Source organism: Salarias fasciatus, chromosome 14 (assembly GCF_902148845.1).
Source record: "Salarias fasciatus chromosome 14, fSalaFa1.1, whole genome shotgun sequence".
In the NCBI taxonomy this organism is placed as follows: Eukaryota; Metazoa; Chordata; class Actinopteri; order Blenniiformes; family Blenniidae; genus Salarias; species Salarias fasciatus.
The window spans coordinates 31437903-31577703 of record NC_043758.1 but is presented as its reverse complement, the minus strand read 5'-3'; the positions used below and the strand labels follow the sequence as shown (position 1 = coordinate 31577703).

Genomic DNA, 139801 nt, shown 5'->3' with positions numbered 1-139801 from the left:
GTTGAACCTTCTGATTAATAAAAATAAATATAAATATGCACATGTGGCTTTTTCTAATGAGTTTTTGGTACAGACTGTATTTCTATGTAATTCACTACTCTTTTTGTCCTCAAAGAATATAATGTACAGCAGGTATTTTTCACCTATTAACCCTTTGACCTTCCCTGTTCTTACATGCTGTGTATCTGATGAAATCCTCACACAGGAACTTTCCTAGACTATAAGTCGCTCTTCTTTTTAGTTGCCCGACTGCTTGTGTGACTCATATATCAAAATGTAGAGTGTGTACCGTCTGGGACCAGCACTGCATTTATGGAAAATAAATAGGGATTCACCAGTACCGATACCTGTATCAGGTATCGGCTCTGTTACTGCAGGCAGTATTCATTCTCTTGTAAGCTCAGCCTTCATTACCGTCATATGAAAACGTTTGGGCATTTCCATTGTTTTCTTGTACAGGTCATTGGAGATCGATTCAGCACCTTCATTTTCAGCAACCAAACAAATGAGACAAGTGGGTTAATCAGCCATCCAAATAGAAAAGTCACATCAATATTTAGTAGTTAGTAGAGCCTCCTTTAGCCACAATAACAGCCACTAGATGCTTCCTGTAGCCTGTAACGATGGTCTGAGTTCTAGATTCTTCCATTCTTCCAAACAAAACATCTCCAGTTCAGCTGGGCTTGTTTTCCTGTTGAAATATCCGGCATAGCTTCATTTTTGTGACTGATTCTTGAAATTACTTTCTAGAATTTGCTGATATTAAGTGGAGTCCGGGCAACCTAGCAGCAGATTCCCAGTATGGACACAGCCCCGCAGCATGATGATTCCTCCACCTAACCTCACATGGGCAGTTTTAACACACCAGCTGATCTACACAAACTGATGCTCAGATCTACTCTGCAGTGTCGGCGCCCTCTGGTGGACACATATACAATTGTTTTACTTGATGCATTGAGTCAGTTCCAGCTGTTGCTCTTCATGTTCATTTTAAAGCCATTTCGTGAGATTTCCTGAAACACCCAGGTGCAGTGTGTGTATAAGTGGAGGCCTCCAGAGGAAAAGAGTGCCTTATCCAGCCCAGTACTTTGGGGTGAAATTTGAGGATGAATCTAAAATGCAGTCTCACCTTTCCAGGTGAACTTGATGTGATCTTCTCCAAACTTTTGAAGGTACACGACCAACTGTTCAATGTTTCAGCATTTTGTACTCTAACAAGTGTTTGTTCCGTGAGTGGACCAATAAATGACATGAATAAGTCAGAATAGGGATTTATTCACACAGTCCTCCTCATCATGCTGTTCCGATTTTGACACCTTGAGACCAAGACTGAAGGCTTTGAACACACCAGTGTGTTCAGCAGGTGGAGCAGAGACGGAGAGAGACTGGAAGAGCCACAGAAAGACACAGAAGCTCTGGGATCAGCTGAGTGGCTCATGGAGGCTCAGAACTCTGAACCCAGAGCTGAGGAGCAGTAGGACACGACACCTCAGACGCTGTAGACTAGTCACATGACAAGCTGTGTTATATCCTCCAGTGTGGTTGGCTTTAGTTTCTATGAATTGTTTAACATGACAAAATCAACACTGATGCTTCTATGTTCGTGAAATAAAATCAGTGTGACATTTCACCCCAAAGCCTAATATCCTGAATATTGTGTGAGCAGTGTATGTCCGTATTTGATAGAATGATTTGACTTGGAACACATTGTCTTGATTTCGTGCATGGTCCTATAATTTAACCCAAGAGAAGCGTATCAGCCAATTGCTGGCTCCTGTAGCGAGGCTGATGTACTGTTTGGTTCACTTCCTGCTTTTTTAATGCAGTTTTGAAGTAAAGTATGCAAAATTCAAAATGCGAAAGAATGATTAATCCTTGTTTGTAATGCAGTAAAATATGGAAGGGTGTAATCTGGTCAATCAGGTAGTGCAGGACCTGAGAGGAGGGCTGGACTGGTGCAGTGCAGAAACACAGCACCCCCTACTGACCTGACATGTAAACTACAGATGCAATGCATGCTTTTGGTGCTGTGGGAGGAAATACACACACACACACACTGGGAGCACACAAACCACTACCCGCTGTTCCACTGTTTTGGTAAACAAAGGTGATTGAAAGTTTGAGACACTGAAACCCTTCTGTGTTCTGTTTTTTCTGTGTGTGTGTGTGCGTGTGCGTGCAGGAGCAGGCTGCGGTGGAGCATCACGGACATTCATTCACTCATCTCGCCATGTGGTGTGTGTGACCTCGGCAGGTCTCAGAGGTCATGTGACGGCAGCCCCCCCCCCCCCCCCCCCCCCCCCCCCCCCCCCCCCTCCCCCTCCTCCTCCTCCGGGCCTTCAGTGTTGTACTGTACTTTAAAAAAAGAAGAAAAAAAAAAAGGAGCCCAGCTATGGACTCCGCAGAATGTCTGCTGATTGTCATTTCTCGGTGTTGCGTCGCGCTCGTTCGATTCGTAGAGATGATTTCTGCCTATTTAGAGAGAAACTCTGTGATTCTGTTGTAAGAAACTGCAGTGAACCCCAAATCGCAAGACAATATTTATGAATGGAAAGTTAGCTTTTGGAAGATGCAATACCTATTTTAATGTTTCATTTTTTTCATGCCTTTGTATTGTGCAATGTCATGGGTACTGATCAGTCTGACGTATCGACCGTGATAAACAATGCTTTCTTTTTTTTAAGAAACTCGCTCCGTCTCTTTCTTCTCGTTCTAGTGTGTGACACATGCCTACAAGTTGGGCTGAGTAGTGTTACTAGTAAGGTTCGATTATTCACTAGGAGGCCCAAAATGGTCCTCATGAGTCTGCACTGAAATGCCTTGCTAAAGAGTTTACTGACACATCGACCTGAAGTTGAATATCAATGATCTCTAATAAAGGCTCAAATGGGTTGCCATACACACAAAAGCAGTGTTAGACGTGATTAAACTGTGACTGAAACAGTCATTTCTTCTGTGTACCAATATTTGTAAAAATGAGAATCAGTAGCAGAATTGGATGTTTCTCCTCCCGCAGTTCATGCAGGTTTCTCCACTGGTTCCTCAAACTTTCTTCAATGAATTTCAGCTCTGTAAGATAAAATTGACACATCAGCAACACTGTCCGTTCATCTGTGAGCTGTTTTATTTCCACTGCAGCCTGCTGAGCTTTCAGAGAGGTTTAATGGTGATGATCAAAGAGCTCAGAGAGTCCTGGTCCTGAACGGTCTTCACCACCTGGTGAAGTTCAGGATGATCTGTTCATTGTGACTGGGAATGTAACATCCGATACCTGCACACAGGAAGTGCTTCGTCACTGAGAGGACGGTGAGTTCATATAAAGGACAGATTGTCACAGTAGACTCACCAACATCTGGTCTCACAGTTGTTCCGTTCACCAGTTTCACCAGCAGCTCCCAGTAGGTGTGTTCCTCAGAGCTACCAGCCAGGCCGTTCACACTCTCCAGGAAAGGACCGTAGTCTGGGTCCTGTGTGTAGCTGAACCTGCAGGACGGAACAGGAAGTCACTGATCCCTAGCTGCTCTGAAACTACTGACAGGGAGTAGCCGAAGTGCCATTGTGTTGGGTCTATTTGGCTATTGATCATAATTAATGATTACCAAAGGTATTTATTGATAATTGAAAGAATTTGAATCTCATATTTAAGAGATAACCTCAGGGCAGACCGGTGTGTGTACGTGTGTGTGTGACTATGCCTGTGATCAGTGTTGTATAAAGTATTTGAAAGTCATACTTGGGTAAAAGTACAAATACTTGGCTTGAAATCTGCTGTGGTACAGGCAAAAGTCACCTGTAAAATATTTACTTGAGTAAAAATCTTAAAGTGCCTCATATGAAATGTTCTTAAGTATCAAAGTAAAAATATGTACAAAGACATACATTGCTATTTTTTTTCTCTCACTGGCGCTATTAAACCAGCTTATGTTCCCTTTTAGTGGGTGAACAATCCAAGTCTTTGAGAATTCTGCTTCACAGTGATAGGAAGAGTTGATCATGAAGAATCAAAAAGCGACAATGTTATGAACGCTTGGCTGCTACAAGCTGTTTCATCTCTTGAATGTTTCCCTTCCTGAGACCAAAGAATATTTTTATAAACACAGATCTAAATCTCTCACCAATTTTTTTATAAACACTCTCCACCACATAATTTTAATTTTTTTGGAGCTATAAATCTCTTTCTTACTAATCAGAGCAGCCATCAGTGAACAGTTGGTGTTATTCCAATACGGACTATAGATGGCGCTGTGGCTTGGTTTGGAAAACAGTCTGGGAAAAAAACGAAGAAGGGTGTGGCGCTCAGTCTGAACTTCCTCTCCTGAAGAGCAGATCCCTGGGCGACTACTTTCTACTTCACTTTATTTGCAAACAGCAGTGGAGTAGAAAGTACAGGTAATAGTTTCAAAACGTATGAGAGTAAAAGTAAAAGTGTGCTATATATTATTTACTCTAGTTATAAGAGCAGATACATGAAAGATGTACTTAAGTCCAGTAAGAAAGTATTTGTACTTAGTTACCATACACCACTGCCTCTGAGAGAGGAATGAGATGGAAGAACTACAAATTCAAATCCCAACATGGCGGACAACCAAAAGACCACAACAAAATGGCAGATCAGAGCAGAGTTATCTTCACATGTGGCAGGTAAGACAATGGAGGAGAGAAGACGAGATGTAAAACCCACTTCTTTCTGTGAAACTCCGTTGAAAGCCAATTTCTGGATCAGTCTATGTGACTGATTTGTGTTGCATGTATGAGGTTGTCATTGGTGTGATGGGTTGGTTAGTAAAGTAAAGATTAACATACAAAACGAAGGAATGAAGAGGAGTATTTCAGAGAGATGCAGATGTCAAGAAGGCAGAGTTTCACCAATCTTCCTCAAACTGCCATCAAATTATTCTACTCACTACTGACTGAAACAAAAAGGAAATTTTCCAAGTTTCTCGGCATTCATTTGAAAACTCCCTTCAGGTTTGAAAGGTTTTAGATACTTCAAAGTTTAACAACCTAAACTTGTCCATTTATAGAGGGTTTTTCTTTTTTCTTTTTTTTAAGCAAATTAACCTTGTATTTTTCCACGGAGCTGCAGTTGATGCCAGAATCTTACCTGAAGGAGTCGCTGGACTCCATGAGTCTGGTCATACCTCCCAGCAGGATTCCTCTGAACTTCACATAAATGGTGTAGTTCATTTGAGGGGACTGCAACAGTTCATTCTTCACCACCACCTCAAAGGGAACTACGTTATCTGGAGAAAGAGCGACCCCAGAAAATTGAGCAGAGATCAGAGTCAGAGGAAGCAGCAGCAGCAGCAGAGCTGCAGACAGGAGAGCAGGTGGAGCCATGGTGGAAGCTTTACCTGAAGTCTCTGGACCCTCTGCGGGTTTTATTCCTCTCAGCACTGTTGACACACAGCACTGTCTGTGTTGATTTTGGCTTCAAAAAGTTGTTTATAGTGTTTTACAGGGATTCCCTTTAGGCTTGAGTCAGCAAGTAACCAGAAAAGTGAACAGAGTGCTACAACACCAAACAGCTCAAAAACCACTCAAGAGAGACAGTCAAGGTCTGTTTACACGACAAAGGTTCAAATGAACATGCTGAACATTCGTTGAAATTTGGGTTTCCGCTTACAGAGCAATGGTGCTCAGAGCCTCTGAAAGCACAGCTTTTTGAAAGCAGCTCGCAAGGTGGAACTTTTCAAAAAAGCTTGCCCCTACCCCTGTTGGAAACGGTCTGGTAACATCTCCTTATTAGTGGCAGAAATGTTGCTACTGCGCATGCACACCTCAGCCACAGTCAAGGGTTCTTTATCTGGGAGGAGTAGGGTGGGGTGGGAGGGGGCGTGGGGAGGAGGGATTTTTTTTTACACCTTCATTGTATTTGATTTGCTTTCACACTGCACTTTTGAGAAGGGACCAAACGCCTTGACAATGTGATGCAATTACAACAGCTGCTCATTTTTTGGGCGCTGTTGCCTGAAACAAACTCTGACCAGAGAGGCAACAAAACCTAATGAAGAAGAAACTTGGCTCACTGACCCTAGAGGCCATGTAGCAGCTCACCACAGGCACCCAATATGTAGTCTTCTGACCATCTATCAATGAGCGTCTGCACTGTCTCAACGCAACACGTCTGCCCACAAGACATTTTCCAACTCTTTCTTCATGTGTCTGCTTCTTTTGACTCGCGCCGTTGGCTTTGTTTTTGTTGTTACCCATGCATTGCGCTCAGTGTCACGTTCTCTAGCTACACCCACAGAAAATTCTGCTTGCAGGGGAGTCAAGACCCACGGGTTCAAGGGGGCCAGCATTCACTTGTTTGATCTGGATTCAGGGGAAAGTTCAGGGGGACTTTCCTACAAAGTGAATTCAGGTCCTGATCAAACAGGGCTGAAGGGCGGTTTCTCAATATGGCACAAAGAAATGAGCCCTGCTAGCTGTTCTTCTTTCTACTCGCTAGCCATACCCTCACCCTACACTCTCCCTAGACGAACCCTATGCTCTCCCTACGCCCACCCTACACCTGCCTTGTGCTCTCCCTAGACCCGCCCTACACTTCCTCTATGCCTGGCCTACACCCACCCTATGCTCGCCCTATGTTCACCTACGCCCTTGAGTCTCTGAAGTCCCTAAAGCAGAATAAGGCCCAATCCCATTTCTCTTTCTAGCCCTCCCCCTTTGCCCTATCCCTTGCCCCTACCCCTTTGAAACGGAGTGCTAAGGGGTAGGGCCAAAAGTAAACCCCTCCAAATTGGAACACCCCTTCGACAATTGCGTACGTCATCAGTAGTCGCCGCTGCCGATGATGTAGGCAGATGCGACAATTGTTTGCCGAAGAGGAATGTTTTTCTTACAATTTAAAACTTTAGTAATTGTGAAAATACTTACATTTATGAACTTCTTTCGTTGCGGACGCCACTATCTTGCCGATCTTGCAAGACTTTCTGGGAAATCTGCGAGGGGCGGCGGTGGGAGCGCTTGTTTTGTCTGCCTACACTGCGACTGTCGGGCGGGGTTAGTTCACTTCCGCATTGGCGGGAGCGTTCCTTTCCCACCCGCGCATTCCAGGCGGGCAGTGTTGAAGAAACCAGTTTATAGAAAATAATCGTCCATCTGTTGTGTTTGGAATGCGCCTGGAATGCGCGGGTGTGGAAACGATCGCTCCCGCCAATGCGGAAGTGAACTCACCTTGTCTGCGAGTCGCGGTGTAGGTGGATAAAACAAGCGTCACTCGCCACCAGCCGCCACTGGATCATACCCCTCCGTTTGAAGTGTGCCTCGGGAGACTCTCCGTTTAGAGGGGTGAATAGCCCTCCCCCTTGGCCCTCCCCCTACGTCAAAATGACAATTGGGACACCCTACCCCTCCACGTGAATGCGGAAAACGGAGGGGTAGGGCCAAGGGGGAGGGCTAAGAGGTGAAATGGGATTCAGCATAAAACACGAAGATAAAAGTACTAAAGTAGCAGAACTCATATACAAAAAATTAACCTTATGCTTCTGCCATGTACCAGGTCCACCCCATCTGTTGGATTCTCAGCACATGAATGAGGTTAAAGAGGCCTGTTTACTGTCTTTATTATTAACACAGCCCCATTTGTTAATGGGGTTAAGCAGAAAAGAAGATAATTGGATGTATTTTATGTTTTCTTAGGAAACAGAACTTTTTTTTCCCTCAAAAGCAGCATATTTCTCAGTTTAAATCTCCATCTGTTTGGATTTGAAGGACACATCTATGAAAATATGTTTTTTTTTTGTTGTTGTTGTTGTCCAACAATTCAATTTCACATTTCCCTGAGATCTCAGAGAAATAGTGATCATCATCATGTTTTTCTTTTTGTTGTTGTTGTTGTTGTTTGTTTTATTTGCCATCACAGTCATCCCTGAAGGGTCTTAGAGGGCTCTGAGTGTGTGTGTATGTGTGTGTGTGTATGTGTGTGTGTGTGTGTGTGTGTGTGTGTGTGTGTGTGTGTGTGTGTGTGTGTGGTTAAACTAATATTACATAAAATAAAAAAAATTGGTATGTTGTCATGCTGTGATTGAATACATCATGTAAACATCCACAGCACTGGGTGGAAAAAGAATGCTCAATGAGATGAATAATCATCGAGCGTCAGCTAAAGACATCAAAATCTCTGGCACATGCTAACATTTCTGCTGACAAATCTACAGTCAGTGTCCTCCCTTCAACTCCAGTCATTAAACACGACTGGAGTTGAAGGGAGGACACCCTGGACGAAGCCCCTGCTGTTCCTGAAAAACACACAGTGCTGCATGTTTGAAGAAAGAGGACCTGGATGTTCTGCAGCATTACTGGAAAAATATTGTGTGGGCGATTGAAGCCAACATCAACATGCTTGGAAGGAACACGCAACGCTATGTGGAGGAAAAAAGGCACGACATGCCATGGAAACCAGGAGTCAAGAACCCTTAAGACCAACTGAAGCTCAACAGAGGATGGGCGAACAGGACAACATCCCAAAGCACAGAAGTCAATCAATTAAAGAATGGCCTTGACAGAAGTAAGTACACCCTCTGGAGAGGCCCAGTCAGAATCCTGACCTCCACCCAGCTGAGAATGTGGCATGACCCCAAAAGAGAGATTCACACCAAACATACCAAGAATATTGCTGCTCAGAAACAGTCCGTTCAAAATCCCTCCTGACCTTTGTGTGGGTCTGATCTGCAATCACAGGAAAAGTTGCACTGTCAATACTCACCTGTTGTATTCAATAAAAGCATAGTAATGAACATAATTATTTGTGCAGTATTAATCTAAGCAGAGTGTTTGTCTATTCTTGTGACTTAGGTGAAGATCAGAACAGTTTTTATAATCAGTTTGTTGCAGAATTCCAGATAATCCCAAAGGGTTCAGACACTTTTTTCTTAACTGTGCATAGTCATGATACTAAAGATGGCTGAACCATCCCAGATCTGTGCAAATCTCAGAAAAACTGTTTGGGTTTCATAAAAAAAGTCCTGAAATCCTTGCAAGAGAAATGTTTCATCACTGAGGAAGAGGCAGTAACAATTTAAAGATGACTTATCAGTAATAACACCAACTGACACACTTGAAAGTTAAACTACATTAACACAACAACGGAATATACAAATCAGAAGAGAATCAAATAGTTTTAGAATCTCAAGAATCACCAGGAAAATTCAGTTTATGCTTTGTTTTGTTTTGTTTTCTTTTTGTGGAATGAAAATCCACTTCATTTTCTTTTATCACAAAGGTTTGTTTTATTCAGAGTGAAATGTGTGAGAAACATCAATGAGCTAACTTGTGTTTGTTTGGGTTGACAACCCTTGAACATCGCAACTGAAAAAAGACAATGTTAGATCCAAGGATAGAGCCAAATTTTTTTTCAATTCCAGACACATTTAAGGGAGGTGAAAGGCTCCAAATGTATCTTCAGATCACTGAAAACTTTTAACATCAGTGTGGCCTGTATACCAGACCACCTGCAAAGATACCAGACCACAGCACCAAGCAGAGGCCTGATCGTCTCGATGGACCAGGGACCAGTGAGTCTCAGTGCTGTTCTGTCATCGAAGTCCTTTCAAGCTGAGCAGAGAGCGCTGTGCGTCAGCCTGCTGTCACCAGATAAGCCTTTGGTGGGTGGAGGAGTTCCAGTGTGGGCAGTACAGAACCGCTTTGTGGATGGTACCGTGATAAACCCAGACTACCTGAAGAACATCACTAATCCAATCACTGTGGCCCTAAATGAACATACGGGAGTGTGTAATCTGAGCTCAGAGCTGCCTGTCTGAAATGTTCTGAAATGTCTGTATATGATGTTTATTTTAAACATTTTCTTTAAACTTTGTCTGCTCAGACGAGGACGGACCAGGGGACAGGTCTTGATGTGGGGGTCCGTCTCTAGGTCTTGGTTCATCTTTCTCTTGGTGCTCTGCTTGGTGGTGACACATATGACAATCTTCAATCCCCAGTTTTAAACTGACTGAGGAACAAGGATATCATTGAAATTAGCTCAAAGCCTTTTGTTAATTATTTATTTCACACAGTCACACCTAGGAGCAACTGACAGTCATCAATGAAGCTCAAATGATCAGGACTGTGGGAGGAAACCAGAGTACCTGGAGAAAAGCCACACATTCAGGGAGAACAGGAAAACTACAAACAGGAAGGTTGCGGATTGAACACATTAACTTTTTAAGTTTTACTGTATACTAAGACATCACCTACATATTTTATGCATATTTTGCCTCTCAGGCCTTCTAGGCCTCTCCCATAGTACGCTGGAAGGCTTATGATGCATTTGTGCATCCAAAAAGAATTCTGTTCCATTCGTACAGCCTCCATGTGGTTCTAAAGGCTGTGAATTTCTTTGAGTTCTCACTTCCTTGATGTTAACCTTCCTGTTATCCTTGGAGTCAATTTGACCCCATTCAGTGTTTATCATTAAGAAAAAAAAAAAAAAAGTTTACTTTTTTATTTTTGCTTCATATTTCATGACTTTTCCTAATTTCATAAGTGCAACTGATTAAGCATAATATTTCTATGATGGTATTTTTACAATGTGCTGGAGACATATTACACGCATTGGTGTTCCTCTGGGGTCAATTTGACCCCAAACTTTTTCAACTGTGTAAAAGTGGTCTGCTTGTGTGTGACGCTGCTTTGACCGAATATTGCCACACCTTCAGGCACAGTATTGATACTTCTGAGTTGACACATTACATGGGGTGTGTCTGTGTTTGTCTGTGTGTATGTGACCTAGTATTCCCACACCTGCAGGTGAGCACTCACACCTGCCAAAGCAGAACTGATATTTCCCACGCTGTGGTAGTTCATGCAAAATAAGGGATGAGCAAACATACAAAAGTTTGCTCTCTGTCCAAATCATTCCTTGGTGTGCTCTGTGTACACAGCAAGATTGCTGTATACACAGAGCAAGATATCTGTTTGTCTTTATTTGAGAATGGCCTCTGGAAAAAAGTTTACTGTAAGTGAAGTTTTCGAGCAGCTCTTCGAAAGTGAGAGTGACATAAAGGAGAACGTGTCTGAGACAGAGGATTGTGTCGAGGAAGACCCTGATTTGGACTCATTCTCATCTGATAAGAGTTAGAATGTTGACCCTCCTGTTGGCACTGAAACAGCACAAACAATCTCCTCCAAAAATGGGAAAATATTATGGTCCCTTTGTCCACCTGAACAAAAGGGTAGACGAAGTGCAGCCAATGTTATAAAGATGGCTCCAGGCCCAACTTGACACGCTGCCGGTTTTGTTGATGACATCAAGTCCTCATTTGAGCTCTTCATAACGCCACCAGTTCAACAATTGATCTTGTGATGACGAATCAAGAGGGGAATCATGGGAACACTTGGGAAGACTTGATGTGGTACACTTGGAAGCCAACATTGGCCTGCTTTTTTAGTTGGAGTTTACAAGTCTAAAGGTGAGGCAACAATTAATGAGTCACTCTGGTTCATTCTGTGAGAATAATGAACGTGCTCCCCAAATTCGAAAAGATTTGGATGAAAAAATTTCAAGATAAATTAATCTAATCTAATCTAATCTAATCTAATCTAAATCTAATTTAAAAGCTTGGCGAGATGGTGGCACTCCAGGAGGGGTCCAGGTTTCATTATCAGGTGGTTATTTTTGTATTCAACCAATTAACAATGTGCCTGACACAAAAACTTGGTCAACAATTTCCTGTAACTCATTTGGGGCAAATATCCTGGGGGTCAAACTGACCCCACGGGCGAAATGTGAGAGTAATATTTGAGGGTTAAAGGAAGGTTTAGCTTTGTCTTGGTCTAGTACTCTGAACCAAGCATTTCCTCCAAGAGGATCAAGTATCTCCTGCATGCCTGGTATGAATCAGAATCAGAGTCAGAAACGGGTTTATTGCCAAGTACAGTAGCCTATATGAGGAATTTGTTTTGGTGGAGGTGCAGACATAGACAAAGAAACGGACAGATTTAAAAAGGACAAGTATAAAATATAAATAGGAGGAATTAAGACACAAACAAATAACACAATAGCAGTAACAACAATAAATATGGCAACAATTTACAGAATCAACACAATTTACAAAAATTCCAAATTTACAAAGGTCAGAGGTATTTACAGTGATGTTTATGGGGGCTGAAGATTGTCCGTAGTGCATAGTCGGTTACTGTGTGTGTGTGTGTGTGTGTGTGTGTGTGTGTGTGTGGTGGTGGTGGTGGGGGGGGGGGGGGGGGGGGGGGGGGGGGGGTGAGAGCGGTGGCAGAGGGGAAGAAACTGTTCTTGTGTCATGAGGTTCTGGTCCTGGTGGTCCTGGTGGACCTGGTGGATCAGAACCTCCTTTCAGAGGGGAGAGTTTGGAAGAGTTGGTGACCAGGGTGACAGGGTTCGGCCACCATCTCTCCTGCGTGCCTCAGGACGCGTAGGGAAGGCAGACTGCAGCCAATGATTTCTTCTGCAGAGCGGATGACTCTCTGCAGTCTGTTCCAGTGTCAGGCCGCGGCTGCTGCGAACCAGACGGTGATGGAGGAGGTGAGGATAGACTCGATGATGCAGGAAGAGAACTGCACCATCATCTTCTTTGGAAGGCTGAACTTCTTCAGCTGCCGCAGGAAGTACATCCTCTGCTGGGCTGTTTTGATGAGGGAGGTGATGTTCAGCCCCCACTTGAGGTCCTGGGTGATGGTGGTGCCCAGGAAACAGAAGGACTCCACGGTGTGGACTGGTAGAGATGCACAGATGGCTCATTTTTCCATTCACAACCGCTTCTTAAAATCTCCACCCGCCCGCTATCCGCCCATATGAACGATTTTTTATCAATTTTCAAAACCGAACTCGCCCGCCATCTGCAGAATAGTTTTTAGGTGCATTGAAGATGCCTTGGCTATTAAAATGCTGCTTTTTTTTTTTTTTTTAAATTTGAGTGCTTCAGCCGCAACCCGCCCGAATGTAATTAAAATCTTAATTTTTCAACATGTCATCCACCTGATCCGCAGTTATCTGTGGGCTCCGCGGGTACAACCACAATCCGCGCATCTCTATCGACTGGGGGGTTTCTCAGGCTGATGGGGGTGAGTGGGACTGTGTTCCTCCTAAAAGTCCACAATCATCTCAAGGCTGTTCAGCCTGCACCAGGACTCCAAGTGGTCTATCTCCCTCCTGTAGGCAGACTCATCTCCATCACTGATGAGCCCGATTAGGGTGGTGTCATCCTCAAACTTCAGGAGTTTCACATACTGGTGACAGTAGCTCAGATGGTAGAGTGGGTTGTCTTATAACTGAAAGGTTGGTGGTTCGATCCCCTGCTCCACCCAGTATGGTGTGAATGGGTTGATGTGATATTGCAGTGTGAAGCGCTTTGGGCTCTGTCAGTGCAGGGTAAAAAGTGCTATACAAGTGTAGCCCATTTACTGGAGGTGCAGTATGGGGTGTCTATCTGGGACTGTCTAATTGCTAAATCCCCTGCAGAGTCTTAAGCCCAGGATAAGTGTTCCTTCAGGACCTCTGATAATTTGTAATAATTACAAAGGATGTCTGTGATCTTAATCCCGTGTGAACGCGCCATGTCTGTAATCTGTAAAGTCAAAATTCCACCAAAAATTGGCAACCATATTTCACCAGACACCAGCATCCACTGATAATACTAGTCCCATCTGAATCTGCACCTCAGTGCCTGTTGGGTGCTTTAGTATTTTGTTTTAATTAATGTGCACATGCATATTGCAACCCTTTGTGTGTGTGTGTGTGTGTGTGTGTGTGTGTGTGTGTGTGTGTGTGTGTGTGTGTGTGTGTGTGTGTGTGTGTGTGTGTAATTTTTTGGAGGATATTGAGATGGATGAAATGCGTAGTAGCATGCAGTAAGAAACATTTTTCAACAGGTTTGATACAAACACCATTATGACACAACGCCACTCACTGTTCTCAAGTCGCATTGCTGTTCTGACATGTTTACTGTTGCCATCACAACTATATACCACGTCAAAAGGGATAATTTAACCCGAACTACACGTTTTCCATAAACCTTTCCAAGTGGTGTTATTGTGTACCATGTCATCAAGAAGCCTGTGATACCACGGCTCAGTTACATTTAATGTCTCTTCACAGGGCCGGTGTATTCTGTTTTTTTTCTTCTTGGGGTTTTTTTGTGTACATAGCAGAATTTTGCATATATGTGTGTGACAACAGCAGATGTTGGGATGTGGGCAGACTTCACATCATATCTGGCTGTAATGTCAGTAAATTCAGGTAAAACACAGCGATCGCTTATTCCACGCTAATGCACTGCGAGACACACAGACATGAGTGGGTAATTCACAAATTACCAGAGGGTATCAAATCTTTGTTTAAAAAGTATTGGATGTGATTTTTGACCTCGTCATACAATGGACGTGGTATTGCTTTGCACGTTTTGGCAATGAGAACACCATCAAATAACTCAATGTCCATTGTTAATGACCTTATTTTTGTTTCTGGTGAAAGCTCCAGACTCCTCCCTGAGCATTTGCTTACCACACAGTCATTTGTTGACTGATCCAAGCTGACAGGTGGATGTTTTGGCGATGAGAACACCATCAAATAACTCAATGTCCACTGTTCATGACCTTGTTTTTGTTTCTGGTGAATGCTCCAGATTCCTCCCTGAGCATTTGCTTACCACACAGCCTGTTGTTGACTGATCCAAGCTGACAGGTGGATCACATGTTTTATTTCTTGGGAATTCCCGTGAGATGAGTGTCAGCTTTCAATACAGCTTTATTTTTGTACCGCCAATCACAACACAGTCATTTCTCGGCTATTTTCCAGAGGAAAAAAAAAGACAATTAGACATTCATTCATTGATTTCCCAAGCTGCTTGACCTTTTCGGGGCCACATGGGGCTGGAACCAGTCCCAACGACTTTGCACGAGGGCGGGGTACACCATGGACAGTTCACCAGTCTGTCGCAGGGCCAACACATCGGGACAGACAACCATTCTCTTTCACATTCACACCTTGGGGCAATTTAGGGCGACCAATTATTCCAAAATTCCACAATTTCACATAAGCAAGCATAAGCTTATGTAGAGAGAAAAAAACTAACATTAAAGCAGATCTAAGTAACATTTTTACCTCAATAAATGTTTTTCAGAATCCCTGTGGGGGTAAACAAAGACTTGGCGCGGTGATTCATCGGTTCCTCCCCTCCCCCCGGTGTCTGTGTGCTAAAAGCTGCATTTGCAACTTTCAGAGGATCGGACCCGAGTAAATCTTGCAAGAACAAACCTGCTTTATGGCACTCATACGGAAGTACAAGTATAAAAGTGCGTAAAACAAACATGAAACCCTCGCTGCCGTTAGCAACGCCACCCTTAGGTGTTTACGGATGGCAGAACCAAAAAGACAGAAAAAACCTTTGAAACACGCGGGGGCGGGGGATGGCCACGGAGGACGTTTACGACAGTGAGCTTTCACAGGAGATCAGTAGGGGGAGGGCGAGAGCAACAGTTGCATAGTTCTGCTTAAAAAGGAAGAAACCTTTGCAGAACCAGGCTCAGAGGTGGCGGCTTTCTGCCATTCCAGTTGAGGTGAGAGGATAGAAAGAGAGAAAAGGATAGAACAGACAGATTACGGTAATTCTCTGAATCAGGTAAGCATTGCTCCCTCGCTGCAGGTGGATCAATACAGGAGGCCTCAGATGACCAACTCGGGGATCCTGAGGAGGGAGAGAGAGAGAGAGAGACAGAAAGAGAGACAGACTACAGGAGGGAGAGAGCTCATGGACGAGAAGAGAGACAATGGTTAATGACATGTAGCAGTGAAACATGCCGAGTGAGAAAGGAGAGAAGACAGCCTCCCGAACTGAAACTGAGAGCTGGTTCCACATGGCAGGAGCCTCAGGTTAAGTTTAGGATAAAGGATAATGTTAGGCTTGGAATAAGGATTAAGACTAACGTTAAGCTTAAAATAATGCTTGGTGAGAAAATCTCCAACATTTTTTTTTCAATGGTTGTTTATAAATGACATTTCAGGATGGTTTAAACCAGTGGTCCTCCAGCCAGTCCAGAATGAGCCGCTGTGGCTGCTGGTCTTTGTTCCAACCAAGCAAGAGCACACCAGACTCCACCTATCACCAAGTCTACAGGTGGACTCACTTGAGGACATGGGTGGAGTCTGATGTGCTCCTGTTTGGTTAGATTCCAACCTGTTTGTTGCTCCTGTTTGGTTAGAGGGTGAGGGTTTTAGTTCCAACCAAACAGGAGCACATCAGACTCCACCCAATACCCTTGGGTAAATCCGGTTCACAGTGAGTGAGTTTTTCTCGTATTGCACGTAGACAGAACAACACAAGTCAAGACCAAAGTGACAACAGTGCTTAGGCTAAAAGAACATAAAGAATGTCCCCAAGATAAGAAGTGGGAGAAGTAAAAAAAAAAAGTCAGGAGACACAATAAGGGGCTAAAAATATGTAAAAACCAAGCTAATGATAAAGATGTGACATTCATAAAACAAGATGACACAAACAGCAACAGATAAATCGATACATTAGTTAAATTGCTTCTGACATTTGTTAATGGCAGGAATGACCTCCGGTACAAAGCTGTTTTTGAAGAGTTTGCTTTTACAATCCGGTAACATAAACCTCTAACCAGATGCCAGCGGCTGAACGTCACCATTAAGAGGATGGGAGCCGTCTCTAACAGTAGAGCTAGCTAGCCGATGTAGCTGTTTGGTGTTCAGGGCTTCTGAGTAAAACTGAGACTCACCAGTCAGCTTGCTAGACCATTTCACAATATTGTTCAAACTGTTATTCTTCTTGGTTTCTTCTATTAAGAACAAATAGTAGACAGGATGGGTATTACGCATAGACTGTAAATAAAGAAGTGGACGGAACATGTGGCTGAAAACATGAAGCCTACCCAAAGTGTCAAAAACTTGCAATATCACAGTGTCCACCGGGGGCTGGCTCCAAATCGGCTGTGACTCCATTGACTCCAATTCAAAATAAAACATCAATAAAACTGGATCGGCTGAGTTTCTACAGTTCAGAGTTGTTTTTTTCATTGGAAGAGAGATCAGGTGGTCCATCTGAAAATATATAATTATTGAAATTTATCTAGAGCGTTAAAGTTTTCACAGTGAGGGGGCGTGGCTACTTGATTGACAGGTCTACTTTGGAATGACTGACAGATCATTCTAGCGGCTTTCAGCAGGTGTACATTAAGGAGTCTGACATTAATATTATCTTCTCCTCTAATTGTTATTTTCCACAGTGACTCAGTTTGTAAACTAGTTTTAGTTAGTTGTTGATTCACTGTAACCACGACTGGATTAACTACTCAAAAAAAACCCTCAAAGGATTTTGTTATCCAGTTTTTGCTGTAATTTCTGCATTTATATATATATATATATATATATAAATATATGTATGTATGTATATATGTATATATTTATATATATATATATATGTATGTATGTATATATGTATATATTTATATATGTGTGTGTGTGTGTATATATATATATATATATATATATATATATATATATATACAGTGGGGGAAATAAGTATTTAACGCATTAACTGTTTTGTCATTACATTTATTTCCAAAGATGCAATTCATGTGACATTTCTTCCAGACACTGGTATTAACTCAAATAATCCACACATGAAAAGAAATCACAACATTCAAATCCATCAATAGTGATTATGTGGAATTAAGTGCAATAACACAGGAAAAAAGTATTGAACACACTATCTGAGACTCGTTTAATACTTTGTGGAGAAGCCTTTGTTTGCAATGACTGCTTCCAGACGCTTGTTGTATGTATGAACTAATCGCCCACACTGCTCAGGTGTGATTTTTGCCCATTCCTCCGCACAGATTGTCTTCAAATCCTGAATATTCTTTGGTGCCCTCTGGTGAACCCTTATCTTTAGTTCTTTCCACAAATGTTCGATCGGATTTAAGTCAGGTGATTGACTGGGCCATTCTAACACATTGATTTTCTTTTTTTTAAACCATTCGAGAGTCAACTTTGCCGTGTGCTTTGGATCGTTGTCCTGTTGAAAGGTCCAGCCCCGTCTCATCTTCATCATCCTGGTGGATGGCAGGAGGTTCATCTCAAGAATTTGCCGATAGATGTTTCCATTCATTGCTCCTTCAATTATATGAAGTCTGCCAGTACCACGAGATGAGAAACAACCCCATGCCATGATGTTTCCACCACCAAACTTCACTGTTGGTATAGTGTTATTTGGGTGATGTGCAGTGCCATTTCTCCTCCAAACATGGTGTGTAGTATGACAGCCAAAAAGTTCAATTTTGGTCTCATCTGACCAGACAACATTCTCCCAGTATTCCACAGGCTTATCCAGATGCTGCTTAGCAAACTTTAGACGAGCTTCAACATGCCTTTTTTTGAGGAACGGAGTCTTGCGGGCTGAGCGTCCATAGAGGCCATGGCGGTGGAGTGCATTGCCTATCGTTTTCTCTGTAACACTTGTACCTGCTGCCTCCATGTCTTGCTGGAGTGCTTTCCGGGTGGTCCTTGGCTCTTTGAGAACTCTTCTGACCATCTTTCTGACTCCCTGGTCAGAAATCTTGCGAGGAGCTCCTGTGCGCGGCCTGTTGATGATAAGGTGATGCTTCTTCCACTTGCGGATAATGGCCCCAACGGTGCTTACTGGAATACTCAGATTCTTTGAGATAAGTCTGTAACCAGTTCCATTCTGATGCTGAGCAACAATCAGGCTGCGAAGGTCTTGAGAGAGCTCCTTGCTTTTACCCATCATGAGATGTGTCTTGTTTGAGTACTTGGTGAAAAAACAACCTGTTTATAGGGCCATCAATTAGCACTAACCCAGCTGATGTTGGTTTGCACTTATAGGAAGTACAAAGACTAATTACTTTCAGGTGTGAGATGGTATGGTGCCTTTCCCTGACAAACTATACAGCTTTCCCATGGTGTGTTCAATACTTATTTCCTGTGTTATTGCACTTAATTCCACATAATCACTATTTATGGATTTGAATGTTGTGATTTCTTTTCATGTGTGGATTATTTGAGTTAATACCAGTGTCTGGAAGAAATGTCACATGAATTGCATCTTTGGAAATAAATGTAATGACAAAACAGTTAATGCGTTAAATACTTATTTCCCCCACTGTATATATATATATATATATATATATATATATATATATATACACACACACACACACACACATATATAAATATATACATATATACATACATACATATATATATATATATAAATATATACATATATACATACATACATATATATATATATATATATATATATATATATAAATGCAGAAATTACAGCAAAAACTGGATAACAAAATCCTTTGAGGGTTTTTTTTGAGTAGTTAATCCAGTCGTGGTTACAGTGAATCAACAACTAACTAAAACTAGTTTACAAACTGAGTCACTGTGGAAAATAACAATTAGAGGAGAAGATAATATTAATGTCAGACTCCTTAATGTACACCTGCTGAAAGCCGCTAGAATGATCTGTCAGTCATTCCAAAGTAGACCTGTCAATCAAGTAGCCACGCCCCCTCACTGTGAAAACTTTAACGCTCTAGATAAATTTCAATAATTATATATTTTCAGATGGACCACCTGATCTCTCTTCCAATGAAAAAAACAACTCTGAACTGTAGAAACTCAGCCGATCCAGTTTTATTGATGTTTTATTTTGAATTGGAGTCAATGGAGTCACAGCCGATTTGGAGCCAGCCCCCGGTGGACACTGTGATATTGCAAGTTTTTGACACTTTGGGTAGGCTTCATGTTTTCAGCCACATGTTCCGTCCACTTCTTTATTTACAGTCTATGCGTAATACCCATCCTGTCTACTATTTGTTCTTAATAGAAGAAACCAAGAAGAATAACAGTTTGAACAATATTGTGAAATGGTCTAGCAAGCTGACTGGTGAGTCTCAGTTTTACTCAGAAGCCCTGAACACCAAACAGCTACATCGGCTAGCTAGCTCTACTGTTAGAGACGGCTCCCATCCTCTTAATGGTGACGTTCAGCCGCTGGCATCTGGTTAGAGGTTTATGTTACCGGATTGTAAAAGCAAACTCTTCAAAAACAGCTTTGTACCGGAGGTCATTCCTGCCATTAACAAATGTCAGAAGCAATTTAACTAATGTATCGATTTATCTGTTGCTGTTTGTGTCATCTTGTTTTATGAATGTCACATCTTTATCATTAGCTTGGTTTTTACATATTTTTAGCCCCTTATTGTGTCTCCTGACTTTTTTTTTTTACTTCTCCCACTTCTTATCTTGGGGACATTCTTTATGTTCTTTTAGCCTAAGCACTGTTGTCACTTTGGTCTTGACTTGTGTTGTTCTGTCTACGTGCAATACGAGAAAAACTCACTCACTGTGAACCGGATTTACCCAAGGGTATTGGGTGGAGTCTGATGTGCTCCTGTTTGGTTGGAACTAAAACCCTCACCCTCTAACCAAACAGGAGCAACAAACAGGTTGGAATCTAACCAAACAGGAGCACATCAGACTCCACCCATGTCCTCAAGTGAGTCCACCTGTAGACTTGGTGATAGGTGGAGTCTGGTGTGCTCTTGCTTGGTTGGAACAAAGACCAGCAGCCACAGCGGCTCATTCTGGACTGGCTGGAGGACCACTGGTTTAAACCATCCTGAAATGTCATTTATAAACAACCATTGAAAAAAAATGTTGGAGATTTTCTCACCAAGCATTATTTTAAGCTTAACGTTAGTCTTAATCCTTATTCCAAGCCTAACATTATCCTTTATCCTAAACTTAACCTGAGGCTCCTGCCATGTGGAACCAGCTCTCAGTTTCAGTTCGGGAGGCTGTCTTCTCTCCTTTCTCACTCGGCATGTTTCACTGCTACATGTCATTAACCATTGTCTCTCTTCTCGTCCATGAGCTCTCTCCCTCCTGTAGTCTGTCTCTCTTTCTGTCTCTCTCTCTCTCTCTCCCTCCTCAGGATCCCCGAGTTGGTCATCTGAGGCCTCCTGTATTGATCCACCTGCAGCGAGGGAGCAATGCTTACCTGATTCAGAGAATTACCGTAATCTGTCTGTTCTATCCTTTTCTCTCTTTCTATCCTCTCACCTCAACTGGAATGGCAGAAAGCCGCCACCTCTGAGCCTGGTTCTGCAAAGGTTTCTTCCTTTTTAAGCAGAACTATGCAACTGTTGCTCTCGCCCTCCCCCTACTGATCTCCTGTGAAAGCTCACTGTCGTAAACGTCCTCCGTGGCCATCCCCCGCCCCCGCGTGTTTCAAAGGTTTTTTCTGTCTTTTTGGTTCTGCCATCCGTAAACACCTAAGGGTGGCGTTGCTAACGGCAGCGAGGGTTTCATGTTTGTTTTACGCACTTTTATACTTGTACTTCCGTATGAGTGCCATAAAGCAGGTTTGTTCTTGCAAGATTTACTCGGGTCCGATCCTCTGAAAGTTGCAAATGCAGCTTTTAGCACACAGACACCGGGGGGAGGGGAGGAACCGATGAATCACCGCGCCAAGTCTTTGTTTACCCCCACAGGGATTCTGAAAAACATTTATTGAGGTAAAAATGTTACTTAGATCTGCTTTAATGTTAGTTTTTTTCTCTCTACATAAGCTTATGCTTGCTTATGTGAAATTGTGGAATTTTGGAATAATTGGTCGCCCTAAATTGCCCCAAGGTGTGAATGTGAAAGAGAATGGTTGTCTGTCCCGATGTGTTGGCCCTGCGACAGACTGGTGAACTGTCCATGGTGTACCCCGCCCTCGTGCAAAGTCGTTGGGACTGGTTCCAGCCCCATGTGGCCCCGAAAAGGTCAAGCAGCTTGGGAAATCAATGAATGAATGTCTAATTGTCTTTTTTTTTCCTCTGGAAAATAGCCGAGAAATGACTGTGTTGTGATTGGCGGTACAAAAATAAAGCTGTATTGAAAGCTGACACTCATCTCACGGGAATTCCCAAGAAATAAAACATGTGATCCACCTGTCAGCTTGGATCAGTCAACAACAGGCTGTGTGGTAAGCAAATGCTCAGGGAGGAATCTGGAGCATTCACCAGAAACAAAAACAAGGTCATGAACAGTGGACATTGAGTTATTTGATGGTGTTCTCATCGCCAAAACATCCACCTGTCAGCTTGGATCAGTCAACAAATGACTGTGTGGTAAGCAAATGCTCAGGGAGGAGTCTGGAGCTTTCACCAGAAACAAAAATAAGGTCATTAACAATGGACATTGAGTTCAATACTTATTTCCCCCATTGTATATATATTAAATTCAGTCTCTATTTCATGTATTGATCCATTCTGCTCTGAACGAAGGTTTTTTGAAGGTCTGTGTGAAGGAAGATACCTTTAAAAACATCGAGGGGCAAATAACCATTTTTGTAAATACCCAGCAACATGTAATGTTGGTCTTACCAAAACTTTCACCCCTCTCTCTCAATTCAAACATTTTTAAAACAGCAAAGTGAAACCCCCCCAAAATAAAACATTTTCATGTTTTACTTGTAGGCTGTCCGTAGGTCTATGGAGTGGGCCGGAACAAAAAAAATGAGAACAGATCATGTGATCATTGGTTCGATTGTTGGTTTAATTTATATTATATTATATTGTTTTCTGAGCTGCTTTGTATAGTTAAAACTTAATTGAACTATAAAAATTTGCAGTTCCTGAAGAAACTGCAAGTGTGAATGCTGAGCTGAAAATGCTAAACTGTAATGCAGAAGAAGTTCAAGAAGAAAGGTTGAAAAGGAAGTTGACAAATTTTGACAAAGCTTGAAAACACTGCAAAGAGTTGAAAAAGGTTGATAAAGGTTGAAAAAGGTTGAAAACACTGCAAAAAGTTAAAAAAAAAACCTTGAAAAAGGTGAAAACGCTGCAGAAAGTTGAAAAAGGTTGAAAAGACTGCAAAAAGTTGAAAAAGGTTGAAAAAGTTTTAAAATACTGCAAAAAGTTGAAAAAGTTTTAAAAAAGGTTGAAAACACTCTAAAAAGTTGAAAAAGGTTGAAAAAGGTTGAAAAAGTTGGAAAACACTGTAAAAAGTTGAGAAAAGTTGAGAAAGGTTGAAAACGCTGCAAAAAGTTGAAAATTGTTGAAAAAGTTCAAAAACGCTGCAAAAACTTGAAAAAAGTTGAAAAAGTTTGAAAACGCTGCAAAAAGTTGAAAATCGTTGAAAAAGTTGAAAAACGCTGCAAAAACTTGAAAAAAGTTGAAAAAGTTTGAAAACGCTGCAAAAAGTTGAAAATCGTTGAAAAAGTTGAAAAACGCTGCAAAAACTTGAAAAAAGTTGAAAAAGTTTGAAAACGCTGCAAAAAGTTGAAAATCGTTGAAAAAGTTGGAAAACACTGTAAAAAGTTGAGAAAAGTTGAGAAAGGTTGAAAACGCTGCAAAAACTTGAAAAAAGTTGAAAAAGTTTGAAAACGCTGCAAAAAGTTGAAAATCGTTGAAAAAGTTGAAAAACGCTGCAAAAACTTGAAAAAAGTTGAAAAAGTTTGAAAACGCTGCAAAAAGTTGAAAATCGTTGAAAAAGTTGAAAAACGCTGCAAAAACTTGAAAAAAGTTGAAAAAGTTTGAAAACGCTGCAAAAAGTTGAAAATCGTTGAAAAAGTTGAAAAATGCTGCAAAAAGTTGAAAACCCTCCTCCACTCGAATTGGGTCGTTGTTGCCAATATGTGGGACAGGCACATGTGGAGAGTACAACCTGGAAACGCCCATACACTGATGGAAATAAGGAAAGTTTCCATAAGTGTACAGGCCCGAATATCTGGCTTTTCATGCATTGTTTGAAGCCAAGATCAACACCCACAGTGCTGTGTCATCAGTGCTCAGAGGAATAAAACCCGAGGAGCGTCCAGAGACTTCAGGTAAAGCTGCCACCATGACTCCACCTGCTCTCCTGTCTGCAGCTCTGCTGCTGCTGCTGCTTCCTGCGACTCTGACCGATGGTAAGATGCACACTCACTCCCTGCCAGCACTCTGGTCTCTGCTCTATTTCCTGGGATGTCTCTCTTTCTGCAGACGGACTGGTTCCCTTTGAGGTGGTGGTGCAGAACAGATTGTTGGGCACGACTCCACAGGCCTACATCACCCATGTGAAGTTTGGAGGAATCCTCCTGGGAGGTCTGAAGAGACTCATGAACTCCACCAACACCTTCAGGTAAGATTCTGCTATCAGCTGTAGCGCCAAGGTAAAATACAAGATTCATTTGTGCCAATCTATCAAAGTGTATTTGATTATCATAAAACAAAAACCCTTCTCTACAAAGGGACAAGTTTAAATTGTTTTTGCTTCGACTGATTAGCATTGAGGTTACCCTAAAAAAACTAGTAGATTAAACTTTAATGAACTCTAAAAGCCCACAGACCCTGGGTGTTTCTTTTCTTTGAAACGTTCTGTTTTTTAGTTAGTAAAATAATTTGAGGCAGACTGGTGAAGCTCTGCCTCCTTGACATCTCTATCTCTCCGAAATGCTCCTTTTCGTCCCACTCATGTTACTGACCTGCTCCAGTCAGTTACTTGTGCTGACATTTCCACCTGTTTTTGATTTGTTCCTCTCACCTTTCTACCTTCTGTTGCCCCGTACAAAGTTTGTTGAGATGAGTTGCTGCCATCTCGTTTAAAAAACCTTTTCCATGAAATAGTGATATGTCTCAGTTTCATATGGCAACAAATTAATGGTTCTATACAATGTGCAGTAGGTATGAAACACATGTTGAAGGAAAATAAAGAAACACTATTTCATTCAAACATTTACGACAGAAACCAAATACCTGATTAAATTACTAGTTTAGGCGATTTTTTAAATCTGGAGTGATGCGATCGCTCCTGTTCGTTCTAGTCAGAACTCTCACTGCAGCATTTTGAATCAGTTGAAGACTTCTTGAGAGATGCCAACTGCAAAAAATTAGTTGTGACGGCCCAAATCATGGACAGTGTGAAATTTAGTGAAATTTTGTGTGGACAGCATTTACTCAAGTGGAAACTCATATTGGCACATAACACAGTGGCTCTCATGATAACACAAGTTGTATATTTAGGCTTCCAACACCGACTAGTCACAATTAACATTTTGAAAATTCAGCCTATTTTGGAGGTGGAGGTGTTGTAACTGGTCTTGCTAGTTTTAGCCCTCCGTGTTTTAGCATGAAGTGCCACATAAACTGGCACATTATAAGAACTTGCTACATCTGAATAAATAGATCTGGGATTTTCAAAGTGATTTCTGCTGACATGATATACATGACATACAGTCAGTGTACAGTGATCCCTGTGAGAGCGTCCTGGGCCACTGATGAATGACCACTGACCTGTACTAATGTGTCTGTTAGCAAATGTCACCTGGACGAGCGACCACCATGCATAACATGACCAGCAACGGCTATTTTGGTGGCAGAATTCGCCACTTTCGCCATTTTTTGCAATCCCGAAAATATCAAAAATTTCATGATGTTGGATTGACTCTTGTCAAAGAAGGAAGTTAAATTGTTGATTTAGATTGATTTACTTCAACCTGAAATGTCCTTCACCAGATCATCTGCGGTCGTCCCCTTTTCCACTTACCCTCAGTGATGAGGGGATCAGTGACTTCCTGTTCCATTCTGCAGGTTCACCTACACCGAAGACCCAGACTACGGTCCTTACCTGGAGAGTGTGAACGGCCTGGCTAGAAATGATGACGACCGTACCTACTGGGAGCTGCTGGTGAAAATGACAAACGGAACAATCGTGAGAACAAATGCTGGTGAGTCCACTGTGACTATCTGTCCTTTATGCGAACTGACATTGTCATCTCAATGACTAAGCACTTCCTGTGTGCAGGTATCGGATGTTACATTCCCAGTGAGAATGAAGAGGTCATCCTGAACTTCACCCGCTGGGAAGACCCTTCAGCAGAATCAGAAATCTCCAACGTGGTTGATGATCAAGATGGGCCCTTAACCACCAAACTGGGTCCCAGGCCACATCGGGGCCGGCACCAAAGTTGAACCGGTTCTTGTGTTCCGGCAGCTACAGGAAGCGCCTGGTTGAAGTTATTGCTGCCAAAGGGGGCGGGGGGGCCACAAAATATTAAATGTAATAGTTCAGTTACTTATTCCTCCCCCCTCTGTCATTGTTTGCATGCTATACTCATTAAAATATGAAACCCTATAAATGTTTGGGTGGTTTTACCACCCAAACACTGACGTTCTGACGTTCTGCAATGACGCGATGACGTCGGTCCACCTCCCCCTCCGTGTCCGCAGTGAGAGACCTCATCAGGCTGCAGTGGAAATAAACCAGCTCGCAAATGAACAGTGTTCCTGATGTGTTAATGAGTTATGGCCATATTTTCAGTGATAACATCTGATTACATTATTGATTACATTTAATCTCACAGCGCTGAAACACAATAAAAAAAAAACAAGTGAAAGGTTGAGAAACCAGCATGAACTGCTGGAGGAGAAGCATCCAATTCTGATATCGATCCTCATTTTAGTGATATTGGTACACACAGAAGCAAGCCCGACCTTGACCAATCCAACACCCGAGGCAAGATAGTGGCGACGTCCTTGCAACGCCAGTGTATACTGTATCCTCACATCCTCACAAGAAACTTGATAGCTTTGTCTTTGACTTTTTTTAATCATTATTTAATGAAAGCAATTTCCCAATCAGCACAGTCAACAGGATAAAAAAAATAAGATAAACAAATGCAGAAAAATTTAATGGATATATGAAACACAATATGAAGAGCATGATTTATGAATGATGCACAAAATCAAACATCAAGCTTCTTTCAGCAGCAACCACTGTAACAGGAAGAGTGTCAGAGATTCTCAGTGCAGTCCACATGTTGGGTAAAGTTCTGCCACCTTCTTCTCATGAAGTGTCATGGCCAGCCCCCCGGCCTCCTTGTAGAGAGGCTGTTTGTTTAATTTCCAGGTGGGCGGTGCTGGAGCGGGTTTTCCGGAGGCGTGGTTCCAGCTCATCAGACTGATGAAGTTCAGCTGCTTTCCCGGTCCCTATTTAAGTGGCGTCCTTGGCTGGAATCAGCGCTGGATCTTAACCTCTGCTACATCTGGGGAATCCGCTCTGCCTGCCGCTCCTGCCGCCCGCCTACCCCAAGTACCTCCGGACTCGGATCCAAACCTTGGACTGGAACTTGCCGAGAGCCACCCCGGACCCAGCTTGGTCCAGCTCAGCTTCTGGACTCGCCTTTTGTTCTCTGAATAAATCCGTTTTTTCACCTGCCATCTGTTCTCCCGTGTCGTCTGCGCCTGAGCCTCCGACCCCACCCGTAACATGAAGGTGTAGCTGAGGTGGAAGCACCAGGAGGAGCGTTTGATTCTGAGGTGGAGGCACCAGGAGGAGCGCTTGATTCTGAGGTGGAGGCACCAGGAGGAGCGCTTGATTCTGCTGCTTCCATGGTGAATTGTGTTGCTGAGGTGGAGGCAGCAGCAGCAGATGTGGTTAGATGGTCTAGAGGTGGGATTTAGAAATTTCGACAACGCGTCTGAAAAGAGTGTGTGACTCCACTGAGTATCTAATAATAAAAACATATGATTCAAAGAATAAAATCAAATGATATAATTAAAAAAAACCAAAAAGATTTATGGATTACGTTCACCATAGAGTGCATGTTTAATATACAATGCCCTTTTTTTCTGATTTGCAAATTGACTCTTCAGTTTATTGTCATTACAGTGGAATGCTGAACAGCACAATGTAAAGCAGCAGTAAACTGCAGTACTGATGTTATAATACAAATCTGACCGAACTACAGCAGAGCTGACATTCACAGTAGCATTCCCTCTCATGCGATGCTGCTTAATTAACATGAATGATGAGCCTTAACAACTAGGCTCACAACTATAAGACGTGGGTGGAAAAGTGACTATTAGCAGCAGGGCCAACGTTAGCTACCCAGATGGCAATAACCACGTAAAATAGAATAAAGAAAGAAAACTTAAACACCTGCTGAAACACTGCGGTCAAGCGAGCCGGCGCTCTGACCAGCACAGTCAAGCGAGCCGACACGTTGTTTAGCGGTGTGCACATATTTTAGGCATTGCGGTAAAAGCGAAGCTGAGAGGATTGCAAATCAAACATCAAGTGCCAGGGATCACAACTCACCTTTTCCATAATTAATACAAGACACATGAATACTGTTGATTAAAAAAAAACCAAACTGAACAACAAGTAAACAAGTAAAGCTTGTCCTAATGCTAAATTTCAGTCAATAGGTCAAATAGTAAATATAGCTATTAGCAAATAACTTTTAACACGTCCGCCATCTTGCAAGAAAATGTGGTGAGCTGCCCTCACCAACCAAAATGTTTCAAATTCAGCCTTCAACTCAATGATCATGCAATGATTATGCAAAACTGTAACTCATAAAATAAAATCAACAGATGCTTTATATGAAAATCAGAGTCTGGCACTTAAGATCTCCCCCCAACTGTTGTGTATTGTATAAAGTTTAGAAACCAGCTTACCTGCAAAACAGGAAAAATGTATTAATAGGAGCAGACTCGTCCTTGATCAGTAACACTGCTGCATCAGACTGACTTCTTCTATGCCAGCTGCAGATGCACAAGATACCGAGTGCCCCCTGATGGCCATACCTATACAGCACTACCTCACCCCTCATGCACACTGGATGCAGTCCGGCTGCGTTCCGGCTTTGGTCTGTCCCCGGTCCGGAATCACCGCAGCACTGTGATTCACCCCCGATGCAAACTGGATGCGGTCCGACTGCGGTCCGGACACCGCAGCTAATCCGTAGTCATTAAAATCAATGCTGTGGTGCCCACCGGCCGCGGTCCGGCCCCGATCCGGCTGCGGTCCGGCTCCAGAGCCTTTGCGGAGCTCCGGTCTGTTTCCGCAAGGATCCGATTTTTCCGCATGCCGGAGCAGTACCGCATCAATTCAGACAGAAGCAAGTTGGGTGCCGGAAGGAAACGTGATACGTGTTCCAAAATAAGTGACTTCAAAATAAAATCTGTGTCGTGTTTTTGCCTTAATATTCTATTTTTTTACTTCTTCTGGTAGAATACAGAACAAACAACGTGATGAAGTCATTATACGCATTAGAAGAATGAACGGTTTTGTACTTTGTCACTGCAGGAAAGTGAAATGACTCCAAAATGGCACAAAACAGCTCTATGACCGGAGCAGCTCTGTGTTGCCAGATTGGGCATGTTTCTGCCAAATCAAGCGTCTTTTTTGAACATGTCGGACGGGTTGATGAAATGATTATGTGTTTATGATGTGTTTTTTTTTTTTTTGTCATAAAAATATGATTTTAACGTGTATTTTCAACCAAGATGGGTGGTTTGAGCTGCTTTCTATTGAGTAAAACGGGTTTCATATTGTTTACGGGGGATAGTGACAGATCTGGCAACCTTCTCCAGCGGACTGCAGAGACACCGCAGGCGGTGTGAACCACAGTGCTGCGGTGTACCGGGCTGGACACGGACCGCAGCCGGACCGCAGCCGGAACGCAGCCGTACCGCATCCAGTGTGTATCGGGGGTCACACCGCCTGCGGGGTCTCTGCAGTCCGCTGGAGGAGGTTGCCAGATAGGCCGATTTAATCAAAACTTTAACTCATAAAATAAAATCAACAGATGCTTTATGAAAATCAGAGTCTGGTCAAGCCAACACAGTTGTAGAAAGTGATAGAGACAAGAACATATTCTGAAAACGAGCGCTTTATATGTTTTTTTACACTGAATATCAACTTTTGAATGGGTTCCAATGAGACTTGAGCTCTTAGTGGAATCAACATTACAACCCCCTGCTGGAATTTCCCCAGTATTACAGCTTTTCTGCACTTCCGCATTATCTTCATGTTTTACCAGTGGTTGGTGGGTGGGAAGAACATGCATCAATGAAAAGTAATCTGTCTGAGACTTTGTCCAAACAGAAGCATGTATCAGTGGCGGCTGCTGGTCTTCCAAAGAGGGGAAGCTCATTTTCAGCATACATTGTAATATGTGTAATCTGTTTTTTGTATGTAAATTCTATGCCTTTTGTATGCCCTGTCAAAGTTAGACAGATCCTCAAAGCCCACTTGTGACCAGACAACACCTCCCTGAGATAGTTTCATCCAGAGGCATGGCCAGCAGAACATTTTATTGGTGACAGCACTTCAGTCAGCAGCTCACCTTGTCAGACCAGGACAGCTGAAAGGACCTGTTACTTTTCCCCACCTTTCGGCACCAGCTCAGTCTTAGGAGTTGATCTGTTATGCAGTTTAACACCAATTTTCTCTTCGTAAGGAAGACTATCAAATGGCTTCGTCAAAATCCGGTTCCACAACATTCACATTGTCTGCCGTTGTGTGCAGCTAGCGAGCAGCTGGAGCTGCTGGAGGCTGGAGGCTGTGTGAGAGAAGGGGAGAAGCTCCACAGCTGCTAGTCGAGGACAGAAACTACAGAGTGACCGAAACGAGTCTCCAAACACAACGCTAGTCGTTTTTCACAAACACAAAGTCTCCAGGGATCAGCAAAGCCTCCGAATCAACTCAGAACAGCAGAATGAAAAACTTCAGAAGCACTTTGGTGCATTTTTTTACTTCAAGATCGCTGATTTGCTCATTTCGCTGTCAATCAAGCTTCACACAGATCATCCAATCACCACGCAGAAGCTCAGCGTCCAGGCCAGCTCACTGCCCCATAGACCCCCAGAGACGCTGAGCGTCCGTGGGCGGGACCAGCCCAGTATTTTATCCAATGAGCGTCCAGTTTCACTGCAGCAGAACAACCCACTCTGGCTTCCACATAGACGCTCAGCGTCCGGCTGTTTAAAGCGCCGTGCCGCTGCGAGGAGGAGTGAGAAAAAAGCCGAGTCAATTACTTGAGATAAGTAGCCGATTCTGAACAAAAGATGAACGTGTTGTAGCGCATATTTAGTCAATGAAATGTTCACACAACAGTAAATATTGGACCACTTATTTTTTGACATTTTAGGGGAAGTTGAGCTTCCCTTGCAGTCTTAGAGCAAACGCCACTGGCATGTATGTACCACAACATATGAGGGGCCCTCTCTCACACTCATATATGTTCACCTCTCACATACATAGATTTTCTCTCTCACACACATACATTGTCTTTTTACACACATACAATCCTTTTGCACATACATATATTGTCACTCTTACACACACACACACACACACATATATTGTTCTTACATATATACGACGGGGGACCCAAAAGAAACCGGAATTTGGTCAGAAAATACTAATAATAAAGACTTTCGACTTTTGGCCATCAGATGTCCCACAGATAAGCCTCATGCATATCTGTGAAAAACCTGAGATCCCAGAGTGACACTGACATCTGTCACGCGCTATTTATAGTAACAGAGTGCCGCAGAGTTTCTCCACAATGGCGACATTGACTGGAAAGCTAGAGCAGCGCGTAAACATTAAATTCTGCTTTTTGCTTGGAAAAACAGCAGCAGAAACACTCACCTTGTTGCAGCAAGCCTACAAGGATGATGCTCTGGGGAAGCTGCAGGTCTGTGAGTGGTTCGGGCGGTATAAGAAGGGCCAGATGTCCATTGAGGATCAGCCCACATCAGGACGACCCTCCACCTCCCGCACAGCCGAAATTGTCAGGGAAATTGAAGCGGCTGTGATCCCAGATCGACGCCGGGGCATTGGAGAGGTGGCTGATCTGACGGGGGTCTCCTGGGGTCCCTGCCATAGGATCATAAGCCAGGATTTGGGGCCGCGCTGTGTCTCTGCCAAAATGGTGCGCACACGGCCCTGTGTGTCACGCAGTTTTTCACGAAGAATGGGATGCCTCTCCTCCCCAATCCGAATTATTTGCCGGATCTGGCCCTGTGTGACTTTTTCTTGTTCCCCAAGTTGAAGAAGCAGGTGAAGGGACGGTTTGCAGACGTACAGGAGGTGCAAGACAAATCGCAGCCGGCCCTGAATGGCACAATTATGCACGAGTTTGCCGACACATTTGTGAAGTGGGAAACATGGCTGGAGCGCTGCATTAATGCGAATGGAGATTATTTTGAAGGCGACGGTGATGTTTTATTTTGAAATGTAAGAAACAAAAAGTTACAACCAAATTCCGGGTTTCTTTTGGGTCCCCCCTCGTACATACATTCTCCTTTCACATATATATTTTCATTTTCAAGCACACACATACTTTATCCTCTCATATACATACATTCTTCTAAATAAATAGGCAAATATGTACATGTACAAAGAAAATATATACACACAAGAGATGTATGTATGTATGTTAGAGAAGACTATGGCCGTTTTTCAATTCTTAGTCCTCGAGTGCGCACTCGTGGACTTGGAGAGTACACACCTGTTAGTCGGACTTCGAGTCCAGACTTTTGACGAGGCGAGAACGCATCGAAGTTAATGTGCAATTGGAACATGTGGACTTGATGACTTCATCGTGTGTCTACAACGCCAATATCTGATAGTTTTCATTCATTCATACATTAAAGCATTGATCAAGGAGCAACATAAGATGAGAGTTTATAGTGGCCAGTGATCAGGAAGTATTAGAGGAAGAGAGTAGTTGGTGTGGAACAACTTTATATAGCAAGTCGCTGCATTAAATATTGGAAAAAGGTTAAAATGACAATACAGGATGGTCTACACAGAAAAATGTGGCAAAACTGCTTGTACCTATTCTGTCTCATAAATGCTGTGTGTAATACAGAGTTACTCTTACTTCTAGCCTACCTGCCCTCCTGTACAGCTTTTCAATTAGTGTTTAACTACTTGGAGCTGATCTCAGAAGAAAAGCAGCTGATCAGACATTTCTACAAACACAATTATTTCACTTTGTTTTACTGCCTGTCATACCTGTGTGCCTTCTGTCATCCGTCTGCTCCGGTCTTCATGATGCACTGATTTACATGAGTCTAATATACATTATATAGTTAAACACATAATTATCACCATTCAGTTCTGTCTTCAGTAAATACATCAGTGTGTTACACTATTAAGCAAAGAGAGATATCAATCATAAACAGATGTCTAACAAACAAAGTCAGGAGTTCAAGGAAAATGTATTAAACTTCAACAGAACCTTCAAGAATAAAAGCAAAAATAAGTGGAAACATCAGAAAGGTTTAAAAAATGACATGTTTTTAAAAGTTCTACAGTTCTTTCTTTTATTTACCAGGAACAACAACAACAACATGAACAGGTCAAAGATAAGGTGGTGATGTGACGCCAGTCTTCAGGGTTTCCTGGAAGAACAGATTCTACAGATTCTGCTCCAGGAAAAATCCCCTGGATGGAGTCAGGAGCTTCAGTCTGGTTCTGCAGGGTTCTGCTGGACCATCCTCAGTGTTGTGGATGAGCTGATGAACATCATCTCAGTGATCCACTTCCAGACAGGAGCAGGTGGAGGAACCTGGAGCTTTGCTCTCCTGGTCTTCAGGCATTTCTCCATCCTGGTGGAGTCTGTTGATGGAGCCAGATCAAAATTCTTCCTCCTGCAGAACCACAGAAACATATTTTACCTAAACAGAGAGTTCCCCCTCCATCACACCGCAGGGTGTTTGTGACGCCAGAGGAGCTTTACTGAGGTCTATATTGACAACCTGGGATGCGATGAGGCCCTGGTCTTGCTCAGATCCACCATGAACCAGCTGGTCCTGTCTCCACCGGCTGGGCTTCTGCTGGGTGGAGGTGCAGACTCAGACCTGCGGCACCAGGAGCCTTTATGACTCCAGACTGCCACCTGCTGGAAGGAAGAAAACTTTATCTCAATAGCCAGAAACACAAACATGAACACAGTAAATTCTAACCATAACATCACAATTTATCAATCACAGGAAGCCTCTCTGGTGTCATTCAATGTAAAGAACCAGGTCTGATACCTTGGATTAGGCCTTCAGATCATGCCTCTTATAGTTATAGCTTGTTTGGCGTCACAACCGACCCTGCAGACGTCCCAAAGTCTCTGAGGAGGACAAAAAAAAAAAGAAGAATCAAACTCTACCAACTCAATATTCGTATGAATAATTCATACGTGCATTAATTGAAGCATGGAAAAAGAAACCTCCCTCCACTTTTCCTTCAGCTGAGCAGATTTACTTTTTACTTTTTATTTTGTTCTTTTGGTATCTTTCACTGTCAGTGTTTGTATTATATTAATACTGCTCCTTTTCTTTGTTCTTATTTATTCTTACTGTGAAATGTTGTACTGTCTTGATATGTTTTATGTAAATAGGACTACGGATGGAAATTAGCATCAAGCTACAATCCGGCATGTTTACATGTTTCAGCATGTTCGTTAATGTGCACTGTACCATTCAAATAAACAAATAAAAATTAAATCAAATTTAAAAAAAAAATACTCTGAAACAGATTACACTGGACCAAGACACCGCTGGATTCACACAAAACGATCCATATCTCATGTTTAACCACAGCGGAGTCACAGCCTGCTGCAGCCGACATGCAGCAGCTGAGCACCGGGTCGCCTCGTTAAAGGTGCTGTAGGCAGGATTTTGCTAGTCAATGCTAATTTTTCTGTGTTTTCTTTGGATTAAATGTTAGAGTATCCATTGATAATCCTTTAGGAGTGTAGCATAATTGCACTACCGTGAGGGCTCAGCATTTCCATCTGTCTCTGTTCTGAGCTGAAAGGCAATCTCAACAGCTCCAGGTATCTTTGACCAATCAGAAGAGCCCATGAGGCTCTAACCATGATTGGTCGAGCGGGGTTCAATGCACGTTCTTGTGGGAGGGGCTTAACTTGCGTAAGGGCGTGATGTCAGAGAAAACAGGACAGGATTGGCTGTGCTGGGTTTCAAATCACCATGTTAGATGGGTCAAATCGCCATCTTGCTTAGGTAAACCTAAGCAAGATGGTGGAGATGCAGAATCCTGCCTACAGCACCTTTAAGCCGTCCGGTCCCCAGATGTCCGAAATCGTTGGAAAAAAAATTCAAATAAGCTTGATGTGAAAAGACTGACTCCATATCAACATTCTAAACAGCTATATTCTCGCCTAAAACACCGTTAAAACTACGTTCTGTTAAACAATAACGCTAATATTTCGGAGTTTTTTTTACTCACCTCTGTGTGTTTACACCTCCGGCATGTCTTGCGAAACGCATTCTGGGTAATTTCGCTTCTCAAGTCTGTACAAGTCTGGTCCGATGCAGACTCGGTAAAGTGGGCGGAGTTAGTCACATCCGGGTATTTTATGCGGACTTGGTGAGATGCGAACTTTGAATTGGAACAGTACTTGGTCTCTGACTGATGACGTTTCACAAGTCCGTGAGCTCACAAGTACAGAGAAGTACGCATATTGAGAAACGGCCAGTGAATTTACGAGGTTTTGAAGCGGCGGCGCAGAAAATAGAACTGAAGCGAATCACCAGCTCCACGGTGCACGCCGGCGCTTCTGAAACGCGGCGTGCACCGTTTTCGCGCCCGGTGGAAATTGTCTCATTGAAGAGAATGGGTTGTAAGTGCTGCACAGTACGTTTCAAGGCGTGACGCTTTCGCGTCCAGTGGAAATTGGGGGTAACACTCCACAAGGCCCAACTTGAGGATTAGGGCAGTGTTTTTCAACCATTGTGCCACCATGTATTGGGGAAATTGTGCTTTCCTTGATGCCATAAGACACAGTAAATAAACATAGATTATGAAAAATAAATTCTGCTTGCTTAATGTCAATGGAATTTTCCATTGACGTGCTAATAGTTAACATAACAGTCATTGAACTTGATGGAACAAATTCAACTGAATATTTCACTTAATACAAAAAGAAAACTCTAATTATTTAAATAATAACTGGCATATATTTTCCTCACTCATAAAAACACGGACAGTCATCAAAAATTCTGACAAAACACACAGCAAGTAGCTATGGAAGCCTGAGAGGCTCAAAATGCCAATCACAAATTAATCCATAATATTCAGTTTTTCGTCAGTGTTCATGTTTTTCCTGATCATCATCATTATGTTTGAGTTATTGCTTCAGCTGCGTATCTTTTTTCTGTGTATCTTTTAGGTTATGGCACCTCTGGCCAAGGCTCTTGACGTGCTAATATCTGACCAAATGGCCTACGCAGGAGTGTTGGTGCCAGCAATCTCTCTTCTCCTTAAGAAGATGGAAGATGTGTTTGGAAAGGAGTCTGTGTTGTAGTTGTTTTTTTCCAACATTATATATGAACACGGAGAAGGTGAGGGCTGGGTGATGACAGTGAAATAATATCAGTATCATCAAGCAGGAGGCTGAACAGTGTCAGGTCTGAAGGCTAAAGTCTACCTATCTCACCTATTTCCTCTCTTCCTGTTTTACTTGGTCGCTGTACACTGATCTTCCTGTCTGCCCTCCTGCTGTGTGTTTCATCTACTGCCTGTGTAGAGTCAAGATTATCAATGTATTCCTGTGCTGCAACAGAAAGGTCTACACCCAGCATGTACACAATGATTGTTTATTCTAAATGTCAAGACAACATAATGACACAAAGCAACGCAACAATCCATTGAAAAAAATGCAACCTATTTTAATAAGACAAGAGATTTTTAGATTTTAATAACAATAATACAGTACACATTAAAAACAGTTGATAGTATGAGTACAGTGATGTGTTTTTGCCACTTTAAAGGACTGTAAAGCTACACTGTCTGAAAATAAATGAAAAAAAATGCAAAATTAGCACTTTTATGTTCAAGTTTATTGAATAAATATAGGCAAATATAGGCACAAAAGTTTCAAAATTAAAGCAACTTAAATTTGAGATGAAGAGACAGCCTCACTTCCCTTGAAAAAGCTTCCTGGTGATCTCTTTGTCTTTTTTTAGGTCTGAAGGGGTAGAAGGCTGGGGCTCGTTGCTCTCTGCAGTACTTCTGTGCTCTACATTTGGGGGGATTTGAGAAGTTGTCATCAAGCTACGCCAGGATGTCAGATTTGGATGGCTTTGGTCAGTGCCATGTCCCAGACTTCCTCAGATAGCACTCGTGAACAGAGGATGTGTAGGAGAGGCTTCACAGATGAGAGGGTGACGTACTCTTCCCCTTACCGGGTGCTTTGTTAACGGCCTCCAAGACATCCAGGTCTGACTATACTGGAACAAGATGCCTTGATTACCCTGAATAATCACTAAATATTCTTCCTTAGTAACTTGACCAACACTGGTTATCACCAATATTAGCCCATTAACTAAAAGTATCTTTGCTAATTGGTGGCTTCTCCTGGCCAAGATTTGTCATGAATAAGAATTGGTGCAAACATGAGCGTGAGGGACTACGTGACTTTCTATGATGATACGGTTTAGTATCTGGAGACACGGCGAGGCAATGCTGCAAGAATTTTGATTACGTTATCTTTATTACATCTGTGCTATCAACATTACGAAAGGGAGCGTCTGGAACCTTGTATGGACAGATGACCAAGTGGGACTGATATCGGTTAATTGACACATGATGCAGCACTCTGTTCACGCCTTTGGTTACTTTCTGACTCACGCTTAAAGGAAGTCAGGGTAAAATACTATGCTGTATGTCAACAGTGCTGAGAGGAATAAAACCCAGGGAAGCGTCCAGAGACTTCAGGTAAAGCTGCCACCATGACTCCACCTGCTCTCCTGTCTGCAGCTCTGCTGCTGCTGCTGCTGCTTCCTCCGACTCTGACCGGCGGTAAGATCCACACTCACTCACTGCCAGCACTGTGATCTCTGCTCTATTTCCTGGGACCTCTCATTCAGCAGATGAAACGTCCTTTGAGGTTTTGGTGAGGAATGAACTGTGGCCTTCTCCTCAAATGAACTACACCACTCATGTGAGGTACAGAGGAATCCTGCTGGGAGGTCTGACCAGACTCATGAACTCCACTGACACCTTCAGGTAAGATTCTGCCATCAGCTGCAGCTCCAGGTAAAAAACAAGATTATTTGTACCAATCTATCAAAGTTTATATGGTGAACACAAAACGAACCTTCTCTACATTGAAAAGAAAATAGAATAAACTTCAGATTATCCTAAAACTGTCCATCAGAAGTGAAATAAAAACCAACTCATAAAAAATCAAAAGACAAAACTTTAAGCTTTAAATGTTGATATTTCTTTCACTTCAGGAGAGTTTTTTCATTCTATAAAGTTTACATCATCATAAAACTACTAAAGTGAAAGAAAAACCAACTGGGTTCCCATCTACAAGGGTGAAAGCAGAAAAATGTATTTTATCAATCATATCAATGAAACATTGGTTTTTGCTTTGAGCGATTCAACCCAAAAAGAAAATAGATTTCACTTTAAAGTATCCTGGAGCTCTACTACAAAAGTGAAAGAAACTTGGAGGATGTTTGAAGTGTTTTTCTCAAATGAATTCTGAGATACATTCAGTTTTTATTTTTTTAATTTTGGGGTTTTTTTTCGGTTTGTAGAATAAATTGCTCGCAGTTTGAGGCAGGTTGGCGAAGCTCTGCCTCTTTGACATCTGCATCTCTCTGAAATGCTCGCTAACACTTTACTTGATGAGTTGCTGCCATCTAGTGTAAAACAACATTTTTCATGAAATAGTGAAATTTGTCAGTTTCTGTGTCTTGCTTGTTGTTTATGTTCTATTGGGAACCAATTAATGGTTTTAGGAGATATAAAATTGATGCAAAATACACCAAAGACACCAAGAACCCAAATAAAGTATTATTATGTAAAACAGCACTCTAGCCCCTGGTTTGCTCAAATAAATTCTGTGAAATAACTCATTTCCAGATGTTGGACCAATAACTGAAGACTCCTCTTCTTCAGATATTGAGGCTTTTGAAGCAGATACAGTTGATCCCAGGGGAGAAAATGCCTTCGGCGTTACTCCTTACCATTTGAGCCACATTTGGAGGAATCTCACATGAAAAACACCTCAGAGCCGGTGTTTGATTTGTTATTTTATTATATCTATCATCTGTAATCATGCACTTGATTATCCCTTCAAAAAGAAACTCAATCAGTTGTGATGATGAATGATTTATTACTTTACAACGGCTCATAATGGGATATTCATCATAATGTCAGTCTCAATGGCAAATCTATTTTAAAAGCACAATGAGGCCAAAGTGCTTTACAGCACATTATGAAACAATGAAAAGATAACAGTTCAGAGCAGCAAAACAATGTAATATAAATTAGAACAGCCAGAGGTGGACTGCTGAGTCTAAGGTCACGGTGAACAAGTAGGTTTTAGCAGGGAAGAAAAACATTTTGGATGAGTCTTTCTTGTTTTTATTTTTTTTTTTTTTGATTTAACCTTTATTTATACAGGTTATCCCATTGAGACCCAGGGTCTCATTTACAAGAAGAGACCTGTGCAGCAGCAAATACATAAATAAGATCAGCTCTTCTTAGGTATGACTTGATTTTACTGAAAAGCTGAAGCTGAAAGATTCTGGCCTTTTTGAGATAAAAGATCCTAACTCTAACTCACAACCAAATTGAAAGTCAAAAAGTGAGAAGTCCGTAGAAACCGGTTCCAGCGCTGATGTTACATCCGGTCCGGATCTGCAGCCCGTTGACGACAGGGCCTGTTTTCAAGAAAATCAGTTTCTATAGGTCGTCTTGCAAACAGGGCAGAATTACTAGGAAAATACTATTGTCTTTAATTATCTGGAAAAAAAATCACAGAGGGCTCTTTTGAGTGTCGTCAGCTCTCAAAGTTTAAGTTTTAGTGTTTCTAGCTGTTCAGCTCTTCCATCGTGTTGATTTCACAGTGAAATCAAATAAAGATTTATCCTCTTTTTTTTTTTTTTTGGGGTAATTATTTGTGATTGACTTTTGCGGGTACAGTTGGAAACTTCATATTTAGGTAATAGTTTTGTTAACCAACTACTGATGTTTTTATTTTAAGTGTCAAATATAAAGATCTTTATAACAGTTCAGTTCAGTTCAGTCTGTTCTGTCAAGAACAGAAGTCGAGCGATCTCGTCCTACACTTCTGGTTGGCGATGACTCGAAGTCTTCCGTTCCAGGTGGTGTTGAACGATTTAAGGTCGACCTGAAATGTTCATCTCAGGTCATCTGCGGTGGACTCCTTTTCTGCTCACCCTCAGTGATGAGGTGACGTCCTGTTCCGTCCCACAGGTTCACCTACTCTGAGAACCCAGACTACGGTGCTTACCTGGAGAGTGTGAACGGCCTGGCTGGAAGCTCTGAGGACCACACCTACTGGGAGCTGCTGGTGAAACTGGTGAACGGAACAACTGTGAGACCAGATGTTGGTGAGTCTACTGTGACAATCTGCCTTTTAGCTATACGTACTGACTGCCCTCTCAGTGACGAAGCACTTCCTGGTTGCAGGTATCGGATGTTACATTCCCAGTGAGAATGAACAGGTCATCCTGAACTTCACCACGTGGGGAGACAGTTCAGCAGCAGGAGTCTCCAAGGTGGTGGTTCATCACGATTATCTTTGAGACCTCATCATGCTGCAGCGGAAATAAACCAGCTCACAGATGAACAGTGTTCCTGATGTGTTAATGAGTTATGGAAACGTTGCGGGCAATCGCACTGATTTTATCTCACAACACTTAAATTCATTAAAAGAAGTTTGAGGAACCAGTGGAGAATCCTGCATGAACTGCTGGAGGAGAAGCATCCAATTCTGCTACTGATCCTCATTTTACAAATATTGGTACACACAGAAGAAATGAAAAAATGTTTGTCGTCTTATAGAATCAGTTTAAAAATAAAGACAGGGAATCTTTCTGGGAAATTGCTGTGTTTGTGTGTTGGAGTTAATAGTGAGTGTCTTTGAGGTGCCGTCATGGACCGAGAAATTTGGCGAAGAGTCCAATTGTTGTTTTATTTACAAAAACTAGAACAAAATAAAACATCTGAAGTAATAAAAGTCAACAGAATAAACTCAAATATAACTCACAGAACTGAGGCATTAAGAAACTGACCTAACAAAATGAGCCGAGAGTGAGGGGCAGGGCTAAAACAAACAAGGAGGGGGGCAAGAAATAACCCACTCCATGGCTAATTAAACTAATTCTAAAGCGGTGTGATGTGAAATGTTTGGGTGTGGCTGCCTGTAAACTAAAGAAAGTGAGGTGAGTGAGTGAACGGCTTCACCTTCAGGATCAATGTGTGACCTTGACCATCACTGGCGCTTTATCGCCCAAACTGTGTGACTGTTACCATTTGCAGATCTCTTCTTTCTCCTGTTCGTCAGTGTATCATGGAGATATTGGAACAGGTCGTCGGCGCCGGAGCGTGACCCCTCTGTCCCCTGCGTCTCCCTCAAGGCCGCCTCTCGCAGATACTTGAGCAGATTGCAGCTTTCATTAGTTAACCTTTTGACCTCTAGTACTTCTCCTCCATGTTAAACTCTCCTCTTTAACCATTCCTTTTCCCTTGAGTAGTTTTCACACTTGAGAATAAAAAGATCCGCCCACTCTGCAGCTCCTCAATGCTCACATTGCCCAGAATGATGCCTATTAACTAAATACAGTGTTCTCTCCAAACCTCAGCCTGGTTAGAGTATTTCCCTGCTCGGTGTTCCTGGTTGCTGCCCTCCGGTAGAACTGAAGATGTGTCCCACCTATGCTGCCGTTCTGGAACATTCCTGCATACCCAGCTTTCCCTGAAGCAGGATCCTGAGATCCAGTGGCGTAAACCTGAACATACGTTTGATAAACTGTTTGTAACCTGTCTTCAACCAAAACTGCAATGTCTTCCGACTCTTTGAACATCTTGCAAATATAAAAAAACATCAACTTCCACTGAAGGAAGAACCATGGTGGAGTTACACTCCTTTAAAGGATGAGTATACTAACCTTTAGCTAGTTGCAGACACCAAGTACCGTTACAAGTATTCATTTAATTAAATTCAGCTTTATTTATAAAGTGGCAGTTACAACATAGTCATTTCTAAACACTTTTACAGAGCAAACCCAACAGATCCACATGAGCAAGCATAAGCAACTGTGGAAAGGAAAACTCCCTTTTGAAAAGAAGAAACCTTTGCAGAACCAGGCTCAGAGGTGGCAACTTTCTGCTTTTCCGGTTGGGGTGAAGGGACAGAAAGAGAAGGAGATAGGACAGACAGGAACATGTACATTTCATGGATAAACAGAAATTACCTAGGCTAGAAGAGAAACTATGGTCAATGACGATTAGTTGTAAAACATTGCATAAAAGGAAGGAGAAAAGTGAAGCAGAACTGGGAGCTGGTTCCACATGGTGGGAGCCTGGGGTTAAGGAAACTGCTTACACCCATTTAAAATAGCCATTAAAGCCTAATGGGCCATTTTCACAGCTCCACTACTTCCTGAAATTAACTGTGCACATTCATTTCCTGTCTTGCATTATTGGCCAAAATGATTAATCCAGGTGTGTCTCGTTGCAGCAGTCTAAACCAGACACACCTGGATTAATCAGTTTGGCCAATAATGCAAGACAGGAAATGAATGTGCACAGTTATTTTCAGGAAGTAGTGAAGCTGTGAAAATACCCCATTTGTACTCTGTACACAAGCAATGTGTGAAGGCTATGTGTTGCTCCAATCCCTCCACACAACCTCTGTTTCAATGCTTCTGTGAATCCCAACAGCCTTGAACTGTGGCATGGAGCATTGCTGGTGTGTGTGAACCCCGACACTCTTCAGCATGTAGCACGTCTTCGTAAAATCCTCCTGGACCCACTGAGCAGGTAAACTGATGAGTGGCATCGGGGGGTAACTGCTGACACATGACGTTATGTAGCGCTTAAAGGTGCTGTAGGCAGGATTCGGCATCTCCGCCAAGATGGATTTGACCCATCTAAGATGGCGATTTGAAACCCAGCACAGCCAATCCTGTCCTGTTTTCTCTGACATCACGCCCTTACGCAAGTTAAGCCCCTCTCACAAGACCGTGCGATGAACGCCCCTCGACCAATCACGGTCAGAGCCTCAGGGGCTCTCTGATTGGTCAAAGATACCTGGAGCTGTCGAGATTCCTTTTCAGCTCAGAACAGAGACAGATGGAAACGCTGCGCCCTCGCGGTAGTGCTATTATACTACACTCCTGAAGGATTATCAATGGATACTCTAACATTTAATCCAAAGAAAACACAGAAAAATTAGCATTGACTAGCTTAATCCTGCCTGCAGCACCTTTAACAAGGGTCGGATCAGGGATCTTTCCTGATTACTAGTCCTCCATGTAGTATAGGAACTGATAACGGTGTTGGCATCGGTGCATCCCTCCCCCAAGTGCATCATGTATCTGTAAACCTTATCAGCACAATCTTTAGGTCATTACAGTGATGAATTTTGTTCTCCTGACTCAGCCGAATTGAGAAAATTTTAATTTGTGGATAATTTTTAAGCATTGGCTTTTAAATTTCACCGATCAGTCACAATGAAATCATCATTTCTCACTGACACAGCTTGATGAGCTTCCAAAGAGGTTTAATGGTGATGATCAAACAGCTCATAGATTCCTGCTGCTGAAGAGTCTTCACCACCTGGTGAAGTTCAGGATGATCTGTTCATTCTCACTGGGAATGTAACATCCGATACCTGCACACAGGAAGTGCTTCGTCACTGAGAGGACGGTCAGTATGTATAAAGGACAGATAGGCACAATGGACTCACCAACATCTGGTCTCACGGTTGTTCCATCTGGTTTTTTCACTAGCAGCTCCCAGTAGGTGTGGTCCTCATCGTTTCCAGCCAAGCCGTTCACACTCTCCAGGTAAGGACCATAGTCTGGGTCCTCGGTGTAGGTGAACCTGCAGGACGGAACAGGAAGTCACTGATCCACTCATCACTGAGGGTTGACGGACCTTAAACATCTCCTGGAACGAGTCACATTGAGTTACTGCTGACCGACAGAGTTGGAAGAGATCAGTCGACTTCTGTTACTGACAGAACAGACAGACTGAAATGATACTTATTAAGATCTTCATATTTGACAAATGTGAAACTTCAATTAAAAAGTTCAGAAAATACATTTTTCTGCTTTTACTCTTCCAGATATGGGCCCAGTTGGTTTTAGAATAGATTTCCAGCTCTTAATGTTTGTTTAACAAAGCGGGCATGGCCTTGGCTCAGCTCGCCTACCAGAGATATTCACTCTGTGAACACAGCAAGGTGCTTCCATGTTCAGGCCAGGCGGAGATATGAGCCCTGGACTGACCTGCCTCAATGCTTAGAGTCAGACTTATCGTGTCTTTCCTGTTTCTATATTTTCAGAGTTGCTCGGTTCCCTTTGTGTTTTCGTCCACTTTTATTCCGTTTCTCTGGATGTTGCTCCATGCTATGTTTTTTTTTTACAGTTATAAACCACTCCAGGCTATTTCAGGTTACTGTAGAGTGCTATACAAATAAACATTGATAGATTGGCACCAATCAAACGTGACCATCGAGCTGCAGCTGATGTCAGAATCTTACTTGAAGTCCATGTTGGACTCCATGAGTCTCCGCAGAGCTCCCAGCAGGATTCCTCTATACTTCACATGGCTGGTGTGGACCACTGGAGTCGTGCCCAACAATCTGTTCTCCACCACCACCTCAATGGGAACCAGCCCATCTGCAGGAAGATAGAGCCCAGGAAATAGAGCAGAGACCAGAGTGCTGGTAGGGAGTGAGTGTGGATCTTACCGTCGGTCAGAGTCGGAGGAAGCAGCAGCAGCAGCAGAGCTGCAGACAGGAGAGCAGGTGGAGTCATGGTGGCAGCTTTACCTCTGGATGTCTCTGGACACTCCCCGGGTTTTATTCATCTCAGCACTGTTGACACACAGCACTGTGGGTGTTGATCTTGGATTCAAAAACATGTTGATAATGTTTTCCACTGTTCCACCTGCCTGAGTTTTGGAAAATGACTCAAGAAGTGAGCGGAGAGTGCTGCAACACGTGTCGCTGCAGTTTTACAGCCACGTCAACTCTACTTTAATGTGTCGTCAGCAGCAAAAGCCAAAAGCTACAAAATTACATGAAAGAGGAAGTGTGGACCTTTTTTACACAAAGTCACTGGAAACACAGCTCTCTCAAAACGACTTCCCAGGTAGAGAAATAGATCAGAGAACTGGTTTTAGGAAAGAAGCTGGATTTCCAGGATCCAGACACTGGTGGATGATGGACAGGAGTGTGTCAGGAAGAACAAGGAGAACAGTGTATGTTTGTATGTTGTTCTCATGTCTCAGCACGTCTCGCTCACATGTGTCCGAGGATTCAGTCTCTGGAGATGTGTGTTATCTGAAAACGAGTCCTGGCCTGTTCCCATGTCTGTCACATCCTCAAAGACTGTGAGGAATGTCTCCTGTTCCAGTCAGAGAGGATGTGTCGGAGCAGTGGAGCCATAGGAACGATGCTGAAGAGGCTGAACCATCACAGGTCTGTACAAACACAAAGAAAGAGTGTTCTGCTTCTGGAAAACTCCTGAAATCCATGAAATGGAAACAATTTATCTTTGAGAAAGAAGGAGGACCTGTTTAAAGATGATTTAAACCAAGTACATGTAATAAAAACATACAAATCAAAAGAGTTTTGAATCGAGTCATTTTAGAATCTGTAAAGCTTAGATTCTTCATTAAGTAACGGGAAATATCGAACCAATCAGCTCTGTCAAAAACTGAGATCATCTCTAAACCAACTAGGGGCTGAACCATGCTTGTTCAACCAACTAAACGTCTTCTACAGGTGTGGCTCTAACTTCTGGCTCGCTTCATGAGACTTCCTCAGCTTGACAGTGTTCAAATGTGTTTCCCAGAGATGGAAAGGTTTGACCTGCCGTCAGTCGTTGTCATCAGCAACTCCAATTCAAAAGAAAAATAAATACACCACAATTCTGAATTATATATGAAATTACAGCAAAACAGTCTAACTGCAAGCGAGCCATGAATAAATGCGCTGGAGGATCAGTCAACAGGAAAAACACTACAATAAATGTAGTTTTCATTTTCAGCCACGACTTGGTGCTGCTGATTGTTTTTCTAATGAAACCACACACACACACACACACACACACACACACACACACACACACACACACACACACACACACGCCTGCAGAGAACAGAGCACTATCAACATGAACAATGGGAGAACACACACATCCAAATCAAATGGCTATTACAGTGACTCTCAACTATCAAACTGTCAGCTATAAGACCCTTTAAACCTCACCTGTCTCAAACATATAACTATAAATAAAAACTGTTTGTTGTACATTTAATTGTGGAATAGATATTATTTTTGTCACAGCGAAGCATTTTGAGTAACCTCAGAGAGTCTGAGGCCCTGATTTTGGCAATGATTTAAGTGCTAAATGTTTGTTGTTTTGGGGTCTGTTTACATGACAGCAGTGTTGAAGGCCACTGGAAATGCAACGTTTTCAAAAATAGCTTCCAAGGTGGTACTTTATGAAAATTCTCGGGCTCTAACGTCATGTAAACGGTCGAAAACAGCACATTCTGAAAATGCTTGAGATTTGTCACATTCATAGTAAATAATTCTTCTCTACCTGAGTGAGCAGATGGACAAGAATATTTTCCTCCAGACTGTCATGAATTGGTAATTTTATAGCTGACAGTCACCAGTAATAGGTTGTTTGTTCATGTTATTGTTTACAGTTAATTTTCTCCACGTACAGAAGACACTTTGAATACTTGAAAAATATGAGGAATCTTCATTTGTCTTTAATCAGAAATCTAAACATGGTTGAATGTGTAGGTTGATTTAAAGTGAGCTTACAGCAGATTTCAAAGCGGTGGGAAAACTGCCGCCAGGCTGTAGAGATGAGGGTTACATAAAGGTAAGCCTTCACCTGTCTCTTGGCATTAAGATATTAAAGGAAGAAATCCACATTTCTGTACAGCAGAGGAGTCGGACTGACCTGCATGTGACCCCTCCTGCTGATAGGGGGGTCCATCCATCCATCCATCCATCCTGCTCTTCTCCTGAACCACCAGGCCCCTCAGGGTTGAAAGGTTCTACCAACTGAGCTGTTGATCTTTTTTTATTTATTTCTTTATTTTTGAAATGATGAAATTGAGTTCCATTTCTGACGTTTTTGGACCATATTTTTGAAAGAATGAAATAAATGTCATGTAGATATTGGTGAAATAAATGTAGACAGTGGTTGAATAAATGTATAAGTCTATCCATTTTCTAACCCACTTGTCCTTTTGAGCCATATAGCTTCATGAACAAGGGCGGGGTCCACCCTGGACCGTTTGCCAGTCTGTCACAGGGGCGACACATAGAGACAAACAACCACTAACGCCTAGGGGCAATTTAGAGTCACCCAGACAGAACACATGCATACATGAGGAGAACATGCAAACTCCACACAGAAAGACCCAGAGCCAGCATTTCAACCCATTCTTCTTGCAAGAGCGCTAATCACTGCTCCACCTTGTCTGATTAAATGTAGGTATTGGTAGAGTTAATGTGGACGTTCATTAATTAAAGGTGCATTAAAGCTCGTGTCCGGAGTTTTGGAAGAGAGAGGGTTTTTTTTAATCCAAAGTCTCGAGGTTCCGCCCTCCCTCTGCTTTCATGAGCGACCAAGCCACGCCCCCTTAATTGTGCACACTATTATCCGTCGGGTGAAAATGAGAGCCTCCGAGTCCTACAGCATCCTCCATGTTTAGCTGTTTACGGTGGATGTTCAGCAGACAGTGGATATATCCGAGGTAAGCGGGCCGGCTGCTGCGGAGCTAACTCACCTCTGCCTGGGCGAGCGGCCGTGCTCTCTGGCTGCGACGCTGTGTGCACACTTTGATTGACAGCACGAGAATGCGGAAGTTCGCAATCTATTGGCTGACGCTGACCGGCGCTTTTTCGGATAACATAGGGGTCTATGAGATGAAGGCGGGGCTCATAAATAAATTTTTATATTGCTTTATGCTAATATTGTATTATAGTATCGAACCAGACTGACACATTTAAGCTCTGTCGAAAAATGATACATACATTGGAAACGAACGGAAACTCCGGACACGAGCTTTAAGGAGTTTGCATGTTTTATGCGAAACAGCGCCCCCTGCAGGCCTTGGGAGTAATGCAGCTTAGTAAAAAACTCGTCCCTGTGGCTCACGTGCACGGAAGAGGGGAACTCCTTCCTTGCTCGTTTAGAAGCGCTCAAGTAAAATTTAAGTTTCTTTTACCTGGTGGAGTCTGTGCTGGAGCTGTGGCAGTGCTAGAAGCCAGTCTTTTCTTACTTTCTGGAAGATCCTGCTCAGTTGTTGCTCACTAAGCATCTGGCGGAGTAATGGCGGACAAAACAAAACTCAAGGAGCAGAGAGCGCTTTACATCATTCCTTTCAAATTCTCCCCAAAAAAATGCTGGTGCCAACCAGCACTGCAACTTTCAAGTGAGAATTTAGCGCTGTAAGAGGTACTTGTAACGAATATGTCAGGGCACATTGTACACGTCATTAAAAATGTGTAACATATTTATGGTGGAAAATAAGTATTTTTAAGGTTGTAAAACTCCTTAATGCACCTTTAATGTATTGGTTCATTGTTTTTAGTCATTGACTCATTAATTGCAGCTATATGGTTAATTTAAATTACATTTGTTTGTTTGTTTGTTACGCTAGTAAATGGTTTATTAAGTGTAGTTATTTGGTTATTAAATCTCGTTGGTTCATTATATCGAGTTGTTAATAAATTCGGTCATGTCAATTTCCTTTTTTTTTTTCTTGGTTATGTAGCTCTTTTGTGCGTTTATGGTTCTATTATTTCAGATTTTACGCACATGACATTACGCATGCCACTTGGCGTTTCCCTGAGAGGTGTGTTTGACTGGGCTGGCTTTTCTCTGAGTTGGGCGGGTTTTATCTGATGTCCGGGCTGGAAGCAGTGCAGTCAGACCTGGCAACCCCGCCCCGGTGTGCGGGACCCTGTGGACGCGGAGCAGCGCGGCAGACCGCTGGGGACGGTGACCGGGAGGAGAACACCGAGCGGGACCGCAACGCCTCGGCAGCCACGGTAAGAGCCGCTCCCCGGGGCTCTGGGTCTCTCTCTGCCGCTGAGGACCCCCCGGAGCGGGACCACCAGCTGTGTTTAGTATTTTAATCTAAAGTCTGCATTATTGTTACTAGAATACATTAATTTGGGTTTCAAACTCCTGGTTCAAATATTGTTCAGTTTGGTTTATTCATTTAGTTTTCCACCTGCATTTGAAATGATGCAATGTGCAAATTAAATTAATTAAAAAGAAAACAATTTGGGGAATTAAAATGAAAAAGCAGATAAATGTTCACTAGTGGTTAAAAAATGAAGTTGCACTTTTTGTTCAATGCATATGAATCAATTATGAGGTTATGCTTGTATTTTATTCATGTCTGCACACAGGAGAAATAACAGTTATTTTAAATTATTCCATCTGATACATATAAAAGAGGAAAAACGTTCAATTTTCATTTCAATTCATTTATGTAGCTCAACACAGTCTTTTCAAGGTACTTTAATAGAGAAAGTTCAACAATTCCACATGACCAAGAAGACAGAGGAAATGAACAACTGTTTTATCAGGAAGAAACCTGCAAAACCAGACTCAGAGACTCAGAGACTTTCTGCTGTTCCAGTTGGGTTCAGGAGATAGATGAGAGAACAGAGGAGAACAGGTATACAGATTGTTAGGCGGGTTTCAAACCCTGGTTCCTGTAGGGGGTGGATTCAACATTTAAGCTGAAACCCGAGTTACGATTGATATATAAAGAAGCAATCATTTTAAAATGCAATCTAGTGAACGTTGACATCAAAGGGATTAAATAGCAAGTATGAGAGCAACTCATAGTATAAACAAGTTCAAGTAGCCTTTTCTACGGTGGCCTGGAAGTTCAAAGCATTAAAAAAAAAAAACACTAACACCACAAAATTCAGAAAACACTACAACATTGAAGACATAGCGGGACAAGGTCGTCATTGATTGGACGCTCAGTTCCTCTTTTAAATGGGAAGTCGGGCGGCAGATATTTAGACCAACAAGACTGAGTGGAAGTGAAAGTCAGGTAGAGTAGCGTGTGCTCCGTCGTCGTTCTTTTGAATCTATCCAAGCTTTCTTCAGTCTTGTACTCTCTCTTGATCATAGGGGTTTCTTAGAAAATCTTGTCACTTCCTCATATTTTCTGAACTCCCGACTTGACTTCATTGGATTTTAGATTCCCGTTATGATCCAGGATCTTCAGTCTGCCTCTCCTGACCAGTCGGTGATGTGGAGCACTGCAGGGAACCGGACACCAAAGTCCTTTGCCGCTGCCCCAGTGCATTCTGGGTAAACGCTCACTCTGTTCATGTAGGACCAGCAGTGCTGAGCAGGCGCCATACAGACGACCTCCTCCTGTTCTTGAAGGAAGTCGAATCTGTTCCTGATGACTCTGGGTGATCTGCTGCATCCAGGGTGGAGTTTAGCATCACTGGCAGTATAGGCCGCCGTCCTTCATGTGGCTTAAATCTTTCATTGATCCCAACCAGACGTGCTCTGCACAACCACATTCTCACATACCGCCACTCGCTGTCGCTTTCTGATCAGCCAATCAGATGGGGCCTCAGTGCTGTAGTCCCGCCCACTAGGTTGATGACCGTGAGATCCCAAAGCTCGTTTTATCGGGTGTGAACTGGGAGAAAGAGAGAGAGTAAATATCAAAGCTTAAAAACAAGTGTTGGTATTGATCACAAATCACATGACCTAGTTATCACATTTCCTCCTGTCATCGTTCAAGCAGTGGAAGAAACAAAGTTCAGATGTATTTTAACTAAGGATCGACCAATTATCGGCCTGGCCCATAATATCGGCCTGGCCGATTATATCGGCCGATATTGGGCATTTTTCTAAAAATCGACATCTGCCTTTTTTTTCCCCCACCAATAGCCGATAAAATATAATTTATTTAAAAACGTGCTCTTTGGATCATATACACAGCCGTCTGTCTCTCTGCCTGAAGTCACTACTCTGGGCTTTGTAACAATGTCGAACCCACAGCTAAATTTTGACGCCAAAATGTTCATTTTTACTGCAAATGAATATCGGTTCGACATATCGGTTATCGGTTTCAATAAGTACCAATAATCGGCATCGGCCCTAAAAAAGCCATATTGGTTGATCCTTAATTTTAACTAATTACCACTGCACTAAGTGATCACACCTCAAACAATGTTGACAATTTGTTGACAAATCAATTCAAATACAGTGAACTGTACTGGAAGTAAAGGCACTGGCAGTTAAAATGAGTTATTTTATCAAGGTGCTCTGTCCATGTTTTGTCCTTTAAAGGAGATTTTCACACATTTGGCGGGCTAATCTGATTAAAAATGGTAGAATAGAGGTCTGGTTCCTTCCCTCATTGGCCCTTCAGCTGGTGTGTGATCGCCTCTGTAGCTTAGGAAGCCTCCCAGCAGGAATGTACAGGAGCTTTAAGACCTTTCCTCTCTTGCTGTCAAAGCCTCGTCGCTGAATTTCTTCTTATTCCTTCAAAGAGCAGCAGTATTAACCTACTTCCTCAGACCTGAGCTTCAAATCCTTACATTGGGTCTTTCTGCTGTTACATAAGGAGAGAAGGTTTTACTCCGAGGTTGCAGCTTGCCGGCAAAAGGAAGAAGTTCAGCTTCAGATCTTGAAGCCTGTTACCTTTTGTCTGAGGCTGGCAGCTTCTGACAGAGGTAGTACTCAGGCCCTGTTTACACCACAGTGTTTCAGGGGAAAACCATTTAGTCTCCATATGTTGCACCACTATTAGATAACACATTTCAACTTTGTCACTTGAATTTTGTCTGCTTGTTGTCAATTGTTTTGGTTCATGTCTGCGGACTCCCTCATAATATTTTATTTATTTTTATTTATTATTTATTTGATAGGGACAGTGCACATTAATAAACATCTGCATTGCCAAAACAAAACAGGCGTAAATATGCCGGATTATAGCCACAAGGCTAATTTACATCCGTAGTCCCTAGGCAGATATGAGAAAAAAGGAACACAATTAGTACAAAAGAGAACATGTTAAAAATAGAATTAGTGATTACAAGACTGGTTTGCTTTAAGCCACACTTTGAGCTGAGCTCTGAAAAGAGGAAAAGTGGAGCGTTCTCTGACAGTGAGGGGGAGACCGTTCCAGATCTTACTGGCCTTCACAGACAGAGCATTTTGTCCAAAAGCAGTTCTTCTGAATGGCACCTCACAGTCGCCCCTAGAGGTGGAACGCGTCCTTGCACCAGTCTTTATTTTAAAATAGTCCAACAGTGGAGGGGGTGCCAGTCCATGAAACACTTTATACACAGAACATGCTGATTTGAAATGCTTAAAATTCTCTAAACTCAGGAAGTTGTGCTTTTGTAAAACATCACAGATATGGTGGGATCTCGGTTTTTTGTCAAAAACTTTTAATTAATTTTTATAAAGAGATTCTATAGATTTTGAAGTACCCACACTCGTCAACGACCAGCATGTGATACAATATTCGATGTGTGACAAAATCATTGAATGTAAGAACATTTTTGCGGCTCTAAGTGTTATATATTGACGAATCTGCCTAAAATTTCGTAGATTAAACTTGACTGTGTTTGATAGGTTCTTGACATTTTTTTTAAAACTGAGTGTTGAGTCAAAAATCACACCTAAGTACTTAAAATCAGGAACAATTTCTAGTTCTTCACCTCTTAAAAATACACCAGACTGGGTAGTGTTTAAAGACTGTTTGGAGAACATCATGCAGACCGTTTTTTTACTATTGAGCTACAGGCAAGATTTAAAAAGCCACTGATTTATCTGCTCCATAGCCGAGGTCAGGATGGAAGAAGCCTCATTAGGACTTTTTGCATGTATGAAGACAACTGCATCATCTGCATACATTTGAAAGTCCACTTCAGCACATGTATTTGGCAGATCGTTTATATACAAGGAGAACAACAGTGGACCAAGTATTGACCCTTGCGGCACTCCTACAGGGACATCCAGAGCAGGGGATTTGACACCATTAATCGTAACAAACTGTTTTCTAGAGGATAAATAAGATTTGAACCATTGAACAGCATCAGGTGAAAAATTGAAAAGTGTTAATTTTGACAATAAAATTTCATGATTGACGGTGTCAAATGCCTTTTGAGGTCTAAGAATACAGCACCAACACAAGCGTTGTTATCTAGTTTGCTTTTAATTTTTTATAAAAATAAACTAATTGCAAACTCTGTAGAGTGATTGGTGCGGAACCCAAATTGCAAAGGATGTAAGGAGCAAAGACCTTTATTTAGATGTTCATTGACCATTTTTGCAACCCATTTTTCAGCCACCTTAGAAACCACCGGAAGCTGGTAATAGCTGGTTATGTTTTTCCGCATACAATTTAAGCCGCGTTCAGACTGAACACGTTTTTGTGTCAAAAAACGCAAAAACGCGAGAAGTTGAACGCGGTTCAATTTTGAGGTCCGGCTGAACAACGCCAGGCCCCCGAGGACGCGGCGAGTTTGTGGTGGGAAGGAGGGGCTTCCAGCCTTATTTCCCGTGTTAGCTTAGCATCATGGCTAACCCTGTTGAGCGAGTGGTATTTGCTTAATAAAGCAAACGACGCCGTCGTCGGACAGTACGCCGTGCCTGGGTGCACGATATTATCCAGACGGTCGGAGTTTGGTGAGTTTCACCGTTCGCTCCAGGAGCTGCGCCAGGATGAGTGTCGCTTTCACCGGTCCCCGCTCCCTGACCTACGTCACCTTAGAGACGCTCTCTGATTGGTTTGCCGCAAAAATACCGCGTCAAAAGTTCAGATTTCCCAACTTCAGCGTGGGCCGCAAAAACGTGACGCACCACAAAAACACAACGCCAACGCCAGAACGCCCCGACGCGCTGCAAAAACACGTCTGATGTGCCATCGGGATTTTCACTGCCGGTGAACGCACGTTCCCCATTGTTTTTCAATTATATTTGGACACAAAAACACAGAAATCATTTGCCGGTATGAACGGGCCTTTATGTTTTACTTCTTTAGCCCTTTCTCATTAACAAAAGACCCGGTCGACTAATTCTGGCTGACGATGTGATTGTAAACAAAACCATGTTGATTCGTGCTCTTCAAACCAAAGACAGTGTTTTCTGCAGTTTTCGCTGCTTAGTTTCACTCACTCTCTTGTATTGAAGTCTAATTTGGACTCAGATTATTCAGAGCTGTGGGATCCTAAATTTCAACATGAGACCTTTCTCCTGAGTTCATTTCAGTCCAACCAGGTAAGTGGGAGAACTTCATCTCCCCGCTTTGATTTCCAGGTTCAGATGTGTGGACTTGGCCGGTGGATTTGATTTTAATGGGCTTATAATCCTGCTGTATGTGGGGCATTGAACCAGCGGTACAGTAGATAATCTGAAGCGGTGCGATGGCGGTTCAGCAGGTTCGTTCTGGATCCCAGTCGTCTCGTGACACGCCGCCTTACGCAGCGTCTTTCTGTCTCCTTTCCTTCTCGTCAGGAGGTTTTGACATCCAGAGGAGGCTTTCCTCTGGCTTCTCCCAGCATCTCGCCGGGGAAACGTCGTGGTCTTGGAGTGGGGGGGACCAGTTAATTCCCATACATTAGCGCGGCTCGGTGCTTGGCGGTGGACCTGAGTCGGCAGATTTTTTTTTTTTTTTTTTTCCCAAGCTGGAAACTGTGGACGGGACGGGGGTGGGGGGCGGCTCCCACTCCCACTCCCAGCAGATCAAGGCTGGAAAAGAAAGTTGATTTTAATCCCCAGGAGGATTAAGGACCCCATGAGTGATTAAACAAGACTTCTGTCTCCAAAAGGACAAATTACTGTACCACCTTAGAGTTGGGAACCGTTTTACAGTAGTCTGCGCAGAACAAAGTAGATTTGACGGATCTCCATTTCAATGATTATTAATCGCCCGATCACAGGGGAGGCTACATAGTTTTGCCGCTTAGGGTCCCGCCAGGACAATGGACGTGGATTTCGTCTGACGTTGGGAGCTCCTAAGCTATCCTTTCCCAGGAAACGTATATACGTTTCCACTGAAGCCGTGCTAATGAAGAACCATCACCGAAGAAGCTTCATCAGGTGATCCGGGGCTGAAATCCCTCATGAAACACACTTTAACCCAAGAAAAGACCGTCTGCCTGGCTCTCTGTTTCGCTGATGGTCCAGGTTATTTTAACTGTAAAATCTGATTCTTTACAGAAGATCATCTCCTGCTCATCTAAGCTCAAATAAAGCAGTGGAAAAACAGGTGGAATGACCTGAAGAGAGAGAAAACAGTTTATTCTTTAAGTCAGTGATGTTGAAGGTTGTAGTTAAGCACCTGGAGAAAAGAAAAATTAAGAATACAATGATATATTAACAGACTAGAACATTCAAATGTCAAATAAATTAATATTTGCAAGGCGAATGGTCAATAAATAAAGACGGTAAAAAGTGAATGAAAACCAGAGCGAATGCAGCAGGTAAAATCTACTAACTGTAAATTTCATTAAAAAAAAAACCACAAAAACAAAAGTTGTAATGGTCTTACTGGTCAGATCATTGTGGACAAAACTTCCATTAATTATTCCAGCAGGCTGACTGGGTGAGCTGATAATAACCATCAATCAATCGACCATCAATGTCTCTTATTCAGCAGCTTTGGAACAACAGAAATCAGAAGACATGCCTGCTTCTGCTCATGCCTCTTATCTACCGCTATTAGATCCCTGAGCTGCTGAAACATTTTAAATACATCAGCTAAACTCTAGACTCTATTAAGTGTTTCAAACCTCTGATAGAGCCGTCAGGGTGAGGCTGAGTTCCTCCCAGCAGTCCACAAGAGTTTTCAGATAAAACAATGCTGGTCTGACTCTGTCCAACTTCCAGACTTTCCAAAGAAAGTATGGGGAGAAAAAAAATGTAGTTATCCATGAACACGTGATACGGACGAGCGTAAACAATCTGCATCAGGACAGATCTGATCACCTTGATCCTCCTTAGTGTGGATGGACAACTTTGGGGAAATTACCTTCAAATGTACCAACAAGGCAATAAAAGCCCACAGAAGTTTGATCAGACAGTGGAGGAGTTCAGGAGTTGAAGTGTTTTCGTTATCTCTTCTGTTCACCTGCAGTCAGACAGCTGGGATGGACAACAAGGCCTTGGAGCCGGACTCGGTGAGCGTCCCGATGGAGGAGGGCGTGTTGTGTAACGGAGCCAGTCAGGACGCCTCCATGCTCACCCACCTCAAGAAGGTGGAGAACCAGATCACCGACGCTCAGCGCTTCTCACACCTCCCCAAACGCTCGGCCGTCGACCTGGAGTTCATCAACGTCTCCTACACCATCCAGGAGGGGCCCTGCTGGAGGAGGAGAGGTGACACACACACACACACACACACACACACACACACACACACACACACACACACACACACACACACACAGCTCTTCGGTCAGTCACACCTATTGAGTCCCCTTTTCTTCTTTTTTGAGGAATTCAGGTTTTTGTTTATTCATTCTCTGCACAAAAACTTGAAAAATGCTTCTTTCAGATAGCTTTCAGCTGCATTGTGTAAAAACCTTTGTGTGTATTGTGCAACAGTGTTTTCCTCCATCCAGCCTCTCCTAATTACAGTGTGGACCAGTTCCAAACTATCGGTGTCGGCTATGACACGGACGGTACAGACTCAAGAGTCTCCGCATAAAAGCAGAAGGAATGTGGGAAACAGCAATATGCAAAAAAAATGAAGCTGCTACCAGATGTAGATTCTCAGATGGTGCATCAATTGTTGAAGTGGCTGTTGACGTCTTTCATTTACACAGGATCGAGATTTTTCTGTGATACAGTAGCAGCTTTCTGTTGTGTTACAGTGACATCCAAGACGGTATTTACCCTTATGTTTTTATATGCAACTCAAATCAATTCAATTTTATTGATTCAACACCAAATACTTATCCAACATTCCCACATGAGCAACAGAGGAGACGACGGAAAGCAAAACTTCCTCTTAGCAGGAAGAAACTTGCAGAACCAGGTTTCAATGTGGAGAACCAGGCTCAGGTACAAATCTACATGTTTATGCAGTCTTTATTTTTTTCATTCCAAGGATTCAAAGCTTTGCTGAAGTGCCTGTCTGGAAGGTTCTGCAGTCGGGAGCTGATCGGGATCATGGGGCCTTCAGGGGCCGGCAAGTCCACTCTGATGAACATTCTAGCTGGGTACAGGTGAGAGCACAAAAATCACCCCTAAATAAAATCGCCACCATAGTTTGGTGTGTAAATAAACTAATGTGGCTGCAGGTTAAAGAGCTCCAGTTTAACCCACATGTCCCTCCTGCTCCTCAGGGAATCAGGGATGAAGGGTCAGATCCTGGTCAACGGGAAGCCCAGGGAGCTGCGGACCTTCAGGAAGATGTCCTGCTACATCATGCAGGAGGACATGCTGCTGCCTCACCTCACAGCGAGGGAGGCCATGATGGTGAGCTGCTCCTCAGCCTCTTCATCAGCATCATAACCGTCATGGTCATCCTCCGTCGTTCGTCCTCTTCACTGCAGGTTTCAGCCAACCTGAAGCTGGATGAACCCATGGACGTGAAGAAAGAGCTGGTGAGCTGAACAAATAACAACTGCCGATGCCAATATCCAGTATTGGGTCCGGATACTGGATAGATTGGTAAGAGAGATGTTGCAGACCCTAAGCCGGCCTGATGCACCCCCCCCTCGGTCCTCTCTACCCCTCCTATTCAGGTCAATGAGATCCTGACAGCTCTGGGGCTCCTGGACTGCGCTCACACTCGCACCAGCTCGCTGTCTGGCGGTCAGTGCAAACGTCTGGCCATCGCCCTGGAGCTGGTCAACAACCCGCCCGTCATGTTCTTCGATGAGCCCACCAGGTGAGACGGAATCAGCTGCAATGTTTAGAAGGCTCCAAAGAAGGGAAAACACACAAAACTGATTGAAAACAATAAGAAAAAAAACACTGAAACTGGCTAAAAGAACTTGAAGAATTCAGTGGATAAATTTGCAGCAGCTGAAATGGTTCTTCAGCTTATTGGACTCTAAATTGTAGACGGAGTTTTGTTTTCATTTGTGGAGGAAGATGAAAGACGCTGCTTCAGGTCAGAAATAAAAAGTCTTCTTTAATATGGATAACCGTGAAACAGAATTTACAAATGTGGCTCCATTCTTATGACGATGATTCTGCAGAAACTCCTTGACCTGTGTGTGTCTTCTTCACTGGTCGGTCTGGTCGCTGTGTTTCCAGTGGCTTGGACAGTGTGTCCTGCTACCAGGTGGTGTCTCTAATGCGCTCTCTGGCACTGGGAGGACGAACCATCATCTGCACCATTCACCAGCCCAGCGCCAAACTCTTCGAGATGTTTGACAAGGTGTGTGTGAGTGAGTGTGTGTGTGGATTGGAAGTCCTGTTGCCAGTTTGAAGAAAACATTTCCTGCTGTGTGTCGTTGTTCCTCCACAGCTCTACATCCTCAGTCAGGGTCAGTGTATCTACAAAGGTTCGGTTCCGTACCTCATCCCCTACCTGAAGACTCTGGGCCTGTACTGCCCCACCTACCACAACCCGGCCGACTTCAGTACGTCCACCACACGTCGCTTCCACGCAAAATCCATCCAGCTCATCCCTTAAGTCTGTCTCCCTCTGGTTCAGTCATCGAAGTGGCCTCAGGAGAGTATGGAGACCTGAACCCGGTGCTGTTTGAAGCCGTCCAAGGTGGAATGTGCGCTTTAGAGGAGAAGAAGAGTCCGTGTGACACCAACAGCTCCTCGGTCTGTACGGCAAAGTGCACCATGGTGAGGTTCAGCCGGCTGCCTCAGTGCAGGCCCCATTAAACTTTTATCAAATCTCTGAAAGCTGCATGACTTGGTTTTGTCCCTACAGGATGGAGGGCACATAGAGAGTCATACGTTTGCCACCAGCACTCTGACACAGTTCTGTATCCTCTTCAAGAGAACCTTCATCACTATATGTCGAGACCAGGTGGGTGACCACCTCTGTTCACCAAACGCTCCCCAATCAAAGCAGGAGTTCCATCAGGGTTCTCAAAGCGAGGGAGCTCAAGCTGTTATGAGGAGATTAAAGTTCAAGGACTTTAATTTGATAGAATTATTTTTAATCAACTTGTGTGATTCAGGCCTTGTTTACATGTTATTGTGTTTTCACTGGAAATCATTGCCATGGAAATGACAGTCAAGTGAAGGAATAATGATGTTTGATCACGTTTGGTCTCTGATGCTTCCATCTGCTGTGTTCTTAGGTTCTGACCCACCTCAGACTGATTTGCCACATCTCCATAGGTGTGTTAATAGGTTTGCTCTATCTCAACATTGGCAATGATGCCAGCAGGGTCTTTAACAACACTGGATTTCTCTTCTTCTCTATGCTCTTCCTCATGTTTGGGGCACTCATGCCGACGGTGTTGACCTGTGAGTATGACGGAGACGGGCTGTGCTGTGATTTCCGCCTCCGTCCGTCTGTTCGTGTGTGGTGACTTGTGCTTCTGTGTTCAGTTCCTCTGGAGATGTCAGTGTTTCTGAGGGAGCATCTGAACTACTGGTACAGCCTGAAGGCGTACTGCCTGGCCAAAACCATGGCTGATATTCCATTCCAGGTCAGCAGCAGCACGGTCACTCAACTGTTTAGAGAAATCAGTGCAGCGTTGGGTGTTGTGTGTCTGGGAAATCAGAAGATGATGGATCAGAGCTCCACTACAGCTGTCAGAAGGTCTGCCTTTCCTTGCAGGTGATCTGCCCCATCATGTACTGCAGCATCGTGTACTGGATGACAGAGCAGCCACCTGAGGCCAGCCGCTACCTGCTCTTCATCGCTTTGTCCATCTGCACCGCCCTCGTGGCCCAGTCACTGGGCCTGCTGGTCGGCGCCGCCTCCACCTCGCTACAGGTACAAGGCTGCCCGGTTCACTGAGAAATCTGCTCCACAACATGTCAAGTAATAAATACACAACCAAAGTCTAAGTCCACCTCGACAGGTGCTTCCATCTTTACTGAAATCAAATCAAAGTTCCGGATTTCAGTTCAGTTTCTCTTCTCGATTTGTGTTTGTTCTGAAGATGATCTGAATCCTCAGAATGCAGACCGTGTCGTGTCCGCTCTCCTGCAGGTGGCCACGTTCGTGGGACCCGTCACAGCCATCCCAGTGCTGCTCTTCTCCGGGTTCTTCGTCAACTTTGACACCATCCCCAAGTATCTCCAGTGGAGCTCCTATGTGTCCTACGTCAGGTGTGTCCCTCTGAACTGGAAAATACTTTTGTACTGTCTCTCTGTTTTCACATCCAGTAGAAAAGATATTAATTTAAACCCTTTAAATCCCTATAAAAATCTGTCCATTCATTTAACAACCATCTATTAATCTATCTGCCCATCCAGTCATCTGTCGGTCCACCAATGATTCATCCCTCCATTCTGTCACAGAGCTGTCATTAGATCAGCCTGTCTGTCCAGAATTTGCCATCCATCAAATTCAGTTGGAGTTACTTAAAGACATTTAACTTTGAAAATGAGACGAACTTAACGCGTATAATTTCAAATGTTGTTCTAGATCTGAAGTTGCATTTACTCTTCAGGATGGTAAACATTACATTTCCAGCTTTTTTGTACACAATTTTAACAGTTCAACCCCTTTTTTCAGCATTTTTCTTTTTTTTTATGTTGGCATGTTGTAGTTTTTGTATTTTCGGCTTGTTATAAAAGAAAAGTTTTGCTCTTTTTTTCTTCATTCATTCACGTAATTTTAGGTTTGTGTCCTTTTCTTGTGGTTTTACCTTTTTCCTCATTTCATTTTTGCCATTTCCTGGCATCTTTTCAGCCAAGAGACATGAGTCCTTTTGACTCAGCCGTTCAAATAAAATAGAAATAAAAGTAAATGTTTTGGATAATTTTGTTAAAACTTCAGGAAACTACTGCAGAGGGAACCTGTAGCTCCAAAGCCACATGTTGCAGACATATGACCTAATAAGGCATCCATTATTGATCAATCAATCAGTCGATCCTTCAATCTATCAGTTTATTTATAATCTGTTTGGTAACAGCTCAGTGTCATTCCTTCCTCAGGTACGGCTTTGAAGGCGTGATCCTGTCCATCTACGGGATGAACCGCTCTGAGCTGGAGTGTCCGGGGAAGGCCTGTAAGTTCCAGCAGCCTGAAGAGGTGCTGCAGCTGCTGGACGTGGAGGACGCCAAGCTCTACGTCGACTTCATCGTCCTGGGCGTCTTCTTCCTCATCCTGCGGCTCGCCACTTACCTCGTCCTCCGCTACAAGATCAAGCCTTAGAGATGAGCTGCAGCCGCAGACCCTCCCTTCACTGCTACACACTGCTGAGAAAACTGACCCGACACGGACCCGGACCGAGGTCGAACACACCGAACACACACCGGCCGGCCTTACCTCGTCCAGACTGAGCCATTCCATCCTGGTGCTGTACATTTCATCACGGAGAGAACACGCTTCTCCTCTGTCTTCCACTAACCTGCCAGACTCCTCCAGACATACGGTGTTTACACAGCTCCTTAAGGCAAAAACCAGAACTGTTGCACTGAGAATAACTGCGATTCCTGAGAGGCTACATGAGCGCGTTCTTCTTCTCTCATCGCCCGATTGAACTCATCTGTTATATTCAGTCACCACTTGCGATAAATCATTTGTAATCTGTAGAAGTAAATTCAACTTTACTGTGATTGAAGAGATTTTTTGTACTTTCTACTGTAATAAAATGGAGAATCTTTCTAATCTTAGCTTGAAAAATAATTGATGACCCTTAACCAATTCACTGTGTTGTGCAGCGCTAATATTTTATGAATATGCAATTAAAATACTATTTAAGCACACTACAGGAGTTGTTCTTTGTCCACTGACCTGCTGCTAAAGTCATTTCAGATGCTACCTAAAAGCATCTGGACTTTCCAACCAAGCTCTCACCTGTCTGCAGTGCACTCTTTCAGCATGACGTCCAGCTTGGTCACATCTAGTTCCAGCACTCAGGACTTACTTGAGCCTGAAGAGTCGAGGCCAGTGTTGGGAAAGTAACAGATTACTTGACTGGCCAATGCCATCCAACTATTGACTGTAATTGCACTAAAATTAAATAAATGTATGGCCTACAATTCAATCAGTTTCATCCTGGGAAAATATTGTGATTATAAAGGGCTATAGTGACACTCTAATTTTGCAGCTGCAGACTGATCAGACTACAGCACTTGATATAAAAATGGATTTTGTGGGCAATTACATTAAAAAAACTCCACTGTAACGTACAGAAGACTTATGAAACTTGTGTCAACCACCAAAGGAGCCTTGTTGATTATAATACAGCTAATATTGTTTTTACCATGAATACATTTTTTCATCATTTTTATGAAACTTTTCAATAACTTCACTGTAATGTACAGTAGACTTATGAAACTTGTCTCAGCTGTCAAAGGAAACCCTGCATTAGCATGACAAAATATATATTTCCAAAATGACAGTGAAGTTCTTGAAAGTTATCACTAATAAAACAATTTTTAAAAAAAATGGATTTATTAGAATGCTATCCTTTGATAGCTGGGTAGAGTTTCAGTGATCTGTACTGTAAAGTGAAGTAATTGAAAATTACCACTCAAAGAATTTCATGCAAAATGTGGAATAGTCTTTTTTGTCAAATGCTGTAGGACCAGCAGGACTCCAGTGAGGGTTGAGACAAGTTTAATTAGCCTACTGTACATTGCAGTGAAGTTATTGAAATTTATTATAAATAGAAATACTTAAATATGACTAATAATCTGCCCCTTATTCCACGTTTATATAATTCACATGGATTGATTAAAAGACCCGCATCTCTAACTTGTTGAAATTAATAATATAATGTGGAGCTTATTTGGCCCCAGAAAACCAGGAGACAAAATGTGTCCTGCCGAATAAATGACCCCCCCCCCCCCCCCCCCCCCCCCCCCAACCCCATATACTGTTATGGATATTTTTAGATCAAATGATACAAAAGCCTTTCTATGGGCGTGACCAGCTCCACTGCATTGTGCAGAGTCGACAGTAGAGGGCAGCAGTGCGCGTGCACACCGTCACTGCAGCCCAGAGGAAGACAGTGTGCCTCACTTCCTGCTCGGTCTGTGTTATGCATTGACCACAGATTCTGACGGTCAGTCATCAACATCAACATCCACCGTGCCGAGTGTCACGCTGATTGTCCGCACGAGTCGAACTTATCCGAACAGAGCCAAACATTCGGGCTGGCTGTCAGCAGAACCCGAACTGAGCCGAACATCCTGTTGACTGTCAGCAGGAGCAGAACTTTGCCGAACAGAACCGAACCGAACCGGAAAAACCCGAGCCGAACAAAGAGCAGGCTGCTGGATGGTGTGTGCAGGGTGCGGAGAGGTCAGCGCGCGCACAGACACACGCACGAAGAAAGAGACTGAAATAAACACACACACGCACGCACACACAAATAATCCAAAATGTTTGTTGAGGGTCCCTGTGAAAGCTGAACTGATGGTGTAACTGCACAATTGTACTGTACTGTACTGTAGAAGCATCATGTTTACAACGCAACTTTTCAAGTGAAAACACATGGTTTTTGTGTTTTCTGTTTCAGAAAAGTATTGCGTTTCCACTGTGACGTTTCGAAGGTTTGCTGCCCCGTTGCTCACCTGACCCCGGGGCTGTGTTTGAACCAGCAGCCTGATGCCGCCGCTGGTGGGAGCCGAGCTGGTCCAGACCCCGGTGCAGCTCTACCGATACCTGCTGAGGTGCTGCAGGCTGCTGCCGTCCACAGCCATGCAGAAGCACTATCAGCACGCCATCAGACAGGTGAGACCAGCTCAGAGCTCCACGCCGTCAACCAGGTCACGGGTGGCTCGGAAGAAACTGGGAACTTTAGGACTTCATTATAGCATCAGAAATCCCCAACTCTGCTACTGAAAATTAAAGTTAGTACACTTGCGTTGCTTTTTTGTCTGTCAACCAGGCCGCAGTTAGCAGAAGGAAGATGCTCTACAATCTGGATGTTAGTGGAAAGAAGATGCTCTATCATCTGGATGTTTCTTGGAAGAAACAATGGTCCAACAATAGGAAGAAGTCATGACATTGAGAAGAAGATGAATGTACACTAATCCTAAGAATTAAAGAGGCTCTCCTCATGCAGTGAACAGGGGATTCAGTGAAATAGCAACTGTCAAAATGAGCGCTCCGGTTACGCTAACAGTGAGTGGGACAGAGAGACGGCTTTACAAAACGCTGAACCATCAGTTTTTACTAACTGAGGTCTAGTAGTAATCTCTTATTAACCTGCTAATAAGTGCTTGAAGACAATGTTGCCAGAGGGTCAGTTTTGAACCTTGTGTTCTGGGATTAGTTCAGAACATCTTCAGAGTGGGACCATTAGCTTATCAGAACCACGTAGCGTCCCGTACGTCATCCCGATCCTTTGCTGTGTGTTGGGGCTCCAGGGTTACAACAGCCATTCAGACGAGGACGACCCGGAGAGGATTCAGCTGATGATCCAGAGAGCCATAGCAGACGCTGACTGGATCCTCCACAAGGTCAGGACCAGATCAGGAAAACCAATCGCCATCAGTTCAGCGGCCTGACCATAACTCTCTTGTGATTGACAGTATACCAAGAAGTGAGCTGCACGATGGGAGTGTGCGACGGCGCTGGAACCGAACGTCCTGTCTATTAGCTTGCTAAATGTCATGTGGTTAGCGTGAGCTGACCAGTCTGGACAATACAGAAGGCTGTGTTATAACTGACATTTTTCTGTTTGCAAAGAACACGAAGGGGGCAGAGGTATGGTGGAGGAAGCATCATGGTTTGGGGCTGCTTTGCTTCATTGGGGCTAAAATGAATTCAGTGCAGTATCTCTTAAAATGAAAAATACTGGTCAGACAATCTGATCAGTGCTGGATCGCCTCTAGATTAAATAAATAATTGATCCACCAGTGTGCATGAAGTCATGTTTATTGAAACAACAACCGCAACAATGATCTGTTTGTGCAATCGAGGCTCTTCAAGTAAACTGTTGTGTTGTGGGAGCTGCTGCTGCAGCGTGCAGGTCGCCGGCGGCTCTTCTGGAGGCACTGGGAGGTTCTGGAGAGAAGAGCTGCGGCGGCGCCTGGACTCCTCGCCGCTTCTACATTCAGCACACATTCTGACGCTGTTAGTGACACAGAGAATCCTGTCGTCCAGAGGAGGAATGTAGAAGAAGCTGGCTGATATTCTCGATGACTCACGCTTTAAATAAACCACTCTAAATAACTTGTTTTAAATAATATATCCTGAAGATAACATGTAAAACAGACGGCAGCGACGCTCGTCCAGTGGTCTGGACCGATGAAACCTTCACATCCAGATGTTTCCCTTGATTTGGTGCAGTGATGAATGAAACGTGTGTGATAGAAGTTACCGTATTTCCCAGAATATAAGTCACTATTTCAGTTGTTTGGTTGCTCATACGATTTAGCAGGAAGTGACTTGTCTCTGTATTCCAACAAAAACCTCCATTCATACTGAGTGACAGCAGAACTTTGTCACAGAGTTAACAGACTATTACAGAAATCCCGTTACAAATTCTTCAGAGGTGAATGTGATTTCTTGCAGCTTGTCTCCACAGGTGTGACTCGTACTCCAGAAAGTACAGCACCTTCGGTACCTTTTCACCAAACCTGCACTTGGTGCTATTTTTCAACAATCTGCCATTATGGTGCAAAATACAATGAAATGTCAAAAGTTCTTCATTGGTGGATGTTTTGGTCCCGTAGTGTCAATAAAATGCTGCAATGTGCAACAATTAGCTTTTTCTTTAGAGCATGAATTCCCCACTGGTATTTCTTTATCCTTTTGTTGTTGTACTCTGCTCAGCCTCACTCCTGCATCGCAGATTGAAATTCTTACTTGGTTGGATCCAAACATTTTTGGTGACTGATGTCTGAACTTATCTTGAAGTTATCAGGAGAAATGTGAGAATGCCTGCTGTTCTGTACCGTGAGGAGGGAATGAAAACCTCCTGATCCAGTCAGGAACTTCGGCATATTTACAAAATGCATGCAGGTGCTGCGCCTGTCTGCACCGATACAAAAAGTCAGAAAAGTAGATACGGAGGCGAGTCTGGGGTATAAATAGTAGAAATAGCCTTTGGATCCAGAGCTCCAGCTCCCTGGCAGAGCGGGCGGACTGCTGGAGGAAGAAGACGCTTCAGGCACTCGGAGGTTGGAGGTTTGTGGTCGACAGCCTCACTTCTGCAAGATGAACTGGTCGATGAACTCGTTCTGCTCCGACTCCACTTTGGACAGAGCTTCGTACTCGATCCGATACCTGCAGCAGGCGGCAAACAAAGTCTGGCTTCAATCATTCATTCAAGAATTCTCAGCTGAGATAAGACGAGTGACGCAACAGTTTGAGTGTTTATTTTGTTGTTGTTGATTTTCAGCACCAGAGAACTCTGACAGAAATGAGTCTGTCCTGACCGATAGTGAACTGCTAATACATTTAAAGAGTCAGTCTTTTTAATCTTAATAACAGGAGAAAAAACAACAGTAGCCTTTGGAACTTTGATTGCCAGGCAACGGATTCTTCTTAAATGAAGGATCAATTCCCTCCAACCTTTAGGATGTAGATTAATGACCTGTTACAGTATTTGGTCCTAGAGAAAATTCACTTTTCTACCAGAGGCTGTGCGTAAGAATCTTACACGACTTGGAAGCCCTTCTTAAGTTATGTGAAGAACCTGGACGTCACTATTGCTGAACAATTTCATGACTGAGCCTGTATTGCACATATTAAAGAAGTCATGCTTCGTATTTTTTTTTTCTTTCCATCGTCTTGACTTCCACCGATTTATCTTTTAATTTTTTATTTGTACCAGGGCAATTCTGTTACTGTAATTAATTAGATTTTTTTTCTTTCTACACAACAACAATTTTCAAATGATATATGTGTGACATACCATACTGAGTGGTACAGTAACATATTGGGAAGTGTTTTTGTTCTGTATTTTTGTAGTTCTTTCTTCTTCAAATAAATTTTCTATAAAAGACTTGGTGCAAAAAAAAAAAAAAGAGTCAACCTAAACCTCGTTCACTATCTTCCCAGCCCTAGACCTATAACTGCTCAGAGGATTCAGGATTCTGCTGGTTCACATGTCTCTGGTGGTGAAGGAGCTGTTTTGTGAACTTGCTTTAGCCTTTTGATATGCTGGCAGAACATAATAGTCTGCCTTACGTTTGTCATTCTCATTAATATTGAAGAATCGACAAAATGTTGGATATCGTTGGTTCTCTCTTGCAGGACGTGACGTCAGCTCTAATGGACAGTCAGAACTTCTCCAGCTGATCTTGAAGAAAACTCCTCACCTCTCCAGCTGCATCTTCTTCTCCGCTATCAGGGCCTGCAGCTGCTGCTGCTGGGCCTCTCTTTGTTTGGCCACAGACTTGAGCAGATTTCTGGCTCCGATGGCCTGACAGAGAGCAGCAGGTGGAAACTTTAGTGTCACATGTTGTCAGGACAGTTTGACTTTTCTGCATGTGATCAGCATTAAACTATAAAAAAAACAAAATGTGCTCAAAGTGTTTATTGATTTCAGCCACAGTGAAGTCAGGAGTTCAACTTCAAAAAGAGAGATCTAAGATTAAAGAGTGTTCTTTTGTTTTGTTTTTTAAAGATGGAATACATCCAGATGTTGAGGACAACTGTCAAATATCCAGCTCACCTTCATCTTTTCTGTTTCTGCTTCCTTTGCTAATTCGTCCACCAGCTCAATGAGGCCGCCCACGATCTTCTGAAACTGTCCGATTTCTGGGAAGGACAGAAACACACATGACCAAGCAGTCGTGTCTGGAGAGACTGGCCGAGCACACACACACACACGCACAGACACACACTAAAAACATCCTCTTACTGTCCACAAACTCCTTGCACTCCTCTTTGAGCTCAGACGTCTTCTGGCTGGCTTCGGGCTCCAGCACCCGCAGCTTGTTGAGCTCATCAAAGAAGAAGCCCGCCTCGGCCAGCGGGTCTTTGGCCATGGCCCCGGGCCTGAGGCGCAGGAGACAAACAGGAGGAGGCCACGTTATGAAGGAGTCAACTCACCAGTTAGACCAACTCATGTCACTTGATTACATGCATTTCGAATAAAAATGCACATTATTGCAGTATCTGTTGAAAAGACACAAAGTTGGATGACTGAAATACTCTTACAAAATTATTTGGCACAAATTTAGAGATAACTGAATGAGAAGCCAATAGAAGCAAAATATAAGCTGGTCAAAGACATTTTTTATTTTATGGGGACTCAATCATCTTTCCAGCAGTGTCCCACATTAAAAATAAGAATGGAAAGCAAAGCCATGTTGGATGGCTTGGTGTGTATTTCATACAAGAAATATGTGGAAAATGTGTTGATTGCAGTGAGATTATTTTAGATGACCCTAAAAACTTTTAACTCCTCTCGAAATGAAGGTCAGGATTTCGAGTTTGAACGTAAAAGTAAGCAGACATCCTACAGTTTGTTCCCTGTGAGACCAGCAGCGGACAGGTGCCTGGATGAACAGGTGTTTTGGACCAACTTGTTTCCCTGTTAACTGGTGACTCACTTCCTTGAACGTCCGCTGTTTAACTGCAAGAGTTAAACCCAGAACCACAAAACGGACGACACTTTGAAGCATTATTGTAAATGCAGTTTACCAGCGTTCGCTAAGACAGCTCTGCGATTTCTGTTGGGCTTTTGAACATCGGCAATGATTGCCAGTAAAGGAAGTCAGTCACCAGTTAACGGGGAAACCACTTAATCCCAAACACCGGTTATAACACGGTTTGTATTGTTTCATTGCTCTCCAGCTGATTGGTCCCGGTGATTGTTACGGTGGACAGGAGCCCACGTGAATCGGTTTGTACCGGTTGATCCCTCTCCCGTTATGTAGTGAACAGCTGTTGTTACGGTGTTACTGCTAGCTTCTAGGCTAAGTTCTCCGCTTGAATTAACTTACTAGCTCCGTGACGCTAGCCTGTTTGCTAAAGATGGATACGGGGCGCTCACCGGCCTCTGTGAGGCTTACTTAGTTTGGTTGAGTAGTCTGGCTGTACTAGTCAGCGTTGACCTGGTTAATGGTGATAGAAATGCTGGTTTTACCTGTTTGAGACGGTGTCCCGTGAACCGACCGCAGCCTGTCTATGTGGCACAGCGAGCTGACCGGAGAGGAAGCCCCGCCCACTGTCTCCGCTGCCCGGGTAACCACACACTGCTGGCCCCGCCCCTTGTTCCAGCAGGGGCGGGCATCACGGGGCGGGGGGTTAGGGGTGGGTTACCACTCACACGACCAGTGAAAGTTTAAACGCACCTTCTCATTCAATGTTTCTTCTTTATTTGTATTATTATTTATTTTGGATTCTCACGAAGGCATCCAGACTGTGAACTAACACAGGTGGAATTATGAGAGAACCATGAACACGAACTGTGTATCAACCTGATGTCTGCACAAGGCAACTGATGGCCCCAAACCCATGAGGGGCCCGTTTACATCTGGCAAGAACTGTGATCTTTCAGTGTGATTGGGCCTATCAAAAACTGGGCATGCTCCGGATGAAACGGTGGCTGTTCGATGGTATCTCACCCCAGACCTGAAATCAAGCATCGATCGACTCCTGGACAGTCCGTGGTGGATGGAACGAGCCACTATGTCCCAGGTGTGCTCGAGTGAATCCAGGTCTGGGGAAGTTCCAGTCCACAGTATCATTGCCTTCATCACACAGGAACTACTGACACACGTCGGCCACATGAGGCCAGCATTGTCCTACATCAGAAGGAACCCGGGCGCCACTGTACCAGCATTTGGTCCCACAGTGGGTCTGAGGAGCTCATCCTGGTGCATGAAGGCAGCTTTGAACAACTAGAGACTGAAATTTTTGTCCATTCTTCTTTCTGAAACAGTTCAATCAAATTGGATGGAGAGCATCCGTAAACAGCGATGTTCAAGTCCGTCCAGATTTTCAAATGATCTTTGATCCAAACCATCCACTGTAGCTCTGGCTGGGTGTTGGAGGTTGTTGTCCTATTGGGACGTTAGCTCGCACCCCCGCTTGTCTCAAGTCTTTCATCAGACTCAACAGGTTTTCATCAATCTATCTTCCATCAGCTCTGAGCAGCCTCCCCTTTAATCCTGAAGAAAAGCATCCCTATAGCATGATGCTGCCTCCATCGTGTCTCACAGAGGGGAAGGTGTGTTCAGGGTGATGCAGTGTTTTATGCTGTTACAATCATTTGTAATTAATCACTGGATAATCAGTCATTGATCACATAATGATATATGTAGGTGATTCTGTTTTCTCCACAAGTTTCCTCAAATATAGACTTTTTAAGATAATTGTGATGCATTTTCCTTGTTATCACAGTCTGACAAGCTGTGGACTCATGATCTGAGCACTTTAATGTGAACAGAAACAAACTGAAATGGAAAACTACATGGATGACGCAAAGAACTTGTCCTGTGGTTTTGACAGAATCATCTTATTCAGAAAGACTATATTTGGTCACATTAATGAAAAAAGATAAGAATTTGCAATTGAAACAATCCAACAATGGTTGATTTGAAAATCAGACATTCAGTTTTAGACACCCCCCCCCAAAAAAAAACAAACAAAAAAAAAAAACTGACATGGCTGTTTTAAGTTTGAAAAAAATTCTACTCTCTTTTAATTCAGTGCAGATATCTTCTCTTCTCAAAAGTATTTCAATGTATCAGACGTGCTCTTTAAAAACAAAAAGAAAGAAAAAAATTCTATTTAAAAAAAGAAAGGAAATAGATAAAGAGGAAACTTCAATCCTTGCCCAAATTAATTTCAGTTCGAAGGCCACATCCAGACAAATTCAGAACATTATGAAAAGGTCTACAACTAAGTGAATATACTTTTTTAATATGAAACCTGAACAGGTTGACATCGTATTACAGTAAATTCACTAAAATGCCATCTTACAAGACAAAATGTAAAATCTCCAACTCTTTCAAACTTTCCCCTCTGGAAGGAGGTTCTGGGCCTCCAGGGTCAGATCAGAACCTCATGACAAAAGAACAGTTTCTTCCCCACACCTCCCTCATGAACAAGGCCTCATGTGTGACACAGTTGAATGACATGTTTAGGAAGAGGACTTTATGATTCCCTATGAATGTTTGACGCCTATAGATAGATAGATAGATAGATAGATAGATAGATAGATAGATAGATAGATAGATAGATAGATAGATGGATTTCTCACTCCATCCACACATTCTCCATGATCCATTATGTCCTCATATTTATAAGTGGCAGGTCACGTTATATTCAGATGTACAGGTGACACATCATCATTAGATCATTAATGACAGTGACCTCTCAGTGACCTCTCAGTGACCTGCACGGCACACGTCATTATCTTTAATTTCAGTCAAGATGAACAATTACAAAATGCTTCAAAAATTAAAAAAAACATTTTCACTGTATTTTTGTGTTTTCGCTGTACACGTGGGGTGAACTTTGAGGAATTCTTGTGCGGCTGCGCCGCCTCGCGGAAGGAAGCGGAAGCGGGAGCCGGAAGCAGGAAACGACCTCCAGCGTGCCGGGCCAATGCCACTGCAGTGCGGCCGCTCCATTCAGACATGGCAGCGGCGGCACCGTGAGAGCGGCGCGCTGATTTAACGAGCACCGGAACCCACCGCTTCCACCGGGGCTTCGCGGCCGCCGTGAGCCCGTTCGCCATCATGTCGGAAGAGGCCAGTTCCTCGGTAGGTCTTCATATACAGTGCATGCAGCGCGTGCAGAAATTCAGCGCTCTCTGCGGCGTGTGTGCGCGCTTATTGGCTTATATCTGCGTCAATCAGCGTATCCTTGAGCTCTCATTGGCTGGGAGGATGGAGGGGGCGGGGCCTGTGAGTTTTGACAGATAGCTTGAAAAGGGGCTAATGAAGGCTAAATGTTTCACTGTTGAGCTCTGGCTGTTTTAAAATGCCTCCTGTGTCATGTTGGAACAAAATACTTTCATATTTACATCGATAAACCGTCCACAGAGTTCAGATAAGACCAGAAGCAGTGGTCACTGGCTTTAGATTCAGTCCAAACCGCGTGTTCTTTCTGCTTTTTTACACTTTACGAGCCAAATTGTTAGCTAATCACCGATTAAAATTCCAACAGCAGTGCGAGTTTTTAGCTAGAAAGTACATTTAAAGTGGCAGTTTGGATTTATAGCAGCTCATTCACTCTGCACAGACTCTCTGGTGTCGTGTTGAACTTTAGTTTCCCTCCCAGCTCTGATCTATCAGCTGTAAACTCAGTAACAGCGTGTGATTCATGTTTTAATATCAGTGTTATCAGATCATGAGCAGTGCAGCCTTTACCATGACTCTCTACCGCTTCATAATCTACTGAGGAATGTGGAGAATTTTCATGACGTGAAAACCTTGAATCTTACAGAAAATACTTAATATTGTCAGATTTTTCAGTGAAGTTCTGAATGGGACCAGCAAGGGGAAGTTAAGCCTCTTTTCTTATTACACAGTGAGATGTGGGGATTAAAAGAGGAGAAAAACATGCGTATCAACAGTTTTTACATATGTGCGATATAAAAATGACTCGGTGTGTAAATGTTTGCATGTAAAGTGCATCAATTCTCTGCAACTTCCACCTGACAAAACTTTAAATGTGAAAGAAAATACTAAATATCAGTTATAATCAGTATGATCAAAAGCTGAGAAATAAAAGTGAAAAAAAAACAACGAAGTTCACAAACTGTCTCTAATCTGAACATTTACTGATGAAAGTTGCAAAACTGTGTTTTTTTTGAACACAGATACATAAATAATGCCTTTATATTCCATAAGTATTCTCACTGATTCCATTATAAGAGGAATTATTCATTCATTTATATACCGTTTTATTTCCCAGATGATTCCACCAACCTGGGTTTATTTATGGACCAGTTGGAAGAATCTGGCTGAATAGAGACACAAATAAATTCTCTATTAGAATATTTGAATTGAAATTGATGACACGGGTGGAGGCGAAGCTCTAAACCCAGGGTGTCAAAGATCAGACCAGTGGGTCAAAGCTAGAACGTGAGGGATTTCAGTCTGGGCTTAATTCTATTTTAGAAAGAAACCTTTGATTTTTGGACTTTGGATTGAGTTTTTTGGACATTTCACTGTATTTTTAAAGGGAACTTTTTCATTTAAATTGGCTTTATGTTGAAATTATAATCATTTGCAGTCGTAATCTTTTGGTTTTGTGAAAATGTTGACATTTTCCAAACATATACTCTTCACCACAACAATAAAAAACTTTCTAGTTTAACTTTAAAGGTTATTATGGCGCTGTTTTCCTGGTCTGGCCGACTCTGGATGAGATCAGTGTCTGTGAGTCTCCTGAACTACACACTTTTTGTGGTCAAAGTGTGTTCATCTTATTTGAATATGTGGTTTTGAACCCTGTCGTGTAAGAGGGAGTGTTATTTTATGAGATGAGGTAAAGTGTAAAAATAAAGATTTCTTCTGGGCTCCTCAGTTGCGACAAGCTTGCTGTTATCTGCTCTCGTCCCGTCAGTTCAGAGCAGAGCCGGCGCTCTCCCCGCTGGCCACACCTCTGATCGGGACCCTCCTTAGCTGCCCATCCCTGCTCCTCATAACGGACGCCATGAACTGGCACACTTATCTTATAGAAGCAGAGACATGAAGGGGTGGAGGTCCCTCAGGAGGGAGGAGGAGGGAGGGTGTGTGTGTGTGTGTGGTCAGACGCTCTACTGTTTAGTATCTGCTGGGACTATATGACCTCAGCGGGGATCCTCACACACCGCTCAGCGTACAATAGGCGCCACAGAGCGAGGAGCTCAGGATGATGGAGGAAGGACCTTACAAGTACATCAGGGTGAGGAGAGGGGAGAGGAAAGGCAGGGGAGAGAGGGGGATCGCTGAGGGGAGACATGTGCTGGAAGCTGAGGCTGTTTCTTCTTCCTTCACAGGACGGGAACGGCAAGGTGAGCCGCGTCATCCGGATCGGGACCCGGAAGAGCCAGGTACACATCCCTCTCACCTCCCACCGTCCTGCCTGTAACGCAAACCTCACACCAGCAGAAAGAGCTCAGAAAACCCCAGCCTGCTTTGAGCTGATCACCTCCAGCCTCTTCTTCCTCCTCCTCTTCGGCCCGTACTGATTTCTAACGGTCTGCTCTGCAGCTGGCTCGGATCCAGACGGACAGCGTGGCCGACAAGCTGAAGGAGTTGTACCCGGACGTCCATCTGGAGATCGGTGAGAGTTTACCGGATTTACTTCCTCTGCTGAAAGTTTGAAACCTTTCCTGGTTGGAGTGTTTTTCGTCTCGTACCCGTTGCTGTGTTTTCCCACCTCGTCTGCCTGGTTGGAAATGTGTCAACTTCACCGCATGTTGATTGAATCTCTGGTCAGTTTGTACCGAGGCGGCGGGAACTTTCATGTTTGTCACAAAATTATTGTGATATGAATATCGATTAAAATGAGATCTTCTGCTGGATTTTAGTAGATTTCTCAAATATTGTGAAGTTATTTACATGTTTTAAGCTTTGATTTGTAGAAATTGACCAAAAAAAATGTCATTTCGTTGTTACTAAGCCAGTAAAAAGATTTTGTTCTTAGAATAAAACAGGAAGTGTCTGAATACTAGGAGTAGGCAGGTTGAATCCCAGAGATGAGCTTCCTCTGTGGATCTGTCTGATGAGATGGTGTCATCTGTGGTTTCTGTGTGAGAAGATGAGCAAGTTTCCTCTGAATGGAACGGCACAACGTGACACACGGACAATGATGCCAGGAAACTGTGAGAATGTCTTAATAAAGAAAAGTCTTCCTGTTCCTCGTCATGCTGAGGCCACTGCCCTGTCTGCATGCAGAAATCCCCATAACACCGGGGGATGAATGGATTCAGTGATCAGACCAGTTGGTCCGGTCCGGTCACTCAGTTGTTCTTCCTGTAGTTGAGGGGTTTCCATGGAGACGTGTTGCTGCTTCGGCGTGTGTCAATCCAGCGTTAAAATTAAAAACCGAGCCTCTCATTCCGGTCAGGTGTGCTGCAGCTGAGAGTCGTTTCTGTCTGACCTGTTTCCAGAAAAAACGTAATCGTCTTAACCGTTACAGCAGAATCTCCTAAACGTGGAGAAAATCCAGGTTTTTCCTATTTAATCAGCTATAAAACACAGCGTCTCCTTTGTTAGTGAGCTGCTTACCAGTGAAGGAAAAGATTTTTTCCATCAACCCTTTGTTTGACTGTCACTGAAAATTCAACCTGTTAATTTTCCTCCATTAAACCCAAGGATGTGTCCAGTTCTTGTGTTTTCTACTTAAGTTCTTTTTCTCAACACATCGTCTGTGTTTGCGTTTCAGTCGCCATGTCAACAACCGGAGACAAGATCCTGGACACGGCTCTGTCCAAGGTGAGTCTGTCCAGCAGCACACGAAACACTACCTGTGTGTCTGTAGTTCTTTGTGATAGCCACAAGTTTTTCCATAAATCAATGAAAAATTAGTCAAAACACCGAGATGAAAGGAAAACATAGCCGTAATTATTATTCTGAAGAACAAATCTCAAAACAATGTGAAACATCTGTATAATGTTTTTATTTGATTAAGTTTTTATCACATTGCTTGAAAAGATTATTCCATATTTACTAAGTTTGTAACATTGTCCTTATGTTTGCAGATCGGTGAGAAGAGTCTGTTCACTAAAGAGTTGGAGAACGCCCTGGAGAAGAACGAGTGAGTTGCCGACTTCTTTTTTTCTTTTTTGATCCCTAAGAAGCAGTGAAGTTTAGTGAGAGTCCGTCTGATGTTCAGTCATGAAAGGAGAGCCGCTGGTCCAGCTGGGCTCGCTGCGTCAAAAGATGCTTTATTTTATTTTATTTTGTTTGTGTGCGTGTGTGTGTGTGTGTGGTCTGCAGGGTGGATCTGGTGGTTCACTCACTGAAAGACCTTCCCACCACGCTGCCTCCAGGATTCACCATTGGAGCCGTGCTCAAGTGAGTGCACGTCTCATTTCAACTCTTTTAATCATGAAAACTAAACCTGAAGCAGAAACAACAAACCACATGAAGTACTGACAGCCAGACAATAATACTCTATTTTCTGGACTATAAATCACTTTGTTTGATTTTTTTTGCTGTTTCTATTTAAAAAATGAACTGATATGTTAAATTATAGACACATCCCAGCTGTGACCACTAGGTGTCTCTGATTGACAGCGAGAAGCTGCTACGCTTTATCACACAAGTGACACCTTTATTTCTGTTTCCTTCAAATGATCTGTTAAATTGATGTGAGGGACCTAGCCGGTCAAACATGAGGATTTCAGAAAGAAAGCTATTTATTAACGAAAATGTTTCATCAAATTAACTTGTTTTTTAAAAGAAGTCAAAAGAACCAAACCAAATTAATGTCAAGTTGACACAAAAGAACCAAAACCAAAAAATGATCTCCCTGCCCCCCTTTTGAGGGAGGTGATTTGGTTCCAGCCCACAGCTCTTCCTGTTCACGCTGCTTGCCTGGACTCTCTCAGCACCGGCAACACACAACCTGACTGAATAAAGCTGATATGCATGCTTACAAATAGTATTAAAGTATATCAACTAAACTCATACCAATGCATAAACACACTCAGTGTTAAGTGATATAAAATATATTTGAAGTGTTGGTGAGGAGCGTGACCCTCTTGCTGCTGTGTGACTGGAGGTACAGCCGTCACAATTCATCACAATGACAGAAGAATGCATGATTTAAAAAGGTGCTGAGAATGTTTTTTTTTTTTTTTTTTTTTTTTTTTTTTTATAATTAGACAAAGTGTTGAAAAGCACAAGACTTCTCAGAATAATGTGGAGAATAAATCCAGCTTCTAATGTAGTTTTTCCTCTTCGTCACACGTTTGTTTGATGGGTTGTCCAGATTTTACTGTAGGAGTTCCAACACACTGAAACACTGCTGCTGTGGACTGGAGTAAAGAAACAGAGCCGTCAGGAGCAAGAGAAATCGATAGAGAGATAGTTTATTAATCCCAGGCTGGGAAATTCAAGAGAAAGAGCGCTGGTGTGTTTTTCCTCATGCCCTGACCAGCGTTTACTGTTCCACCTGTTTCACTCCTTGTCTGTTTACTGCAGGAGAGAAAACCCCCATGATGCAGTGGTCCTGCATCCCAAACACGCCGGGAAGACCCTGGACACACTGCCCGAGAACAGGTATGTACACACACACACACACACACACACACACACACACACACACACACACACACACACACACACACACACACACACACTCTGCACCATCTCAACTTACCTGTTCCTGTACGCCTGCATCAATAACAATTGTGTGTGTGTTCAGTGTGATTGGCACCAGCTCTCTGCGTCGCGCTGCTCAGCTGAAGAAGAGGTTTCCTCACCTGGACTTCAAAGACATCGTATCCTCTTAAAAACTTTGTCATCATTATTTATTAATAGTAATAAATTATTGTATTGCTTTTTAATGTATTAGTAGTAATGTAACATTGTGGACGTGGCGATAATCCTGACTGAAAGGTTTGAATCCAGAGGCCAGACCTGTGGAATACTACGAATTGATGTTTAAAAAAAAAAAGAAGAGAGATTTAACAGATAGTCTGTGATTAATCATTATTAATTCTTCAATTTGTGACCAAGCGATCAGTTTAATGCTCAGAAGCAGTTTGATTCTGGCCACTGTTCAAAACATCCCAAACACCAGCGGAGCAGCGGTTCCTCTCGAGCCCTCCACCGCTGGGCAGTTTGTTTGTTTGTTTGTTTGTTTGTGGTTTTCCTGAGCGTCGGCCCCTCAGCGCGGAAACCTCAACACCCGTCTGAAGAAGCTGGACGACAAGGACGACTTCTCCGCCATCATCCTGGCCGCAGCCGGCCTGAGGAGGATGGGCTGGGACGACCGCATCAGTCAGGTACCGGAGCCGCGCCCGGGCCGGCAGAGCCCTGTGAGATACCCTGACCCCTGACCTCTGACCCCTGACCCCTGACCTCTGCTTGTGTCCTGTGTAGATCCTGGGTCCAGAGGACTGCATGTACGCAGTGGGACAGGTAGGAGCTGTGTGAGCACTGCATGGGGAACGCAATGTGTGCGCGTGTGTTTTATAAATGTGTGTGTGTGTGTGTTTGTGTGTGTGTGTGTGTGTGTGTGTGTGTGTGTGTGTGTGTGTGTGTGTGTGTGTGTGTGTGTGTGTTGTCAGGGAGCTTTAGCGGTGGAGGTTCGAGCCCGAGACGCAGACATCCTGGAGATGGTGTCAGTCCTCCACGACCCCGACACGGTGCTGCGCTGCATCGCCGAGAGAGCCTTCCTCAAACGGCTGGTACGCTCACACATACACACACACACACACTGGCTGTTGTGTTTCCTGTGTGACGAGCTGAGCTCTGCTCCGCAGGAGGGCGGCTGCAGCGTCCCGGTCGCCGTTCACACTCAGGTGAAAGACTGCCAGGTAAGAACGGTAGGTAAAAGAAGTCCTGATCGCCACACGCCCGTCTTCCTGTCTCCAGCTCACATCCACCTTTTAGAGCATCTTCCTCCCACTCATTGATGTAGCTTCCCTTCAGCTCGTCTCCATATGAGCAGCTGTTCGTCCACCAGGGGGCGATCACAGCGCTGACTGACTGCCTGTTGCTGTTCCAGCTCTACCTGACGGGGGCGGTGTACAGTCTGGACGGATCCGAGAGTCTGAAGGAGACCATGCAGACCAGCATCGCCGCCGAAAGCGAGGTAAGCGGTTCGATTCCGTGTGAACCGGCGTGTGCTTGACTGGGAGAAGCCCCTCACTCTGTGACCCTCCCGCCGCCCTGCCGCAGGCTGTGCAGAAAGTGGACGAGCAGGTCCAGCGGGTCGGGGTGACGGCCGCCAAGATCCCCGGCGACGCCCAGGACCGCGCCGAGAAGCTGGGCGCCGACCTGGCCGACCTGCTGCTGGGCAAAGGAGCCAAGGAGATCCTGACGGTGGCCCGGCAGCTCAACGACGCCAGATAATCCCCGGCCGCCGCAGACATGGGACTGAACCCAGACCGTGAGCGGGAGCTGCTCTCAGACACAGCGGACCTCATGGAGACGCCTCCTCCTCCTCCGCCCGCCCCCCTCCTCCTCCAGAGGCGCCAGAACACACCGCGGCCTTCAGACGCTATCATCACAGGACAAACACCACCCGCATATCAGTAAACACAGAAAACCACTACAGACACAGGAGAAAGAAGCCTCGGTCCAAAACAAGAGAAAAATGGAACAATTCATATTTATATGCATGAGTATAAGTGTATATTTAACCACAGAACCTTAATGGGGATGCCTTTTCCCACCCAGTCCTGGTAGAACAACTTTTAAAGAGTGAATCTGTAGAAAGTGTAACGGAGATGAATTAAGGTAATAAAACATCGCAGCAGGAGACGGTAATTATGAAGACCTCAAACTACAAAACTACAAACTCAGTATTTCTTCTCCAGATTTGACATTTTCATACACTTTCAGTTGTTTACAACCTTTTTGAAATGCTCTGAAAAACACACTCATGTTCTCTTCTGGATCTGCTCTCAGCTGGACCTCCGTGGCTTATTTTCATCATCCGACTACTTGAATCTATCAGAGATCAAATAAGGTGTGCCAACACAGTGCTGGAAGAACCTCTCTCACCATTTAGACCCCAAAGATAAAGAGGCTGCTGCACTGACGGGAGTTTGCTCCACTCCACTGGCTCATTCTGCTCCTTCATGCTTTTAACTGTAACACTGGGACCTTTTAAAGGGCGTGAAACCCTCAACTGTGGTTCACTGCTTGAGTTTACCGAAGGTGAAACTGTTATAGACTAAATATTAGACAAGCAAGTGCAAGAATGTGGGAAAAAAATGTGTGCTTTCACTGTTTTCCTTCTTTGAATTGGCAGTAATGTATAAAAATGGCATTTGAATGATTCCATTTGTCTCAAACATCAAATCCCCCAGTATTTCAGTTTGCTGTTAAAGGTTTACACACAACTTTGGAATAATCACCCCTCAGGTAAAGACGGGCCATTTTTAAAGTAATGGAGCCAACAAGATTATAATAATATATTAAAATAACGTTTCACTTCCAAGAGAAGCAGTTTAATTGATACTTTAATAACATAATGGTTCATTGGCAAAATGTAAAGTTATGGGCTTTATTCCTTTTCTTGGTTTTTCAAAGTGCCGCTGTCTCCTGGTAAAGTCACATCGCTCCAGTGAGGCTGTTTTAACCCGTAGGCCTCCTCCTTTATTTTAATTTAAACCTCCTGAGAACAAGTGAGGTAACTTTAGCCATATTCGTTTCCCAGCTTTAATTTCTCTCTGAGTTCATGTCTGTTCTTTTTTCTGTAGACGTGTTAACTGTTTCTCTTTCTGTTGTCAATAAAGATAAAGATGTGAAAACATTTTGGGATTCTTATCTTTTTTTTCTTTTTTTTTTTAACCTGCTGTTAGTGAAAAATGAGGTCAGACACACAAAGGTCACCTGTGAACCAAATAATTAAAACCAAACAGGATGTCGAACGAGCGATTTACCACACCGGATACAGCTGCGCCTTTAATTCAGAAGACAAACTGCAAATCAAAACACAAATCTGAGCCCCAGACAAACCCCAAACCCCACAAGATCCTCAAAATACGAAAATATTGCAGCTGCTTGAAAAGGACAGCCTCTCTACACACACACACTTAAATTACAAAAAGCTTTAAATTAACAGCTGTACACATTTGGTGATATGTTGAGACAATAAATATCGAAAAGGAAGCGACTGCAGTGATCTTAATAATTCAATGAAATGTTTGAATAGATTGAGAGAGAGATGCTAACGTAGCAATCAGTTGGACCGTGTTCACATAGCTTTTATTTTCCAAACTAAATAAATCTTTTCAATTGGAATCAGATTAAATAAAATTCATTGCTAAAATAAGCAAAAAATATGGAAAATGAGTTTTGTTTTAATACTTCAGTTTATTGGCCCGTGGATAGCATCTGAATGCTAACTAAAAACACATTTACTTGATGTTTATTTAGTTCTAAAGCCCATTTTTCAGAAAGGTGATGTACTCCAGTGATTTGCTCACTGGTTAAGGTAGATTATGCCAATGCTTTGGAATGTTTTCATGTCAAACGGTTGTTTTTACATGCATTCGGGATATTTTTTATCTTTTTAAACTGATAAAGTAGAACTCTAACCCGAAAACCCTGTGATCGCATCACAGTGCTAACAGTCTCAGTTATTAATAACGTGATGATAATGACCGTGGATGTTGGTTTAAATGTATTTATAGTAGCAAAATTAAAAAAATGAATGTATTGAGTTTAGAAAATCTTACAAGGCAGCAGTTTTGATGCTGGTATCAATACTGCTGCTGGATAAAGGTATTTTCCTAAACATGCTAAATTATGCTAATAAACCATTTGCATCAAACTGAGTTTCATTTTTTTTAAATGGGTTTTTAACTTTTTGCTAACCTGTGAAGATGATTTAACTAAATGTCTGAATAAGAACCTAGCCTTAGGCTTCAAGCTAATTCGTGAACAAGAACATATAATGTCCAGAAGCAATGTCTGTGTCACTTTATAGGTGGAAAAAAAATGAATAAATCTTTGCTTTTTGCAATGCTAAATGCTAAAAGTTAACAGCGGATTTTTATTTATTCATTTGTTTTTTACATAACTTAATTTGATCATATGAAAATAAAAGCAATCACTCATTCCATGGAAGTTTTCAAAGCTGCAAATGCAGTCAACACCTGAGATACAGAGCAAAAATCTCTCACATGCTAATAAAATGACCCTCTGTTACACATTTTACTCATAACATCTCAAAAAAAACAACACTTACAAATAAATAGAAATCAATATGGAAGACTGTCTTTTGTCTTTAAAACACAACTACTTCCAGCTAATTCCAACAAACGCACATGAGAGCTGCTGCTGGACGGGGTCGAGAAGCTACGGTGTGATTGTCATTGTGCAGGTTGTGCTGTTGTAGCCGCGGTGGTCTCAGTTTGATGAGGAGGAGCTGAAGAAGACGACGATGTGCTACATGTGGCGTCCGGACGGATGGACGGACGCTCCCTGATGAAGATGTGACGTTCTTCCCGTGGCAGGCAGCATGAGCTAGCAGAGGAAGCTAGCCGTGCCGTCTGTTTCCCAGCCTCGCTTCTGCAGTCTGGGATGGTTTTGTGAAAGAAGCTCTGATGCTAATCGTGTAATTAAAAGCAAAACAAATACTGCAAACTTGAAAACTTGAAACTACCTCTAGCCAATAAATAAATGGTTACTTTTGTTTCAGCTTTAGGTAGTTTAAGCTTCATGCTAGTTGAGCTTAACTGGTAAAACTTTAGGTTTTATCATAGCTAATATTAGCATTAGCCAAAAGGTCAAAATTGACTACTAAAGCTTTACATATTAGCCTCAACTGTTAGACAGTTGAGGTTAAAAAAAAAACAAAAAACAAAAAAACAAAAAACTACATTTGCAAATTTTAGCATAAGCAACACGACTTGATTGTGTTGAATTTAAACACATGCCCAAGATCCACAAACACCTTGGTGTAGCTAAAGGCTTCTGCTTATTTCAGAAAAACTTCCCAAGACTGAAGCTGAGGCCCCGTTTACAAGACAACAATTTCAAGTGAAAATGTAGAACTTCTGTTTTGGTTGTTTGATCACATGACAATACTACTTGGAGAGACTGACGTTGTTAAGGTGTACAGTCTGCTGTTCTTTGCTCACGTGTGTTGTTTCACAGCATGCTAACTACATAGATTTTAGGGTTTTTTTGCTGTTTCAATAGAAATGGACTTTGTTTTCAAAATGTTGCCATGTAAACGTCAAACTGAAATGAAAACATGAGAAGAATACGTTGTCACTTGAAACGTAGTCATGTAAACAGGCTCTAAATAAGCATGACGACATCCCACACAGCCATGCTAACACGTAGCCACAGCCATGCTAACATGTAGCCCGGAGGAATGTCTCGCAGTCGCAGGATGAATGGAGGCGTTCATGGGATGAGGCGGTCCGGTATCCAGAAGGGAGGTGGAGCTTCTGTCACTGGGGTCTGGGGGTTCAGGTGGTCTTCACTCCTGCAGGAGGGTCTCCCTCCAGTCGAAGGTGTGGTTGGGTCCATGTGTGAGGGGCAGGATGGGGGGCTCCACCATCTGCCAGACCCCTGAGTCGCCCTGTTCCTCACAGGCGCAGAGACCCAGGTACGGGATCTGCAGACCCAGCACAAAATAATCTGTTACTTTAAACTTTATACCAGTGAAGCTTCTGGAGAGCCGTCCATCATTCAGGATTGTTTCATGTAAAAGGGCATAAAGCTGTGGAGTAGGCTGACCTTTCGGACCACCTGGATGAAGTCCTTGGCGCTCTGCGGGCTGCGTCCCTGCAGCTGCCGTGTGCACGCCTCCAGAGATGAGGCGTGAGCGACAATCAGGACGTTGTTTCCTGCAGAGAGGAAGACATGAGCAGCAGGAACCTCTCAGGAGCATCTCAGAACATCTCTGGAGGCGGTCCTCACCAGTGTTTCTGCAGTCTGACAGGATGTCTTTGGTCACCTGGAAGCTCCGGCTCATGTAGTTCTCGTAGGACTCGGACACGGTCAGCTTACTGACCGGTATCAGGGGTCTGCATCAGAAACAGAACAACGGTCAGGAAGTGAAGGTAGCTTCCTGCTGCATTAGGTTCTAGATCGCTGCTCTGAATGGACCTCACCTGTAGGTGGTGTCCACGCTGAAGTGGGCAGCAGCCAGCTCTGCGGGGGGGATCCAGGCGGGCAGGGAGGTCCCGGACACCCACTTGGTCCACTCGAAGAGTCCCGGCTCCACACGGAGCTTCAGCTTCCCCTCCTGCTGCAGACCTGCCCACAACAACACAACCGGTCAGACCCAAGGACACGAGCCCACCCCAGGACGAAGACCTGGGCTCACCTTTCAGGATGTTCTGCGCGGTCTGGACGCAGCGCAGGGATGGAGAACAGTACACCAGGTCCAGCACGGTGCTGCTCTCCAGCAGAGCTTCTCCTGGAAACAACACAGCATCTTCAGCTTCAGCTCAGCTTCGAGAAAATCCCCCTGAAGGAGGCGGAGGGACGTACCGACCAGGCGGGCCTGAGACGAGCCCAGCACAGTGATGGGAGCATCCATGTCGTAGTCTCTCTGACCCCCCCACAGGGGCAGGCTGGGGGGCATGTTCAGGTTGGACCGCACGTATCCTCCTGCAAAAGGTCAAAACGATGACATTAACAGAAACGTACTTGACCGTATTCTCTGGACTAAAGTTAACTGTTTAGTGCATTACTTCATGAAATCCCTTCTTTAGACCGATGAAGCTGCTTCATCCGACGTGTTCTCGTCCTCACCTTTGCTGTCGGAGCACAGTGAAAGCCAGTGTTTTCCAAACACCACATCCATCCTCTCGCCGTGTCGGCACACCAAAAGTGTCCGTTTGGGCTGTCGAGAGTGACCGCCGCTGATCCGCAGGACCTGCAGGGAAAAGGACGATCAACTTTTCTAAAGCGTATTCATCTTCAAGGCTCTGCATGGCTTAAACAAATCTGACTCACAATGAAAATCCAGAAATCTAGGGAAAAAAAAACACCACAAAATTCCAGTGATCAAGAATTAATGCAGCATTTTCCCAAAGTACCAGGAATCATGACGGGCACTTTGTGGATTTTGACACTCAACCTAAAGAACTTCAGGCTCTTTTTATGCAACAACATTTCAAGTGAATAATTTCAAGCTTACATGCTTGTAATAGTGTTTCCGCCATCAACAAAGACATGGGCCTCGAGTGTTTTCGAAAAGATCCACCTTGGGAACTGTTTCCAAAAAGCTGCATTTTCCGTGGCTTCGAGCTCGGTTGTCGTGTGAAATGGACCCCCAAAACAACAAAAATTTGCGTTTTCACTTTAAATTGTTGCCGTGTAAACAGGTCCTAAATGGTAGCTTTATATTTTAACCACAAAATAAATGTGTGTGTAACTAGGAGACAGCCGCCACCTCTGAGCCTGGTTCTGCAAATGTTTCTTCCTGTTAAAAGGGAGTTTTTCCTTTCCACGGTTGCTTATGCTCGCTCGTGGATCTGTTGGGTTTTCTCTGTAAAAGCAGCCGAGAAATGACTATGTTGTGTTTGGTGCTACATAAATAAAGCTGAATTGAACTGAAATGAACTGCTCGGTATGTCGTATTTCATCCACCTTCAACATCAGCCTGAAGGCAGAATGCTTCTCCAGGCAAAAAAAAAAAAAAAAAAAAAAAATACACAGGAACCTTTTTAGATCCTTCAAGAAAACTTTTGGCTGGAATGAAACTTCAGATGATTTCATCACTATGACAACCATTCCTGATCCGGTCATCTCTCCCTGTATGCTCTCTGAGCTGCTGGACACAGACGTGGCGGATTGAGGCACCTGCATGGGGTGGCAGATGAGGCTGAGGGTGGGCGTGTCTCCAGGACTGGTGTTCTCGGGGCGACGGCTGTCCAGCAGCCCATCGAACATCCCCCGGTCTTTACTGGTCCTGTCAGCAGGCCCACAGCTGAAGAAGGAGTGGGAGCTGCCGGAAAGAAGAGCACAAGCGTTTCTTTCTTCCTCCTGGTAACCAGGTAAAGCTGAAAAACTTTAGCTCATCGACGGATATTTTCAGCTAATCCAACACGATACTCTCACAGTGCTTACCCGTGAAACACCCAGGTGTCAGACTCATCGGCCAGGCTGACGTAGTTCTCCGGCAGCAGGCCGGACAGCCCCGTGGCCAGCGAGGACCCGTACACCCAGCCCTCGCTGGTGCTGCTCTGATCCACCGCAGACATGAAGACAAAGTCCCCAGGGAGCAGCTCCAGCTCGTCGTCGTTCTGCGGGACGTAGGGGTACATCACCCGCAGGGTCTGCAGAGGGCCGGACCAGATCTCAGGTCAGTGTGTCTCCAACAGAAATCAGTGTGTCTGTGGGAGTGTGAGCCACCTCGTGATTGGCGAAGCGAATGTCCCGGGAGAAGAGAACAGCCAGCCAGTCGCAGCCCAGCTTCACCTCGATGCCTTTGGCCAGTTTCTCCAGAGCAGGGAGGTGATCGGAGGGGAAGTTATAGGCCAGGGTCACATGGAGCTGCTTCTTGTGAGGCTCCACATGCACCTCTGCATCGGAGACGACATAGCGTCACACCACAGGCTGATCAGACATCCCAGCGTGAACACGTGCCGTCTTGCTCCTACCTGCTTTCCTGGCCGCCTCAGTGGCGAAGTCAGCCGCGAACTGTTTCAGCACGTCGGCCACCTGCTCCTCCACGAAGAGGCCGATGAAGTTGGAGGAGGTGTAGAGCTCCAGGGGCAGCGGGCTGGGGAAACGACCCCGCCACTGCTGGACGGTGGCCTGCAGGGCCTCGCAGAGAGCTTCCACTTTGTGGTCTGCACACTGTTGAGGAAACAATGGGGTCAAGGTGTGTCAGAAAAAGGCCGAGTCCAATTTAAAATCAATCACTTGGTCATAAGAAAAGTCATGATCCCTTCACAGAGTCAGTCAGAGAATCAGGCTGTGAACATTCAGGGTGACTCACCATGAAGAACTGGCAGAGTGTGATATGAGGGAAAATGTTGTGCGCTTTGTTTTTGCCACACGTGACACGACTCTGCTGCCAGAAATGCGAGAGCTGGTTCTGCAGGGGCCCACTGGGCCGCAGGTACAGGACGAACTCCCGGGGCAGAGGGTCGTCCAGGAAGGGGTCGTCCACGTGGGAGAAGAGCCTGCGTGGCAGATCGGGAATGGCAAAGCACACGCCTGTCTGTCATTCTGTGGTAAGATGCCTGTTTTTCTGCTTGGAGCACAAATTAAAGTCTTGTACCACGTTTCTGGATATAAACTTTGTCAGCTGTTGGAGCCTTATGGCATAATTGGATCACTTCCTGTTTAGTGCAAAAGAAAACTTTCCCCTCTGCAGAGTTGCTGCCTTCAAAACATGACTTAATAGGCAAAAACAAGCTTTATTTATTTATTCTCAACCAGTTCTTTCTCCAACAGTATGTGCTGTTAGCAGACGGCACTTCAAACAGGCTGACTGCACTTAGCGGTGCGCCTCAGGGCTCTGTGCTCGGCCCACTTCTTTTTGTCTTTATACTGTATGAATAATTTAGCCATGAATGTGCAGAGACTTCTGCTTTTGTAGCAAATAAATGTTCAAAGTTTCAGCCTGCTTTTAATATTGGCTGTGGTGCACCTGTGGAGCGTTTCCGTTTTTTCTACATGAAGACGGGCCACGAGTGTTTCTAGAAAGTGTAATTTTTGCCCAGCTACACAACAAAGAAACACCATGACAAACACATTTTTCTCCTTATTTTTGTGTGTATTTGGGACCATGGAGGCCCACCAGTTGAACCTGGAGCTCTCTTTTCCTCCATGGGCAGATGCTGTCAGGACTCTGGGGGATTTCAGGGTGTGTTATGAGGGGCTGATGTGGACTCAAAACCACCAGGATAAAACTTTAATACATCAATAAATAATAAAGTATGTGTGCACTGAAGTGATCTAGAAATGATTAGATATAACTGGTAATAGATCCATGTATGATTGTAAGATGTCCTTATTCAATCATTGAATTGTTACCTGCTTTTCCATCATGTTTTTATTGCTGGATTTTGAACTTAGAGTCTGTAAAGCCTCTTAGAAATATTACTGACTTACTAAGTAAATTAAAGTCCAATAAATACAGATAAACTGCAGTTTTGACAGAAAATTATATTATCATAATGTAAATAATAATCAAATAATCATATGTAAGTCCATTATTCATTACTATAATCCCTTTTCAATATTTTTTCCATATCATTTATACAATTTGTCCAGGATTGACTGAGCTGCTAAATTAAACATAAAGGGAGAATTTGAGATTTCAATTTTTTGCTATGTGAAGCTAAGAAAGCTGCAGATTATCTGTGGTTTTTCCTCCAGCAGGGGGAACCATGATACACATTTCTTTCACTCTGTGTGTGTGTGTGTGTGTGTGTGTGTGTGTGTGTGTGTGTGTGTGTGTGTGTGTGTGTGTGTGTGTGAACAGTATGCACATTGGCTGCAGCTCACCAGTCACATGCCGCCTGCACACTCCGACCTCCAGTTGAAACCAGCGCTTTGAGTCTGTAAAGAGACAAAAGTAATCAGGTTACATGTTGGACTGATGCTCAGAGGAAACAGAGACGCCGCTCTGATCGGTCACACGACTTCAGAGACCCGAGGAAGCTTAAAAAAGCTAATAAAAAGGAGAAGTACTTTGGTGGAAACTGTGACTCTGCAGGTAAAGACTGCTGAGAGAGTTTAAAGTCACAAATCCAACGTCGGCCTGTATAAACGACGTCAGAGGAAAAGAAGAAACCCGGAGATTGTTGGAGCCTCAAGGTTTATGTATAGAAATACGAATCCCCAAAATGTAGTGAAGGATTTGCATTTTCACTTGAAACCAGGCCGCCAGTCTTTCTCTCCCAAGAACACGCGAGACAAAACCTCTCAAAGCAGATATTTTATTCATCGTAAAAGGTCGGGATGTACCACTTTACGTTTAAGGAAGATGTGCGTGAGCTAACCAGGCAAAGCTAATGCAGACTTAAGAGATCCGTTCACCGCAGACTCTGTAGCACCGTCAGATCCTCCACTCCGACCTCCGCAGCACCTGCACCACATCACATCTTTCATATTAGGAGCAGAGGATCTAATTAACCTCCACTGGGGAGATAAGAGCGTGTATATGCTGAGGTGGTTTTCCTCTCTGGGGAGTACTCCTCAGCACGCTGGGTTATTACTGCCCCCGAGGGGACGAGACGGCCTCCTCATGCAGCTTTTCTCTGATAATTAGAACTCCATGCAGACACAGCAGAGGCCGAACCGATACAGGTCTGAAGATGGGTTCTCATACTAACAGCTATATACGTGTATTAATGACATTCTCATGATACTCAACAAGAGAATTGCATCTTTGTCGACTTTAAGACTGAAGTTATCGTCAACATAAGCAGTCCTTGGTACTGTTACTGCTGATGAAGAGACGCCTCCACCGCACAGCAGGAAAGCAGAAGTGGATCCTGTGAAAGGTGTGCTGGTCTGTCGACGATGCTCCACTTTGTGTGTACAAAGCAGCACAAACAGGAAGTTCACCCACACAGACTGCTCAGTGCGCAACAAAGTGTAAAAAACCTCCAAAACCAGAGAAGTGCCTGGCCGGGGCTTACTGAGCGTCGGCAGACGGGCGCTGAGAACCTGACGTGAAACCCACAGGAGCCACTGGAAGCCAGATGTGAGAAGTGTTTCACAGTTCCTCCATGTGAAAGGTCAGCACACACCAGAGAAACTCACAATGATCGACACACTTCAATAAATTACGCATATTTCCAAGAGAAAAATAATTTCTCGGGTTCTCAGATTGAGCTTTTTTTTTTTTTTTACATGCAATTATTCACTGAATCCTTCATCTTCCCTTTAGTTGGCTGGTTATCGTTCTTTGATAGTGATTTTTAAGACACTCTGTGTTTCAGCTTTTGGAAACCAAGATGAGAACAAGAGGGATTAAACCTCTCGAACTATGCTGCTTTATAAACCACTGTCGTGATGGAGGCTGTTGGATTCAGCAGCTGTAACACAGATGAACTTTCTGAGAAAAAAAGCCCCCGGGGCCACATGCAGTCTGATTTCCAGTCTGAGCAGATCAGATGAGCAATTAGCTGCAAAGATGCAGATAAAGAGCGGAGACAGACAGAGAAGAAACACAACGAGCGCTCTGTCCTGGCCCATCACGGCCAGAGGAACCATTCTGCATGTGTTATTTATCATCAGTGCAGGAGAACACACTGCAACAGGACTTTTTAATGCAGCTCAGAGTATTTTCAGTGAAAAAAAAAAAACATATATACATAAATGCAAATATGCTGCTCGCTCTCAGTGTGAGAGAGAGGAGCTGTGATGATCAGCAGCTTCATCAGACTGGAGAAACATCAAGCTGTGAGGCAGTTCGTGAAACTCAGTCAGGCTCTGCCACACACACACGTTTGGTTTGGTAAAATGTGTCGATACACAGTGACCTTTCACTCAGAACAGAAAAAAAAAAATCAGAATAACCAGCTATGAACTGTGTATGTAATATTAGTTAGTCTGCTGAGTTGTGGTGATTCAGTGTTTCATTCACACGAGGTCTGAGAGTCACGCGTGACAGACTTGAACACACTTCTCTGATATACTGTTACTGCAAATGTGTGTATCTAAGTTAAGTGTGTCTATTGCACTTTTAAAGTTTAATGAATGTTTGTGGCTTATGTTTCTAGTGAGATTTACCCAAAGTTCTTCTGGCCCAAACCTGACGTGTTCTCCTGGCCCACATACAGGAGGCAACGGTGGCACCTGGGCGGTAAAGTCGTGTTTAGCATAAGCAGGCCACAACCAGACCATCGCAGTGCCAGGTGTAAACCAAAACCACAACAGATGACCCAGCAATCAGCCAGACGTGGGCCATTTAGATCGAAACAGGTGTAAACTGGTTTACTGTCACAATTCTCTTCTTCCAGCTGTTAATTTTAGATAACTACTTAACATACTTCTGCCAAAAATATTGCAAATATGTCTAACGAAGGGCGAGTCACATGTGCGACCTGATGCAGGGGCCACTTTAGGCTCACATCTGGATGACCTGGTGTCAAGTGTGACATATTTCAGCCAAAGGCAGACCGTATTTGTGTTGTGATATCTAAGCCAAATGTAGCATACAGCACATGGGCCAGCTGAGGCTCACATCTGGCTCATCTGGGACAGAAGATTGCCGACAGTGCCCAAAGCATAAGGAATATTCCTCACTGCAGTACACAGGTTTTCAGTTTATTTCCAAAGTGCAGACGCAAGAATTTATGCAAATTTGTGACTGAAATGGAAAAATAATGAAAAACAATAAATAAGATGCAGCACGCTCAAGGGGAAAAAAGACACACTTCATCTGGTGTGATTCCCCCGACAGCCTCCACTTCCTGTTCCTGCGCCTCAGGGTTTCCATGGCCGTGGACTGAAGTCTCACAGCTCTGAGGCCGTGAGTCAAAGAAGCTGCAGAGGAGTGGACCAGCGTAAACACAGCTTGTTCCTCTCTGAATCATGAGGGGAATCAGAGGGAAGAGCGCAGCGGCCCGGCGCCGCTGATCAAAAGGAAGTGAGCCGTCGATGAGTTCTGGAGAATCACCAGACGCTCCTCCACCCAGTCCTCCACCCCGTCCTCCGCCCCCTCCCTCGGTCACGGCAGCGCCGGCGGCTTCGAGCAGCCACAGCATGAAATCCAGTCATGAAGTGAAAGTGCAATCAGGCCTGTAGCGTCTTTACGTGAGCGCAGCGGTTTGTTCAGATGAAGCAGCGCAGAGCTCTCACAGACCGTCAGCCAGGCTGATCGATCGCTTCAAAATTGCACATTTTGCCTGAAAATGACTCCAACGTGCAACATTTTCTCTGCAAAAAAACAGAATTTCTGTGAAATTCAAAACAAACACGCATCAGACCGGTTACTCTCCACCTACTTTCTCTTGTGCAGTTTTCACTTGAAATGACTGCTGAGTAAACGGCCGTCAATTGTTCAGCCTTCTGGTGAAATCACTTTCCTTTAATCAAAAACTAATTTAAACCTGTTAATACAGCCTAATGGAAAATAGCTAACTCAATTAATGGATTCAATGTATTAAGAAATGTACAACACGTTAATAATGGATTTAATGTATTAGACTTTATTAAAGAGGTTGAAGTTAAATAGAAAAATAATTGTAATTTATTGAGTTTATTGTATTGAAAAGCATTTCATACAAGTATTAAACGTGTATGGTATTGGAATATATAAAATATTTATTTCATACATTAGAAATTATTTAAATATTGAAAAATATGTAACATTTAAAACATGTATTTAAACTGTATGCCTTGAAAAACACTTTATGTATAAAAAATAAAATAAAATTAAAACATATTAAAATATATTTAATGGTTGAAAAATATCAATAATGGATTAAATAATGGATTAAAAGTGTATTCATGTAATTTCCAAACATGTAGGATGCTAAGTACTTATACTGTAAAGATTAAAAAAGTATTTAAACATGCAAAACATGTAAAACATAAATACATTTGATAATTTGTAGCAACATGTAGCAAGATGTATTTAAACTATAAAACATATTGAAAAGTCAGTTTTGAAAAATTATTTTACTCATTAACAAAAATCTAGAACATTAAAAAATATTTGCTGAAAAATGTGCAATGATTGAAAATGTATTAGATAACTTATAAAATATGTAGATATTTAGAAATGCATTCATTTGTGCCACATGCAAACCTCATTAACGGTCAGATTTTGTTTGTCAGATCTAATTCTGTATCTAAAGTGTGAATGTGTCGGACGTATTGACATGTGATAGAGGCTCAGGTTTGCTCTAAACATTCTTCCTCCACTATGTGGACGTTGTTTTGAGCGAATCCTGACAGAAACAGATGTTTTTAAAGAGGCCGCTCCCTGCGTCCCCATGACACTCGGCCTGCAGATGTCCACAGCCCTGCACCTATGAGTGTGCGCTGCGGTGGAGAACCCTCCCCTGACGGCCATCCTCCGCCTCGCTAACTGAACAAATATGAGCATTTTTAACATCCAGCTGCTGCAGGAATCTGTTTCCGCCCCCTGATTTGGACGTATGAGCTCGGAGGCGTTCGGCGTGAGGAAACCACTCGCCCACAGTCTTCAGAGTGTGTGGAGGTCCTGTGTGAGCTGCTCTCTCAGACAGGAAGAGGCAGCACGCCCACGCCCAGGCATCCCGTCACACACTGGGCTCACTGTTACTACTTACAGCACCGCCGTGCAGAAACACATCTTAAAACTGAAGCCAGAGGACGTGCACGTCAGAGCGCGCACCTGTGTTTTGATTTATCAATCTTGTAGGACCACTGATTGTCAACCTGATCAGTCTGAGCTAGTTTGTAGGTGCAAGTTACTGAATTACAACAAATGACTTCACCAGGTGATGCTAACTTACCGGTGGTCGAAGTCCTAAAATGACCCTTTAACTAGCTCAGTAATTGGGTAATCATTGGGTTTAAGATCCAGGCTGAAGGCTGCACAATGTAGACACTGAGGGTATAGAGCTACTGCTAAAAAATCTGAAGATCACTCACAAAGGTGAGGATGTGGAAGAGAAAGACAAATTCTGAAAGATTTCGAGAGCTAAGAAGGTACAACACAGAAAATACCTACCCAAAAAGAAGACGCTCACAGAGGACACAACTCTGTGGCAAGAATTCAATCACTTCTTAGTTTATCAAAGTCTATTGACAAGTTGTTGAGTTATCCTGTTAGCCAATCAACCAATCAATCAACCAACTTCTGGAGAAAACAACCAGTCTTCCACGTAACCAACCAACCAACCGATCAAACAACCAACCGACCGATATATCCGCCAAAAGCTGGGCCGATTTGCAACTTCTATTCAAAGGCGTTAAACGCAGGTGAAAAAAATAAGGTTTTCTCAGACGTTGCACGTCAACTTAGACAACTTGTGCGACCCCACAGCAAACATGCTAAGCGTACGGTCTTTGGTCTGTCAGAGGTGATCTTCAGGGCTTCTCGGAGGTAAATCAGCTGCCGCACGTTGTTCTGTGAGCAAACCTTGAACCCATCAGGTCTCTGGTTAGAAGGGCCGCATTAACATTCCTTTTAGCTTGATAACATGCTTTAATCCACCCTTGGTTGGGGAACACTGTGGAAGTGTAGAATGAATATAAACGAGCAGAAAGCCCAGTTTTTGAAGTCTGAGCAGCCAGAGCTCTCGTGTTGAATCTTTGATATTTCAGCCTCTTCAATTATTAATCCGTCATTATGAGAAATCTTCCTCCCATCGATTGGAACAAGCCTGACATCAGACACCGCGAGTGGAGCGCAGCGGCGCAGCAACATGACTCACTGTTTGATGATGGAATACACTCCATTCTGAAAAACATTCACAAAACAAGCGTCGCCTTCTGCCCACATCTTCACTCATTTATTTTCCACACAGTTCAGCCGAAGACCTGAACTCCGGCTGACATTTTGAGTCCCAGATGTGTCATGTAGGTATAAAAAGTTAGAAATAGAAAATGCTGTGTGGCTCTATTCAGTTTTGAGTGAAAAAATTAAGTCGATCTTCATGAAATTTCCACTGACGAAAAGTCTGCAAGCGATCGGGTCAAATCCGACGATTGTGTAAAAGTTATATTGAGGCATTTTGTTTCTCCGCAGAGAGCTGTTGATCAGCCCTGCAGCCTTTTACAGCTGAACTTTATGAGTTTGAGCAGAAAGTGAGAGCCCTGGCTGCTGCCGTCTGTCTTGCAGTTTCATTTGCTCCGGGCTGAACTTGCAGAGAGTTGGCGAAGGCGCTCAAACTTTTGACCTCGTTGATATGGGGAAATTGCACACCGAGAAATACAAGGAAAAAATATAAAGCTCAACTAAATAACACAACTCAGAATTTTATTACTGATGGGCAACTGAAAATAATGGGAACTGCAAATAATTTAATTCCAATTGACTGATTTTAGATGAATGAATCAATAAACACTTAATTGCACAACAAAATTATGTTGATTTTTTTATTAAAATTGTGTGTTTTTCAAACAGCAACAGTAATACCATTAATATCTGCTGGCGCCTGCATGGTAGAAAGACCAATTCGTTTTGGTCATATGTAGATTCTTTGTCATGTATTTGGGACACAGCGGCGCTTTGAAACTTTCCATCCACCGGGCCGAGCTACACGCTGTCGTCTGCCTCATCATCACATCCGTGAGCCGCTTTCCACGCTGAGGTTTTTTTTTTTGTCTCCGGGTGCATCGCTGTGATCGGTACGTCTGGAACCCAGAAACGTACAAACATCCTCGGGCGATGTCGCCGTCAAAAGTTTGCAACGTTCTCGGCGAGTTTCAGAGTCATCAAAAGATAAAGATGCTGCTGAGACAGGCGTTCTGCCTCCAGGCGATCGGCTCTCTCAGGATCCAGGCCCCGGTTACGAGACATTTTAAGTAAAAATGCGTCATTTTTGCATTTTAGTTTCACAGAAGATCACTGGAAAATTAGGGAAAATATTCACCAGGCAAGGCTGTCAGTTCTATTTTGAATGGTGTGATTTTCTTTTTGTGCCTCTGACAGTTTCCACCGGTATCATGGAATATTGAAGCAGAATAGGATTCGTCATCGACACATGATGTTTCACATTTCGGTCGAGGGCTTAACTGTGTTTTTTTTCCCTCTTGTTAATTCTACCAGTTGATGTGGCACCTGAACATGATCAATGACCACTGTAATAGACACTGATCATTCTTTTTCCTGCTTTTATTTGTTTTCTCTGGGAGTGTCCATGGAGGTAGCAATAGAAATGATATATATAATAAAAAAGTAAACATTGCTACATATCCATGCATGGATGTGTAAATCAGTCTGGAAATGCAAGAGAATCACCAGAGCGTTCACGTGCTCTCGCTTCAGATGTGGCCGTGCTGCAGAGTGATTGAAATAGAACATTAATCGATCGTGTACGCGAGACGAAAGCCGGCACAATCCATTCCCCTCCTCACAGACCGGCTTCACGCTCGGCGTGTTTCCCTCCGTCCTCTCCGACAGGACGGATGATGAGGCGGCGCCGGCAGCGGGGATCAGGTACTCTCGTGCAGCAGAAGCGTCACGTGCTCCGGTGCAGCAGGTCGGCGGGGGGGATGGAGCTGCGCCCGGGGGTCCCGCCCGGCTCCAACACGGTGCAGCAGCTGTTAGCCTGCTTCCACATGAGCGTCCTCCAGTTTCAGCGCCGCTGCAGACACAATGCGCGCCGCCTCTCTCGTTAGCAGTTGCTGGAGTCAGTTGTCTGGCGGAAGAGCTTTTCTCTTTAGTTTGAGACCAACTGCTGTTTCTGGACGTTCGTCAGCTGCTTTCACACATGCGAACACCGAGCCTGGAGTCACCAACTGGACAAACACACGGCCCACACACTCCTGGACAGACAAGGGCGAGACGCCCAGGCAGACGGCCCGGAGCACCGATCCATCAGCCAAGAGTCATTTTCGGTGTCCGTTTACACGACAACGGCGAAAACACTAAACTATTCTGAAACAAAAACGATGAGTTTTCACTTGAAATGTCACATAAACGCGGTCTGAGCATTGAGCTGTGGTAAATCGACTATCGGTGTCTCATGCTGTGAAGAACGTCCAAAGGGCAAGGGAGAACTACACACACACACACACACACACACACACACACACACACACACACACACACACACACACACACACACACACACACACACACACACACACACACACACACACACACACACACACGTGAAAGGAAGTCGCCCACTTGCTGCAGCTCTGTTGCTGTGGGAAATCCCTTGTCTGTGTGTCCTCACTCTTCCTGTTTACTCATCTCACAACACACATACACACACACACACACACACACACACACACACACACACACACACACGTATATATAAACAGGATTTTCTCTTTTGTCTGTGCACCTTTTTTAAAATAGTTTTTGCCACGCTGGTTTGACTCCTCTTGAGCTCCATTACTGTCTTCACCCATGCAGTTTTTACGCGTTCACATCTGTTTGCTTCACTTTTTTTGGTCGTAGTCCTGAGAGGAACTCTTGTGAAGGAAACCCGACACCGCTACCAGAGTCTCGGACCGGGTCTGAAACTCCACGGAGTACTTGTGAACGCTCCCTGACACAACCTGAGCAGTACTACGTGAAGACGGCTGACCCGGCAGAGCGCTGCAGGTGGCGAGATGTTTCCGTCAGCCGCAGGGTCTGATGGGAACAGATCAGGAATGTGGACGACAGGTGGACGACAGGTGCTCCCACTTTTTGACTCCTTGCATGTGTTCAGCTCTCAGCTGAGCGTCCTGCTTGGGTTGGAGCCAAGTGCTGGCTTGTAATTCTGATTAAAAAGGACGTTAAAAAAAGGCCCAAATCCCAGATGGTGAGGCCTGGCAGAGGTCCTGGCTGAGCCCGGCACACACACTGGAGCCCAGAGACCCGTCCTGCACGGCCCAGTCCAGAGGTCTAAGCCCTTTAATCACAGATTTACTCCATTTAGATTACATTTAAATGTGTGCATAACATCAACAGGATTTTATAAAGCACAGAGTGCTTTTATAAACGTTTCAGATGCAGGATGAGAAACTGAGCAGCATTTGGAGAATTTTCATTTTAACGAGTTTGAAGTTAAATTATGGTTTATTTGACAGAGAGATCAGATACAAAAAGCAACATTGTTCAGACAGTAGCTGCAGTAAGCATTCGACACAGTGTGACCAGTGTGTGTGTGTGTGTGTGTGTGTGTGTGTGTGTGTGTGTGTGTGTGTGTGTGTAGCAGATAAACAGTATGAGTCCAGTTTGTTTGTTTACAGTGTGTAGTGGTTGAATGGTTTTCCAGGGTCGCGTCTAAGCTGCTTCAGTGGTTCAGTGTGTGTATGTGTGTGTGTGTGTGTGTGTGTGTGTGTGTGTGTGTGTGTGTGTGTGTGTGTGTGTGTGTGTGTGTGTCTGCGTGCGCGCGCGGGTGCATGTGCATGTGTGTGTGTGTTGTGGCAGGTCTTGCTGCTGCACTGAGCCAGCATTGTGCCGTGTGTAGCGGACGTGGACACAAGCTTCCGGCCTCACAATAATAGAAGTGATAATCTTTTTCCTGAGTTACTGTTCATTGTTCCAGAGAAGTCTCCAGCGCGCACACAGACACACACACACACACACACACACACACACACACACACACACACACACACACACACACACACAGATATTTCAGGATTGAAGCTGCTGATCGCTCATTTTAAATATGCATGGTTTAGCGTTCCAGAGAATTTTGTCCTTTTTGTCTGCTCGACAGCGTTTGATTAACGCTACATGACAACACACTCCTCTCCAGCTGGATCCACCAGGCGTTAACACAGACCGACTCCTGCATGTATAGGAACTAATGGGAGTTTCTGCACGGCTGACTATGGTTTAGCGTGCAGCGATTCAAACGCTTCTCACTTCACGTGACGGGACTCTCTTTACAAAGGGACTGTCAGTATTTAAAGAACCCTGTTAATGAGCTGAATGACGGTTGCAGCTTGTGAAATGCGAACTAAGTGGACATCTTGGGCAGGGCGTGTGACGGGGGTGGGGGGTACCAGCAGCAGAACTCTGTGTAGGATGGGACCAGATCCCAGAAACCGTCCCGAAGAAACTCACGCACACATCATGATCAGTGTTTTCCATGTACCTTCAGATGGAATGTCACTGCACACAAGGTAGATGTGTGTGTGTGTGTGTGGAGAGCTGAGTGTTATTCTTCCTTTTTAATGATCGACTAGAAGCGGTGGTCACGACTGAAAGCCCTCCGGTTTCAGCATCAGTATTCAGCCGAACAAACGCTGCTGAATAAATCAGCCGACGTGTTCCAGCACCTTGCAGGGAGCTTTAATAAGAGAAGCTGCTGGAGCTAAGAGCTCCACAGGAACGTCGACGCATTCAGAGCTGCAGAAAGAAACCCTCACACTGGATTTAAAAAGTGGCCTCTGCATTGTAAAAACATGTCTTTCTGAAGTACAACTTAGAAGTTTCTCAAAAAGCCGGACGATAAATCGGACTTTGGTGGAGTTTGTCCGATAGTTCAGCCTGGATCCGCAGAGGTCGGCTCTCTCCACTGATGTGATTTGTGCTTGCGAGCCAGCTGTGCCCTCAGGAAATGTTCGCCGAGCTGAAAACTCTAATATGCTGAGTAATAAGGGGAGCGACGCGGTGAAGATGAACTCTGCGTTTCCAGCCTTTTGTTTGCGTCTTCGGGGGAAACAATAAGCATCTTTCTCCACATTTGTGTGCCGCTTGTCCTCCAGACTCATTAATCGTAATTGGTCCTCGCTGGAGGAAGATTACAGCCTGAAACCCGCAGAGGTTGTGTTCCGACGCCGTCGACGCTCGCCGAATCGCTTCCAATTACCGCCTGTCCTCACACACCCACAAACCAGCGCGCACACACACACACACACACACAAACACACACAAGCAGACACAATGCAAAGCACAAACTCCCGTTTCATTTCTCACTGGTGAGAAGTTGGCTTGGATCTGAGAGGCTTTTTCTGCGACTCGCCCTGATGAGCAGCCAGAACAGCCTCGCTGCAGCCGCTACCGTGGGACCTGCTAATAGAAACACATCCATCAAGAACCACTCTCATATCGGTCCAGAATTATAGGATTGAGAAAATAACACCATTAAAATGCAGCAGTCACCCATAAACTGCTACATGTTAGTGAAATTTAGATTTTTACCAATCTGAAGTTGGGTGAGCATCAACCTGTGGATGATCTTTTGGTTACGTTTCGGTCTCAACCCACTTATGCAACAAGTTTAAACACTGAGGCCTTTATCAATACCTTTTACTTTTGTTAGCTGTTAGGCTAGTCAGGTGACTGATATAAGCAACTCGGATATCAGAAAAACCAAAATATCAGTTGATCTGCTGATCTCCAGAGTCTCCAGGTTATGGAGAGAAATGGAGAAGACCTACAATGAGCCACATTAAGGACTTGATCGAGGTTTTCCTCTGGTTGGATCTCCATAGTCTACCTGGATGTCCATTCCTTCATGACCACAGTGGACCATCTCCTGATGGAGACGTCCAGCTCACACACATCAAACCATCTGGAACTGGCTTCTTGAACAGGACAGGACAGTGTTGTACCTAATGCAGAGGTCAGATCAGCTGCTGTGCAGCAGTAGAGGCAGTGTGATAACACAGGTGGGGTGTGTTTTATCTGTCCCATCTGCCTCATCACTGTGACTTTGAGGAACCAGCATCTTGTTCTTCTGAATAAGTCAGTTTGACACATCAAGAGCAGCAGAGGAAGCAACGGTTGTCTCCTACAACGAAAAGACTGATCCGTCTGAAACAGCATGGCTGACTGAGCTTACCGTGTCGCCATCTTTCGCTTCTCATCCTCCTGTCGAGCATGAATTATCACTGGAGCTTGTGAAAACTACCTTCTTCTCCATGAGTTCTTGTCTTTTGAAACCCAGCCAGCTAGCTCCTGTTAGCAACAGTAAGAATAAGCATTGTACTAAAAAAAAAAAAAGCATGGGGGAAGGTTTTTTTTTCCTCCTAAAGTCAAGACTGTTAAGCTTCAATCCACTGAATTTTGTCAAAAAATTACACATAGTTTAAGCTACTGCATATTCTATAGAGAACAGGCTGGTTTACACTGCATCGATTGAAAGTTAAACTAAACTTTTGTTGCGTTTTGGTTGTCTGTTTACACCACAACGGTGCTCGGAGCCACTGAAAACACTTTTCGAAACGGCTCCCCACGGTGGAACTTTTGGAAAACGCACAGGTGTTTTCTGCTGCTGCGTAAACAGCTCCGCTCATGCTCCAGTGACAACAACGGCGGCCTCCATCGTTTTTATCGAAGCTTTTCTGAATCGAAAAAGCAAAAACGATGAGCTTTATCTTAAAACGGTGCCGTTTGAACAGGGATGTAAAGCCACACAGGGTACCCGAACGCCTCCTGTGATGATCCCTGAACGCAGCTGTAGCTGCGCTGCAAGACTTGATCCTGCTCTGAAGATGTGAGTATAACCAGCGTCCGCTTCTACCAGTGACTCATTAACTTCAGCTGCAGCCGCGTCCAATCGGGCCTTTAATTAAATGTCTCTTCGCATATATTTCCCTGGCTGATGCTGTCAGGCCGGTCAGCGGTGCAGCAGGACGACTGGGCGGGATCGGGGGCCATTGAAGTGAGTGTGAGGGCAGACGGTGGAGAGGTGGGGGGGCGCCGGCTGCTGGAACTCCTCCAGGTGCTGCGTTGGCAAAGGTGGCTCAGGCACAGATGGCTCGGTCCTCACACACACACACACACACACACACAACCACAGAGCCAAACGCACATAAAAACCCTCACCGGCAAACGTGTGAATGAACACACACACACGCACAATCCACAACAAATTGGGCATGAGATTAAATGCCACATCAAATCTACTTTAGTTCCTGATCCTTTCAACCATCCAGTGGCCTCCTTTACTCATTTAGGGGAAAAAAAAAAAAAAAGAGCAACTGAGCTTGAAATGTGAAGGAAAGAGGACAGAAGGAGCACCTGTACCCCGAGGAAAGCTCTCTGCCCAACGGCGAGCTGCATCTTTTATGGATCTGGGATATTTCCAAACTGGAAGGTAAAGAGAAGTGCAGGAGAGAGTGAGCGAGCAGCGAGCAGCGGCCGGCGAGGCCCGAACGAGGACGATGCTGCTGTACGTTCAGAGAGAAAAGAGAGATCAGGCCAGAAATGAGCTCGTGAATTATAATGTCCCTGGGTTTCAACACAACGCTTCTCCGATCGGTGTTTGATGGAGCGTGTCGGTGCTGCTGAAGACCTGAACACAGAGAACAGCTAAATCTGTGATCACACGCTCACCTGAGACAGGAAGCGGCGTACGAGCCGAGGAACAGACAAGTTTCACTGTAAAGCTCCAACGCTTCACCAGAGAAACAGCTTCTATCCAGCCGAGCCGTCGCACATGTTTAACAAATGACTCTAAACTCACACACTGTTGGATTTACCCAATAAAGATTTTTTCTTTTTGTATTTCCAGTAAGCTTCTGTATGAAGATCGACAATGTTTCTGTCTTCTCTTCTCAAGTTGTTTTGAGTGAAATCACATATTTCACCAGGCTACATTTTACATATTAAAACAAATTACCAGGTTCAGTTTGTCACAACATCTGTACCAGGTGTGTAGTGGACTAATTCTCATGTAAACACAGCAGTTAAAAGTATTTAAAGTTGCTGTTTTTGACACTGCAGTTGAATAAGAGATTAATATCACAGCTAACGGAGGCCTTTGTGTATCTATGCAGCAGAGTTTCTGTTTCAAACCACAATATTGCAGTTAAACAGACTGTGGGTAAGAATGCTGATATCGGCCTATTCATCTGGAGAAAAGGAGACTCTTCAATAAAATGACAATGAATCAAGTCTTGTTTTACGCAAGAATGAGACATACTGAGAAACTGTATTACTAAGCAGGGTAGAACTTTCTGAAACCATCAGGAGGGAACCCCGAAAACTGAAACTATACAGACCTGGACTGACTCACACTATCAGAGGGGAGATCCCACCTCGGCACTGAAAAACTCCACGTAAGGTCAGGCTGACAGAGAAATACTGGATGAAGTATGACCTGTCTTTACACGGGCAAATGTTCTGATTGACAAAAGCAGACCGATTCTTTTCCCAGGACTTAAACCAGAGGCAGACCTGGACCCGCTTTAGTCCAAACCCTTCAGACTAAACCCAGATTCTGAACCAGACCTGCTAAACTGCACGAGTCATTGAATTATTGCAAAGTGCCACACTTCTAAACTGCACCCCTCTGACAATGAGGAAGACAACTTTTCTAGTTTCCTGACATGTTTACATGACTTCAAGTGAATATTTAAAATGTTAGTTGGGTTTTGGGTTCCCGTCCACATGACAACAGTGGTCCAACTCACTGAAAATGTGTAGTAAAAGGTTATTCTGCACATGCAGCTGTAGATGAACAATAACGTTCTCCTCCAGAATGTCATGACTCCAGTCCACATTCTCCTGGACTTGGCAGTTTTAGAGTTGGAATAATAATCCAACCCGGCCACTGTTAATGTTTATAGTGTCAGTTCTCTGCACTTGCCTTGTAAACAAACACAGTTTTCAGAACATTGGTGTGGAAACGTGAAACATTTCTGAAATGAAAACACAAAACCGTTGCATTTTCAGTTAGAAAGTTATGCAAAAGGGGTGTAAAGATCTGATCAATCAGCTCAAATGTCAAGTTGTTCCTCAAAAGCCAATAGCTTCGGATCACCTGTGCTGAGACCATCTTGACAGAAAACCTCCGACTCCAGGAGTCAAATAAAGAACAATCAGGAAACTGAGTTGCTCGAGCACCGAACACACCCCAACGGAGCTAAAGCAGCAGCTTCGGGGTGTTTGGTTGTGGTTTGTGTGGAAGATAGAGTCTTCCTCCCAGCCACAGGCACTACCGTGAGCTTCACACAGCTTGTACGGAGACATCTGAGCCCTGACGCCGGCCTCATAATCTGATAGCGCTGCCCAGTTCCCTGCTTCCGGACAGAGCTTCAAATGAGTGGTGATACAATCACCGAGTGCAGCGGTGAGCGATGGCCGCTGTGTCCAGACGGGGGGGGATGCGCCTCTCCTGTTTCAGGAAGGAGACTAATGACATCTCCGTGACCTTGTTAGAAGCTTCCCCTCCTTCTCCGGCAGACATATAATGATGACACATCAAGAGCAATAACGGATTCCCACAATCACGTCCGAATGGCTCCACAGAGCCCGAGACCAATTTGTGAGGCCACGCTTGAAAATACGCTCATACATTCATCTGCACTACAAAGACACTTGACAGGAGGGGAGAAAACAAGGGAACGGCTCAATAATTCATGAGAGTTAGGAACTCCACGGCACAGACACTTTTCCTTCTTCAGATCAGCAGAAAAATATGCAAAACCTGGAACCGAACAGTATGGAAACACATTTCTAATGCTGCCTGGGAAGAGGTGAAGACACACCATTTGGTACTCTAAATGTAAATATATGGGCTGCTGAGATCTCACATGGCACCAGGAGCCCAGGAGGAACCAGCAAAAGAACATATTATCTACACAGCTAGCAACGCTCTGACAAAACACACAATAAATCCGTGATATATGGTGCAGCCCTGCCATCTGATATGAACCGACTGAGGAGATGTGTGTGTGTGTGTGTGCTGTGAATGAACTCTGACTGGAAATGAGCTTCTGCTCACTGATTCCTGCACACACACAAGCTGCTGATCCTTTGACCTTGAGCTTCTCTACTTGTGATTACTCATGATGACGTACAGCATCCTGAGCCGACGCTGGCTTCGACCTTGGATCCGGTACAGGCTCTCTGATTGCAGGGGAGCTTCAGCGACTCCTGTAAAAACAGGCATGACTCTGCTCGTTCCATATATAATCCATCGATCGCTGCATTAAAAGCGAGCGGCGGACTGTCACCGACGAAGCCGGGGAGACGCGCCCCGCCACTTCCTGGAAGTTGGAGGGAAGACGAACGCGCACCATCGATTTTGTTTCCAGAATGATTCAAGCCGACGTGCTGAGAAGGACTGCCGTCATTTCCTGTTTCCAGCCTGATGGGCATGAGAGACTCTCTTCTTTAAACCAACAGCTGATCAATAAATCACAATAGATAAATAACACTGAATGATCTCAACCTGCACTGTGCAAATGTGCTGCAAGTATTAAAGAAAATTTAATCTCATCAAGACTGATTTACAGTAGAGTGAATGATCAACTGAATAAATTCAATGGATTGACAGAGATCATTATGTCATACCCAGGAGCAACAATTGAAAATTCAGGCTTTTTTTGTGGTTCCTTCATTCATCCATTTATGATAATTTATCAGAATTGGTTGTATTTGTTACAAATAAATACACTTAAACCTTTATTGCCCTGATAATGTTTGATCAGCTGCGAGCTTTTGAAAAACATACATTTTTATCAATGTTATGTTATTTAAAGACATGAAACATACACAAATATAGGAAGTGGAGTTTTTTGTAGATTTTGATGGTAACCAACCTGCGGTCCGAGGGCCATGGATGGAGCTACATGTACTATTTATTAAATGATGAACAAACACACTGAAATATGACAAGTTTTTCCATAGATTTAGTTACTGAAACTAGCAGTCGGGCTCTATGCTATATCGAAAACAAAAGCATGAATAAATCTCAGATTTTTTCTCTTGAAATGATTCAGAAGTTACAAACTTTTAATTATATGGATGTTTGAGTTATATTGATCAAATAAATTCAAAATGGCAGGATATTCTATTTAAAATAAAAGTGTGATTAAATTACACAAATGTCGAGAAATACGGTAAGTCCTTGAAAAAAAATGTGAATAACTGGACGATCCTAATTTCTTTTACAGCCTGTGGCCACAAGACAGAAGTCACACATACAAATAAAGAAATTTAAAACTAATTTCTTCCCTACAAAACACTGGTGTGATTTAGCACCAAGAGAAAGAGCACTGTTATTTTAAAGAACACACAAAGACATGAGCATCGTCGGCATACGGGTTTGTTTTTCTCACAAACTGTAACGTGTAACTGACACCCTGCAGCTCTGAGAGAAAATGAGCAAATATATTTACAAAGCACCTGCGATGGGGTTCAAGTGTGTTCAGACTACACCTCACATCAACTGTGAAATCAGTAGATTGTCTTTAAAATTATTGAAAATAGATGGAAATATGAGGGCTGAGGCCACAAATCTGTTAAAGGTAGTCTTCAGAAAAAAAAAAAAAAAAATCACATTTATTTCAAAAACCTTACACTGGGTCGCGGTGTCACTGTTACTACTGCCCTTATGAAAGCTGCCCTCTGTGTTCCTGTCCCAGATGTGGGTTTACACACGGCGAGCGGAGCTGGAGGGCGCGTCCTGCCGGTCACGTGGACGCAACGAACAATACAGGGATGCCCTCCAAACACAACAACGGCCCGACTGAGCAGCAGCGGCAGATAAATCTAATCTTTGTGCACAGAATTAATCCCTTTACTGCACAAGCGGGGGCACCTGCAGCGGGCCGCCGTGTTTACTGGGTCAAACTCCCCAGACGGAGGAAAATAAAGACGGGAGGATGGAGGATGAGCGGAGGCCACACAGTCAAAGCCTTCCCTCGGGGAGTGTGTTCCAGGCCACCACACACACACACACACACACACAGATCTCTGAATGCCCCCACCCCCCAAAAAGAGTGTAAAAGAGACAGAAGGATTGAGAGATTAGTTTGAGAGACTCTCACCGATTAGAAGCTAAACTAAACGCACCGCCTACGCTTTATGACACAATTTACTTTCCTGCTGCTGCTTTGTGATCAATGAGTGATTCCTCAGAACTGGATACACATGTTGGAGCCTGTAGTCATCATCTGACTGAAGTGTGTGTGTGTGTGTGTGTGTGTGTGTGTGTGTGTGTGTGTGTTCTTGTATTTCTATCCTTGTTGGGGCCAAATGTCCCCACAAGGATAGCAAAACGTGGAACGACGTGCCTTGTGGGGACCTTTTTCCGGTCCTAAGTAGGAGAAACAGTGTTTTCTTGACCATGTTGTTGTTACTGAAAAAAGTAAAAGTGCAAAAACATTTCTTTAGGGTTAGGCTTTGTTGTGGTGTGGGTTAGGGTTAGGGTAAGGGTCAGGGTTAGGGGCTAGACATGAATGGGAGTCAATGGACGGTCCCCACAAGGATAGAAATACGAGACTGTGTGTGTGTGTGTGTGTGTGTGTGTGTGTGTGTGTGTGTGTGTGTGTGTGTGTGTGTGTGTCAGTCACGTGACAGTACGCCGGGCAGATCGCATTCCTTTATTCTGTGTGAAATGGTCAGAAACGTCTTCCGATTACTGGAAATGACATTATTAACTACCCAGTCTGTGCAGAAAATCCCAGAATGGACGTGACCAGTGGGGTGTGCTCTGGTGAATCAGCATCAGGAGTATTAAAAGGTTCTTGCTTTAAATACGATGGTACAGACTGGCGCATATGGATGTGTGCTCCACACAGCACTGGGAACACTGCTGGCCTTCTATTACACTACCACCAGTCAACAGGATATTTCCTTCCTACTTCCTGACTTCCTTCTTTATTTTTTTCCTTTTAAGATCTTCCAAATGGGTTTTCTTGTCAGGCAATGTTGATTTTTTTCTTAACATTTAGGAAGCAGAGATATTATGTTCACTAGTACCTACTAGTTTTTTCCAACCATATGTCACACTTTGTTGTTGTTGTTGTTGTTGTTGTTTTCTTGGTCATGTGACTAACTGGCCTGTTGCACAGCAACCATTTCATGAGAAAAACGGAAAACCACCATTGTGTTTCAGGTGTCCGTTGATGTGACAATGGTGCTCGGAACCATTGAAAATGTGACCTTTTAAAAACTGTTCCCAAATTGGACTTTCCCTCCGACCCTGTCGCCTTGGAAACAGGCACAAACAACAAAGAAAAAGCAAACGCAATGCCTTATGTTAAGAAGTGACTAATAGATCAAATTAAAACAAAACCATCTGGAACCACTAGATGTCACTGCATGACAACAGAGAGCTGCTACAGCAGGATATAGAGCCTTTACGGGGTTTTGTTTCTTCTTCATGAAGCGTTTTGTAACAGATGCCACTTGTTTCCACATGATTTACAGTCCAGAGAGTACAGTAGATGGATCATAAGCTGTATTACTAAGATATGCTCATGTCGGTTTAATCAGTGACCTGCATTCTATGCTGGTGAACTATTTTAGTTCAGACACGTGACAGAGCGAGCGCAGGATGAACATTTTCAGGTTACCGAACAAACTCAAGAGGTTTTGATTCCACTGCTCTATACTGTGAAACTAGAAGGAACTTGAAGATCATCCTGCTGCTGGTGCAGCAACCTACGATCTGCCACAGTCCATTCACTCAGCTTCACACATCCAGTGATTTGTCAGGTGTGAAGCCTTCTGCACGCTGTTAGACACATTAAGCGATGTTACCGCTCTTTGAAGACGTGCTATTTCAACAATCCTCCCACCTGTGTCCTGGCTTTTGCTCTGAAGCTCGCGGCTTTGAGGGGCTTGCTGATGTTCAGAGTGCAGCGGCGATGCGTTTAGAGCGAGAGCCTGCAGCATAACATGCACGCACATGCAATGGATTTCTATCCTGAATCATTCATCCTGACAGTCCGACTGAAACTCAAGGTTTCTCCCAGTGTGGGAGGATGAGTACTGAACTGACAACTTTACAGTGTGAGATGTAGTTATTCACACATTCAGATGCATGGACGATAAAAACTTTTCTAATTTCCTGACAAATGCAGCATGTTCTGTAGTAAAATGTGTTTACTTATTGTATCTTAAAGTTTTCCATTCAGTGCAGACAATATTGTAAAGACCAAAAGCTACAATTTTTTTCTTGCATACTGAGAGTTAATTGCATAATTTTGGTTTTAAATTCTACCATGGAACTTTTTGATATCTAGAGCTCCTGGAATCATATTTTCCAGGATAATTTAATATTTTCTTCTTGCCATAAGTTTCATGACCAGCCAAACAACTCCATAACAAAACAAAAGTGTGACTTGTAGTCTGGAAAAAAAATTTAATTATATAATATTGTATCGGAGATGATATGAGACAAAAAGTTATTGAAAAAAGCTATATTTAAATAATTTTAATCACAATATTTAGTTTTAGGAACAAGAAATATAGCATTGTACGACACCTAGTGGTCACTGGTGGAAGTGCAGGTCAAAAGTATTAAAAAGGTTAACGTTCTAAACAGGAAAAAAAACAACTGAATTTGTAGATGTATCTCTTCATCTCTCTTCTATTTAGATATAAATTTATGTGAATTATTTTTCATCCAAATAAAAATTGCTTTGGAAACACGATAAATAACATTAAAAATATACTTTTAAATAAACAGTAATAAAGCTGTAAATCACGTTAACTTAAAGTTGCATTTTAATTTTAAAAAATCAATTTAATCTAATTTCCTTGCACTTGTTCTAACTTTAATGATATTATGATTAATGTTCAGTATTTTAAGTGAGTCTGGGTTCTCAGGAGCGGGGCAGCAGCTCCCCGTCCCCCCGGAGCTTCCCCCGGAGCTTCCCCCGGCTCCCTCCACCCGCCCCGGGACGTCCTCCCAGCCCGGCCCGCTTACTCACGCTCTGGGTCTGGGGAAGCCCATGGACAGCAGCACGTCCAGGCTGGAGCCGCTCTTCATGGAGCCGAGCCGGCTCTGCCGGAGCCTCCGCGGGAGGATCTTGCTGTAGAGGTCCTCTTTGGCGGCCATGGTCCGCTCACTCCGGGTCCGGGTCCGGGGCCAGTCCCAGTCCCGACGCCTCCACCCAGCCAAGGCAGCCCGTCCTCCGGTTAGTCCATGGAGCGGCGAGCGGGGGGAAAGACACGGAGCGCAGCCGAGAGCAGCGCAGCGCGGCCGGGCTCCGTCCTGCTGCTGCTCCGCCCACCGGAGGAAGCAGCGAATTAGATCCGCTCACAGAGCACCGAGCCCGGGCAGCGCAGCGGGGAGTGTCGGGGGGAGAGGCTGGAGCCGGGCTCCATTAGCTCCACATTATGTGTTATATTATGATATAAAACTGTTTTCCTATTCAACACTAAATTGCAGCTGCATTCTAACAGTGACCAGTTGAACTTCTTTTTTAATCTGAATACAACATGAGATGCAGATATTTTGCATTATGCCACCCCCATTTTTTTTTTTTTTTTTTACTGAATTTACTAAAAACCAAGTTCCATTTGAATTAAATGACCACAACTTTAAACCACTGGTGTCAAACATGAGGCTCGCAGGCCAATACTGGGCCGCTGTAGGGTTTGGCTGTCCATTTACACAACGGTGCTCAGAGCCACTGAAAATACAGCTTTCAGAAAAATGACTGTCAAGGTGGAACGTTCTGATGACGTTCCAACCCAGTCGTCATGTAGACGGTTGAAAACGGCGCTTTCTGAAAACGCTGGACAGAAATAGAAAAATGCTGCGTTTTCACTTGAAACAAGCTAGCACCATATAAAGATTACAAATCAACCATAAAAGAAATGTTCCTAATCTTGATAACAAACACTAGACACATAAAAACTGAATGATTCATGACGCTAAAGTCAAAACTAGCTGGCATGCTAACCTCTAGAAGAAAGCTTCAAACTCACTTTAAGTTACCCACGTTTGGAAAGATCACAAAAGATTAAGAAATTTAGAAGTTGTTTTTAATTACAAAAAAGATTTACATTTATTGTACAAATTCCCAGAGTTTCAATCTGAAGAGTTTTTCTCACATTTAAAGAACACCCAGGAAAGCGATCTAAACCGTCTGGCACCAAACATCAAGAACTGCAACCGCATCCTGATCTGTAGTGTTATTTTTCAGTCATGGATATTCTCAGATTATTTCCTGACAGAAACTGAAGATGCTAACCACCAATGAAAAAGCTGAAAATATCAATAGTTAATTAGACCACGCCCACACTCTCATTTGACTGTAAACTTTTTCACATTAAAACATAAAGTTTCAGATTAAGGTTGGAAAATTTAACTTGTGTTTAAACAGCACCGGCTTTACTGTATTCAGGTTAAAAACACTGATTTGTTCTCACAGAGCGGAGCGAGCAGAGCCTGAGAGTAATCTGATTACTCTGGGGGTGCAGTGGGAGGCCGTTCCCCAGCAGACCCCTGGGCAGAGGGATTGTAAGGAGAGAGGACACAGAAGACACAGCCAGCCTGCTGGAAGCTCTGCCTCAGCGCCACCTGGTGGAGAGGACACACACACTGCGTCAGGCTGCAGCATCACTGGACGCCTCTCACGTCACACAGTTTTAATCAAGAACATTTCTTCACACAACATTTATCTAAGTGTTTTTTTTCCTCTTTGCTCTCTCTGGATTATTAGAATAAATGCGCATCTTTGGCTCCTGAAAAAGCACTGAAAATAATAAATCTTGATTTTTGTAACAATCTGAAGTGAGAGCGTGCTAATTTAGCCGAACAAGTATAATTTATAAAATATAGATGTGGGAAATGTAACAATTTAAAATGATTTTTTTTTTTTTTTTTACTTCATAAGAGCAACAAGCTATGATTTATAATCTGCTTCAACACACACACTCTGACACACACACACACACACACACACACATCCAGGCTTTGATGTGAAAGCTGCACATTTCTGTAGATTACATCAGAAACTGCCGCTCAGTGAATAATTACCCAACATTACAGAGGTTTTGTAAAAACGACACTTTAATGGAGCAACACGCGTCTTTTAAATGACGCCTTATTCTGTGAATCACGTTTCATCATCAGACGGTTTAATCTGCAGATTAATGTATCGAGTTGGACCTGTTCTGGAGGAGATCAGCTGATGTGACTCCTCCTGGCGTCTCAGCCTCGTTTGCACGACATGTGAAAAGGCGTCACTAAGTATTTCAGGCTCACCAGTTTGTCCTGGTCCAGACAGAGGCCCACCACGGCCCCCCCGCTGCCCGGCAGCTTCACGGCGGAGCCCGACTGCAGAGAAGAGTCAAGCCGAGTCAGGAAGAAGAAGAAGAAGAAGGAGGAGGAGACGCTTCCTCTAGACTCACCTGCCTCGCCAGCTCCACCATCTTCAGGTTTCCGGGGCCCAGACACTCGTCGGTGTACACAGACCTGCGGGGTGGGGGAGGGGGGGCGTAAATCTGAGGGTTCAGGGGTGACCCGCAGGTTCCGATCGTTCCTTTACCTGCGCAGGTCAAAGTTCTGGTCCATGAGTTGCGCCAGCCGGGGCCAGTCTCCGTCCTGCAGGGCGGCCCTGAGGACAAACCCAGGAAGGGTGACTTCCCCGCGACGCTCCGGCCCCTCCCACCGGACCCCCGAGACTCACCTGGCCTGGTCGGTGAGCTGGGCGAAGGTCTTCATGGCCTCCACCACCTCCTGCTCTCCTGCAGAGACACGGCGTTAATGCCAAACAAGCTAATAGACGCTGTTTGAAACGCCTGAGTTGTCGCCCGGCCGTACCGCTCAGCCAGCGCTGCCGGATGTTGCTGTGGATGCGGCCCGAGTCGCTGGGGTCGCTCAGGTAAGCCAGCCACAGCGACGGCAGGCGACTCATGTCCAGGGGGACGTAATGACCTGAAACGGAAGCAGAGAAACACGCCTCAGGAAACCTTCGTCCACGTCCAGCTACGTCAATCATCAGATGGTTTTGTTTCCTGTGAATCTGCTCCGGTACCGTAGCCCTGCTGCTCCATCAGCTCCCTGCTGAAGTCCATGTAGACCAGGCCTTCGTAGACCTGCACCACCCGGTCCTGCAGCCCCGCCGTGATGAACAGCTCCTCCGTCTCCACGTTCAGGATGAAGTTGGCTCGGATTGGCTTCGGCAGATCCTGCAAACGCGCCCAAAAAGAAAGAAACGCAGCGTGTGACGGTCAGCCGAGACGTCAGACTGAAGCACGTTGAAAAGCCGATGTGCCCACTTGGTCGGTGATGTTGTAGAACTTCATGAGACACTTCAAGGTGGCCGAGACGATCGCGCTGAGAGCAACAGCGTCACATAATCAGCTTCAGAACGTGTGAACGGGAATGTTCATTTAAATGAGTGTTTACCTGCTGCCAGCCAGACCCTTCAGAAAACACAGAAACAACAACATCAAGGCGACAGAGCTGAGTTCTGTCACATTTCCGCACTGTTCAATAAGCACGGCTCCTCACCACTTGTCGAGGGATGTTTGTGTCGTACTTGAGAGTGAAGTTCTGTTTCGTCAAAGCGATGCTACAAGAAAACAAAACGTTACACACTGGCGGCGTTACCAAACACACTGCTAACAAACAGGAAAACCTCTGCTACCAGCAAACTGCTCAAAATATGAATTTTTACTATGAAGATGTGAGAAGCACGGCGGAGGCAGCATCATGGATTGGGGCTGCCTGGACAGCTTGGGATCAGCAGTTTTTGCAGAGACATTCAGAGTTGAATGTGGGGAAGAACTTGATCTAGAACTGACCAAGCCCAATGCCTCCCTTCCTCTGGCTGCAGTGTTAATACAGAATATAGAATCATCTTAAACTGTCATCGGTGTTTCTGTTTTTAATCAGTGATTGATCCTGAGGGAAGACGTGTTCAGGTGGAGGCAGATCTCACCCCTGCTTGGAGCAGAACTGGTAGAACTTCTTACAGGTGGCCTGCAGCAGCCGCAGGCCCCCCAGGTACCTGCGGAGACACCGGGAGACGTAAGAAGCTTCCTGTTTGGGCGGATCGCCGCCGCCGCCGCTCTGCACTCACCCTTCCTTCCTGCTGATGCAGAACAGATCCTGCAGGCTGCCGAACTCCGTGGGGTCGTTCAGAGGATGAGGCAGTAAAACCTGCAGATTCACATCCATCCAGTCAGCCTCAAAGCATCCCATCTGTCTGTGTGTGTATGTGTGTGTGTGTGTGCATTACCAGAGTCTGGCTCTCCACCAGAGTGACCTCGGCCCAGAAGTTGGAGATGGACATGGCGATGGTTTTCCCGTGGAAGCCGTCGGAGGGGTTTCCCATCAGGCCCACCCTGTCAGTTCACAGACACACACAGACACACACACACACACACACACACACCTCTCCATCAGCACCGCTGCGGGGTGAAAGGCATCGTGGGCGTCGGCGAGCTACCTGGCGTAGGAGCGGCAGGTGATGGGCTTGGCGGGTTTGTTCTGCTGCTTGCAGGAGTAGTGTGTGAGCCACTTGGTGTAGTCAGAGAGGCTCTGGAACGTGGAGACAGATCACCTTCAAAAAAAAACCAAACAAACAAAAACAAGTGCACACAACTCGGAGACAAGCTGACTGTCCAACAAATGGCCCCAAACATTACTCCAACCTCAACATGAAGCCAGTTTTAATGCTGTTTGCTACTCTGAGGAAATTTTGTTTTTGTTTTTTTTTTTTTTTACCATCTTGGCCAGATTGGAGCCTCATGTGGACCAATTTTGACCCATGGGCCTTATGTTTGGCACCCCTGGTTTAAAGGTATAGTGGACGATTTTCTCAAAAATCAAAGTCAAACGTCTGTTACTTGCTTTTTGAAAAACGTGCATGCGGCAGACCATCCTACCGGCTCTACTGCTCCTCCCGAGGAAACGCCTATCAGTGTCGGAAGCGTGCGAGCGCGAGCTCATCTTCCCTGGGCGTGCACGGCTCCGTTTACAGTTTCTGCAATCGACCTCGCTCATAAAGCTTATTTTCCGAAACAGTTACAGTTTCATTATGTCAGACTCGCCATCGGTAAGTACTGGCTGAAACCGAAGCTCATGGGCTACATTAACACTCTGAATGCGCATGCGCAGATAACGGGAACGAGTGCACTTGACGGCGTTACGCAAGCATTTCTCCAGCGTGATTGACATGTTGGAGGACCAATAGTTGAGATTCGCATCCCGGAATTCATTGACTGAAACATTGTCCATTATATCTGTTCTGCATTCAGCAGCGTCACATGAGGTGGATTAAATTAAGCTTTTCATGTCAAAACTTTAAATTTAGAAACAGATGACAGATAAGTGTTAAAGGTGCAGCCGAGTACATATAAAGACAGGTTCCATGTTCAGCGGTCAAACATAAAGCAACTTATTTTTTAAGCATTATCATCATTTACGAGTATTTGTGTTTTTTAATATGGTGTTTGATTATTTTCTAATTTTTTTGATTGATTTTATTTCATTTCACTTTCTTACACATTATTTTATCAAAAAACATTTAAAAATTATGTTCTATTTGATATAAAAATTTATACAAAAAAAGTGAAATCACAGTGAATTAATAAAAGAAGTTGGAAAAATAAACCTGAAAATTTCTACCACTTTTTATACTTTCTACACACACAAATCTGTTTAAAGGTATTTAGCATCTTTCATTCACTTCGAGTTTCTGTCTGTCAAATTGAATATTCTCTGAAGTGACAGGAAAGTTCCCATAAATATCTTTCTGGAGTGACTTGTCGGCCCTAATATTTCCTCCTTATTAGTGTAAACTATAGAGAAAGAGTTCATTTAAAAGTGAATATGAGTGTAAACTCCACAGGCGGGTTTGATCTGACAGTGAACTGAGCAGCGCGGTGAGGATACCGACCACCTGGCCGATCAGCTGGAAGCCGGTCGGGAGCTTCATCCCAAACACGTCCTGCTGCTTCTCATTGATGAGCCACTCCTGAGGACAGAGCAGACGCCACGGATCACTTCTCCTCTCCAAGAACAACATATATCAATAACTTATATAGTGTTACACAGTGTGTGAACTCTTCAAGAATTCCTCTTTTCTTCATAAACTGCTGACATTTTAAACACATGGAAGAGGAATCGACGAACGTCCTCCTTTAATAATTGTTTATCAGCATTACAACTGATGGTTTTATTTCAAAAATTGAGTATACCAAAAAAAGCTCTTCAATTGATCCTTTTTTCTGACGATAAAAAAGTTAGGGATATTAAACTTCACTTAACATTTAATCACTGTGTTCAGTAAAAACAGGAAATATAAGAATAATTTGTGTTGTTCAAACACTTTGGATGTAAATTAGTATTAATCAGATCACATTTATGAACAAATAATTCAGAATCGTTTGAAGTATTACGATAAAATCCAAATGATTGTATTTGTTGGTAATAGTTATTGATGCGGTGTGACAGGAGCACAGATGATTACTGATGAACATTGAAGTGAAAGGTTCAGTCGTCACCCAGAAGCGTCCGAAGCTCCTGTCGCTGGCCCGAGGCTGCAGGCTGAGGTAGTCGCACATGTGGGGCAGCGTTTCCTTCCGGATGCAGTAAAACACCACGCTGGCCAGGCGGGACGCCGTCAGGCCGGGCCGCGGCTTCTCCAGGAAGCGGCTGATCCTGGTGCAGAAAACCAGAGCGTGTCAGGAGGCTGCTTGAGCGCCGCGCCACGCCACGCCACACAGGAAGCAGGATCACCTGTGGGTGTCGGGGCAGACTTCCACCATGCCCCGGCTGCTGCTGCTCTCGCTCTCCTCCAGCTCGTAGTAGATCATCAGCTCCCCAGGCTGCGCACACACAAACACACACACACACACACACACACACACACACACACACACACACACCGAGTCCTGACTGAAACATCAGTGGCGCCGGACTACGGCAAGCCGATCAGCAGTAAACTACCCTAACAAATTCCTCCTCTGAGGAGCGATTCTGCTCCCGGCGCGCCTCGGGCGTCTTCTCACCTTTGAGCGGAAGAATCGGATCACTTGAGCGATGTCGAAGTTCTGGTCGGCACACAGCATGTCTCCGGCGATCTGCCGGCACACAACACAGGTTCAGAGAGACATAAGAGAGGGCGATGACCCCTCCTCGGCGGCTGGCGGGTCCAGCGTACCACCATGATGTCGTCCTGCAGGCCGCGGCTGCGTACGACCAGCTCCAGGTCGGCCACGGCGCCCAGGCGGTTTTCCAGCGTGGTGCTGCCGTCGTTCACCACGTTCTCCACGGGGAAGTCGTTGGCCGTGGCCCAGCGCTCGAAATGCTTGAACCTGCCCCGGCACAGAGACGCAGGCTGGAGAGCAGAGACAGAAAGGAGACGGTGGCGGCAGCGGCGGGCAGAAGACTCACTTGTCTGCGTTGGTGACCAGGTAGACTTCAGTGAAGAGCTGCCTCCTGCCAATCAGAGGAAACACACCGGCTGAGGACTATGGAGGACCACCCAGTGCATCAGGATTGACCTTTGCAGTCCTTCGTCTTCAGCACAGGGCAGAGCATATGGCACTTCTTGAAAATGTGTTGGCGATATGGGGGTATTTCCCACAGTTCCTGGTTGGTTTAACTGCATTTAGACATGGAATTTACCTGAACAGGGCCTCTGTTCAGGTAAACTAACTGAACTGCACTAACAGGACTGACAGGCAGGACCCTGCACCTCACTGTAAAATCACTGAACAACAAAAACGATTACTTGGAACTATGGAGAACTACTGAGAAATCCCGCCAGATGTTTCCCTGATCTTGTGTTGAGCTTGAGGATTCTGCCATCTTACCACGGGACAAAGCAGACCAGCGTTAGCTCATGCATATGATGCACATACCCTAACTTGATGTGTTTTTAAGGACTATGGGTCTGCAGAGAGTTTCTGTCGACTATGAGGCAAATCCTTCACCAAAGCTTACCGGGGATCAATCAAGATGAGAACTCTTCACTACATTCAGAAAACATCGTGTGAGGATGAGCTCTTCGTGAAGAGCTTTGGTTGCACTCTGGGCCTCTCTGGAAGAGGTGTTCTTCTCTTAATGCTGAACCTGGCTCTTACAGTTTTCAATAAAGTTAATAATATGGGACTGTGGGAGGACTGCTCTCCACACCATGAGGAAGCCTTGAGCTCTTCAGCTGGACTAGCCACAGAGTCGTCCCCTAAGGTTTCCTGTAATGTTTCTTGAACCTCTGCAGAACTAACAGGTAATCTATCACCATGTCAATGGATCTATTGTTGATCCTACCGGCAAATTCAAACGAAGATAAATCAGAATTTAGGACGATGGGAGATAATGCACATGTTGTTGAGATTTTCTGTGGACTACATGAGGCAACTTGTTAATCCAGTTCTCACAGATCATGTTAGAACTGTAGTGTTGGTGAAGCTGCAGGACGCGAGCTTCTCTGACTTCCATTTCACACTATGCGCGTTTCAGCGCCAACATTTTCCCATTCTTACGTACATGTTTACGGTTTCCCACCAAAAGTCAAGGATCTTCTTCCCCCCGGTGCCTGGAAGCAGGGCCTTCGGAACCCCAGAGAGGTGGCTGTACAGTCCTGTGTCGTCATTCTGAAGGAGAGAAGGAAAATCAGGAGGATTCCTCCGAAGATGATCATCCAGGAATATGATACCCTCTGCCACCCTGAGTTTTCTGCAGATCCATCATCCAAAAATATTAATTTGACATAAATTGATGACCACAGCTGTGAGGCATCCATGGACGGATGCTGAACTGAACAGACAGAATGGCTCCTCCAGTCCAAACTCTATGAGCAACTCACAGAAAAAATTGCAACAGAGATCGATAACAATAATTATTTATTAAGTATTTTCATTGATTTACAAAAAGCTTTTGACGTCATCAATCATTCAAAATTACTAAAAAAAATGAGTATGTATGGCATCAGAGGAGTAGCTCACCATTGGCTCTCAAGTTATTTGGAAAATAGAAACCAATATGTACATATAAATGACACTAAATCTGAACTATGGCAAATTAAATGTGGTGTGCCCCAAGGTTCGATACTTGGGCCAAAGTTATTCACTTTGTACATGAATGATTTTGCTAAAGTGTCCAACCTTGGGAAAATTCTATTCGCAGACGATACCACATTATTTCATTCAGGTAAAAGCATACAAGAAGTCACAAAAGTAGTGAATGAAGAATTGAAAGTAATAAAACACTGGTTTGATTTAAACGGATTAATCCTAAATGCCAAAAAAACTAATTTTATGTTGTTTAATAATAAAAAGGAAAAAGTGAAAGTAAAACTCGAAATAGATGGAGTTGAAATTCATCGTGTAACAGAAACAAAATGCTTAGGAGTGATGATTGATGGCGATCTAAAGTGGAAATCTCACATTAATTATACCAAAGGGAAAATTGGGAAAGCCATTTCTGTGTTACATAGAGTCAAGTTTTTTTTGAACAGTTGTGCTTTGTTAACATTGTATAACACTATGATTTTGCCTTATCTCATGTATTGTGTTGAAGTGTGGGGTACGACATGTAAAACTTATTTACAGACAATTGTCATTCTACAAAAAAGGGCCATAAGGATAATAACAAATAGTCACTATCGAGAGCCGTCTAACCCATTATTTATTAAACTGAAAGTTTTGAAATTTCTCGATATTGTTGATTTAAGCATCCTAAAAATAATGTATAAGGCAAAGTGGAATCTATTGCCTGTAAACCTTCAGAATATATTTGAAATAAGAACCAGTATATACAATCTTAAAGGAATAGACGTGTTCAAAAAACCCAGATTCAGAACCAAAATCAAAGAAAGAAACATTGTGGTAAAAGGAGTGAACCTATGGAATGCTCTGAAACAGGAAATCAAAGAGTGTAAAACAATTATGACATTTAAGAAACATATAAAAAATTCCACACTGGAAAAATATGAAAATGAAAACTAAGTTGTTGCGGGTGAAAACATTTTTTTTTATTTAATGAATATGAGTTTTTGAGTATTGTTAATTTGTATTTGTTCAAATACTGTATGTAAAGGGGCAGATATAATAAGATTGTTCTTCTTTCTGCTCCTTTTCTTTCGTTTGTTTGGTGTCTAGATTGATGACATTGATGTATTTTCATCTTTTTTGTTTTTTTGTCTTTGTGTTGTTTTAAACGAAAGAAACAAATAAACTAAACTAAACTAAACTAAATACAACACAGTACTTACAAGATTAAAATTCTTTTATTTTGAAAACATCCACTGTGGATGTATTTAAACTATTTATGTGGATGATACGCACACACACATTTGTTGACATTTTATAATAGCAGCACCACACGTGGACTCTGAACACGCCCCTTTTTTGTGCATACTTCAAGCTGCAGTGCCAAACCTCATGAAAAATACTGACTACGTTATATTGTCCTCGTTTTCCGAAAAAATGTCCACTTGTTTATAATTTAACAGATTTTATTGAAACAAGTAGCCCATTGTTAAAAATTCGGCATACTTATGATTCAACACGAAGCTTAAATATTAGTAAAAACATCAATTTTTCAGAAAGCTGATCGCTAACAAGCTCCTGCATCGGTCGGCAGAGGGCGGTAAAGACAACTGAGAAAAGCTGATTAAAAATGACACGTTTACATAAATTTAAAAGCGGCTTTGTGATTTGAGATCAGCCGGAAGTCATATCTGGTTATTTTAAATCTGTAAATGTGCTTTATGATGGTCTAACAGGTATGAATACCCGAGGACGGGCCTCGGGGCTGTGAAGTGCCCAAATTCCGGGTGCAGTCTGGTAGCGCAGGTGAACTTTGCTCCGGGGCTCACTCACCTGGATCTGTGCCTCTAACACGGTGCCGTGACCGGCCACCAGCAGGATGCAGATCATCGGAGAGGATCCTGATCGTCTCGCAGTCGTTAAAAACCTTTCTTCAAAGAAAACACAGTGGATCGGAGAGACGCGTCCAGCCAGATTACTATGAACTTCCGGTGAAATACTTCAAAATAATCGCTTCCGCTTTCATTTTCTTTCAAGTTAAAAGATCAGAGTTCACGCCTTCAGTTGGGAGTTTCAAGAATGTGCAATCAATAAAGTGGAGCTTGCATGTTCTCCGTGTGAATGCATTTGGTTGTGTGTCTCCCTGCTTTCAATACAATAAGTGAATTTCCTACATAGACTAGTTTTGATTCATGATTTTTCACTGCACTTTATTTATAGAGCACTTTAAAAACAACTACGGCTGAGCCTGAAGTGCTGCACGTAGTCATAAAACCCTAAAGACATAAAGTGCAAGATAAAAATATAGTAACGACAATAAAGGCAATGATAAAAACAGAAGAAGCGTCTCAGGCTTGGGATGAAAACGTGTTTTAGAGACTGCTTCTAAAACTAGACGGCGATGGGGCTGGTCCGAGTCCCAGGAAGGGCCAGAGGGGTTTTACAAAAACAGAAAACTGTCAGACCTCCCCCCACAGCTCATTACTACTGAGCACACACTCACACACACGTCACCCCACATTCCTCAAACACTAATCAGCTCAGCACTCTGAATAAACACAGCTGAACGTGTTTGATGACATACAGTATATTTTATTACAAAGACGTACGCAGCCTAACTACAATGCGATGCTTCCCGCCCCGTTAATCCTGTTAGTTACATTGTTGCAATGTAATTATTTTCCCCGGTGAGGCGTCGTGAAACTTTCAAAATAAAAAAATAAACAAAAAAAAAAAAAAAAGGAAGAGGAGAAGCTGAATGGATTGGATGGAGGACTACAGAGGTTAAAGTCTGTGTACAGCAGAGTCGCGTGAGTCCAAATACATTCTACATGTTAGGAGGAGTGAAGATCGGGCGAGCTTCATTCAATTTCTTCAGATTGCCAGCAGCTCCAGTAGCGGTGATCTGAACAGAGGACAGATTCCTGGATTATCTGCTGCTGCTGATGAAGATGATGATGATGATGATGAAGCAGCCGCATGGGAGCAGAGACTCCTTTCAGGAGTTTGGGGGTTTGACTTTTAGTCGACAGTGAACAGCTGCATTTTGTGTTTGCTAACAGTCAGAATAAAATGCTCTACACAGACTTTAAAGGAACCAAAAGACAGAAGTAGCTTAGTGAGCTGGACTGGTGCACAGCCGAATGGAGGAAGGTCTTCACTGATTCCCGCACTTCCTTTCTGATTGCTCTGGTTTTACCAGAAGATGATTCCAAATCGCTGTAAAAAGCCAGGAGAGCCGTGTGTCGTCTGAATATGAAGGACAGTAATGGGTTATGTTTCTCATGCACTCTGGATCTCGCAGCAACTTCCAAGTCCTCCGTTGGCCCCTGGTGGTGGTTCTGGAAGGCGCCGCTCACTGGGGGTCCGAGCTGGACGATCCCACAATGCCGTGCTGTCGCAGGAGGTTCCTCAGGATCTGGTTCTTGGACTTCCAGTCTTCCACCTGGGCGACAGATGGAAGCGGTGAGTGGTGTCAAACATGACTTGTAGCTATTTTATAAATGTTTTCATTTCAGCTATTTTATCTTATTTTAGCAGTTTTTTGCCATTAAAAAAAAGAAAGTGTGGAATGCAAATGAAGTGCAAAACAAAACCAGATGTTGACCTCTGTCCTGAGGCGCAGCCCTCTGCCCCGCCCCTCACCTCCTGTCTGAGCAGCTGGTTGTCGATCCGCAGGCGGTCCAGGGTGCCGATGTCCTCCCCCAGCTTCAGGTTGCTCTGCCGCAGCTCCTTGATGTACTCGCAGGCTTTGGACAGGATCCCTCCTTTACTCTGCTGGGCGCGGAAAGGCTTTCAGACGGCGTGAACCTCTCGGCGCGGCTCCGACCGCGAGGCGGCCCTCACCTGTCCCGTCTTGGTGTAGTCCACGTTGCAGTCCGGGATGGCTTTGGACAGCTGCACGATCCAGTTGTTGATCTTGTCCCTGCGCCTGCGCTCCACTGTCGGGGACGGCGGGGACGGTTACTGACAGGCAGCGAGGGGGTCAGGGTTCATCGGAGATGTGAGCGCTCACCTTCGTTGTGTTGAGCTCGCCGCTTCTCGTCTCTGGAGGCACGAGGAGCTTCCTGTTTCCTGAGAGACAAACACGGGAGGTGCTGTCAGACACGGGGACGCCGCTGGGGAAGCGATGCCCCCGGTGCGAGTGACTCACGCGATGTACGGCTGGGTGCGGGGCGCGATGGTCCTCTGGTTGGAGGTCAGGACCTCCTGGGGCGACATCATGACGTAGAGCTGCCCTGTGGAGGGGACGAGGCGGTGAGCGGCGGGGAGCCCGGCTCCAGGCGTGTGTGTCTGGGTACCTGTGGGCGTGGTCTGGCCCAGCAGCGTGTCGGACGCCTGCACCGTGGTCACCATGGTGCCGGTGGTGGCGTCCGCGATGGTGGCGGGGTAGTAGGTGTACTGCGTCTCGGCGCCGCCGTCGCCCTCCAGGGCCTCTGACTGGGAGAAGACCGCCTGAGGGCATAAACACACACACACACACACACACACACACACACACACACACACACACACACACACACACACACACACACACACACAGCCCTGTCAGCAGAAAGAGGGGCCACCGCCATCTCTTCAGTCTGGTCTGTCCTCACCTGTGTGACGGCCTGAGTGGTGGCAGGGAAGCCCGTCACCAGGCTGACGGCCGCCGCTCCGTCTGTCTGGGCCTCCAGCTGTCCGTCAGTCACCTGGATCACCCTGTAGGTCACCTGCAGTACACAAAGGGGACCCCCGACCCCCCCACAACTCATTAGTGAAAAAAAGCTAGTGACCTGCGGACCAAAACCGGCCCACAGGTAAGAGGAGAACCTTGAATGGGAGACAGACTTTTGATGTTCAGATTTGGGAAACTTTAAATAACTGTCAGTGTTTTTTTATGGGAAAGTTTTAAGAGCTATTTTGCTCACTTTACTGCCAACTGCAGATCAAACTGTTCTTTTTGTGGTTCCTCAGCTGAAAAGTGTTTGTGAACTCATGATTGGATTGCAGAACATGCTGTGCTCAGATGATGTGTGGCTCATAAAATGAGCAGATAATATTCCAGCTGCTGTCTCCCGTGTGCAGCTCAGGGTTTCAGGGATCTGAACTCCCAGCTCTCCCACCCACCTGTCCGCCCGCCCCCTCCGTCTTGAAGAGATATTTGATGGGCTGATCGGTGAAGGTGGCCGCGGACTGGATGGTGGCGATGGCTGCAGGATCCTCAGCGGTGGCGACAGACCCTGAAACAACAGGAGGAGCTCACCAACACACTCCGACCGCCTGGAGGACAAAGTTCTGAGCATTTCAGAGGAACTGAAGGTTTCTAAATGCTCACACAACAGAAATAATTCTTATCTTTTCAACCACAGTATGATTAAAACCTCCACTTCCTCCATGAGACGGAGTCTGAGCATTTTTGAAAAATGCCACCGTTTGAGCCAATCAAAAAGCTGCGTTTTCAGAGACAGTTGCTGCATAAACAGACACCCGAAATGCAAGAAAGGTTTTGTGTTTTCACTTTAAATCTCCGAAATTATTTATTTACAACTAGAAAGGAAATTGTGGTTCTGACTCACGCTGCCAAAATTACTGCAACATACAACAAATTTACAAACCCTAGCCCACGCTTTGTAATTTTGAATCTGCACAGGCTGAATGCACAAGAGTATGGAAACATTTAAAGGAAGTTCTTTTTCGTGCATGTTGGCGGTAACAAATCTAGAAAACGGGTAAACACATAAACTAAAGCTTTAATAATCCAGTACAGGCAAATCGCAACTTCTCTTAACCAGTACAGGTGAACTGGAGACATTAGTAAAGTTGTCATGAATACCTTCCTCGTTGACAGAGACACTCCCGTCCGGCTCGGGGCTTTTCTGTTGGCTGAGTCAAAGAGATAAAACAGGAGGTTAGCTGTCGTGTTTAAACCGACTTACCGCGGTAGTTAGTAGTCTGATTATGATAGTTAGCAGTCTGTTAAGGAGAGTCACTCACCCCTTCATTTCTGGAGAAGCTGCTGGACGAGGAGACCGCCTTCACTCGCTCCCACAGCCAGACTGAGGAACAAACGCGTGAGTTGTGGGGAAAAGAAAGAGGGAAAAAAACTTGTCTTCAGACAGAAACGACTCGGAGCATCAGCCGTTCGAAGGAAGGAGGACATTAGAAAAAGGTTGGTGGAAGCTAGCGCTAGAAGCTGAGTCACAGACGCGCCAATAAGGCGCAAAGCGGAAGCTTCTCGTTTCAGACTACAAAATTAAAGCATCCCAGAAGACAGTAGAACGCAAAGCTCGTCAAATAGATTAGCTGTTTCAGAAGATTTTAGTTAAAAGCAACACGTAATCTATATTTCAGTTCAAATTTATTCGACTCAACCGACCTCACATGGATCAACAAATAGGTTTTGCTTTATTCTGAAAGCTGGACCGGAAGCTGACGCCTTCGTTGCTGCGAACAGACGCGGCTCCGCTCCCGCTCGGCCCAGCGGTTTGTACAGATGTTCAGAACAAAGCACTTTCCGTTTCCTCCGCGCAGCCGTCATCTGCATTAACCGAGTAATGCGCGCGGGGCGCGTGCAGCGGCTGCTCCCGCCACACTCCCGCGCCCTGATCGATATTAATCCAGAACAAAGATGTACTTACGCCGCAGAGCTCCTCCTCTGATGTTTGTCAACAAGAGTGTGGATACGAAATGTGCGCGTGCGCGGCCGGAAGTCAAGACACACTTCCGGACTACTTTACGTTGGTGAATTACTATAATTCTATACGTCATTGGGCTGCGGAGTTTAGTGAAGGAAATAAAACAATAAAAAATATTTTACTGCCTAAATATTTTAATAGCGTGTTTGGCGTTGAAATAAGCAGTGAGATACTATTTAATTCAGGCTGAAATAAAATGGAATGTCACTCAAGTTCAAATTTGTATGAATACGGGTGGACAAATTACTTTTAACAATATAAATATAATAAATAAACGCTTGTGCAAAATTACATCAAAGGAGATGTACATTTTTAAACAAGAAAAGAAAAAACACTGGACAGCGCCCATGGGTCGATCCCTCGATTGAGGGAGGGCTGAGGTTCATTCGTATGAGTTTCAGAGAAGTAACCACTGAGCTATACCAGTGCCGGTCGCAGGGGCAGAAAAATAAGTTTATGAAGACTGGTGGTCCAGGTGTTACTGTTATACTGTGACAGAAATGAGTAGAATAGAATAGAAAAGAAATACTTGATACAAACCAGATGGAAAGTCTCGACTTTTTTTGCTTGTTTTGTTTTTATCTTCATACTGAGAGTCAAACAAGTTCCAGAACAGTCTGGTCAGTCAGTCCTTCTCCGCCACCTGCTGGTGACAGGAGGAGTAACAGCTGAGTGTCCAGTTCAGTTTTCTTCAGTTTTTCTCAGTCAAACGAGGAAACAGTGAACTGAGACTGAAATAACGAGCTTCATATTATGTAAAGAACAGATTTGTTTCTGAACTCTCGACTGCTTGCTGAAAAATGCACTGGACAGCGCCCGTGGTTTGATCCCTCGGATGAGGGAAGAACTGAGGATCATCACGGAGATGAAATGTCAGAGGAAGTAACCACTGAGCTAAACCAATGCAGCAGTTGAGGGAGAAAAGTTCATATATGAAGAATAATTATCTGCATGTGTCTGTCATATATCGATAGAAATTTTAATTAAATATCAAATTAAACTTCCACATCAGCCCTGCAGCCTAGATAAAACTGTTCCTCTAAAGCTAAAATGCAGCCACTCCCTGAACTGTAGCTGTTATACCTGCAGTTACCAGCAGGGGGCAGAGAAGGACTGAGTGGAGCAGGAGTCTTGAACCTGACCCCTGCTGAAACAAACAGCACCTCTTCAGCAGGTGCAGTACAATCCAGTGAGTGGGGCTGGTGGAGAAATGTGTGGAGGGTGGAGACTTGTCAGGGAGGACGAATAGAGAGAGTGCATTTTTGATTTAATAAGTCAGAGAAGCATGATGTCCAAAAAACAACAAAGGAAGCTGAGGAAGAGAAACCTGCTGTCCTCATTGATGATCTTAACATCAACCAGGACAACAGGTTTGATCAGACATTTCCATATTCTGGTGCTTTCTCTGGATGCAGAGAAAGCGTTTGAAAAGCTTGAATGGTCCTTTTTATTTTAGACATTAGGTAAATGTGGTTTGGGTGACAACTTTGTTATGGTAATTCTGTCAAAATCCTATATAATGGGCCACAGACCATCTTGACTGATGGGTTCCGGTCTAGGGCTGCGGCTGCCCTAACCTTATATGCAGAAGATGTTTTGATTGCTTTGCCTGACCCTGAAATGTCTGTACCTGCTTTAATCGATGTGATCAATAGATTTAACTGTTTTTTTGTTTTGCTTTTTTTTTCTAGTTAAGGTCAATTTACCCAAATCAGAGGCTTTGCCCCTTGGTACTCTCTCTCAACTATGGTCCCGCCTTTTCCTTTGAATTGGTCACCTAATGGATTTGGATATTTGGGTATTTCAATCACCCCGCCTCTTGACCAGCTGTATAAAGTGTGTTGAAGGACACGAATGGATCACTCAGCTCATTCATTTGGAAAAAGTGTAGACTGAGGCTTAAGATGGCTGTATTACATTTGCCAAGTTCAATGGGTGGCTTAGACACATCCAATATTAAAACATATCAGCTTTGCACCCATTTGTGATTTGTAAATGACTGGATCAAGGACAAACTTTGACCTGGCTGGACCTTGACACAGCATTGTAACAGTGCAGTTTAAGAGACTTATTACTTTTTATTAGCCTGAAAGAAATCGGAGCTTATTGCTCAAAGCCTGTACAATTAACACTAAAAACATGGTGGCTTGTATGTCGTCTTGAGGGCAGGTCAAATAGAATAAAACAGGGGTCGGCGTGTATGGGTAAAGGAGCTGTCTGTCACCACAGATCAAGAAATATGTGATTCTGTTTGGTCCTATGGAAAAAAAATCAATATGCACTTGGACAAGAGAATTACAAATGAAAATAATACATAGAATACATATATCCCCTTGACGACATCTCTTTTAACCACTCTCGCTCTCCTCTGTGTCGTAAGTGTAAAACCACTGTAGGAACCATGAGTCGTTGTTTCATGGTCCTGTTATAAACTTCAAAGACTATGGACTGAAACTGTTTGTGAAATGGCAAATATTTTTAATGCTAATGCAGAAATGGACCCTACCTCCTTTGGAATTCTGACTAAAAAACTATTCCTTGAATTCCTGCTTGTTCATTAATAAGTGGAAATCCATTTCCAATTTCATCAATTTACACCTAATGATCAATCAGCTTAGCTTACAATCCGGCAATCAGATGTCTGGCAAGAAGGAGTGCAGTGATGGAGCTCCAGGTTTCCTTTCTCGGCTAATCAATCACAGCAGTCCGTTCAGCTCCTGAGAGAGAAGAACGCCAACTGTCCTTTTTCTAGACTTTTTTTAAAATCACTTTCAGGTTCCAGAACGCTCCTGTTAGACGTGTGCTGATTGGTTCTTCAACTGATTCCGTTCTCATTGGTTTGAGGTGGTCAGTCCACACTTCCATCCCTCTGCAGGATTTTCTCAGTTCATCCTCCTCTTGGTTCTCCACTCACGTCTGTACAAAAAGAGAATTTTGTGACAGCACCTTATGTTGCAGATCAGGAGCTCCAAAACGCTTCAGTGTATCTTCTTCTATTCTGCTCAGCAAATAATTATGATCATCAGCTGGCACGCCAATCGAACCAGCATCTGATAGGGAGGTCGAGGTTCCATCTTCCCTTCCAGGGCAGTGCTGATCAGCTGATTCCAGGCACATGGGATACAACAACATCCACAACACAGGTATCCCAACGAACACTGCAACACTCATCATGACAGGGAGTTACCAAGCCTTTATGCTTACCAAACCAACCGGACGTCCAGTCGTCTCACCAACTGGAATATTCCTTCATTTCATGAGGGAAGAGCTGGAGTTTCAATCTGCAGTGTTGGTCAGCTTGCTATCAAAAAAAAGCAGAAGTGGGAGTAAAATCACGACTGTTAAAGAGCAAAGCAAAGCATGCAGCAGAGTGAGAAGCCCCATCTCCTGGGGTTCAGTTGTACCAGTCCATGTGATCAATACTCAGAGTCTATGCTGCCTTCACACTCACTGTTAAATCCAGGTGGGGCTTCTGCACAATTTCCTAGGGAAGAGGGTGGATTGAGACTCCACAACAACAGGAACCAGGAGAACCTGATGCTTTTAGATAAATGCCTTCAGCAGACTGACAGCATGGTGAAGGCCAGGACTGAAAGATTGTCATTGGGACTTTGTCACTTCACTTTGCTGAAATTCTACTTAGATAAATGTAAAAGTAATCATCTAAAAATCTGCTCAAGTAAAAAAGTAGCTTGTGAATATTATAATTCACGTTGAGTAAAAGCTACAACTTGATGGAGGTCACTCCTCCTTGTATAAATAAGAAAAAGAGTCATAAATCCAATTTTTATTTTTCTCCTCAAACTTGACACTGCAAGTCAAGAAGACTGGAAAGGAAAGAGAAATATTTCAATACCAAACTGTAAAGCTCTTATTTGCTTTGAGAAGGAGTTGATTTTGTAGGTGGGTTTTTCCTCCACTTCAGGTTTTTTCTTTTTTAGAACAGGATTTCCAAAGTAAGGAGGACAGTGAATTAAAAAAAAGTGTCAATAAACAAATAAATAAAATATCAGATGAGAATAAAATACAGAAACATATAAATCGGAGAAAAGAAAATGTGAAAGTTAAACAATACAGAAATATATACAGGCCTCAAAATTAATGAGGAAACACATTTTAAAAAAATCACCAAATAAATAAATAGACTGAAGTGAAAATAACAAAATAAATATTTATTTTCAGTCACATGTTTCTCATGGGAAAAAAAATTATGATATATCTATTTCTTGACCCATTTTTATATTCCTGTATTTATGGTGGTTTCGGTCCTCCATAGGTTCTATCACGGTTCTCCTGGTTCTCCTCTCCTCGCGCCTCCTGGCCATCATCCGGGCACCACGTCACAGGTTCCACGGTGGGCAGGTCGCGCGCGGCTCTTCCGGTGGAGACGTGGCTCTGCTGCCATATTGACGCTGCAGCTAGCTCGCAAGCAGCCGTTCCGAGCAGCCCCGGGTCCCCGCTTCACCATTCCGCCGGGACGAGGAGACCATCGAGGCGACGAACGCGAGGGACTGAAGACCGCCGGACCGTAACGAGAGACCAAAATGGTGAGTGACAGAGCCGAAAAACCGGAACGAAGCGGCTGCGGTCCATCGGGCCTAACGATTAGCATAACATTAGCTAACGCGGCTAGCTTCTCCTATCCGGTATCGACGTGACGATAATACCGGACAGGGCTTTTCTCAGGACGGACAGTGCCGCTGCTTTATCTCGCTGCTATCGCTGATTTAAAGCCGCGTTGTTTGATTCCTGTGGGCGAACACTGAAAGTGTGCAGACACCACTGACGGTCAGTAACTGTCCGAGCTAACTGCTGTCAGTAGCCGTAAGGGAGCTAACGTTAGCTGCTGTCACACACAGAACTCTGATTATCTCATAGACCTCTAATTCATGGACACATCGTGTTCATAAACCTCCAGATCGTGAACACTCAGTGGACTTCTGTCACGTTATCGTGTTGATTTATTCCTAATGTGTATTGGGTCCATACCATTTCCGTCTGGGCTTCAATTTCTTCCTTCTGCCTTTGTCAACGTGGATTTAACCACAGCCCCTTTAACAATGTCTCACACATAACAAAATGAGTTTTCTACATTATTGTCGCTTTTACTGCTTATGTTAAGTCCATTTCATCATGCTATGTGAGTTTTATTCTTGCAAAGTCTACGTTTAGCTACAACTGCTCTCAGTGTCGCCAAACTTCATTCAAAATTTAGATGAGTTTAAATCTGAAAAGCTATTTCATCTGAATAATAATCAAACTGTGATGAATGTGTATAATCTCATAAACTACCAATCATAGCAGCCCGGATCGGCGGGTGCATTGTGTCAGCTGCTGCTTTCATATCAAGGGAATACAATTATAAGGGCATGCCAGCCAGCTGCTGTGAGGAGTCAACATTTAGTTTGGGCAGACTGTCTTCTTATATGAAAGCTTTCCTGATGAAACAGCTGATTGTGCAGATATCTCATAAACTTCAAGAACTGCACCCTTGTGAAATAATTGAATTTACTCCTTTTTCTTTTGTATTTGTTTATTAGACTTGATATGTCAGATATGGGATATCAACATGCAGCTGTGGCATTAGGTTTTCACATCTACTTGAAAGAGATCTCCTTATTTAACTATGTAGTTATGGAAGTGTTTAAATGAGTCATTCTTTGCTCTGCGTACATTAAATTTAGTCCATCCAGTACTGCTCCAGAATAATCATCTGAATTGTGCTGCATGTGGTGCAATCACAAGTGTTCGTCATGTTTTCATCTCGAAGAAGCGTTTTGAAGGATCAATTGGATGGCACATCCACCATGTAATGATCATCTATACTGACCAAAGATTAGCTTTTTTTTTTCTCCAAAGCATCCATTCCTGCTGACTCCTCAAAGAATTCCATGGAGCACTTCAAAATAGATGCATTTATATAGAATAAAGTTTAGCTGTACTTAAGAAAACATTTCTGTTAAATTTATTCATATTAACAACTCGCTACTGACATTTTATGATTATATTTGATAGTTCAAGCCTTTTTAATAATTTGAGCTCTTGTTACTTTATCAAGCCATTTTAGCTGTGTTAGCACTCTCATATCAGTTTTTGCTGTGTTAGTTCCTTTAGCCTTGTTGGTCATTTGTTGGTCTTGAGTTATTTCTGCAGTTTTAGTCCTTCTCAACTGTTTCACTGCTTTTAGTTGTTAGGAGTTGGAGTGGTTTTGTTTTTTTCTGTGTATTTTCTATTTTAGCAGTGTTGTACCTTCAGAACATGTTGGGTTGTGGACCTGGAGGTCCTCAAGCCTCAGTGTGGCACTGACATCCCCTCCTCCTCTTCCTCCTCCTCCTCCTCCTCCTGCAGGTGCTGTTGGCAGCGGCGGTGTGCACCAAGGCCGGCAAGGCCATCGTATCGCGGCAGTTTGTGGAGATGACCCGGACGCGCATCGAGGGCCTCCTGGCCGCCTTCCCCAAGCTGATGAACACGGGGAAGCAGCACACCTTCGTGGAAACAGACAGCGTGCGCTACGTGTACCAGCCGCTGGAGAAGCTCTACATGGTTCTCATCACCACCAAGAACAGCAACATCCTGGAGGACCTGGAGACGCTGCGGCTCTTCTCCCGCGTGGTGAGTCAACGCCGGCAGTACTGACTGTTGCTACTAAGATGCTTTCGATTCTTTATATCCAGTCAGAAAGCTCAATAAGTGAGGATGAGAGGATGGAGCAGTCATATCTGTCCCTACTGTTCCTCCTTTATGTTCATATAGCCTGGTGGGCAGTCACTGCTTTTCATTGCTGTACTCCAATGTCAATGTGACAAATAAAAATCTGAATCCCAGAATTGGGTGAGATTCTGCACAGAGCGCTCGTGCTTGTTAAAGCTCCTGGATGCAGCCCAGCAGGTATTAGGTGAAGTCCTGTGTCAGCAGCACTGTCTCTGCAGGGCTAAACACTGCCCTCAGGGTGCTGGAGACGCCGGAGAAAACTGGAGCCTTCAAGGCTGCTGGGTTCACAACACTCGGCCTTAGCGTATTGTTTGCTTATGGATTATGAATGAGTATTAATGGCATTTAATACGCAGATCTTCACACTGACAGTTGTTTACAAGAGAACTTTGCAAATGACAAGATGCCATCTCCAGTGTTTTCCCTGCTGTGGTTTAGTGTTGTGTTGGCTCAGTTTGCAATAACGATAAAATAAGCCACAGATGGAGCAGATTTGTGAAAATGCTGGATAGTTTATAAAAAAAAAAATATTTCAGCAACACAAAGTACAAAACTGAAAACCGTCTGTTCTCAGGTTGTTGACATTGAGCTGTTTATCTTCAGTTTGAGGTTATTGCGTAGAGTCCAAAGGGTTGCACCCGCAGCTCTTCCTTTCTGTTCTACACATAAGCCACTGCAACAGCTTCAGTCCTTCCTGCCTTTGTAATGATGATCGCTTTGTTGGTATCATAGTTTATTCTTCAGTCTGATCAACAGGATCACCTGCAGCTCTGATTCACTTCAAAGATTAAAATCACACTGTTTTTCTTAGATGAGATTGTTCTTCTGTGTTTGGTGCTTGTTAGTGTGAGCAGCATGTTTAACTGCACAGCTGTTGTGATTTGGCAGTTTCAGCGAGGCGTTCAAGGACACTCCTCAGCGTTGGCTTTAAAGAAATGTGATCACAAAAAGCCCATTCGAGTGATGACCACTTCTTTTATTGTTTCAAATCTGTGCATGTCAGCCGATTTGACCAATCAGATGAAGCCCTGCTGCTGTAAAGGTCTGACAATAGATCATATTTTACTTCATTATACCAGCATGGTAGCAACAGGTGGAGAAATGATGCAAAGCAACAAAACATCATGCTGTTAAAATTGAGTCCAAAGAGGAAAAACTTTATTGGGGAGTCAGATCTCAGTCACCATCATTTCCTTCAATGCGTCGTTAAACCTTCGTTGTGTTTTTAACCACCATCTTGCCGTCCATGGAAGCGTCTGTCAACACACTGCAGACCGCGGGGCCTAGCTGGCTGTGAATGAGTGTGTCTTTCATCCTCGTATCATGTGTAGCGTCACTGCTGTGTGAGTCCTGGAACTCTCTGTGCCACATTGTGGAACTTTATACTCTCCAGGTTGGATCGGGGAGCTTTCACTCGCAGTATTGGATTTGATATCTGATACTGGGGTTGATATCAGTGCATCCCTACATATTACTATTACAGTACTCTTTGTCATCTTTTTTTTTTTTTTTTTAAGTTTTCAAATTATACAAACATATAAACAAAAACAGTCCCACACGGTGAAAACAAAACGGAAACGTTCAATATAAAAAGTTCAGCATAGTTCATCAGGATTTAAACAGATATCTAGGTATTACAGATATAGAAGTTTGATTGATTCAAAACTTAAATATTGCTCTCTTTGGGGATATCCGTCCAGCTAAGTCCGTAGAGGCCCATCTGTAGAGTCTGTGCATTCTCTACACCAGTGTAACTCTGCAGCCACTGTGAAAGGTTAGGCGGTTTGTCAGAGATCCACTGCAGTAGGACACATTGTCTAGCACCAAACAGAAGAACCTCCAACAGACTCGGCATACAAGAATTTAGGTTCAAAGCAGGATGTAAACCAAGGATACAAGACAGTGGGGTCAGATTCAGGTCTCGACCAAATATATCATAAATTTCTTTACAGACCTTACACCAAAAATTCCTAATGAGGGAGCTAGTCAAAGATACGATGATAGTATGATCCTTCTGAGATCTTGCATTTATTGCAGTTCTTGGAAAGTGTGGAATTGAATTTGTTCCTTAAGACTGGAGTGATTTGGAGTCTGTGAGTGATTTTTGAATTGAAATTCCTTGATTTTGTTGGTGAACAGACAGCCGACAGAGCCCAACCATACATCACCCCAGTCATGATCTGAGATTGACACCCCTAGATCTGCCTCCCAAAGCCGTTTAAGGTAGCCTGTGCCATCAGCTGGGGGGAAAAGAGCACCATAGAAGCACCTAGCTATCAGTTTCCGAGGCTCTGGATCTTGTAAAACTTCCTCTATGGGAGAGCAGGAGAACCCGCCAGGATATAACCTTGCTTTTGAAAACATAAAACTCCGGACCTGCAGGTACCTAAAAAAATTGTCTGGAGGGAAGGTCGTGCCGTTCAGTTAGCTGATTAAAGGAAATGACCGTGCCATCAGCTACTAGATCACCTATAGTACGAATGCCCCTCTCGGACCATAGAAGAAAAGCATTGCCATCAAGGCCGGGAGGAAAGTCTGGGTAGTTTGTCATCTTTTGAAGGAATTTCATGCAATGAAATATTTTTGATCAAGTACAATGGATTCTGGGAAAAAAAACGTTTTATTCAAAGAGCAGACTGTTTGATATAGCCTGTTTTACTTCAGATTGTGAGTTTTTTTTAAGGTGCTGACTGTGTTATAGTCATTGAGATGTTTCTGATGTTTTTGATCACCATATATACAGAAGATTATTAATACAGAAAAAACCCCATTAAAATCGTCTTATGACCTTTGAAGGCGAGTTTTACTGGATCACATTACAGTGTGAAGTAACTTTCAGGTGTGTACGTCTCTCAGAGGGAATTACATTAGTGCTTTAACAGTGTGTGATTATCTGCTGCTTGTTCGCCAAAACAATGACCTGAAATAACTTCAGAAACAGGTTTGAACCCTCCCATTTGTGACCTGGTGTAGCTGCTGTAGTTCTGCTCATTCATGACTTTATTCTGCTGTCAGCACTGTGCATTTTCCCTCACACGTCAGGCAATACCTTCTAAAGAATCAGTCCATGTTAAAATTGCCTTGATTCCAAGTGTTTCTGGTTCACGAGCGTACCTGAACGCCACAGGGTTTCACACCACAGTCAGACACAAAGTGAAGTTGATGAGGCTCCAGTTGTTTTCGTAGCACTTCTGAACATCAGATAAGCTGTGAAAGTAACGGGAGACGGAGGCAAATATTTTTATTGTTGTTGTTTCTTACATTTTTAATTGCTTCACTGTCTGTAAGCAGACAAACAGCAGTGAGCAACACGTAACTTAAAGGTGTGGCAGTCTCAGAGAGCAAGGGCTACACTTTTGTCAACAGTCTGTGGCTTATTGACACAGTTTATCACATGTTCAGCATTTCTCCAGTAACGAACCGGTTTCGTCCCCTTACTTGGTGTTATGCTTTCTCTGATACTGGCTTTATCTTGTCGGTGTGCTTTAATGGATCCAGCAGTAATGTAATGTTCTGTCTCCTGATTGTCGTCTCCCTTCCCTCCCAGATTCCAGAGTACTGCCGTGTGCTGGAGGAGAGTGAGATCTCCGAGCACTGCTTCGACCTGATCTTCGCCTTCGACGAGATCGTGGCGCTGGGCTACAGGGAGAACGTCAACCTGGCCCAGATCCGCACCTTCACAGAGATGGACTCCCACGAGGAGAAGGTGTTCCGCGCCGTCAGAGAGGTGAGAGCTCGTCTGGATCGCTCTTAGCGTTTCTGCCGTCTCCATGGAAACGGAGCCTGAGTGTTTCCAGAAAGTCTCGTGTTGCTCGTTGCAGCTTCAGTTCTCAGATAAATGTTTTGTTCTCTCTCTCACCGTTCAGACCCAGGAACGAGAAGCCAAAGCAGAGATGAGGAGGAAGGCCAAGGAGCTGCAGCAGGCCCGGAGGGACGCCGAGCGCTCCGGGAAGAAGGTCCCCGCCTTCGGGGGCTTCGGCAGCGCCGGCATGACCAGCGTGTCGTCAGGGTCCATCATCACAGACACCATCGTGGAGCCCGAGAAGCCCAAGGTCACACCAGCAGCAGTCAGGTAGGGCTCCCGGGAGCAGCCTCCTCCTCACCCCTCACCCAGTGGGCGGGGCTTCTCATGCGGCGTCTCCTCCTCAGAGCGAGCGGGCCCAGCAAGGCCCTGAAGCTCGGCGCCAAGGGCAAGGAAGTGGACAACTTCGTGGACAAGCTCAAGTCTGAAGGGGAAACCATCATGCCCTCCTCGGGGAAGAGAGGCTCCGACGTCTCCAAAGCCCTGCCCCCGCCCGTCAACGTGGAGAGGTACGCAGCCCACCACCAGCCACAACATTATGACCACCGTCAGAAGTGTTGATGAGGAAGTTACTTTAAACATTGGCTAGAAATGTTTTTCTCTGAAAGTGATCCAGGGTGGAAAAAGCAGTGAATTTTTAACGGGCTTCAAGTCCCTGCAGTTTGCTGAAACGGATCTTTTTTGGATCTTTTCGATGAAGTCGAGCCGTTGAATCTTGGCTCACAGATGTCACTGGTGTGTTTTACCGTCCTCGCCGTGCGTTTCCTCCTCAGCGTACACCTCCGCGTGGAGGAGAAGATCTCGCTGACCTGCGGCCGAGACGGCGGCCTGCAGAACATGGAGGTCCTGGGCATGGTGACGCTCCGGGTCACAGACGACAAGAACGGCCGCATCCGCCTGATGATCAACAACAACGACAACAAAGGTTTACAGCTGCAGGTGAGTGCACGCAGGAAAAAAACAAAGTGGTTCCATACACAAAGTTATGCATGTATGAATTGAAGGATTTTGCATATTTTTAGCAATCAGTTTTTAAAAAAAAAATACAAAAATCCAATACAGCTGTTTTTTGGATTTCACTGTTATTGACGTCAGAATGTGTTCCTCCTGCTGTCCAGTAGAGGGCGCTCTCAAACAAACAGCAGATCGTTCTGATTACCCGTCTCTCCTGCCTTGCAGACGCATCCCAACGTGGACAAGAAACTGTTCACGGCCGAGTCGGTGATCGGCCTGAAGAACCCGGAGAAGTCCTTCCCTCTAAACAACGACGTGGGCGTGCTGAAGTGGAGACTACAGACCACAGACGAGTCGCTCATACCTCTAACCAGTACGTCCTCCCAGAGCTCTGCAGCCTTTCTGAGATTTCCCAACAAATGGAATTTTTCTAGTCGGGCGAAACATGTTAATCATCTTAGATGAAGAAAGAAAATCTTCCATACTAAAAACTGACATGGCATTTCTAACTACAATCTCAGTACTGTATATTCTGTTGCATTTCTTTGCTTTTGTAGCCAATTTTAATTATCTCTCCTCCTTTTTTCCTTGTATTTTTTTCAGTTTTAGCTATTTAAAATATTTTAGCTGTTTAAATCATTTTAGCTGTTTTTGGTGTAGTATTTTTTGGAGATTAGACCATTTTTGAAAAACAGTGCGGTGGCCAGAGGAGACGCTGTGATAGGACGATTTATGTAAAACTTTAACTTATAAAATAAAATCAACAGATGGTCTATGTGAAAATCAGAGTCTGGTCAAGACGACTTGATTGTAGAAGCTACTGATAGAGACCAGAACATGTTCTGAAACCGAGTGCTTTACATGTTTATTTGCGCTCCGAAATTTGGCATTTTTGAATGGGTTCTGATGAGACTCGGGTTCTTTTTGAAACCAGCATTGTCGCCCCCTGCAGGAATTTACGTGGAAATACAGTTTTTCTTCACTTCAGCATTGAACATGAGCTTCGCTTGCTACCAGCACGTTTGTCTGGGCCGGAGCCTGACCTGTTAACCTGTGTCTCTCAGTAAACTGCTGGCCTTCAGAGAGCGGCACTGGCTGCGACGTCAACATCGAGTACGAGCTGCAGGAGGAGAGCCTGGAGCTGAACGACGTGGTCATCAGCATCCCCGTACCGTGAGTAACCCGCTCCCCAGTTCACCACCCGCCAGTGGCGCACCGCATGCTAACCCGGCTCCCCCGCCCCGCTCAGGTCCGGCGTCGGCGCCCCCGTGATCGGCGACCTGGATGGAGAGTACAAACACGACGGCCGGCGGAACGTCCTGGAGTGGTGCCTACCCGTCATCGACGCCAACAACAAGACGGGCAGCCTGGAGTTCAGCATCGCCGGCCAGCCCAACGACTTCTTCCCCATCAACGTGTCCTTTGTGTCCAAACGCAACTACTGCGACATCCAGGTGAGCTGCCGCCGGGGGCGGGGCCTGTGGGTAGGCGGGGCCTGTTGGGCCCGTGGGGTCGGAGCCTGAAGTTGTTTTTTTCACGTCCTCCCATCTGGTTCTTGTCCCCTCAGGTTACCAAAGTGGCCTACGTCGATGGCGACAGCGCCGTCAGATTCTCTTCAGAAACCTCCTTCGTCGTCGACAAATACGAAATCCTGTAATCCCAAGAAAACCACAAAATCAGAATAAATAATAAAAAAAAATAAATCAAAAACCCACAAAAAAAAAAATAATGCATAAACAGAAAAAAGAGTCCAAATCTACGCTACAGAGAGAGATTTCTGATTTGCTGGCTGCCGGCTGTGTGTTGGTCTGAGAGACGCTCCTGACAGGCTGAGAGCAGCGCTGGTGTATTTATATGTTTGTATGAGAGAGGAGCATCTATATATAGAGTTAACACACACACACACACACACACACACAGGGAGGATGGATGCTGTTGTGTTGGCCGAGCTGAACTGTACAGAGGACGTGAGTGGAGGACGGATGGGGGCGACGGGGCCCTCCTGGCCCTCCTGGCCCGCCTCCTCCAGCAGCTTTTTTTTTTCTTCAGCCATTCTCCGCCTGCTCCACCTATCGATGTCTCACCGTTAGCTCTCCTCAGTTTGTTTTTCTTTGGGATTAGAATCTAGATTGGGCTCTGTGCTCGGCTTATACTGTCTGTACTGTGCGGTTGTCATCAGATTGATCTTTTGTACCGTTTGCTGTATCGTTGTTTCCCTCTGGTTCTCAGCCGCGGGGCGGGGCCGACCCATCTGCCAGTAAACACATTTGACTGCCGCATCTGTTGAACCTTTCTTTTCCTTTTGCTTCTTTTTTTTTTTTTTTTGTACACCATTGCTACCACTCCTCACGTCAAGCTACAGAAGAGCCGGCCGGTTAGATCAGAACCATAAAGAGACTCTGAAGGAAACATGGCGGAGCAGGTCTGAGTAGTGACCCAGGTAAGCAGGACGCCTTCCTCCACCCTCCTCCACCCAGTCGTCCTCTACTGACTCTCACTCTACATCCACATCAGTCACAAGATGACCTTTGCCTCTCATGGTTTTTCTTTTTCTTTTTTTTTTCTTTTTTTTTTTGTTTCATTTGTACTCCCCAGATTTCAGTTTAGCGGGTGTGTGTGGGGGGGAATGACTAGATGGAGCATTTTTAACTAAATTGCTGAAGGGGAATCTTAACATTCCAGTGTACACTTAGGAAAAGAAGAAGAATCTTTAATGGAATAAAATGTATTATTGAAAATGGAAATCCGGCTTTGGCTTTTTGTTCTAATTGACTCAAACATTATTCATAATGGAGTCGTTAGAGGAGGAAAATTAAGATTCAACTGAAGGAAGAAATGCAATGTTTTCGGTTCTTCATATAATATTGTTCTTGACTTTATTCCCAGTGTCTTAGTCTTTCCGTTTTTTTTTTTGTTTTTTTTTGTGATTGAACGACGACAGTTTGACATTATGTAGAGTTTATTTATGACATTTTAACATAGTTCCCCACTTGTTGGATGTCTTTGGTCTTTGTCCAAACAGTTCTTTATTGTCAGTATTTCTATATGTTAAGGTTTTATTCTCAACAATTGACTTGATTCATACTTAACGTCATTTCAGTTATTTACAGACTTGTGATCTTTGATGTCAATCTTGACATTTTGCATGTCAAATTTTTCAACATTTTGTAGTGGCTTTAACTTTTTTTAAAGCGATTTTATATTATTCTTGGCATTTTACTTCTATTTACAAAATGAAGTTGACGTCTACTTTACGTTCACTAAAATTGGCTTTAAATTTATAATTCCCCACATTCTTTTTAACAAACAAATGTTAAAACTCGGTTTCCTTTATTTACATTTTTTTTATTTGATCTCAACTTCATCTGATACTTGAACAAGTGAGGTTCTTTTTCCAGTCTTAACGCTAAATCCTTCAGTGTTTTCCTCTTGTTTGAATACTGTAATTTTTTCCCTGTGTTGAAGGCAGTTCATGTACAGTCAGTAACAGAATCAACTACACTTCAGCGTGTTTTCTAGAACAAATCGACTGAAAATGGAGATAATCTGATTTCAAGTTTTCGTGTAAACGGGAAACTTTTCTGAAACGAAACTGCAGAAATGTTCCATTTCCAGTGGAATCGTTTTGTGGTCCAGTCTATTGGGGAGGAGGGGATTGTCCAGTGTCTTCTGCTGCGTACCTCCTCAGGGTTTGACATACCCATGTCTGCCTACGATCAGTCTTCAGCGAAACTGGATCAAGACGCCTCTTTGTCCTGATCTATAAGCTCCTCCTCCTCCGGTGACTGGAGAACAGAGGGCAGGCGAGAGCAGGACAACAGATGGGTGATCGGAGGGAGGGGGTGGGGGGGCTGCTCCTGGTGGACAGGGGCTTTTCGGGGTCAGGGGGCGAGTTCAAGAGAGCAGCGTCCTTATTTGGAGGGCGAGGTGTTG

General features: G+C 44.0%; 10 protein-coding genes across 16 annotated transcripts in view; 6 read left to right on the top strand and 4 right to left on the bottom strand.

Annotated features, from left to right (window-relative positions):
- The window catches only part of tpst1 (tyrosylprotein sulfotransferase 1), a 48069-nt gene extending 45770 nt beyond the window's left edge, over positions 1–2299 (top strand). For both annotated transcript variants that reach the window (XM_030108754.1, XM_030108753.1), the window contains one exon: positions 2183–2299. The gene's annotated coding sequence lies outside the window, so the exon portion shown is untranslated. The remainder of the gene's footprint in view (positions 1–2182) is intronic.
- Positions 2300–23774: 21475 nt separating this feature from the next.
- Positions 23775–26278, top strand: LOC115400629 (transcobalamin-1-like). The gene is made up of 4 exons (XM_030108629.1): positions 23775–23930; positions 24004–24142; positions 25591–25727; positions 25805–26278. Exons 1-4 carry the CDS (start codon positions 23864–23866, stop codon positions 25969–25971), a joined length of 510 nt encoding a protein of 169 aa, XP_029964489.1. The 5' UTR covers positions 23775–23863; the 3' UTR covers positions 25972–26278.
- A 29713-nt stretch (positions 26279–55991) lies between these two features.
- Positions 55992–61153, top strand: LOC115400044 (ATP-binding cassette sub-family G member 4-like). The gene is made up of 14 exons (XM_030107695.1): positions 55992–56220; positions 56954–57071; positions 57192–57324; positions 57402–57452; positions 57594–57739; positions 58111–58234; positions 58325–58439; positions 58514–58656; positions 58745–58843; positions 59121–59289; positions 59374–59474; positions 59606–59764; positions 59984–60102; positions 60934–61153. The coding sequence occupies exons 1-14, from the start codon at positions 55992–55994 to the stop codon at positions 61151–61153; spliced, it is 1926 nt and encodes a 641-aa protein (XP_029963555.1).
- A 1810-nt stretch (positions 61154–62963) lies between these two features.
- Positions 62964–64811, top strand: LOC115401218 (LYR motif-containing protein 9-like). The gene is made up of 4 exons (XM_030109442.1): positions 62964–63250; positions 63468–63682; positions 64321–64413; positions 64486–64811. Exons 2-4 carry the CDS (start codon positions 63557–63559, stop codon positions 64498–64500), a joined length of 234 nt encoding a protein of 77 aa, XP_029965302.1. The 5' UTR covers positions 62964–63250; positions 63468–63556; the 3' UTR covers positions 64501–64811.
- Positions 64812–64814: 3 nt separating this feature from the next.
- On the bottom strand, positions 64815–69055 carry LOC115400557 (intraflagellar transport protein 20 homolog). The gene is made up of 5 exons (XM_030108532.1): positions 68997–69055; positions 67767–67903; positions 67578–67663; positions 67222–67325; positions 64815–66184 (listed from the first exon to the last, which is right to left on the bottom strand). The coding sequence occupies exons 2-5, from the start codon at positions 67891–67893 to the stop codon at positions 66103–66105; spliced, it is 399 nt and encodes a 132-aa protein (XP_029964392.1). The 5' UTR covers positions 67894–67903; positions 68997–69055; the 3' UTR covers positions 64815–66102.
- Positions 69056–71463: 2408 nt separating this feature from the next.
- Positions 71464–80280, top strand: LOC115400535 (porphobilinogen deaminase-like). Of its 3 annotated transcripts, none has more exons than XM_030108482.1 (14): positions 71464–71622; positions 73848–73901; positions 74062–74134; positions 75239–75288; positions 75555–75610; positions 75793–75870; positions 77002–77079; positions 77225–77300; positions 77694–77807; positions 77905–77943; positions 78093–78212; positions 78288–78350; positions 78533–78619; positions 78706–80280. In XM_030108482.1, exons 1-14 carry the CDS (start codon positions 71599–71601, stop codon positions 78877–78879), a joined length of 1086 nt encoding a protein of 361 aa, XP_029964342.1. In that variant the 5' UTR covers positions 71464–71598; the 3' UTR covers positions 78880–80280. The 3 variants fall into 3 exon arrangements, with proteins under 3 accessions (XP_029964342.1, XP_029964341.1, XP_029964340.1); XM_030108481.1 differs by lacking the exon at positions 71464–71622 and adding an exon at positions 73621–73753 and having other exon boundaries at positions 78288–78341; XM_030108480.1 differs by lacking the exon at positions 71464–71622 and adding an exon at positions 73621–73753.
- Positions 80281–82663: 2383 nt separating this feature from the next.
- Positions 82664–109022, bottom strand: LOC115401119 (ubiquitin-associated and SH3 domain-containing protein B-like). The gene is made up of 14 exons (XM_030109298.1): positions 108697–109022; positions 87964–88017; positions 86447–86633; positions 86106–86304; positions 85858–86027; positions 85573–85781; positions 85306–85450; positions 84253–84376; positions 83989–84108; positions 83822–83914; positions 83607–83751; positions 83413–83519; positions 83230–83339; positions 82664–83107 (listed from the first exon to the last, which is right to left on the bottom strand). The coding sequence occupies exons 1-14, from the start codon at positions 108822–108824 to the stop codon at positions 82970–82972; spliced, it is 1929 nt and encodes a 642-aa protein (XP_029965158.1). The 5' UTR covers positions 108825–109022; the 3' UTR covers positions 82664–82969.
- Positions 109023–109778: 756 nt separating this feature from the next.
- On the bottom strand, positions 109779–119699 carry LOC115400971 (uncharacterized). The gene is made up of 22 exons (XM_030109065.1): positions 119558–119699; positions 117222–117328; positions 116124–116168; positions 115891–116044; positions 115739–115810; positions 115467–115555; positions 115232–115388; positions 114625–114702; positions 113173–113264; positions 112963–113068; positions 112804–112883; positions 112663–112731; positions 112233–112293; positions 112128–112144; positions 111998–112055; positions 111754–111907; positions 111540–111653; positions 111406–111463; positions 111265–111333; positions 111128–111191; positions 110982–111053; positions 109779–110294 (listed from the first exon to the last, which is right to left on the bottom strand). Exons 1-22 carry the CDS (start codon positions 119612–119614, stop codon positions 110178–110180), a joined length of 1890 nt encoding a protein of 629 aa, XP_029964925.1. The 5' UTR covers positions 119615–119699; the 3' UTR covers positions 109779–110177.
- A 593-nt stretch (positions 119700–120292) lies between these two features.
- LOC115400972 (upstream stimulatory factor 1-like) lies at positions 120293–125021 on the bottom strand. 4 transcript variants are annotated; one of them, XM_030109069.1, is made up of 11 exons: positions 124345–124400; positions 123701–123762; positions 123540–123589; positions 122834–122946; positions 122323–122436; positions 122026–122179; positions 121878–121962; positions 121740–121798; positions 121571–121665; positions 121370–121501; positions 120293–121169 (listed from the first exon to the last, which is right to left on the bottom strand). In XM_030109069.1, exons 2-11 carry the CDS (start codon positions 123706–123708, stop codon positions 121080–121082), a joined length of 900 nt encoding a protein of 299 aa, XP_029964929.1. In that variant the 5' UTR covers positions 123709–123762; positions 124345–124400; the 3' UTR covers positions 120293–121079. The 4 variants fall into 4 exon arrangements, with proteins under 4 accessions (XP_029964929.1, XP_029964930.1, XP_029964928.1 ...); XM_030109070.1 differs by having other exon boundaries at positions 121370–121498; XM_030109068.1 differs by lacking the exon at positions 124345–124400 and adding an exon at positions 124942–125021 and having other exon boundaries at positions 121370–121498; positions 121878–122179.
- A 3754-nt stretch (positions 125022–128775) lies between these two features.
- On the top strand, positions 128776–138608 carry arcn1b (archain 1b). The gene is made up of 10 exons (XM_030108970.1): positions 128776–128948; positions 130750–131013; positions 134660–134839; positions 134979–135184; positions 135262–135423; positions 135688–135853; positions 136094–136241; positions 136933–137041; positions 137118–137322; positions 137436–138608. The coding sequence occupies exons 1-10, from the start codon at positions 128946–128948 to the stop codon at positions 137523–137525; spliced, it is 1533 nt and encodes a 510-aa protein (XP_029964830.1). The 5' UTR covers positions 128776–128945; the 3' UTR covers positions 137526–138608.
- The last annotated feature ends 1193 nt before the right edge of the window (positions 138609–139801 follow it).

What these genes read in the sequence shown, in the direction of transcription:
- LOC115400629 (XM_030108629.1), top strand. Translation starts at nt 23,864, where the DNA reads ATGACTCCACCTGCTCTCCTGTCTGCAGCTCTGCTGCTGCTGCTGCTT. An exon ending in AACTCCACCAACACCTTCAG is followed by an intron (nt 24,143 to 25,590) that starts GTAAGATTCTGC and finishes TCCATTCTGCAG; the next exon opens with GTTCACCTACACCGAAGACC. An exon ending in AATCGTGAGAACAAATGCTG is followed by an intron (nt 25,728 to 25,804) that starts GTGAGTCCACTG and finishes TCCTGTGTGCAG; the next exon opens with GTATCGGATGTTACATTCCC.
- LOC115400044 (XM_030107695.1), top strand. Translation starts at nt 55,992, where the DNA reads ATGGACAACAAGGCCTTGGAGCCGGACTCGGTGAGCGTCCCGATGGAG. An exon ending in TTCTTCGATGAGCCCACCAG is followed by an intron (nt 57,740 to 58,110) that starts GTGAGACGGAAT and finishes CTGTGTTTCCAG; the next exon opens with TGGCTTGGACAGTGTGTCCT. An exon ending in CCGCCTCCACCTCGCTACAG is followed by an intron (nt 59,765 to 59,983) that starts GTACAAGGCTGC and finishes GCTCTCCTGCAG; the next exon opens with GTGGCCACGTTCGTGGGACC.
- LOC115401218 (XM_030109442.1), top strand. Translation starts at nt 63,557, where the DNA reads ATGCCGCCGCTGGTGGGAGCCGAGCTGGTCCAGACCCCGGTGCAGCTC. An exon ending in ATCAGCACGCCATCAGACAG is followed by an intron (nt 63,683 to 64,320) that starts GTGAGACCAGCT and finishes TTGGGGCTCCAG; the next exon opens with GGTTACAACAGCCATTCAGA.
- LOC115400557 (XM_030108532.1), bottom strand. Translation starts at nt 67,893, where the DNA reads ATGGCCAAAGACCCGCTGGCCGAGGCGGGCTTCTTCTTTGATGAGCTC. An exon ending in GTGCAAGGAGTTTGTGGACA is followed by an intron (nt 67,664 to 67,766) that starts GTAAGAGGATGT and finishes TGTCCTTCCCAG; the next exon opens with AAATCGGACAGTTTCAGAAG. An exon ending in CAGAAACAGAAAAGATGAAG is followed by an intron (nt 67,326 to 67,577) that starts GTGAGCTGGATA and finishes GCTCTCTGTCAG; the next exon opens with GCCATCGGAGCCAGAAATCT.
- LOC115400535 (XM_030108480.1), top strand. Translation starts at nt 73,721, where the DNA reads ATGATGGAGGAAGGACCTTACAAGTACATCAGG. An exon ending in GAGCCTTCCTCAAACGGCTG is followed by an intron (nt 78,213 to 78,287) that starts GTACGCTCACAC and finishes TCTGCTCCGCAG; the next exon opens with GAGGGCGGCTGCAGCGTCCC. An exon ending in AAGACTGCCAGGTAAGAACG is followed by an intron (nt 78,351 to 78,532) that starts GTAGGTAAAAGA and finishes TTGCTGTTCCAG; the next exon opens with CTCTACCTGACGGGGGCGGT.
- LOC115401119 (XM_030109298.1), bottom strand. Translation starts at nt 108,824, where the DNA reads ATGGCCGCCAAAGAGGACCTCTACAGCAAGATCCTCCCGCGGAGGCTC. An exon ending in AGCGTGGACACCACCTACAG is followed by an intron (nt 83,520 to 83,606) that starts GTGAGGTCCATT and finishes TTTCTGATGCAG; the next exon opens with ACCCCTGATACCGGTCAGTA. An exon ending in TCATCCAGGTGGTCCGAAAG is followed by an intron (nt 83,108 to 83,229) that starts GTCAGCCTACTC and finishes CTGGGTCTGCAG; the next exon opens with ATCCCGTACCTGGGTCTCTG.
- LOC115400971 (XM_030109065.1), bottom strand. Translation starts at nt 119,614, where the DNA reads ATGATCTGCATCCTGCTGGTGGCCGGTCACGGCACCGTGTTAGAGGCA. An exon ending in TGGTGGGAAACCGTAAACAT is followed by an intron (nt 116,169 to 117,221) that starts GTACGTAAGAAT and finishes TCTGATTGGCAG; the next exon opens with GAGGCAGCTCTTCACTGAAG. An exon ending in TCCAGCTGATCGGCCAGGTG is followed by an intron (nt 113,265 to 114,624) that starts GTCGGTATCCTC and finishes TCCACGTTCCAG; the next exon opens with AGCCTCTCTGACTACACCAA.
- LOC115400972 (XM_030109068.1), bottom strand. An exon ending in TGTCTCTGTCAACGAGGAAG is followed by an intron (nt 122,947 to 123,539) that starts GTATTCATGACA and finishes CTGTTGTTTCAG; the next exon opens with GGTCTGTCGCCACCGCTGAG. An exon ending in CGGAGGGGGCGGGCGGACAG is followed by an intron (nt 122,437 to 122,833) that starts GTGGGTGGGAGA and finishes TGTGTACTGCAG; the next exon opens with GTGACCTACAGGGTGATCCA.
- arcn1b (XM_030108970.1), top strand. An exon ending in CCGCCCGTCAACGTGGAGAG is followed by an intron (nt 135,424 to 135,687) that starts GTACGCAGCCCA and finishes TTTCCTCCTCAG; the next exon opens with CGTACACCTCCGCGTGGAGG. An exon ending in GCAACTACTGCGACATCCAG is followed by an intron (nt 137,323 to 137,435) that starts GTGAGCTGCCGC and finishes TTGTCCCCTCAG; the next exon opens with GTTACCAAAGTGGCCTACGT.